Source organism: Ambystoma mexicanum, chromosome 3p (genome assembly GCF_040938575.1).
Source record: "Ambystoma mexicanum isolate Mex_15411 chromosome 3p, UKY_AmexF1_1, whole genome shotgun sequence".
Classification (NCBI taxonomy): Eukaryota; Metazoa; Chordata; class Amphibia; order Caudata; family Ambystomatidae; genus Ambystoma; species Ambystoma mexicanum.
This window is the reverse complement of record NC_090925.1, coordinates 974,534,112-974,678,290: the sequence shown is the minus strand read 5'-3', so window position 1 is coordinate 974,678,290 and position 144,179 is coordinate 974,534,112.

Genomic DNA, 144,179 nt, shown 5'->3' with positions numbered 1-144,179 from the left:
GAGACTTAAGGGATCCTTCATGTACACTCTCTATGCCAGGTGGTGGCCCCTGATCCCGGCCCAAACGCACTAACAGTCCTATAAACCCACAGACAACCCCCTGTGCCATCAACCAAACTAAAAAAATAACTTTGTAACATGCCTCCACAAGAATAGTCCATAGAGTGGTGGCTTAGAAAATCAACATTAGCCTGTAGATGGCCATCTGTATGGGCATAGTGAATGCATACGTTTGTAGGGTAATAATCCTACTCATGAAGCAGGTATTATTCTCTTTGTTTCTTGCTAACCAAATTACAGGAGCAATATGGGAAACAAGTCCAAATTGTCTACCAGTTGAATAGTACTTGTGGGATTCATATGTCCACTTAATGACCAGACATGTCAGCTTGATTTTGGCATAGCTTCTCTCTCTCCAAAATGAATTTCTCCTAATGTGCCAGATGAGCCACTAATTACAATGATGTTCTTAGGAGAGAACTGCTCTAAAGCCGATCTCCGAAGCATTAGTTGACAGGATGAATGTTTTGGAAAGTGCAGTAAAAACCTAATGACCAGTTCCACTTTCCCATCATGTTGTTTAACTGGGCCTTTCACTACTTGGAACATAACAGATTTGATTGTAGACAGAGCCAGATGGGACTTACTTCGTTTTGCTTTTAGGCCAAACATTCATAGGTTGTGGGTCACCATCTGTAAGTCGTGCATGAGCTCTTCCCAAGTATAGCTGTGTATCATTCGTCCATCTTGGTTAGTGGTGGAACAGGGTTTGTGAAGTTGTAGGACATTATATATGAGGAATTGATGGTTGCATTGGCCATATACAAACAAAAGGGTAAGACTGTAAAATGGACTAACCCGTCTGGCATTGGAAAAAACAGTTTTTCCTTGTGTGCTTGAGTGCATAGAATTTGCCAGCAGCTCTTTCATAAGTTCTGCATAGTGAAGTAGATGGCGTTTCCTATCCTGTCGGTCACTTGATTAATTCTCTGCATACGATATGCATTGAAGCAATAGATTTTGTTCACTCTGAGGAAAAATCACAAACTAAAGTGAGTTGTTCTCATGTGTACGGTGTGCTCGGTCTTGTGACTCTTTTTGGGTTCAATGATATTTCGATCCATCATCTTTCGACTTTGTTCTTATACCACCCTTCCAGCAGACTATAGGAATAATGTCACATAAATGATCCCAGAGTTGTCATGATTCATTGGCAGAAGGATCTCGTCGTTTCAGTTTTATCTCATAAGATGTTTTGGAAGTAGTGCAGGACATGTGAAAAATATTGGGTGTTGTAAGGTTTCTGCCAAGCTAAAACCATCTTTCAGGCCATGCTTAAATAGACTCTATTGTCAAGTGTTCATTAACATGGGCTGCCATTACCTGATCTTCGGGGCTCTTCTGTACCTTAAACCAGTTCACATGATATATTTGAGATGGCTTCCTAGAGTACTGTTTGTGGGCTTTTCAATTGAGATCACTCAATATTCTATCGCAAGGTAGGGTTCATACCACTGGTCTAACAGATTATTCTCCGAGGGTGGCAACATAAAAGGCACTTTGAAGCTCATTATGAGTTTGGAGGTGTGGGAAAAAATGGAGGTAATTCTGTTTACCTCAATTTGTTCCTGCAGAAACTACAAGCTTGCCGGTATTACCTCCGACAGTATTACCAGATGGTAATACTGACGATTTTTGGAGGTAAAAGTGGAGGAGTTACCTCCAGCTACAAATTGGTGGCATTACCATCTGGTAATACTGCAAGAGGTAACACCGGCATACATTTCGCTATGTAGTCCTATGCACTCCATAAAATGGAGAAAATCTGGAGCAGATATAAAACTGTTAGTCAAAATTCATCTACAAAAAGTATTTTCATATGTCACAAAAATGAGTTTTCTTATGTATTCAGAATGTTAAAAGTGGAATGCCTTGGAACTATAATCTCTTTTTTACTTCATTATATATTTCTTTTTTGTTTTCTCTTTCTATTTTCTTCCTTTGTCTTTTTCATTTTGTATTATTCGTGTATGCAATTTTAGCGGAATGTTACAGGTTGAATTCTAGTTTATTTAACCAATAAATACATTTTTAAAAATAATTTAAAAAAGAAAATAAAAAGGGAATTTACGCTGCCAAACCAACACTTTTACAAATGACAAAGTGGCAGTATCAGAATTCCATTTGCTAGTACTCCAGTGAATTTACCACCGTAATACTGGCAAACTCGTAATGAGCCCCTTTGTCTCCCACCTGGACCATGCGAAGATGGGATTAATCATCATATAATATCTTCTGTTTGTCCTGCGCCCTTTTGTATGTGCAGGCTTAGTAGGTCCCAAACCAAGATAATCCTTTCCTTTCTTCTCTGAACAAACTAAGTTTCATTCAGGGCGGTCTCTTCTTGTTTCTCCGAGCCATCTTTTAGCATGCCTGACTGCCTGACATACCCAAATACCCAATGGCTTCCTAGGATAAGCCATTTGAAACGGAGAGAAACCTATGGGTCAATTTCCATCTTGCAGTAGGAGAACAGGGTTAATGGAAGTAGGCCATACAAATTCTCACTTTTTCAGCCACAATCTTCCGAAATATCTGTTTTATGGTCTCTTTAAAGTGTTCTACTAAGATATTGGTCTGGTGTCTAGAGATTGAGGCACAGAGGGCCTTATTATTATTTACCTCCTCCACTAAGAAGTGCTTAAAGGTACAAACCTAGTCCATCAGGATTTATTTAGGAAACCCCGTCCAGGAAAATATGAGAAAAGAAAATGCTTAAACTTAAACATCGTATTTTTTAAATGAAAAAGCCTCCAGTATCTGGTAGCAGATTACACAGCTACCAGGATGTTACAATTCTCAGCCTGGTTTAAAGCTCACATTATGCCATGCACTAGGTGGGAAAAGGGTACTTCAATAATGGGAAAGGTCTGCATTTAAGCCTCATCCACATCTATGTAGGCGTTTTTTCTGACAAACAGATGGCTTCCTAGCCATTCATCCATTCCCAACCTCCTAACCCACCCGACCCTCCAGACCAGCTCTTTTTATACATTCTGAGAGGCTCGCCCCCGAAACCTCAGGAGACACTTCCGGGATGCTATTCTCCATTCCGGGGATGGGAATAAGCAGTAAATATCAAAGCACTATTCCAGTCAAGGCCCCATATGTTTCAGAGAGGCAGCCCGGCCTCTCTCCCCCTTTTCTCTTTTCTGTAGTGTAAATAGCTGTTAATTAGTGAGGCAGTACCTTCCCCTGCTCCAGAAGACACCCTGTGTGGAGTATGTTGCCCACTTGTACATATGCTAATCCATGACAGACGCTCTGTACACTTGGAAGAACATCCCTTGCAATCCCAATGAATAAAGGATGGTTATTTTTGCCCTGGTCCCGTCATGTAGGGCACAAGTAAAGACATTCCTCTGTGACCCTTAGTAAGCAAGGGACCAGAGAGACTGCACTCTCGAGATTGCAGCCTTTTTAGAAAGTCCATGCTAGTCCTCGCTCCTAAGATCCCTGTCTATCACTGCTGAAACACTGCTCTTGACCATACTGCAGCTGTCTCACCTCCCCATGGCCATTTTTAGGCCAAGGTGCTGCACTTTTCTGTTGAGGAATTATATTTCACCTTCATCTTTAATGCTCCTCATTTCAATGTGAAGAATCCCTTACAGGGTTGCTGCATCACTCTGATACCAAAGTACTGGTGACACAGCAAAAGCTTGGAGAGTTGTGTCTGTTGGTAGAGGTGTGGGCTGGTGGGAAACAATAGGGTAGAACTCTGGCTGAAATGAGAAGATATTCTGGCCCCTTCCCTGACCAATCCCCTGATGAATTCCTGACAAACGCTTTGCCCTTCCTCGATTGGTCCTTTCCTCAACAGGCAAAAGTCCCAGCATACCACGGAGCACAGCACCAGAGCATGTTAGAGGGAAGTTTGAGGCATCTGTCAGACTTCTGATCAACATACTAAGGAAGGTGAAATGGGTAACTGCAGTCCTCAAATTGTAAACTGCTCTTCCACTGAACCGAACATTCATGCCTCCCATAAGTCTTAGCAGGTTATGGTGATGTCTGAGTTTCCACACCGACCCATTCCCTCATCTGCCAACTTGCAGATGCTTATTTTGTTCCTCATGGGGGACAATGGGCCTCATTATAAGATTGCCGGTTGGATCTGATGGCAGAAAGGCACTCGCGAGCACAGCACGGATGCACCGGGACTGTTATAAACGGTGCCGGTGCATCTGACCTCCCCATTCCCATTCAGCCGTGTGGGGCTGAATGGGAAGGGGAGCATCTTTTTTCTGGCGCCCACAAATGGGCAATTACCGGGAGTGGCGGGGCCGGAATGCCCCAGTAATTGCCCATTCGCGGGCACCGGAAATGTTCGGAACTTTGGCGGCAGCCTGCCGGTTTTACCGGCAAGGCTACCGCCAAACTTATAATGAGGCCCAATGTGTATATTTGAGACAGGGACACAGCCGGATATAGAGAGAAGGAGGGATGGCATTGGGAGCTAGAGAAATGGGACATTCCTACAATTGGTCAGGGGTAGGAAGGCAACTTTGGAGGTTGTTTTTCCTGGCAAGGCCTACTTCCACATTCTCCTGACTAACTGGCTCCCCGCTAAGATCTCCTACCATCTTACACTACACAGCACCAACTGAGCCATGACTAACCTCTACTCACACACCCACATCAGCAGCTAACCAGACCCAAAGCACTGTAGTCCATTAGATCTTGGGCCCTTCCCTATGGATAACATACTCCCAGGTTTCTTCCACCAAACCCATACAAAGCAGATTGGCACTCAGAAACTGGGTACTTCCAATCTGTACCCATCAACACCAAAGGTTTTGCATATAGCTTTCCAAATGTCCCACTAATTAACGCTACCCCACTTTTCTGTTACAGAGCCAAGCACAGCGAGGCAACCAATAGTAGCATTCAGGCACTATACAAGACCATGTAACATAAAAATACATTGCTGCAAGAAAAAGTGTACTCTTCACCTTACACAATTACTAAGTTAGTGGAGTACCTTTCAGTAACTGTTTTTTTTTTGTGTGTCAAATCGAACCCCTAGTTCTAACCATGTTAATGCATGATTCATGTAAAAAAATTGCCACATACATACACCACAACATTTTCAATATGTAATTTGTAATGCTTTTACACTCTGATTAGCATGAAAGAAATACAGACAAAAGTTACAGAATGTTAAATACCAAATTTGAACCAAAAGATTTTTCTTGAACACAAAAAATTATATATGTATATGAAAAGAGAAAATTACATCTTTTTCCAATCATATTGTTCCAGATGATGGAGTAGAGAAACAGTTGTAAAGAGAGTAATACAAGTGAAAATATAGGTGAACCGAAACCCAGTGCTAGAGGAAAGAGAGAAAGAAAATATCTCTAATAAAGTCAAGAAAGGGTAGAGATAATAGAAATAAGTTTTGAGATTACAACAAAAGAATTAATAAAAACTGAACAATTTTATGGGAACAATTCTGTGTGTCAACAGACCAGGTTTTTTTGAAAAGGTAATCAAACCCGTTAACTCTTTTGTACCCACTGCTGTATGTTTATATACATCTTTATTTGAAAGAGTCCTTACGTTTTTTCATTTATTTGAAAATTCTTTTACAGGACTCTGTGAGGAAACCCCCACTGGGTCGGTACAAGACCATGTGCATTACACCACATTACATATGGGACAAGTGTCACAGAAGGTTTGGTCTGTTCATGAATCCTGGGCCAGTAGAATCGGCTCAATGCATAGGCTTGGCTTTTTTAAATGCCTTGATGTCGGGCGGTGAGTGGGGTATGGCCCACCTCATGGTGATCTGTTCAAGATGCTGCAGCACCAATAACTGACATCTCATGAATCCATCCATGTCAGCACTAGTCTCTGACATATACATATAGCCTGCTGTCACGGTGTAGTATAGTCCTCATTCCATGTGTCCTTCCTCTTGGTGACTACCTTATTAAAGGCGACATATAGAAATTAATAGTTCCTTCGAGCACTAGTAAAATCAAAGGACAAGGCAGGGTCCTCATCCACTCGGAAAAGGAGAGATTGTTCCCTACCTCCTCCGTATTCTCTTAATTGAGTAAAATATTAGGATGGGTGGAAACATAGAAACCTTTGACTCCCTATTTTGTTTGCCTCGGCCCAGGGTTCCCTTCTGCTTCAGGGAGAAGAATCACTATGAAAATAGGTTGAGCTATTGGTTTGTTTACCTTTCGTTGGGAAAAGAGCAGACACTTCACTGATAGTAGAGCCAACACCTCCCTCCCAAAATTTCAGTCGATGAACCTCGCTCCACATACATCTCACAGTGTAGAGCCAGGACTGTCTTGAGGGCAATACATCTATAGGTTACCTCAGGGAGACGAACCTAAGCTCCATAGTAATGTGGCCCTTCACTCAGGGCGAAGGACTATATATTCATAGCGACAATGGTCATACCCTGCTGCTTCTGGCGTGGCTCCCTAAGGGGGTCTTACTTGGAATGAGGTCTGACCACTCAGAGGATTTCAAGGGAGATCATGGAAAAGCCCTTGGGTTGCTCCCTTTTGCTCACACGTCTAACACCATACGTCATGGCCAAGAGATCGACAACTCAGAGTTTAAAATACCCTGTTCAAAAATGCCACGGATTAGGTTACCATGTTTAACATGGTTATGTACTATAGTATGGGAAGCCGTTCCTCTCTCCTCAGGGGTTTGAAACCTTTGGCTGTCCAGATGTTTCGGACTACAACTCCTATCTGTATTATCAATGGTGAGGGATCATGGGAGTTGCAGTCCAACACATCTGTAGAGTTATAGGTTGCAAGGTTTACAAGGGCAGATCCTGTGTCCTGTTTCAATTTAAGCAGGATTCAAAGCGTTCCCAAAGTGACTGACATTCCAGCTGTTTGGTGACAACTTGCTCACGTATTTTGGCAATACACTTTACACGCACTATGGGGCAGTAGATGCCTAGCAATACTGTGTCGAGTGTGGGCATGTCAAGTAATGGAGGGATAATGGATCCTTTTAATGGCTCTGGGAATGATCTTTTTTTACTAGAAGAAGTTGATGAGGTCAACTAGCATCTGGGTGGCTCTGTCAGCTGCAATCGCTGCGGTAGGGCAGATACCGTTCCATTACTTGATGGATCTGAGATATTGTATGAAGGGCTAGCTGTCCACAGGCAGGATGCTATTGAATGTGCCGTAGGGGATCAGAGCTGCAGGGATATTTGAGTTAAGGGCTTGGGTTATGGAATTTTAGCAAGAGGCTCAAACATTGTCCACTGTATTTATTTATTTATTTATTTATTTATTTTGTCAATTGTATAACGCACCAAGTGCAGAGGCATCCAGGCGCCTGTAATAGTCTCATTGGTGTTGAAAAGATGTACAAATCTCATGAGTACAAGGAATGGCAGATTTCACACATTCCATTGAGGTTAGTTTTCTCACAACTATGTTTTCCTTGCTCTTTCGTTCTGCAGATGAAGATCTGGGTACGCCTGGCAGAGGCACGACATACCAATTCCCGGACAAGCCAAGTCGCTATGACACTACTATGCTGGTCATTTGACTGGCTATAACCAACAATTAGCATTCATGTTGCAGTTCTGAGCAGCTCCTTGGGTTTGTTAATGGGCTTTAGGATTTTATCTGATCGTAACAAATTTCAAGGGAGACACACAAACACTCCCAGCTGACTTAGGGACATCTTTGTTGGGCATTGCATGGAGCTTTATAATGAAGGTGACTTCAGAACAATTGACTGTGATTTACAAACCTGGTATATGATGACATGTTCTTAAAAAATGTTGCGCAACACAGGCTGTGTGAAAAATAACCAGATCAATGTAAAAGCCAACATCCCTCTCACCTTTGCAGCATGTGAAGTGTTTCCCCACATCATTATCCAAGACAGCTCTCTGTGACCTGTTATGAGAAAGGAAGTTTCATCAAATAGATTATGAATTGGAAACCCACTTCATCAATCATCTCTACATCCAGTTTTTATAGGCACGCAATGCCCCCACATTTTCCATCCAACTTCCCTGATTCAGAACATTGCCCAGTAAAGGCATATCGCTTTCTTCACCTGCAAACTTTCTGAACCATTTTAACTTCAAGGGATTCGTGTTCTGCCTGCTTTGTCCGAAGCTTATTGGCCAGATTCCATACAATCTGGATTAGTGCATCCTGGTTTTCAAGTGATTCCAGGGTAGGAAACAGTCTCAAGGATGGTTGAGAGGACGTTTTCGAGCTGGAAGGTCAGTTGTGAGTCAATGTACCTTTTCAGATGCGCAGCCTTGTGTATGAAGTAAATGCACATTGGAAAACATGTTATGCTGGGTGCACATTTTTGTCCTCACGAGCGATTTCCATTTCCACCAGTCAGTGTATTTCACCCTAACTGCGACCAACTGAACCTCTGCCATAGTGGTGCCTCCACTTGCCTACCCCCTGCTCTTCATCTGTTATGTTGGGGTACAGCAAAGCCATAACTACTCCTCGTGCCACATAAAGATTTACCGGATCGGATTAGCAAGCCGCGCGTGCCTTCAAAGGAGGACTGTGGGCGATTTTCGACCTGGAAAGAGACCAAAAGTTCTCTTGGATGAAGCATGCTTGCGCATAAGTGGACTTTTCCATTAACGCGCACGGAAGTCAACGTCATCTTGCTATCGACAGGCAGCCTCATTAAATACAGAACACCCCCGACCCCCTGCTGAAACTCTGGGGAAAAAAACGCTGCTTCTTCGGGGTGCTCGGAGGAAGGCGCTTTAAGAAAATGGAAAGTGGAGAGGGTCAGAGTGAGATAAATGACAGGAGCCCAGTTACTGTTGTCCCTCCCACCCCCATCCACAGACTCCCATCTCGCTTCCAACCTCCACCTGGTAAAATCATTACAAAGGCCGTTTATTTTTTTTAAATTGAAAGATTGGGAAGAGTCTTAATGAGATATTATGTGTAAAACTTGCACATAAATTTCCTGGTGTCATACTTTGGGCTCGCCTAACGCATCCCTTTGGCAGGCCACAGGGATGCTGATTGCTTTAGTATAGATTCTGCGAGCGCCAGTAATATTGCCCAAGGACAGAGCCACTGGGTGGTTGACTTGGCTACATGATGATTCAAGGAATTAGTTGGATTTTTATTGGCCAGGTTAAATTGTTCTGTCTAGAAGAGGAATACATTTTTATTGCACGACACACACACACAGATATCTTTCTTTTTTCTTTCTTTCTTTCTTTCTTTCTTTCTTTCTTTCTTTCTTTCTTTCTTTCTTTCTTTCTTTCTTTCTTTCTTTCTTTCTTTCTTTCTTTCTTTCTTTCTTTCTTTCTCTCTTCATTCCCATCGTACATTTCTTTCTTTCTTTCTTTCTTTCTTTCTTTCTTTCTTTCTTTCTTTCTTTCTTTCTTTCTTTCTTTCTTTCCTTCTTTCTTTCTTTCTTTCTTTCTTTCTCTCTTCATTGCCATCGTACATGCATTTCTTTATTTCTTTCTTTTGTTCTCTTCATTCCCATCATTCATTCTTTCTTTCCTTTCTTTCTTTCTTTCTTTCTTTCTTTCTTTCTTTCTTTCTTTCTTTCTTTCTTTCTTTCTTTCTTTCTTTCTTTCTTTTTCCCTTTCTTTCTTTTTTCTTTCTTTCGCTCCACATCTAAATACTCCTTCTCTTTTCCTCCTCTTTGTCTTCTTTGTCTTTTATCTTCACTTACTCTTGTTCTCCTCCTTAGTATCTCATATTTTCTGTCCTTCTTTCATCATTATATTTCTTTGTAAATTGCCCTTCCCTACCTCCCCTCTCTCAGACCATCTTGTCTCTTTTTCCCAATTACCTATATTTGTAAACGTATGACACCCGTATCTTCATTTTTTTCTATCAGCCTTGTCTCTTCCACCTATTTTCTTGCTCTTTACATATTTCAACTCTTGGGCTGTATCATACCACCGTTTATTTCAGTGTTCCCCGTACTATTTGCTTTTTGATCCTCTCGTCTATTCCATAAGTCATTCCGTCTTCAACCTCACTCGTCATATCTTTTAATTCGGCCTTTCTGTCTTCCCCTCACACTTCATATTTACTCCTCACACGCTCTCTTTTCCCTCACTCTTTTCCTCACCAGTTCAACCGTTACCTCGCTTGTTCTTATATTTCCCTTGCCCTTTGCCTCTTTTGCATAGTTTGCTTTGCTTATTCATTCACCCACTACCTTTCCTTCCCCACCATCCTTCTCCCCACACCCCTGCCTTCTCTTTCATCCACTTTAACTTCTCCCTCAATCCGTACAGACCTCTTCTGCAGATTACTCCTCTGTTTGTCCCTTTATCTCGCTCTTTTCATTTTCTCCTCTGTGGTATGCTTCTTTCTACGTTCGTTTTATGTGCTCTTGTGCTGTTCTTGCCTCCACTCTCGTTCTGTTTCATCATCGTGCCTTCTGTGTTCCCGAGTTGAGAATTTTTGGCACACTCACATTCCCCATGAGTCTTCTTTGGCTGGAGCCTGCAAACTCCTCTCTGGGATGAGCGAGAGCGCCATTTGTAATCCAGCGCTCCACTTTTCATAATTATGAATGTTCTAATCCAGCCAAATGCAGCCTCCTTGTTCAGGAAAGGCTCGGGGTGATGGGAGGAGAGGGGGAATACTTTGCTCTCTAATAGCCCTCGGAACTGGATATCTTTGTAGATTATATCTGTCCAGAGGGTTTGAACGAGGGGCCCCCAAATCCACGCGAGAAATATTTTAATGTAACATTTTAAGTCAGTAGCATTGGGGACTCAGATAAAAATGCCCCTATACATGCCGCGCCACACAATTAACAGTAAAGAAGGCGTGGAGCTTTAAATGCTCTGTATATAAAGGAAGCGATAACTTTCTGGCTAATATTTTCCTTGGCCCATTCTGCACGGGGGAAATGAAAGAATCGAGTCCAGAGTGTTCATGTTTAAACTGGTTTGTTGGCCTGAAGTCTGTGCTCCTAATGCTGGGTGAGACTTCCCGTTTACAGAGTTGAAGAGCGCATAAGCCCAGAGGACTGACAAGTTACAGTATATATAGCAATTAGCTTACTGTGTGTGCCAAAGGTTTCTTGGCGTGGGAGGCGGGTTCTTGTTTTGCCAACTGTCCAGAGGATGAAAAGGAACAGGAGATAAACATGCACTGGACGAAAAGGGAGCGTGAAGTGAGTGATCTGGGAGGAAGAAAGGGGTGGCAGCGAGGTGACTGATGGGCCCTTTAGTGGCGCTGTCCCATGGAGCCAATAATTCAGTGCATAGGGTTGCCACAGAGGGGACCCTATAAATCCCCCAAGTGAACATGAAATGATGAGTTTGACACAGTTAAGGGGTTACCCTGCCTAAGATAGAATGTGCTTAGCCTTTCCTGGGCCGCTTGTAAATATGGTTTAGGTCTACTTGGTCAAAAAAGATGTCACCTTTTCCAATTTGACCAATTTTTTGGGTCTTTTATTTTGGTCAAGACCCCCCGCAACTCCCCCTCACACTTCCTCCCACTTTAATCTATTCCCTTACCCCTCCCCATATATTTATTTAATTCACTTTGACCAAAAAAAATATCAAAAAAATGTGGTCAAATCGAAAAGGTCACATGTCTTTCAATCAAGTATGCTAATACCATAAAAATACACTTCTGCGCACCGATGAAAGTAGCCTAAGTGTTGCTTACTATATGCGGACAACATCATATGTCTGCTGCTGCCAAACGCTGGCAAGCTCTGGGAGGGCACACTTGAGCACCCTTCCCAACCTTCCGGCCATTTGTAAACTTGCATGTAATGGGTGAATGGGCAGTGCCAGAACAACACCGTATTAGCACTAGGGCAAAGTTTGACCTATTTTTAAATACACTGGGACATATTAGAAAATGATTGCACCATGACACGAGCACTTTGGCATGATATGAGCAACCTGGCAAAAAAGATACATTTTCACTGCATTATTGCAACAAGGCATACCTTGCCCTACCATTTGAAACTGCACTTGTCATGGTGAAATAGTTGTCTTACATGTCCCTGTGTTTAGGGCTAATACCAAGGATCTTTGCACTTGTATTGGTGCAAGGTTTCTGTAATCTGGCCCCAGGGTTTTCCAAAGTTAGTTGCCCATGCCCAATTGTAAGGGGTAATTTTTTGTTGAGGTCTGCATACAGATAAGGGCACTACGTGCAGGGCCTGTGATCCCAGTGGGATGGAGATGTGACTGCCACTGAAGACCTGTATGGCGCTCCATAATCCAAACTCCACTAGAGAGTGATGCCATTCACAGTTTACTGCAGCTTTGTCAGCCCAAAGCACAAAGGGGTGTTACCAGTTTACATGTCTCTGTGTATCTGTGTAGTGGGGATTATTGTTGTGTGTGTGTGTGTGTGTATATGTGGTATTATCTAACAAGTGACGAGCGGTGCAGGGCTGGAAGGTATCTACCACCACATGCCAAGTAGAATCTTGCACTACCTGTGCATATATTGCACTACATTGTATGTGATGTAGCGCTGCTTGTTGTGCGCCGGATAAGAGCATCTGATTATGTGCATGCATTTCGATGTGCAAACTGGCATGGCTGTTTTATGGGGGCCCTATTAAGGATGGCATGGGAAAGTGCCTGTACTTAAATGGGGCAATGTGAAACAGGTATGCCAAAGCTGAAATTTGCATGAGGATTTCCTGGGTGCAAGAAAGGAACATAGAAGACAGAGGCCTCAAAGCGACTGTAGCGGCCACGGTATGAATGGTGACGGTAAGGGACCGGCACCGTTCATACCGGGCTGCCACATTACGAGTTCTGCAGCGGGTCCCGCTCTGTGCGCCTTGCCAGACCAGACGTGGAGAGCGGCACCCGCTAGCAGAACAGAACAGGATGCTACCAACAGACCCGTCATTTACGGGTCGGTTGTTAGCATCCTCCCCATTCCCATTGAGCCCTATGGGGGCTCAAATGGGAATGGGGCGTACCGTGTCCGGGTCTCGCGAATGGGAATTACTGGGCCCGCAAAGGTCGGAATGGCCCGGTAATTCCCATTTTGCGGGACCCGGATTTGAGTTCGGGGGTAGCCATGCCGCTAAAAATGCCATGGCTACCTCCAAACTCGTAATGAGGCCCAAAGTATTTAACTTGTGTTGCATGAATCTGGCATGAGAATGTTGCAAAAAAGTCTGAGAATAAGTGCTTAATTAAGGGAATATGAAACTGGTATAGGACTGTTTAAACTGAAATGCCAGTGCATTGATGACAACGTAAAAGCTGGTATGATAATGTGAACTTAGCAGGGCAATGTGGAAACTGTTCCATTGAGCTGAAGGAAACACAGTAAAACAGGCATTCCGTCTGTCTCTTATCTGGCCTGCACTCTGTTTAACAATCCTTATTTTTACATTCACAAGAAGATAACACATGGTTATTCATCTTGTAAATATGTGTCAGATTACTGCCTGCCCTATGCTCCCAAGACAAGAACCCTGCCCACGGTGGTGTGAGTCTGATTCTTATCTCAGAGCACCAAAGACCCCTATCAAACGCATGATCTGCAAATGCAGTAACACATCATTGTGATCTACTGGAGAGCACAACAGCATATATGAGCAGCACTCCTGTAAAACTAATTCTACACCCCCACCCTTAATGTTTGAACAGCACCTTGATACAGCATCTTCGATTATGTGAGTGGAACTCACAAATATGTAGATAGTGCACTGTCATATAGTGACAGTACCATGACATGTATGATTAATTAGGATTAGAATGTATTTGCTGGAAAATAAATAAAGTACAGTTTTAAGTAATAGAATAATTTCTATTAAATGCAATGGGCCTCATTACGAGGTGGGCGGTATGGGATTACCGGCACCGGTAAGGGCACTGGTGCCGGTAATCCCTTACCGCCCTACTACGAGTTCCCTTTGCGGGTCCTTCCTTAACGCCTGGTTTTTTCAGGTGTTAAGGACGGGACCCGCAAAGGGACTCTGGAGCTAAAAACGGTACCGGAATTTGCTGTACTGTTATTAGCGCCTTCCCCATTCCCATTTGAGCCCCCATAATGGCCCTGGTGAATCGGGAATTACCGGTCCCGCCAACCTTGGAATGGACCGGTAATTGCTCCATTCACCAGGGCGGAGTCGGAACGAGTTTGGAGGCAGCCATGGCGCTAATAGCGCCATGGCTACCTCCATCCTCGTAATGAGGCCCAATGTGTAATGGGCATTTATTTCGAGCCATCAATGTTCTGATTGGCACACGTATGATTTGCTTTTGAAGAGTTTGTACTGTCCTAATAGCATGAAGTTGTGTCTGTGTATATGTGTATGTGTATGTGTGTGAGTGTGTATGTGTGTGTGTGTTTGTGCGTGTACCTGGACTGCACATTAATTTCCCAACAGCTTGAAGAGTCACTATTAAACCACTTACCAACTCGTGTCCCTGTACCACCATCCTTGAGTGCCAGCTCCCTCTGGCTTTGGGTGTCTGACCTCACTGCAAACGGAGGCTCGTGCTCGGTCACTGCAGTGTATTTGTTTTATTTACCCACCCGCATCCACAGACCAAGGACAGTCTGTTCTCGCTGCTAATTTTCAGTGTGAGCGGATTGGCTACGGTTATAGCATGTGCGCCAATAATGCGGATCAGTGTCGACCGCGCAGTGGTCGTGCACAGCGGGAAGTCGCATTTCGTGTCAAAGTTGCGCCAAAGTAAAGCCTGTCTGGGCCTGTGGGGGCTAAGTACAGGCCAGACAAGCTTACCTTATTGGCCAGCCCAAGACTTACACGGAAAGCCATATTGGAACATGCACCACAAGGCACAGTTTTTCCAATAATTTGCCTGAGATTTCCTGCAGCAACTCGGCCTACGTGAAGGGTATGAATTCTTCTTTTAAAACTTTTTAAATTAATGTGTGATCCTTGGTTGCCATGCAGTGTTTGTTCACCTATTTCTATGCAAGCATTCTCCGGACATTGGGCCTCATTATGAGGTGGGTGGTAAGGGGTTAATGGCGCCAGTAAAGGTGCCAGAGCCGTTAACCCCTTACCGCCCTATTACGCGGTCCGCCCGCGGGACCCGATCTGGACACCTGGTTTTACCAGACGTCCTTTGTGGGTCCCGCGAGCGGCCCAGCATGCTAACAATGGGTCAGTCATTAACGGGCCTGTTGTTAGCATACTCCCCATTCCCATTGAGCCCTATGTTGGCGCAAATAGGAATGGGGATGGTCCTGGTTGCCTGAATGGGGAAATACCAGGCCCTCCAAGGTCAGAATGGGCCGGTATTTCCCCATTCAGGGAACCCAGACCTGAGTTTGGAGGCACCCATGCCCTTATTAAGGGCATGGCTACCTCATAACTTGTAAAGAGGCCCATTGTGTGTTTAACCGAGACGTTAACTGAAGCATCTCCACGCGTGTTCGTGCAGACGCTCCCAGATTAATATAATCCATCTTCACCAAAACTTCGACTTTCATCTATTTTATTATCACACAATGTAAATATGGAGGCCTTACTCGTTCGCTTCGTTGCATCTGCCTCACTTATTCTACATTTTTTAATTGTCTTTCATCCGCTGGGATCACACGCTGGGTTTTTTAACCCTTTTTTATATTTTGTGGTGGAGCTTCAAGGGAAGTTTTCCAATTTAGTGGTCTTAGGTGTTTTTAATATAAGGTTTAACCCTCCGTGTGTTCTTATTCTGGCATGATTTTTTGAAGCTTTACTAGATTTGGGTCTTTATCAATGTTTCTTGAGCCCACTCATGTTCTAGGTAATATCCTTGATCTTGTTTTTTCAGCAGATTCCCATGTTTTTGTTTCTACTGGTGTGCAGGTTCTGTGGTCAGATCAACATCTAGTGTGCTTTGTGGTACAGCTCACTGTGCCACTATTTAAACCAGGCCCTCCAGCTGGTATGAGACGCTATTGGCGCTGTGCAGACCGCAATGCTCTGTTATCTACTATTAATGATATGCGTAGGAGTTCCATGGTTGATCTGCCTTTTTTATCTCAAATGCTGAGTGCTGAGGTTGCTGAAGTTGCTCACTCGACCCCAGAGACATCCCTCAGAACCCTGGTTCTCGGATGGACTTAAAGCTGAATTTCTCAACCTTAGACAGGCGGAACGGAAGGGGCGCTTTTTCTATGGGTGGCAGAGAAGATGGCTTACCCGTCAGCTCACCAAACACTACCACACAGCTTTTCGCAATGCTAAACAAACTTTTCTTACTCACAAAATAGAGACTGCTCTAATCAGTCTAAGGACCTGTTTACGGTGGTTAAATGTCTTTCCTCTTCCGCTGACCTCAAGCCCAGTCGCGCCGGCCCAAATACTCTGTGACTAACTATCTAACATTGTTGTAAACAAGATTGAAGACATACGCACCAAAATCCATCTGGCAAGCCAGAGTGCTGTCAGTATGGATTTGGCTAAGGTAGAAGACACATCCTTACAGATCTGGTCGCGTTTCCCTACATTTTCTGCTGAAGTCGTAGCCAATGCGGTTCAACATTTCAAAACTACTGCCCCCTCTGATCCAGTTCCTTTCAATTTACTTATGACATCATACCTGGCAAGATTGCCTGGGTTACCCAAGCTGTAAACTGGTCCTGTTAGTTGGGCTCCAACCCTGTGCAAATCAAATAGTCTATAGTCACACCCTGCTTTAAAAACCATCACTGGATTATGTAACGGTTTATTGAGAAGCCACCCTCAACACGGGGAGTCCCGAGGGCACTGTTGCGCGCAACGAAAATGGCCGCCTGAACCAAGAGCTCCGGCCTGACATCCTGATCAGAAACTATCCTTATTTGGAGCACCCTGCAGGGCTATAGAAGGACAGACTGTGCAGACAAGGACCCCACGAGTACGCAGCATAAATCCTGGCCAGAAATGGTGCAGTTTTCGAGAAGTTACATTGAAGTGAAAGTTGGCCGTGAGAAGACGCGAGAAGGCGTGAGCCGCAAACCAGTACCGAGCGAAACTAGGGCTGAGCCGGAGATGCTCAGCCAAACAAACCATAGAAAGGAGGGATCTCGGCACTGTGTGGTGCGGATGCTTGAACACGAGCCCCCGGATGCAAAGGAGTAAACATTGCACAATTCACAAGAGTGTGTGGGGCAACAGTCCGCACAAAGAAAGGTATCGCCGAGTGAGAGGTCTGAGGGGTGGATATATCCTCCGAGACGGGCTGGAGATGAGTGCCCAGAAGAAGGAAAAAAAACAAGCGCTGGATCGCTCAAACCCCGCGAGGTTGATCTGCCGACCCAGCAACCGACAGGAGGGCCTAGGGCTGAACTGACGACAACGCCCACAGAACCTCCGGATACAGCATCCAGCCGTGGGCGCGGGAGAGGGGGCGCTAACGCGACACAGGCCGTGAGTACACATTGATCACTAACTCTGGGCAAATAAACCCCCTTTCCAGGGCCTATATAGGCGGTCGGCCACACGTGGGGCTCTGAGCGCCCCATCCCCTGCGGACACATCAAAGCTGGGGGACGGGTACAACACCATCTAGCACAGCCCTGACACTGGGGCCCATGCAAATGTGGGACTAGGAGGAGCTGGAAGTGGGGACAACATGCCGCGTTGTGGCGGGCGGCCCAGCAGCATATTACCAATCCGAACGAGTGAATGAAATACAGGAAAAGGCACAACGGACACCAAACTGTGATAATTAACCCTCAACAAAGATTACTAAAATTGATCAAGGCTTGGACACGGTGCAGAAAGACACCACAATACGTGGGAGAGCACAACCCACTCGTTGACATACAGCAGGAGCAAATGATAACTCCTGCGTTGAATTACGTGGGTGAAAGAACAACAGGCAAGGGGTAAACACAGTGAATGTAAGGACGTAAGCCACCCAAGATAATTAACTGCACTACAGAAAACTTCTATACAAAATAGAGGTACAGAAAACTATCACTCGCCAACTTGCCGGAACAGATGAATCGGAGCAATCCCAGTCTGGTTAAAACACGTGGCGACGACTCTATTATACAAGGCTGGCAGTGACGCCAGCTCAGGGGTTGCTTTGTCCCGATTTAGACCCAGGACAATACATCCTTACAGGAATATAGGAGACGGGCACGGTCAGGAGCTTGAATATAGGCCAGGAGGAAATCACGGTTATATGAAAAGACAGTGAACATTGAGTTACTAAGTATATGAGCCAGAGAAATGAATTCTGTACGGGCAGGGTGGACAAAGGAATTGGCAGTGACAGTAACCTGGAGGAGCACAATCGTTGGCAGTGAGGAAACAACCCACCGGGGGGAAACTTGAAATACCTAAGAATAATAAGATATAATCCTCCTCACAGCAAGACACCCCTCCAAGCCCAAGAACGGCCAGCTGTCAACCCCACGGGAGCCCTGAAATTATTCTTGCTTTATGGAAAGAGTACAGAAACTCATCAAACAATCATCATACAATATGCACGGTTGGTGAAAAAGTAACTCCAAACTCACTAAACAATTAAATCCCACAAACTGTGAGGAACTGCATAAGAGGTACACAAATTCCCGAGAAGATGACAAAAGGTGCAGGTGCCACAAAGAAAGGCCCATGGATTTGTTCACCAATAGCCAAACATCAGATCTGGTGCCGGCAACGCCGACCACTTCCAATACTCAGGTTGAGGCGGAGATAGAGTGGACAGACTGACCGCCATAGTTCAGAATGTATTTCTTGCAATAAATGTTAAACTAGATGACATAGTTACCACCATTGGACCACTTAAGGCAAGAGTGGACAAAGAGAGCTCGAGAATCACAGAGGTGGAGGGCAGAATCAGCACCAACGAAGACACCATTGCCCACCACGATAGAGACATAGCACCACTGAAAAATGACCTAGTCAAGGTACAAACCAGGTGCGAGGACCTTGAATCGCGATCCAGGAGAAACAACATAAGGTTTGTGGGTGTTTCCAAAAAAATTAGTAATGGGGCAATGAAACAACACATTGAATACCTTTTAAAGACCCTATTCAGAGCCAAGGCCTTCTCGAACCACTTCTTAGTAGAAAGAGCACACTGCACGCTAGCTCCTCTGCCGAAAGCCGGAGCGCCACCCCGTACGATCATTGCGCGTCTCCTCAATTATAAGGACAGGGATGCAATAGTCAAAATGGCAACGGAGGCTGCATTATGAGGAAAACAGCATCCACATATACCCGGACTTTGCAGCGGGAGTCCAAGCCAACCAGAGATCATATGAACCAGTTAAGAGACTTCTAAGAGCACGGCAAGTACAATATGCATTAATATTTCCAGCCAAAATGAGAATACAGCATGGGGAGAGCACATTTTTTGGAAACTCTGGCAGCAGCCATGGCCTACGTGGAGGCCTCCATACCTCTGCCCCCCAGAAACCACAGACCGGATCAAAACGGCAGATCCCCTCCTGAGGCAGATAGACACGATCCAGTCAACTGAATGAAACTGCGCAGATATCCTTCATAATAATTGAAATTAGCAACAAAGGCGTCTGCAGGGAGCTCCACACGCAAACATGAAAGCCGGGTCATGAGCCTGGAACTGGCGGCCATGTGGCAGCAACTTGACGACCTCAGGAGAACTCCAAAAGTTTGTAAGGGACAATCATCAAGTTGGGGTAGATGATGTGGGTGGCTTGATGGAAGGATGGGGAAGGGGATGGACGTTAAATGGACTGTTAAAACGTTGTAAAAGTTTTCTCAACCATGGTCTCGCAGAAAATTCCACTACACACACTAAACAGTACCCCCATACCAGAAAAGTGTTGAATAGATACAAATATGAATAACGCCAACGCAGGGAACAGATTGAAGATTAAGCTCCTATTATGGAATGTCAGAGGGCTAAATAACGCCTCAACGTCCAGGAACATTGGGGCATATGTAAACAGAATTTCTCCCCACATGGTGATGCTACAGAAAACACGCACACAGGGGACCAGCAATGCGAATACACTAGCCTCCTGGGGCAAGCAGAGATACCATACAGAATATTCCACCCAGGCTAGAGGGGTGATAACGCTATTACACCCATCACTGGGATTCCAGACCAAAGGACACAAAATTGACCCCAAGGTAGATATGTAATAATATGGGGGGAGGAAGCAGAAAAATCAGTCGTACTATTTAACACATATGGCCCTAATATAGATGACCCAGACTTTTACGTAAACTTATTGGAATTGCTCACAACACTAGACAACTCCAGAATCATATGGGGTGGAGACTTTAATCTAATACTAGACACAGAGGTAGACAGATCCTCCACAACCAAAAGATCGCCAACCAAGGCAGCAATCACGCTGGGACAGATCATGCCACAACTGCTGTTGCAGGACGCATGGAGGGCACTGCACCCAAACGCAAAACAATACACATACTACTCAAATGTGCATGACTCAGAGTTACGGATAGATTACTGGCTCCTATCTGATGATATGTTAGACACACTGGAGAAATGCGAAATACACCCCACGAACATTGTCAGACCACTCCCCGGTGTCACTCGAGCTGATATTCAGAAACGCCTCGAAACCCCACAAGAGATGGAGAATGGCCTCAAACATACTTAGAGACCCCAATGTAGCTGAACCCCTCCACATAGAAATGGAGGAATTCTTCAATAACAATGTGGGAACGGTGGATAAATATTTGATACTCTGGGAGACGTTCAAGGCCTGGGTGAGGGGGGCATTGATTTCTTAAACCAAGGGACTATTGAAGTCCGTAAAACGCAAGCTGACCGAGGTGGAGGCACAACTCCGAAACCTGGAAATCTCATATAGCGCAACCCATAATGAAGACACCTTAGCAGATATCAATAAACTCCTAAAGGACTTTGATAGGCTGGCCACGAGGGAAGTACAATACATGGCAGCTACAGCTTGAGCACGCAGATACCGGGAGAGCAATAAGGCGGGCAGGTCCCTGACCAACCTCATCAAAGCAGATCGCCATCATACACCAATCACAAGCATCAATGCAAAGGAAGGGTGGTGATCACCGGGGGGCAGGCAATAAACCATGAATTCTCCAAGTTCTACCAGGAACTACACTCTAATAGTGATAAAAAAACAGAAATACAAGCATACCTCGATAACCTGGGATTTCCAACACTCCTGTTAGAAGCTAGACTGGCCCTTGAACAACCGGTAACTGAGGAAGAAATCACTGAGGCAATAAAAGTATTAAGTTCTGGGAAGGCGCCGGGATCGGACGGGCTAGGGGGCGAATTATATAAGGAGTTTCAAAAAGAACTGGCCCCTATCATGTTGAAAGTATGGGAGGAGGCACTGGAACGGAACAAACTTCCTGACTCAATGAGAGAAGCAATAATAACTGTCTTGTCAAAACCCTGACGTCCTCCACAGGACATGTCATCATATAGGCCACTGTCGCTAATAAATGCAGATGTCAAGGTATTCGCGAAAATACTGGTGAACAGACTACTGCTAAACATGCCAACACTGGTGCATCCCGACCAATGTGGATTCATCCCCACAAGATCCACGGCTCTGAATTTATGCAGGCTGTTTGCAATAATGGTGCAAACCAACCCAGAAGCACAAGCGATATCGGTCTCCCTAGTCGCCGAGAAAGAGTTTGACTCGGTGTCATGGATATATCTCCTTGAGGTACTCAGAAAATTTGGAATATGCACTAATTTTGTCCAATATGTCACATTATTATATACAGAAACTGGCACGAGAGTCCTCACGAACCACACGATTTCAGATTTGCCGAATTCCAAACATGGTCTAAACTACCCATATCCCTAAATGGCCAGGGTCACCATTCTCAAGATGGTAGTTCTCCCCAAGCTGCTCTATCTGTTTGTAAACATACCCATATGTCGGGTAGAACCTTTTTTGAAAAAGTATGATCAATGGCAATAGCATTTGTCTGGGATGGGAAGACCCCTCAAATAAAATGGGAAAAAATGACCGAACCATTCAGCACGGGAGGAATTGCAGCACCAGATTTTGAATTATATTGCCTGGTGGCGCAAGCACAGTTTGCAAAACACTGGTATGATCTGGAAGATTGCTCACCCATATATGGCTAGAGAAATTTGCAGCATCCCCCATAGACCTCCGTTCCATTATCTTTAACCTCCATTACAAAGACTCATGCCCTAAGACCCGGTGGTAAGTACAGATCGAGCATGGATAACACTATATAAAAAGTTAAAAATAGATATTCCATATGAACATAATGTTCCATTATGGAAATGCCCTGGTATACCACCCACAATGGATAAGGCGATGCAGCAACTCTGGGACCCAAACAAAGAAGTTAGAATGCAAGATATGTTCCTGAACGGGAAGTTCGTGAGCTTGGAAAAATTTGGTATTGCAGTGGGAAGGGGACCACTCAGAACACTCCAGTATTACAGGATGAAGTCGCCATTTAACGCACACTGGCCACTCTTTCCTGATGAACCACCTACGCACCCATGCTTACAGGCAGCAACATCTGGCACTGGACTGGGAATCTCTAAGTTGTATTCATTAAGGCAGTCATACATCCCCACAATGAACGAAGTTAAAACCAAATGGAAAAAGGACCTGAATATAACTATTAAAGATGAGAAATGCGCCTAGTACTGTATGCTCACAAAATCTGTATCACCAAACGCAGGCCTACGTCTGATTCAATTCAAGGTCCTAAACAGGCTCCATTATAACTCGGCCAAAATGGCTAAATGTTCAATCGATCAAACTGGGAAATGCCCTGAATGTAAAACAGCCCAAGCTGGGTCCTTTCACAAGTACTGGGAATGTCCTCCAGTTGCTGACTTCTGGAGAAAGGTGGCAGAAATTATAGAAGAAATAACACAGATCCCAGCAGCCCTACCCCTCAAAAATACCTGTAAATTGGGGAATACTACGTGGGTCAGTCAACCAGAGCAGCCAAAATACGGTGGAATGAACACTGGTCCTGTATCCGAAATTCCAACCCGAATTCAGCTGTGTCCCGCCATTGGGCCACAAATAACCATACCCTTTCACAAATAAAGTTTTTGATCCTGGAGGTTGTGACCAGAAACAACTCCCATGAAGATTTAGGCCTGCGTCTCAATCGCAGGGAGACATTTTGGATTTACAAACTCTGTAGCCTGGTCCCGAATGGTCTGAATGAGGAAATCAATTGCCACTGTTATGTTTGAAACTTACTGCTACGCTAGAGTATATTTGCTCATCAACGACACATCATTCTGGTGTACTGGCGCACTTCATGTCCGGTGCTTGCTGATCTCATTACTTGTATTTTATTCTAATTGGCCGCATGTTTCCTAATTTCGTACCATTTCTGGTTGGATATTTTATTGTTGTTTCTTTATATTGCCTAGCAGCAACCTTGCCGCAAATCCCGGACCATGTCTGGACCCAAGGTGCCGTCTGTTGGCGACACCTTCTGCGACGAGGTTGAGTCTACATATTTCATTGATCTGAAGTAGTCCCATTACATGTGTTATGATTGCAGTGTTATGATTATGTGCATCATTAAGTGTATTATCTTACGTATTGTTTCTATGTTTAGTGTTTAGAATTGATTGGTTCATATTTCTTTACGATATGGATTTTTTATGTTTACTTTTATGTTTATTTTATATTTATCTTTATGTTTATTATGTAATTGAGTGATATGCTTTTGTAGCTTGATTACCTCTGGCGGTACATGCACGTGTGCCCAAGTTTCTGTTTGCCCCCGGGTCCCATCGGGCTCTCATTAGTATTTTTTTGATTTCCATTATTTTTTCTATTTTGGATATTATGTCACCATAATTGTGCACATTTGTCCTGTTGTGCCCCATAAATGCTTATTTTACCAATCCGTGCAGGCTATCACCTGCAATACACTTCTGTTTGTGACCACCGGCCTCTCTCAGACGCGAGGTGGTCACGTGTATTGTAAAAGAGCCGTTGTCCTAGCAACGGCCTAACACGGCAATCGGAGAGACGGCCTGCAGCTGCATACAGGAGGATCCGAGCGCTCTGTTTGCTCCAAGGTATGAGATTCGATCTCAGCACACTGTACTTACCTTTTTATACACATCTGTGCTTTTCATGCCACGGCATGTAACTGGAATCTAATTCTATAATTAGACACAATCTACCTCTTGGGAACACATTTGTGTATTTCATTTCAGCCGCTGTATCCATGGCATTCTGTTGGCCCATTTCATTTTGGGCATGAACTACGAACGTTGTTCTCTCTTGTACCATTTGCCACACCATCAAGGTAAACTTAGCTTTACACATGTTCCTTGTTCACGTCATTTACATTGACAATTCACTCATTGTGTCTTTTATTTTCTATTTCTTCCTTTGATTTATCACCTTTGAAATCACGACTGATTGGTATGTTTTATTTTTACTTTTAGTACAATTATGTGTGTTCTGTTTTATGATACTGATGCAAAATGTTACTTACCTGTAATTCACCAGACTTGCCCTGAAGAAGGAAATGATTTCCGAAATGCATTGGCATATTTAGTCTGAACCACGTATGAGTTGTGGCAACTGCTTCCCAACTAAGAATTCATTAGTGATAGCCTTGTTTCGAATTCCTTTGGATAAATCATCACTTTGATTATAACAACTATCAGACTCTCTTATTTTGAAAAAGCACATTACCTTTGCTACCTGATTTAACCGCTTTGAACTCTGAACATTTCCTTGCCCAGGTTGGGCCCCAATGAGAGCGGCTGTGTGACCTAGTATTGTTACTCGGTCTCCAGCTTTTGTTGCAATTTTGAGTCAGGGCGTCTTCAGACTTGTCACAGCCAGCTCCTTCTAAACCGTATTTTGAAGATTGTGCCCTTACTTTTACATTGATTCTGAATTTGAAAGATTGTTTACCTCTTGGTGCCCACTCATTTCTACGTTGGATCTGTGTAATGACTGCCAGCATTGCGGCCACCATCTCCCAAAACCGTATCAAGGCTGGGCATTCCCAGTACATATGATAGGATGCCACTGCGGGGTCCTGCATTTGGGGCAGCTGCCTGAGTCGTCAAGTGTGAATTTAGCAATTTTAGCAGGCGTGTAGTGCAATCTATTAAGGATTTTAAATTGTATTGGCGCAATATCGCATTCAGTGACACCCTTTTCGTGAGCGCACGATATCTTTCCCATTTGTCATCAGGTATCAGCATTTTCATGTCTATTTCCCATTTCTCTTTAACCCGGTTGGCCGTAGGATTGTGGGTCTGTATCGTCCTATACAATTTGGAAATTCCCAGCCCACCTTGTGTTGTAACAAGTTGTATGCATGGGTGGGATTGGGGTTCATCAGGGAAGGATGGCCATCGTGCCTGATATCCAGATTTCTTTCGATAATACTCTAATGTTTGGAGCGGGCCCCCTCCCATGCCCCTCGTAAATACTGCCAGGGTCGTACACTTCCCATCTATGTACATATCTCTCACCTTCATTTCTTTAGCGGGGTCCTAGGCTTCCTGTATGCTGGTGTCGAATGGGGAGGGGGAATGTTCGGGTAGTCCCATAGGGGAATCTCAGGGTTATATGGAATCTCTATTTCCTATTTTTTATATATTGCCCCCCAGGCTTTCGCGGTGCAGCCAACTGGGTCAAATTCACATTAATCTTTATGTCGTGTGTCAAAGATAACTGATCTAATATCTGTGAGTGTGGTGGTGTGTTCCTCTATCCATGTGTGGGGTGAGTTATCTGTTTCGTCATACCAATGTTTTGCAAACTGCGCCTGTGCCACCAACTACTAGAGCTCGATGTCTGGTGCCGCCATTCCACCTGCGTCGTATGGTTCTGTCATCTTTTCCCAACTCATCCTGGCCACCATTCCGCTCCAAAGAAATGACACAGTCATAGATCGGAGCTTGGAAAAAAAATTCTTTTCCTGGCCATATGGGGATATTTACAAATAAATATAACAGGTTTGGAAGTACAATCATTTTGAGAATTGCAATTCTACCATGTAATGAAATTGGGAGGTGCCTCCAGACCTGTAGTTTGGTATTGAGTGTTTGCAACACCTGTTCGTGGTTATCCGTATAAAGGGTCTGTCTACTCCCAGAAACCAATACTCTCAGGTATCTAATATGTTGCTCCGCCAATTAAGGCCACACGTCAGTGAAGGGCACTTTGTGGAGGGGGTTATCGGGAACATTTCTGATTTAGAGTTGTTTACTGTGTATCCAGAGTACTCAGCAAACTCATTGATGTCTGGTTCATGAACGTATAACAGTGTATCGTCCGCGTATAGTGATATTAGTTGGGTGGCTCCTTTCAGTGTGATACCCCTATTTTTATGTCTCAATCGAACCGCCGCCGCCATGGGCTTTATTGTTAAGGCGAACAGGATGGGGGAAAAGGGGCACCCCTGCCTTGTGCCTCTACCCAGCTCGAACAACCCAGGTATGGTTCTATAGGTACATACTTTCATACCTGGGGCAGTGTATAATAATCTGACATATTTAATAAAGTAAGGGCCCACTCCAAACGCCTCCAGCACTGAAAAAAGTTATTCCCTGGAGACCGAATCAAACGCTTTCTCTGCATCAAGGGACACTGCGACCGCTTGCTTATTTGGGTTTATTTGCGACATTATGCTGAATAGCCTGCGTAACTTCAGGACAGTGGACCTTTGAGGAATGAATCCACTTTGGTCTGCATGCACCAATGTGGGCGTTATGGGTAGCATTCGTTTTGTTAGTACTTTCGCGAAGATCTTCGCGTCCACATTTATGAAAGATAGGGGCCTACAGGATGACATGTCTTGTGGCGGGCATCGAGGTTTAGGTAGTACTGTGATTATGGCCTCAGGCATTGTCGCGGTCAGTATTTGCTTCCCCAGGGCCTATTCCCATATTTCTAACAATATCGGGACTAGCTCTTCCCGAAATTCTTTATAAAATTCACCACTCAGTTCGTCTGAGCCCGGTGCTTTGGCGGATGTGAGACCCTTGATTGCCTCAGTGAGCTCCTCCGCCGTGATAGGTTGCTCTAGTGCCAGTTTGCTTTCCTCTGGGAGCCTAGGGAGATCTAGTGTAGCGAGGTAATTTCTAAGCTCAGCGGGGGATTTTTTATCTCTATTCGCGTAAAGGGTTTTGTAGAATTTAACAAATTCATTGTTTATTCCTCGTTCGCTTGCAATTATTTCCTATTGTGTCGTTTGGATAGTGGTGATCGAGGTTAATTACTTTTCATGTTTTACCAAGTTGGCCAGCATTTTCCCTGCTTTATTACCCTCTCCATATCTGTGTGCCCGGGTAGGGGCTTCTATATACTGTATTTCCCTTACTGCTAGACGATCAAAGTCTCTAAGGAGCTTGTGTATTTTAGCCAGGGTGTCCCCGTTATGTGTGCGACTGTAAGCTTCTTCTAGTTCGTTCAATTCCTTTTCCACCCCCTCCAATTCAAGGCATACACCCCTCAGAAGGCCCGTGGATTTGGATATCAGGGCCCCTCTAGCGCAGACTTTAAAGGCTTCCCACACTGATGACATGTGATCTACAGACCCAATATTGTCTGCAAAAAAGTTGGCAATTACAACATGTAAGGTTTCAACGACATTTGGGTCTTTTAGTATATCTCTAGGCATTCTCCATCTCACTGTTGGTCTAGGGGCATCTTTCAAACTGATCTCCAGCAGCACCGGGGAATGATTATATAGCGTGCGGGGGAAGATTTCACAATCTTGTAGTGTATGTGAAATGTTTGAGGATATAAAACAGTAATCTATACGTGACTTACTATCGTGCACCGAAGAGTTGAATGTGTATCATTTACTGGTTGGATGGGATAATTGCGGGAGGATTTGCCCCAGAGTTAGTGCCATCCTAGTGGGCATCCTGGTCACGCTGGCAGATCTATCCAGGGCAGGGTCCAGTGCAACGTTGAAATCTCCTCCCCATATAACACTAGGGGCCTCATTAGGACTCCTGACTAAACCATGGTGCTATTAGCACCATGGTCCATGCCGGAATCCACCATGGCGGAATGGGTAATTACCACCCCATTCCGAGGTTGGTGGGGCGGTAATTCCCCATGCCGCCATGGCCCTTCCCCATTCCCATTTTTGCCCCATAGGGCTCAATGGGAATGGGGAAGGCGCTAATTACGGTACCACAAATTGCGGTACCGTAATTAGCACCAAGGTCCCTTTTCGGGTCCCTACTTTAACGGCTGGTAAAACCAGCCGTTAAGGTCGGGTCCCGCAAAGGGACCTTGTAATTAGGCGCTAGGTGGTTAATGGCGCCGCAGCCTTTATGGCGCTGTTACACACTTATCGCCTGGGTCATAATGAGGCCCTAGTTGTATTGTGTTTATTAAGGATCTCGAACATATTCAAGTAAAATTCGGGGCCGTCCAGGTTTGGACCATAGGTGTTCACCAGGGTTATTTGTTTCCTCGCTATTTCTCCCCAGACCAATACATATCTGCCCATCGGGTCCGTCAAGTGGCCCCTGGCAAGAAAGCCCAGCGAGTGATGTATGAGAGTGCAAACCCCTCTGGACTGCGAGGAGTAGTCCGTGTAGTAACGCATTTTGCCCCATTTTGCCAATATTTTCTCATTAACCAAGCTCTGTCCATGTGTTTCTTGCAGCATCAGAATATGTGGCCCGTGCCTAGTGACATAGTTCCCAACTTTTCTGACTTTCAGTGGGTTATTTAGGCCTTGGACATTGCATGACATTAATCTTATCTTTAACCCATTACCCATATTTCGTGTACACATTTTGTGACATACTGTAATGACTATTAGTGTGTAGCTCAACAACATTTGAATAGCACCAGTGTCCGCGAGACCATGTTTCAATTAACCTAAAACCTCCAACAATGCGTTCTCTTTCCCAAGACTCAAACTCATCCAGGTGGTCACGATAGTGCAAAACATTCCCACTTCCCCTACGACCCCTCCATCATCTGCCCCAACTTGACGATGGGCCCTCTTAACAGTTAGGAACATTCCTGAGGGTGCTTTGTTGCCATCACAAGGCTACCCGATCAGGCTCATGACCTGTTAACATTACTTGGAGCCCCCCATGGGAGCCGAACACCTCCAAACACATAAGGATACTTATATGGACTGAATCGACAGAGTCTCAGTCCTCCACTGCAGGGGGTTGTCTCCCATTCTGGTCTGGTCCATGGCCTCTGGGGGGCAGCGGAATGGTGGCCTCTACATAGGCCAAGGCTGCGGGCAGGAGTCTCAAAGAAGTGTGCCCTTCCTCCATTTTGGATTTGCATCTTGGCAGGAAATATTAGTGCATATGGGACCTGTCGTGCTCTTAAAAGTTTTTTAACTGGCTCGTATGACCTTCGACTTGCCTGAACTCCAGCAGCAAAATCGGGATAGGTATGTACATGACTTTCTTCGTATTGCAGTGTCCCAAGCTCTCTCACCATCCGAAGGATTATGTCTCTGACCCTATAATTGAGCAGTCTTGCAATAATCGTGTGAGGTGGGGCCCCAGGTTTCAGCACTGGAGCCAAAGTGCAGTGTGCACATTAAATTAGGAAGTGTTCTAAAAAGGAGTTTGCTCCGAAAAGGGTCTTGAGGAGTGCTTCTATCCGTATTTCCATTTTATCTCTGCCAAATGACTCTGGAATCCCCACAATTCGCACGTTGTTGCTTCTCGAACGTGATTCAAGGTCTTCACACTTATTTTGTAATTTGTTCATGTTTTCTCTGAGCTGGGCAATATCTTGGTCGTGTCGCGCAACCGTATCTTCGGTTGTTCCAATCCTGTTCTCTGCCTCAGTCAGTCTCAGGTCATGCTTGTCCTCCGTAGTTTTCAATGTTCCAATGGTTGTTACGATATCATCCAGTTTCATGATAGAAAGGATATTTTCAGGATAGAAAGCCATTTTGGACAATGTTGGTCAGGTATTCGACCCTGGCTCCACTCTCCACACTGAGTTCAGGGTCAGATACCGATGGTGGTTCAAGCTCGTTGCTTCCCGCCTGGCTGCTTGTGTACGAATCCATCTGCCCTTTCTTCTTAGCACTTGCTCCTTCCGCCATTTTGTCTTGCTTCCTCATGTTCCCCATGACAGTCGTGTCGTTGGGCGTTTGACCCCAGGCTATCCCAAGAGAAGTGATGGCCACTGTTGAATAGTCTGGGCTGTCAAAGGACTGGTCTATTCCGCACACTTGGGCATTGCCTAGTTACTGCACTGGACCCGAGGCTATCTTATCGGGTTTTCGTAGGTGATAACTCAGCACAGGGACTGTCCAGCCCGCCCAATTTTGCTAATGGATTGTGCTCCCCCACGTTTCTGGGCACAGGATGTTAAGGCTTCCCAAGGGTGAGGGCACCTGCCTGCTTGCGGCGTCACTGATTGTCTTAATGGTTAGCAAGTGCTTGTGGCGTTAGCAGTTGTTCAGGTTGGCGCTGGCAATTGTGAAATTCACTTACTTGTGGGCTCAGATACTCGGGCAGTGCCCAGTGCAGCAGGGTTCTCACGGATAGCGGCCCAGTAGCGTTATGTTACAATTGACTTAGGGCCAGGCGGAGCCAGGTTTCTGCACACCCACACACAGCCAGGTGTACAAATTATAGTGTTCGTTGTGCATTGGGCCCTTCCAGTGGGGCCTCTGCGTAGTGTGTAGGGAGACGCTTGCGTCACGTCTTGTAACCGTTAGTGTTCACTGCTAATGCAAAATGCTAATGCAAAATGCGGCTCTGCAGCCTCCCACTGCCTTATAAAGTGCCCGCAGATCAGGGCGGTATGTTGCCAGCGTCAACCCCGCCACAGGGTCACTATATCCCCCACCACGTCACCGCACACCCAAGGGGGTCCGCGCAGGCCAGACGTCTCCCGGTCTCCAGCACAGCTTCTTCGCTCAAGCGGGATTACATGGGGTGTCCGCGTCAGGCGGGGAACTCTATCCGAGAGCTGCACAGTGCTGGCGGGACTCGCCTCACCCGGGTCGCAGGCTCCACGAACGTGGGAACTCCTCTCAAACCACGTCCAGGCGCACGGCTCCCAGCAAGGGTGGTGTCAGCCTCCCCCGACAGTCACAGCGCTATTCAGGTACCTTTGCGTCCAATCCCAATGCGGATGTGAAAAGGGGGGACAGGCCGTCCACATCAGGTCGCCCTACTTCCCCTCCGGCGTTGTGCTCCTTAGCTTCACAGGCCCTCATGTCGATGCTCCTCATGGCTAGAGCGTCAGCGGCCCAAGGCTGCAATCTTCTGGTACTGGGGATCGGTGTGCGTCCCAGCTCCACCCCACCAAAACTACCATTCAATGTAGTTCCGCAGCCAAGGCACCAAAAGTTCCAGGATTTTCTGTGTTGGTAACTCCACGCTTATGACATGTCTCGGTGTGCGCGGCACCCCATAGCGAGCTCCGATTAAAGGATTTATTGCTTAACAGATGTTTCCCGGGCCGGAGCGCTCTGATCAGGCAGCCATTTCTGTCGTGCGCAACAGCGCCCCCCAGGCGACTGTTTAATGTCTCATGTGTAGTAGCCAAAAGATGCATACTGAAATGTTGGACAAACTCTTTCCCACCAAACATCGAGAACTTTCTCCGAGACTTAACATATGTCAACGAATGTGAGGAACAATACACATTGACTGTACCAATGAGCAACCGCCCAAAAGACTTATGGGCCCGCTCAGGATGCAACTGTGTGAAATAGCCTCAGATGATGAAACACCCATATAAATGTAGGTGTATTTTCTGAATATGTATCTAATAACATAAGTCATGTATGTACTGTATGGTGTAATGTGCAATAAGTTGTATCTGCAATGACCATCAATAAATAGAGATTAAAAAAAAACATGGGGAGTCCCTTTCCTCCCCACTCAAGTGGTTGTTCAACAAACTGTTTAACATATTCTTTTTTAGCCATAGCTCAGACACATATCATGCCTCTTTGATCCCTAGCCCCTGAGATAACAATGAACCAACAACCAGGCAGATGTACAGGAAATATATTGGGATTCATTTAAATAAAAAAGAATAGAAATTAGCATGAAAATGTAAAAAACACCACTTTATCCGTGGCACAAGCAATCAACTTCTCTCAGCACAAATTCATCACAAAAGTGAGTTAAAAAGAACACAGACACAATTCTTTCGGTAAATTCTGCTTCACAGAATAATTACACTGATCAGTAATGAAGGTTCTTGTGTGATTTTGATTTTCCTGCAGGCTTAAAAGGCTAGCAGTAGGATCTCAAGATTGGTAAAATACATATGGCAATTATAATTTCGCCCACACTTTTGGTTTAAAATTAACACATGGTTGTGTTTTCGCTTTGTTTTTCAGACCCTCCCTTGCTTTGGTCTAGGTTGGGAAGTCAGACAGAATAATTGAAATGCTTTTGGGCATTTTAGGATTTCATACTCCCTTACTGAAAGGTCTGTGTTGGGCAAGCTGGAAAACAAGGGTTGTACTGATTTAAGAACAAAGGCACCCTTCTTCCTAAAAGAAGTTGGGGTTAACTGGACAACAATGATTACCTAATTAAATTATAGGCTATAGTTTTCAGTGCACACTGGAAATTGAGCTCTGTTAATTTCGAATTTTAACAACATTCACCCTGTAGTGTTCTGCCAAATGGGGAATTAATTAAATTAATATTTTTGGTTACATAGGCTAAGGATCTACACAGTTCCCCCTCCCCCCCAACCACTATAAAGGGGAAGGACTCAAGGCAAGCAGACTCCCCTCCACCTTTTGATTTTCCAGGGCTTAGTTCAACTTGCATAACATGCCTCTTTTTAAGGTTCAGGAAAGCCAGCTCATCCCAGGACACTCTGGAAAGATAGGGCAAGGGCCTAGTCACTCCACTCTCAAAGATGGCCTCCCGCTCTCCACCAGAACACCCTGTCAGATTTGAGACATTCCTATAAATAGACAAGTCAACCCAGAGGCACTCTCAGCAATCTCTTCTGGTATCTCTTTCCAGCTGTCAGATTGTAAGTTTCAGCAGCCTTCCTGTCATGCTCCTTCTTCTGACTGCCCGGTTTTTGTGTGTCCTCTGTCCTAGTGCCGTCCCCTTTATATGGCAGAAATGACATCACCAATTTTACAATCTTGGGGAGGAACCCTGCATTAATCTCTGGCACTAGGATTGGACAATTACTCTCTCTCTCTCCGCCACCAGTCAGGATTGGCTTAGGGGTTTGTAGCAACATCTGTCTATTCCCATTTGTCATTATCCTTTGTTCTCCTTTCAACCTTTTGGCAAAAAGTAGTTATGTTTCACAACTTCATAATTGTACTGGCAACTGCCATACTAAACATATTTTCTGTTTTAGCTTATAATGGAGATTTAGATAAGCTGACCCCCGAATCCGTATGATGTCACACGGACTTGTGGCACATTTTTGTCCTTTCCATAAAAGGTTCAACAGTTCTGAAGATGGAAGTTATTAAGCATATCCCTAATTTCATTTTCCACCTTTTCACCAACTCTCACATTTGGAACATGTTCAGATCAGCGAGAAACCTAGTCTAACTGGCCATTACAGTTCCCAGAGTCACAGGTAGATGCATTTTAAACCCCCAAAATCTCAAACTGGGGAATGCCCTAAATGTAAAACAGCCCACGCGGGGTCCTTTCAGATGTACTGGGAATGTCCTCCAGTGGCTGACTTCAGGAGAAAGGTGGCAGAAATTATAGAAGAAATAACACAGCTCCCATCAGCCCTGACCCCTCAAAAATACCTGTTTGGGGACATTGGCAAAAATGCAGAAACAATCAGGAGACTGTTTAATGTCTCCTGTGTAGTAGCCAAAAATGCATACTGAAATGTTGGGCAAACTCTTTCCCACCAAACATCGAGAACTTTCTCCGAGACTTAACATATGTCAATGAATGTGAGGAACAAAAGACATGAGCCAACAATCAGGCAAATGTACCGGAAATGTATTGGTATTAATTTAAATAAAAAAGAATAGAAATTAGCATGAAAATGTCAACAACACCACTTTATCCGTGGCACAAGCAATCAACTTCTCTGAGCACAGATACATCACAAAAGTGAGATAAAAACAACAGAGACACAATTATTTCTGTAAATTTCACTTCACAAAATAGTTACACTGATCAATAACAAAGGTTCTTATGTAATGCTGTGTGATTTTGATTTTCCTGCAGGCTTAAAAGGCTAGCAGTAGGATTTCATGATTGGTAAAATACATATGGAAATTATAATTTCACCCACACTTTTGGTTTAAAATGAACACATGGTGATTTTTTGGTTTGTTTTTCAGTCCCTCCCTTGCTTTGGTCTAGGTTGGGAAGTCAGACAGAAATATTGGAATGCTTTGGGGCATTTTGGTATTTCAGACTCCCTTCATGAAAGGCCTGTGTTGGGGAAGCTGTATAACAAGGGTTGGACTGATTTAAGAACAAATACACCCCTCTTCCTAAAAGAAGTTGGGTTTAGCTGGACAACAATGATTACCTAATTCAATTATAGGCTATAGTTTCCAGTGCACACTGGAAATTGAGCTTTGTTAATTTCAAATTTTAACAAAATTCACCCTGTAGTGTTCTGCCAAATGGGGAATTAATGAAATTAATATTTTTGGTTACATAGGCTAAGGATCTACACAGTTCCCCCTCCTTCCCACCCACTATAAAGGGAAAGGATTCAAGGCAAGCAGACTCCCCTCCACCTTCTGGTTTTCCAGGGGTTAGTTCTACTTGCATAAAATGCCTCTTTTTAAGGTTCAGGATAGCCAGCTCATCCCAGGCCACTCTGGAAAGATAGGGCAAGGGCCTGGTCACTCCACTCTCAAAGATGGCCTCCCGCTCTCCACCAGAGGACCATGTCAGATTTGAGACCTTCCTAGAAATAGACAACTCCACCCAGAGGCACTCTCAGCAATCTCTTCTGGTATCTCTTTCCAGCTATCAGATTGTAAGTTTCAGCAGCCTTCCTGTCATTCTCCTTTTTCTGACTGCCCGGTTTTTGTGTGTCCTCTGTCCTAGTGCAGTCCCCTTTATATGGCAGAAATGACATCACCAATTTTACAATCTTGGGGAGGTACCCTGCATTAATCCCTGGCACTAGGATTGGACAATTTCTCTATCTCTCTCTGCCCCCAGTCAGGATTGGTTTAGGAGTTTGGAGCAACATCTGTCTATTCACATTTGTCATCATCCTTTGTTCTCCTTTGAACTTTTTGCCAAAAAGTAGTTATGTATCACAACTTCATAATTGTACTAGCAACTGCCATACTAAACATATTTTCTATTTTAGCTGATAATGGAGAATTAGATAAGCCGACCCCCAAATCCGTATAAGGTCACACGTCCATGTGGCACATTTTTGTCCTTTCCATAAAAGGTTCAACAGTTCTGAAGATGGAAGTTATTAAGCATATCCCTAATTTCATTTCCACCTTTTCACCAACTCTCACATTTGGAACATGTTCAGATCAGCCAGAAACCTAGTCTAACTGGTCATTACAGTTCCCAGAGTCACAGGTAGATGCATTTTAAACCTCCAAAATCTCCTTGAAATTACATGATAAATGGTAGCAAAATAAAATCAATCCACTGTATGGTTGCTGGACAAAATGCCTAAATGATCATTATTTTTTTTAAATTAATTGGGAGTGTTCCTGTTCAGCAAATGGGAGGTGTGCCTCTTCCAGCACAGCCATCTTTCGCCCTCAGCCAGCCTGGGATCAGAGTTCTTTTTTTTTTATGAGTCTCTTTGAAGTTGGTGCCCCCAATCTTCAAACCTTTTAGTCATGGTCCAGTCAAGGATGACTTTCCCTTGAAGTACCTGCTTTAACTGCCTTCAGTGCCAGCCAGTCTGGGGAACGGTGGGCTTTCCAAACCTTCAGCACAGCATTCTATTGCAGGGGGTCATTAGAAGGGAGATGTGACCAGGTTTGAAGTGGGGTTTTCCTTTGTGAAGTTTTTCCCTTAGGCAGAAACAGTTTTTTCCTGAAGACTAAGGGCCTCATTACACAGATGGCAGTAAGGATTTACCGGTACCGGTATTTTACTGGTACCGGTAAATCCTTACCACCTTACTATGAGGTCCCTTTGCGGGTTGGGGAATTTAACGCCTGCTTTTTGCAGGCGTTAAAAACCAACCCGCAAAGGGACCCAGGGAGCTAATTACGGTACCGCAATTTGCGGTACCGTAATTAGCGCCTTCCCCATTCCCATTATGCCCTATGGGGCAAAAATGGGAATGGGGAAGGGCAATGGTGGAAGGGGGAATCACCGCCCCGCCGACCTTGGAATGGGGCGGTAATTCCCCTTTCAACCAAGGCGGTGCCGGTATTTTACCGGCATGAACCATGGCGCTAATAGCGCCATGGTTCTCCGCCATCCGTGTAATGAGGCCCTAAGTGTCTCTCCAAATGTCACTGGAGTTTAGTAGGTGAAACATAATATACATTGCTTTTGTCAACCCACACATCATGTTTTGGTTTCTTGACAATTTTCTGTGAGCAGTTATATTATTTTTCCATTTTGGCTTTTTAATTCTGTTTTTATTTGCACACACATGTGCAGGCCGTTGCTTTTAATGTTTAAAAATCGATTTTTCCATGTCACAGGGATCTTTGATTCCTCCTTCTTTTTTAAATTAAACTGTTGATTTTCCATTGGTAATGACAGGTAGGCCCCTTTCTACATTGCTCTTTAACTTTATGTGAAAAACAAAAGCAAAAGCCAGTCTATTTTTGCTGCAGTGTTTAAATGCCTACCATTCATGTGAAAAACAAAAGCAAAGAACAGGCCATTTTTGTTGCAATGTTTAAATGCCTGCTATTCATGTGAAAGGGTCTTCTGTTTGCACCCCACAATGATTCTGTTCTTGCTAACTTCTGCCATATCTCCCTTCTTCCCTTCTTTATGAACATTTCGGAATTTCTGGTATCTCCTCTTCTCTCTCCCTTTCTTGGGTTTTCAGGGTTTTTTGACCCCTTCCATTCAGCCTTCTGTCCAGGCTGTTGCACAGAGAGCATCCTGGTCTCTGTAGTCGACAAACTGGCCAGACTGGTTGACAGTGCTGCAGTGGGAGCCCTGATATTTTAGACCTTTCAGCAGCTTTCAACACTGTGGACTACTACATCCTACTGTCCCACCCAGTCTTGACGGGTCTTTCTGCCCTTGTTCTAGCGTGGTGCACATAATTCTTGATAGATAGGGGCCAATCACTTTCTCTACCTCCTTTTTCCTCTCTGTCCCATCTATTGTCCTGTGCTGTCCCGCAGATATTCGCCGTGTCCTCTATGTTATTTAACATCTATGTTAAGCCTCTTGCTCGTTTCATCTGCTCCTACGTCCTCCAGTGCCACTCATATGCTGATGACACCCAGATTCTGGTTCGCTTAGATAACCATGCTGATGTGTCATTGTGCCTCTGTCAGTGCTTGATGGCTGTGAGAGGCTGGATGAACAATAACTGTTTGAAGCCAAATCTGGACAAGATGGAGGCTCTGGTGTTGGGCTTTCCTCCTACCCTATGCTTTTGACTCCCTCTTTGTGGCCTTCTGTCCCGCAGTAATTTTTCTATGCCAGCGACAGTGGTTAAGAACTTGGGGGTGTACCTCTTGTAACTCTCAATGTCCTCCAAGGTCGGCACAGTCTGCAAAGGGGGCCATTTCCATCTCAAGGTGCTGCACAAAGTGTTGCCACTTCTGCTTAGCCATCTACAAACTTTGGTTGTGGCTGCAGTAGTCTTAAGTCGTGTAGACTACTGCACAGCCTTGGTTTTAGCCCAGCCCACCGGTCTTATCCATCAGGCTGCAATTGCTGCAAAATCTAGCTTTCCGAGTGGTCACTAACTCCCCCTATGGAGTTCATATCACACATTTCTTGTGTTCTCTCCACTGGCTCCTGCTTGGTCCCAGTTCCCAAGTTCCTCCTTTCTAGGGTAAGGTGCCACGTTTTCTCAATTGATGCTGGCAAACTGTGGAATGCTCTGCCCCTGGCCCTCAGCTTGAATTTAGACAGTCATTGAAGACACTTCTGTTTTAGGCTATGGTTCTGTTTCAGTCTGTCTGTGTGCTCCCTAGCGCCAAGATGCCCTTGGGTGAACGTGCGCTATATAAATGTAGCTAACATAACCGTGTTCATACTACAAAACGTCTGCACTAAGTCCAAGTTCATATTTAACATAGCTATAATAATACAGTCTTGTAACAAATGAATCCAAGAATTCCCAGACAGTATATGTTTAATACATTTCTCGTTCATCCACATCATCTAACTTTAAAAAGTTCAACATAAGATAACAAATGTTGCCACTAAATAAAAAATATAATACTCACATTAATATGAAGTGCTGCAGCAAGTGCTGCACAAAGCTGGAAATTTACACAGAGAACTTCAAACCGAAAAAGTGGAACTATAAGTCCACAATAAACCTTCCTACAGTAACATACTGACACAGTAAAAAGCACTTATTAGTCTCTAGGTTACAGTTTACATACAGTTCTACGTATGAACTAAAGTGTACGTGTACACACACACAAAGACACACACACAAAGAAACATTAAAATAAATACCTATATATGTATACACGAATGTGTCCATGGAGTCGAACGATGACACAGAAACGAGGAAAAAATAATGGGTTGAAAGTTCAAAAACACAACATAATAATAAAATAATAAAACGTTTAGGTTCCCCCACGTGGACGAGATGGAAACAACAGCGACCCAGTTTAAAAATCAATTACTGCCTCATTACAGCGCATTATACTCGGAATTAGACATACAAATCAGTTTCAGAGGGAACATGTTCGCGAACCACCTTGTTTCCATGGCACGCTGTCAGACACAGAAGTATGGTTTTGATTTGAAACGCAAGCACATAATATCGACCACATGACGATGTCCTCCAACCCATTCCAAACCGGATGTAGTGTGGGCAGAACAATAGGAAGCAGATAGCATCTGGTGCTGAAAAAAAGAGCCTGTAAACTGCTGGCCGGTGTACTGCCCAAGTTTATTTATTCCTTATCGTTTTTTTGTCTGCAGGTTGATTGAAGTCCAAGCCACAGAGTGGCGATGTGAGGGAGGAGGAAGCAGATAACCTTCGCCAAGTCTCCTGTTCGGCTGCAGCGAGTCCAGCGAGCTTCCCCTGGAAGGGATGAGCAGGAGGTGGAAGGCCGCTGGCAGCAGCCGGGAAGTAGCTTGCCAATGTTTTTCTTGCACAATGCTTTTTGGCCAAGTCCCCTAACGATGGATGAGAGGAAAATCCATATGTTAATTGGTTAATAAACACTGTGCACTGTGCGGGAAAGTTTCAAGGCTTAGGCTTCAGAACTTCTAAAAACGTGTCCCGCGAATACTCGCAGGACAAAGAGCCGAAAGTTCTATTTCCATCAGAACATTGTAGGACACATTTGGGTTGCAATTATCCAGCCCCCCATGTGTTATACTGTCTTGGTCCCCGGGAGTGAATCTCGGGAGACAACATACAACAGAAGGGTTTATTGCTCGGTATCAACCAGGGACGTCACCTAGGCGTCGCCAGAGGTCGCAACTGCGACCCCTGAGGTCTCCCTTGCGACCTCTGGGGTCTCCATGGCGACCCCCCTGTAAAAAAAAAAGTTTTTTTTGTTTTTTGTAATGCAAGCTCCTGGGCTCCTTACTTCTGTAGTGGCTGACTTTCTTGTTCAAGCCCTTTAAAAATAAATATGAAAATAAGAACCGGAGTGCCACAAGTCTAACACTTTCAGCACTGACCCTAAATAAGAAAGAATAGGAATACTAAATAATGTGTCTTTCTGGATATCTATACAATAATTGCTAGACTCATTAAAGGTTTATGTCAGGCACACTTCAGGGGGTGAGTCACTGATTTAGTCTGTTCTTAAGCACCTCAACTCAGCCTTTCATCCTTCTGAGGGTGATAAATGAGTACCGCCACTGGTTGGATGATATTGGGTGTATATTTTTTCTATATAAAGCGCTTAAGCGTAAGTGCTATATAATAACACATCATTACCATTTGGTCATGGACGTCTGCTTGCAGTCACAGTAATTTGATAATATGGGCCTATACACACTGATCTTAACGCTACGTATGGATCCATTCTTGCATGACATGTACATCACATTAAAGTGATGTCGTAACTATATTTTTCGTAGTGTACAATGCTATGTGATGCCACTTCCTGTTTTGTCAACAGGTGAAAGGTTGCAATATCACTTCAGGGTGGGGTCAAATGACATCACTTCCTGTGATGTCATCATGGGGTCAAGGGTCGTGTGATGTCACTTCCGCTACCCCTGGGCTTTTGGTGAAATGACGTCCCTGGTATCAACTGGCGCACAGCGCTTCTTCTTCTTCTTGCTGATGGGTTTTATCCATCAGTGGTGATTTTTGGACACAGAGGCTTGTGCCTCATCACTCCATATTCTCGGGTTGAGTGTATAGTCGTGGGTTTGGTTTCTTCTTGGTCTGTGTGGACTTGTCACAGTTGGCCTTGTGCGCCTTTTATTAACTTGGCGACACGTGCCTCCTCCCACGTGACTTTGGCACGAGCCGAGGAGGGGCTTAAGTCACACATCCCATGCCCAGGGTAAATGTTAAAACAACAACATCAAGATGCAACACTCGATTAAAGGTTTGGTATGTACATGACAAATATTGACATGCATTATAACTACATACACATTACTTAATAGACATGTGGTTACACCTTTATTAGTCTGTGCATTTGGGGGCAGACGGTAAAGCCATCCCCGGGGACACCAGGGGACATGTCCGCTGTAGTTCATACGATGGTGGCAAGGAGTGGTCCGTGAGCCACGTTTAGGCTTCTCCAATCCGAAGCAGCAGAGGCAGCGTACTTGGCTGTTCCACATTTGAACTCCCGCAGGCCCGTGGGTCTATGCCAACGGACAGCTACAGGCATCTGTCAGGTACTGTCACAGGGTTCACTTTAAGCACAAGAAGAGGTGCAGGACAGCAATTTTCAGTACCCATCATTCTCAGTCTCTCCTTCCTGCAGACTTTGGATCTTGTGGTCCTCTTGGGTGTTTGTGGTACAGTTGGGGTGGCAAAGTGTCACTCACCTCCATATAGGCCCTTTCACACAAGCACCCTCTCCGTGGACGTTTGCAGTTGGGTCAAGGCTTGCATTATGGTTGTTAACAAGGGGGGTCCTGGTTACGATAGACTTACCCAGAGTCTTTAGCTCACTATCTTTCACAGAGAAAAAATCTCCCAAACATATCAGTCTTTGTCCTGCCCTGGGGAAGTCCAGCACTGAAATGCTAGGCAATTCTCCTCTGAACAAGAGTACCAACAGCATCCCCAGACACGTGTTTCTGTCTGGTTGGACCGCATCAGTAGGGAAGAGCTGTGCCTCTCTAAGAATAGTGAGCAAGGGGTCCACGTCTGGATTCCCCTAGTAACTTAGGGTGAGACCCAAAGTGACTTAAATTTGCTAATTAACAAGGGGTGTCCTGGGAGTGCCTCTGCCAGATATTAGTCCTGGTTACGAGAGACTTTCCCAGAGTCTTTAGCTCACTATCTTTCACAGAGAAGAAATATCCAAACATATCAGTCTTTGTCCTGCCCTGGGGCAGTCAAGCACCGAAATGCTAGGCAATTCTCCTCTGAACAAGAGTACCAACAGCATCCCCAGACACGTGTTTCGGTCTGGTTGGACCTCATCAGTAGTGAGTAAGGGGTCCACGTCTGGATTCCCCTAGTAACTTAGGTTGAGACCCAAAGTTACTTAAATATGCAAATTAACAAGGGGGGTCCTGGGAGTCCCTCTGCCAGACATTAGTCCTGGTTACGAGAGACTTACCCAGAGTCTTTAGCTCACTATCTTTCACAGAGAAGACATATCCCAAACATATCAGTCTTTGCCCTGCCCAGTAGATAGTAAATTAACAAGGGGGGTCCTGGGAGTCCCTCTGCCCGACATTAGTCCTGGTTAAGAGAGACTTACCCAGAGTCTTTAGCTCACTATCTTTCACAGAGAAGAAATATCCCAAACATATCAGTCTTTGCCCTGCCCAGTAGATAGTGAGTTAAAGACTCTGGGTAAGTCTCTTGTAACCAGGACTAATGTCTGGCAGAGGGACTCCCAGGACCCCCCTTTTTAATTTGCATATTTAAGTAACTTTGGGTCTCATCCTAAGTTACTAGGGGAATCCAGACGTGGACCCCTTGCTCACTATTCTTAGAGAGGCACAGATCCACCCTACGGATGAGGTGCAACCAGACCGAAACACGTGTTTGGGGTTTCTGTTGGTACTCTTGTTCAGAGGAGACTTGCCTAGCATTTTGGTGATGGACTGCCCCAGGGCACGACAAAGACTGATATGTTTGGGAAATTTCTTCTCTGTGAAAGATAGTGAGCTAAAGACTCTGGGTAAATCTCTCGTAACCAGGACTAATGTCTGGCAGAGGGACTCCCAGGACACCCCCTGTTAATTTGCATTATGGTTGGCCAGCCGGCAGCAAGGGGGATGCCATAAATGGAAGTGGGTCTGCCCGGGGGCAGCAGTGAGGCTCCCCAGACAGGCATTAGCTGTGGTGGGTGGCAGGCCACTCTATTTTTCCCCCAAAAAGGAATACTGTGCCGGTTGGTACAGGTCCTGCTGGCAGCTCCATGGTGCTCCTGCAACTTCGCTCCATGCAGAGACCCTTCGGCAATGGGGCAGGATGGCAGTGCCCTTTGGTGACCCACCATAAGGATGGTGGAGTAGTTGGCAGAGTGGATCAGGCTGCAGGCAGTGTTGATCACATTGTTACAGCGGTGGCAAGGACAGGCCCTCTCTACCCCTGGGTGGGAGTTATTTCACCTATTGCAGCAGTGTGGTCGTCATTGACTCACCCTCTCTCCTTTCACCCGCGAGGCAGGAGTCCACATTTCGTTTATATATATGTTTTCTTCCAATTGCAACGTGTTCAGCGTTGAGCCATTATCAGACTCTCCCGATCGGGAGTAATCTTATTACTTGTAGTGGCAGCTGTGCCGCGACCCAGCTCCCCCCCAACCGGAGGGAAGAGAGACAGCGATTCAATGTTCCTAGTCCATGCTCCCCCAAGCAGTAGTTCCCGGAGTGAAGACAGTTCCTTTAGTGCGTTTTGCGGGCCACACAGACCATTGCTCAGGCAGGCGGGAATGCGTCCTCATGGCGGAAAACATAGGCTGCACTGTTGAAGGCTCCCCCAGTTGGGAGACTTTAATATTATAAAAGGACCACAACGGAGACCTCCGAGTGCCCAACATCTCTCATCGCTAATGCCCTCTGCCAATCAGATTGTCTTTGAACTTGTCCTTGCAAATTATCCCTGCTCCTGAGAATAAAAGAGACTATAGGCACACTCTTATTAGCACACTTCATTTGTCCTGTTGTGTGCAATTGTTTTAAAACTCCCTAGAAATGTCTTAGACATATATCCATGTGTTGTTTTAATATTGGTGTATTTTAAATTATGAAAACATTTTGTTTGACCAGTTTTAGCATATAACCTGTTCATTAACAAGAGAGCGATTCACAATCCTGTCCCACTGTTAGTTCCTTCCTGTAACATATTGTGTCAAAGGGTGGGGTAGCCTGTACTCACCTGTATCTTGTTCCAATTGCAACACATGACAACATACTTTGATGCTGCGTACAAGCGGAACAAATTAGAGAAAAGTTTAGCTATTTTAGAGCTTTGGAAAATGTACCAAAAAGAAAAGGAATATCCACCACCTGAGGAGTGGATGCTTAATCAGTGTAAGGAGGAAGATGTTGAGCCCTCAACTCCCCTTGCCTCGCCTGAAGTAAAAGGTGATAGTATGGAAGAAGTAGGATTGTATCCTCTAAAGGAACTGAAAGCAGCATCAGGGTATAGAAATTCAATAGAAGAACCACCTGCTTATAGCAGTGACGATAGTCCAGAGGAGAGTAAGAGGAAAGAAGAGATCTTTAAGATCATACAAGGTAAAGAAGAGAAGAGTGGGCGGTCGAATATATCGACAGAAATAGAAAGAAAGATTAAGAGATGGAAAGGGGAAAAGAACAAAGCTGATGAGGTAACACTCGTGCAGAACGAATGAATGGGAGGACAGATATTACTCAAGCTAGATGGGAAAAGCATTGCGGAAGTAAGACAAAGCAAGATAAGGATGAACAAGATAGAAAAAACAGAACAAGAGCAAAGACTGAAAGAAGATGAGCACAAAAGAAAGAACAAGTAACGATGAGAACAGATGTATCAGGAGGAGGAAGAGGAAAAACAGGAACGGGCAGAGGAGCAAAGAAAGTATGACAGTAGGCTGAGAGCAATAGAAAATAGGGACTGAAAAGAAAGGAAGAGAGAGGAGAAGGAAGCACATACATTAAGGGACAAAAGGATACAGAGACCAAAAGAAGAGGAGTTAAGAACAGCAGAAGTGAGGAGAGAAGAGAGAAGACAAGAAGAGGAGAGAATGTGAAGGGAAGCAAGAAAACAAAGAGTATTAGATGAAGAGTTAGAACAAAGAAGAAGACAGCAAGCCTTTTACATTAGCCTTGTTTGTAAGGAACCAGTAAAGCCAAGTCCAGGAATACGATGGGACAGAATAGAAGAGTTTTTTTCCATTAAAGGGAGTAATGTCATGGGCATCTAGAGTAGCATTAGAAGAACATTTTGATATAGGAAGTATTGGAGACAGGATTGAAAAGGCTTATCAACAATTGAAGGAAGGTAGCAAATCTGGAACCCGAGGGAAGATATTAGTCCCTAGCATTCAAATCATGAAGTGAAGAAGAAGATCCATTCATCCTCGAGCGCAGATCCTTATGCTTGAGTAGACTGACTTAGATATGGGTGAAGAGGATGAGAGTCACACTAGTTGGGGATTAGACATATCAGATGAGGAAAGAAAATTCTTCCTTGGGGAAGAGGGAGAGAGTGTGTTTTCCCCCAAGGGAAGTCTGCAGACGGACAAGGAAGTAAGATGGTCCTAACTAGAGCAACCTAAGGATAGGACGCCAGATCCCATAGCATATCCAGAGCATCCCAGAGGATGATCGTGTAGTGAGAAGGGAGAATCACCGCCATATGTGAGCAGGTTAAGATCGCTACCAGCGAGGAGACGGACAGGGACGATCGTCCCTACCATGAATAGGCAGATGATGGGAGCCGGTTGCAGGTCAGGGTTTACGCAGTTTCCCTTATTGGAAAAAGGGGGAACGAGACCACAGTATATTCCATTGCTGCAGATGGATAAGGATGATTTAAGGTGCAAACTCCCCAGTTTGATGTCAGGTGTTGGGAAATGGATATATGAGTTAGAAAAAAATGACAGGAGAAAAAACGATGGCCACATGGGACATTAAGGGTCTCTTGGCAGCTATTCTTGGGGAAAGAGCTGATGATATATGGAGGAGAGCAGGCAATTCAAGTGTGACAGCACAAAACACAGCACATGATGTAGCACCATTCAATAAGTGTAGAGAAGATGTTTGGAGGGCTCTCAGGGTGCAGTATCCAGACACATCAGATATGGGTGCAATTATGACACGTAAGATGTAGGAAGATGAAGATCCTCTTGCTTATATTCAGGATTTTTAAGAGCATTGGCAACTCGAAACGCGGGAACCATGGGGAAAACCTGTAGCAGTATTTTACCACATTTTATGTCAGGGATTGTCTGAGTCAGTACAGAGGCAAATGAAGAGACAAGTGGGAATGGAAGCGAAGCAATGGGATGAAATACAGTTGAATACAATGCATCACTGTCAGCTGTTGCAGGAGAAAACCAAGAATAAAGATGAGGCTAGAAACATAGAGGAAGCCAAATTAGTTCAGAAGAAGCTGTGAAAAATTGCCAAGGAAGGGGTGTTATTGACAAGCGGAGAAGGACTGGGTATGCAGCAAGCATTGGGTGCATCACAGGTGACTAATCAGCGGAAGATGGACCAAGAAGGGAATGGGTTCATGCCACAAGGCAGAGGTATGGGATGTAGAGGAAGGGGTGAATTCCAAAACAATCAAGGTGGATTTCAAAATATGCAGAATGAAAATCAGAATGCACAATGAGGATTTAACCAAGGAGGTTTTGTCAGGCGGCCTCCCCCTGTACGTTGGACTTGTGGGATGACAGGACACATTGCACACGCATGTGGAAGCCAAGGGAATATACGGAATGCCCGATTCTCAAGAGGGGGTCACAACTTATCCTCCACCATATAGCACCCTAACTAGGGAAGGGTTTGCCCAAGATCAGACAGTATATCAACCACAAACGCAGTGAATGCAACAGACACAGCAATCAGACAAAGTGCAAATGAATCCACCTTGAGGCAAGTCGCAGTACGCCCCCATGCAGACACAGCAATATGCAAACATGGGACAATTACTGACACCTAGAATAGGAGGTGCATCTTTACTAGGAAGGAATACTTTCACAGGTACGGGGGTATGCATGTACCCACAGTAGGAAGGCTAACAGGGGGGCTTGATGTGTTCAGTACTATCAGTGACACCAGACCCCCAAGAAGAACCAAGGGTCGATTTGACTATAGGAGACAATTTATTTTTTTTAATTTATTTTCTGGTAGACACTGGTGCTACTTGTTCATGTATACGAGAGGGAAGACACTGGTGCTACTCGTTCATGTATGTGAGACAGAAAATATGCAATGACGGGAATTGGCATGAATGCTGAAGGGTTCTCTGCAGCTACGAGTTGAGTTCCTTTTACTGGCGAACTACCAAACTCTATAGGAGAATGCGACATGTCTGTTCCTTTCTTGTATTCATGGCAGACACCAGTTAACATTTTGGGAAGAGACTTGATGACAAAACTTAACATAACGATTTCATTCACTGATGAAGGAATAGTCTGTTTTATTTCTGGAACACAGTACTTAAATGTGGGCAGATTTATACTGGTGTTTACATGCCAAATATTTCTGCAAGGCTTTCCAGTAGAGCCAGAGGTTTTTCTTTATGGAGTGAGCATTTTACTAACATGGCTACCAGGGTTAGTATGGAAGACTTTGAGGATACCTTACAAATTTATGTTCAGCCCACAGATACCTATGGACAAAGAGGGGGACAGACTATCCCTCTAGATTTAGAAGCAGTCATAGTAAGAAGGGAAATGGTAATGCTTGAAGGAACGGATGATGAGGGTAGACCATGGAGAACAGTAATAGCTCTCGAAGGAGGGTACAGGTTGACTGACATTACTGACGATGATATGTTTAGAGAAGACTCAACAGATGATGAAGTAGTGTACTTTATGAGCATTACAAACTGGATTAGAATAGCTAAAAGGGAGATCCCACAATGAATGGCAATAATGAGCAGCAACCAGCATTTTCTTAAGAGGACTTGGAGAAAGTGCCCAGCGTCCTATGGACTACAGGCACGTATGACGTAGGATTATTAAAAGGAATAGGGGAAGTTAAAATAAAGCTGAAGCTGGGGGCAATTTTACCTCGACCAAGACAGTACCCCATGTCTCGAGAGGCTGATGAAGGTATATTTCGGACTATTTCAGCACTGATGAAACAACATATTCTGGTGCCATCAGAATCATGATATAATACGGTGGTGCATCCTATCAAGAAATCAAAGGGAGGATAATGGAGGTTCATAGAAGACATGAGACTGAAGCAGAGTTTCCTCTCATTTCTAACACGGCAATGATACTATTCAGTATCATGGTGGAAGCTCGATATTTCACAGTGATCAATTTGAAAAATGTGTTTTCCTCAATCCCGTTGCTTAAAGCCTCACAAGACTTGTCTTAATTTACGTTTCACCAAACCTGTCTGAAACACACTAGGCTGCCACAAGGGTACTGTGAGTCCCCATCAATCTATAACAAGGTCCTACAGATGTACCTAGGCAATGTCGATTTGAAAAATGTGGTGATACAGTACGTAGATGACATTTTAAAATGTGTAACACTACAGAAGATAAGTGCAGCCAGGACTCGATTTGGATGATGACTTTTTTAGCAGACAAAGGATACAAAGTAGACAAGGAGAAGCTACAATATTGTCAAGAAGAGGTGTTATACATAAGATAGTTGATTTCACATGAGGGAAAAAAATGTGACACCTGAGCGAGCTGAGGCGATTATGAAAACTGCAAAACCGCACACAGTAAAACAGATGCAACAATTTTTTTGCATTTCACTACAGTTCATACACAAGACCCTTTTTGCATTATTTAAAGGAAACAGAGGTGAATAAGGTTAAAATAGAATGGACTGAGAAGATGGAAGACAGATTTGAGGAATTGAAGAAAACAATTTGTACAGCCACTGTTTTAGGAATTCCCAATTATACTGAGGAATTCTATGTATTTTCAAACACAAATGGGACAGTCATGACAACAAGTCTTGAAACACTTGTGTATAGGCGCTTTATAAATACCATATCATATCTTATCATATCATAACAGTGCTTACACAGAGGACGACATTGGGGTACAAGCCTCTAGCATATTAGAGTGGGATTTTAGACCCAGTTATGAAAGGACATTTTTCTTTTGAACAGTAATTGGTAGCTGCTGTGTTCGCATTCGAGAAGTGTACAGGTATTGTGAAGGGCTGCTGCATGACCATCTTCATGGAGCATGCTCTATTTGCTATTTTAGAGAAATACAAAGACACATTGACATCCCAAAGAGCCTCAGCTTATGAAGTAATCATTTCAAACCCAATGATCAAAATTGTCAGATGTAAAATAGGGAATCCTGCCACATTTGTAGCTGAGCCAATAACTGATGGCGAACATGTGCAGGATGTGTAAATGATGTTGAATTGTATGATGGTATACCTTGTGTGAAAGAAAATGTTTTCCCAGGAGGGTAAATTCTCTTTATTGATGGTTCTTCAAATATTGATCAGACTAGTGGAGAAAGGCATTCTGGCACAGCTGTAGTGAGGCATAGAGCGAATAGCGAGTTTGAAATTGTACCAAGTGCTATACTACATCTCACTTTTCCATGCAAGTGGCAGAATTGGTAGCACTCATTGTTGCGCTCGAGAAACATGAAGGGCAGGAAGTGTCGGTGTACAGTGACTCCACCTATGTGATGTCAGCTGTTCAAGCAGGGCTGGCATGTTGTAAAAGTAGGGGCTACCTACGAGCTGGTGGCACTCCAGTGCAACACACATCCTTATTGGACAGGCTTATTAAGGCATTAGAACTCCCAGTAGCCATAGCGGTCGTTAAATGTGCTGCTCATCCTAAGCATACTAAGCAAATAGATTTTATTTCTTTCAGGAATAAAGCCGCAAACTCAGAAGTCAAAAGGGTTGTGTATTCACCAGATATCTCAAGTTTTGACACTCCAAATGTTGAAGAGAAAGTAGTCACAAGGATGGTAATGCAAGAAGGGTTTATTAATTTGCCAAAATTCCAATTAATGGAAATTCAACGCAGTGCACCACAGGAAGAGCAGGAGTTATGAAAACAAAGGGGGTGTTCTTTATCCCCTACAGAAGCATTATGGCGACAGGATAGCACCGGAAATCCGGTGGTGCCAGTATCATTGTAAAAGGTAGCGCTTGAACAGCTGCACTACCGCGCACATGTAACTAGGAAAAGTCTTGCCGCAGCAATTGCAGAAGACTGGTTTGTTCCAAATTTGTTAGTACATGTTGCATTCTTCGTAGTGAATTGCATCGTGTGTCAGATGATTACCAATGGGCAGACACTGAGAATGATTAGAGGAGTAATACCTCAACCAAATGGTCCTTTTCAGCATTTACATATTGATTATGTTGATATGCTGCAGGTGTCTAATTTATACAGGTATCTGATAGTGGTGTTGTGTCCCTTCTCTGGTGGATTGAGGCAGGTCCATGCACGCAATATGACACCACTTGCCCAGCACAGTTTTTAGTGTGTGAAGTCTTCCCAAGATGGGGTGTGTGTGAAGTGCTGGGATCCGATAATGGGCTATATTTTGTTAATGAAGTATTCAAACAGATAGGACTATTATTGAATATTAAGCATACATTTTCTTCTGTGTATCACTTGTAAGCAAACGGGAAATGTGAGATACTCAATGGCCTCCTAAAGGAAAGGATTGTGAAAATCAAGCTGACTTTGAAGAAGGGATGGCTACATTGCCTGCCCTTAACTTTGTATGCCCCAAGGAATTAGCCTGGTTCAGACCATCACTTTCCCCATTAAGTAGTGACTGGGAGGTGAGTGAGAACACCTCTTACACCTCCATCAAGGAGTAGAAGTTATGCCCAGAGTACAGTGAAACTTTTAGGTGATGTACTACACAATGATTTGACATATATGACCTCTAGCATCTCTCTCATTTTAGATCAACTCAAGTGTAAGAGGGGTCGGTCTCAGAACACAGATGAAAACCATCCAGCAAATGGTTCAACTGAACTTTTATTGGCACCTACAGTATTTACTGGTGACATAGATCTAATCAAGAAATGTATCCAAAAGTAGCACGAGCCATGTTTTAATGGCCCCTTTATTGTTGAAAACATAACCCCCTCAACAGTAAAAGTCCAAGGACGGCGAGCTTGGCTTCATTTGAACAATGTAAAATTGTGTACCGGCGAGACCACCCCTTCAACGTCTATTCCCCTCCTAATGTTACCAATCCAGAAGAAAGAAAAGAAGAAAAACTTCAGTACGTGTAGACTCAATTGATGATGAAGAAGAAGGACGATAAATCCACTAGCTGAATAATGCTGATTGTGCATTTGAACTGTGACTAAATCAGATACTCTTTATAGATAATATAGCAGGAGTGCAAACCTTTATGGAGAAGTCACAGGAATTTGAAAAGTTAACTTTAGAAATGTGTTGACATATCAAAGTTATGCGTAAATGACAATTTCTTATTAAAAACTGAAAAAGGATACAGTATCCAGACATGTTTCTTGGTGCATATTTGTTTTAAGTATTTGAATTCCATGGTGTTGACCGATAGCGATGTGCATCGACTTGTGCTTGCTATTTTTGTATTTATTCTTCAAGCTTATCCTGCTCTTATCAGAAGAGATGCTGATTTTCACACTTTTTCACTGGATCCTAAAAAAAATAGCCTGTGATTAGGAGGTTGGTCATTGTAATCATTGAGCATATACTGCGATACCCGGATACACTACAATTACAGGAGTAAAAAGTGTTTCTTTTTCCTTAAATGATCACAGTAGAAATGAGAAATGTTGAAAGTAATACCATTTTAAGTAATGAACAAGTACATCCTATTCCAGAATGCTACAAATGCTGGGTGCTAATATGTTGGTCCTTGATATACGTATATGTAACCAACCATAATTTGTGTCTTTCTGTTTCTCCTATTTAGCATTCCCTATTATATTGATGCTCCAGTTGAGATAGATGCCACTATGATTTCCCCTACTGCAGGGACTGTTGTTTATCCACCCTCTTCCACTAAAATAGAGGTGCCTATGGTTCTCTCCAAAGAAATTACTCTTTTTGATTGGCTTCATGATACTTATGCAAGTACTGACCTTGTAGAAATAAGACTTAAGAGAAGTACAGAGGAAGATAATGAAGGGATAAATACGTATCTAGACAATGTAGCATACCTGGGTAATAACATGTGGTATCAGCACATGAAAAAGGTGTGAGAGAGTACATCTAAGGCAGGTTGCTATGTTTGCTCTCTCATACCCTATGGCATGGATGCAACACAAACTTTTATTGCGAGAGAAATCCCGGAACACAATGCCAGATGCCTTGTTCATCTTGCAGCATGTATGACCAGAGGAAAATTCCAGGGAAATTGGGCCACTTTGCGGTGGAGATCAAAATGTTTGTTTCCATTCTAGGATGTTTACATCAAGACCACACAGATGTTAAAGGAACCTGCCTGGAAGAGCAAGATGTTTACAAATACGGTGACAGGACAGGAAGAGATAATCATTGCAAAAATGAAGAGACTGAACTGCTCCGATAAAACGTAAGTAGCTGTATGGCCTGGGTGCTGGGAACAAATTCAAGTTTTAGTCTATGGTCGAGTGAAATCCAAGAAGGGATGGGAAGAAGGTCTAATGACCTGTACAGCTCACTTAGTAAAGGCAGAATATGTACAAGAAGTACAGAGAGTGAACAATGGATGTTTGAAATCATGGGCTAAATATGCCAAACTACTGACGTGGATAGAAGATGAATCAGGTCCTATGATTGTGATCCCATTGGTGAATACAACATTGTGCTTTCGGAGAGAAGGAAGGATTTGTGTGGGAAATAACAAAGGCTGCACAACTATAGTTAATGTCTCCAGAAAGAAAGCAGGGACAGCCATCCTAATGGATCGTTATTGAGCTTGTGCGTCCAGAGCCTACATGAAGCTGCCAAAGGACTGGAGAGGGATGTGTTCGTTGGTGCTCATCCATGTTCCAGCACTAGTGATTCCTCAGAGTAACCTGAACATTGGTAAATTTCCAAAAGCAGATGCTCATTTAAGAAGAAGAAGATCTCTTGAATTTCTCAATTGAACATGGAGAGGGAATTACTCCACAGCAAAATCGATAGAAGCCTTTGATGCTATCCTTATGAGCACAGGTTGTTCAGCAAGACTGCTTCAGCATTCACGACTATCTTTATGGCTGGGATCCAGACGATGGCCAATGGCAAATGGTTGCAGATTACCATATGGGAACTTCTGTAGACCATCAGCACCATCCAAAGGGATTTAATGCTATCAGGGAAGAACAGAGAGCCATACGATTGATGACACTACATAACAGATATGTCCTCGACATGATCACAGCGATGGAAGGAGGAGTTTGCACCAAAATCAGGCCATCATGTTGCATGTTCATACCTTCTTACAGTGATGAGAATGGAACCTTGACAGATGCCATAACATTGCTGACAAATCTGCACAACAAGATGGAAGATGAGATAGAAGACATCACAGATGATGGATGGTTCAAAACCATGTTCTCGTGTGTCCCACAATGGATGGCGAACATCTTCACGTTTCTTGGAGTGATATTGGTGATGGTGATGTTTGGATTCTGTCTGATTAGGATAATAATTGCACAGTGCAAGAAGACAGAAAAGAAGACAGTAGAGATCAAGATCATAATCGATGTCAAATCAGGGTTGAGACTCAATGAATTGACAGAGGAGGATAACAGAAAGTTCATAAAGGCCAGCATCGTAGCACCTGAGGGAACAAAGTTCATGTGTCCGAAGAATCATAATAAGTATGTGGGACGATGGATCTATTGTAATCCGAAAAGACAGTGCAGTCACATGGAGTGTTGATGAATATGTAAAATCATCAGGATCCCTGAAAGGAATAATGAAGATTTGGACCCCGAAGAAGCACTTCTTTAAGATAGGAAATCAAGATGTGGAGACCAGTGAAGATGTGGCTGATGAATCAACCAGAGGGGGGAGTGTAGAGGAGCAGTTGACTGCCTCTGCAGGAAGTACTGCTTACATACTACCTGTCTACTGGAAGCCTGAAATAGTGCCATGTTTGACACCAACAGTTGTGACTATTCCACGTTGAGTCTTTGAGAAAAGGTACCCACTGAGAAAACCCTATCACATGTATTCCCGAAGAGACAATAATCTCTTGAAGGAGATCCCTGAGGGAATATGAAAAAGAGAGAAAGAGGAGTTGGTGACATCACAAGAAACAAGCATGACACACTAAGAAGACTGACTGACAAAGAGAATGTATCGACCTCACAGTAACTGATGACAAAGTAAAGACTCAAGTAACTGTCATGTGCGAAACAAAGATTGCATACATGAAAAGCACTATAGAAAATGCAAGCCCTTTAATAAATGTACAGATGCAGCAATGCAAGTAGACTAAGTGATCATAGAAGCTGGCTATACGTAGTGAATAGACTGCAGGTGAAGCCGCCATTATATAGACACTGGACATCAGTGTCACAATTTTAGTAAGTTTAGACCATGAAAAAAAGGGATGAAGACTGTGTCACAGAAAAGAATTAGCTTGAAGCATGGAAGAAGTGAGAGGGCTATTTGGCTTTGTGTCAAAACTGAAGGCAGCCAAGAACTGGTTATCTATCCTCAAAGAACAGAAAAGATGAATTATCCCTCGTTAAAGTGCTAGGAAAGAACACCATGAGTGGCAAGTTATTAATTCAAGACAGTTAAATGCTATAAAATGGGCCGAATTATGATCTCGTGTCACGTGAGCAGAGGATGAGAATAGAGTAGGGTACGCCGTCCGGAACGTTGATAAGAGTGTGCCTGTACTCTCTTAAATTCCCAGAGACGAGAACACATTGCAAGGCCAAGTTCACAGACAGTCTGCATGTCAGAAGGCATGGGTGATGAGAGATGATGGGCTAATTGGGTGGAGAGGTACAATCAAGTCCACCCCTGACACCTGGGTATGAGTTTACGTGCTGCTAAGTGAACCGAATGTTCCAGAAGGGCACAAGCGTGCCAATCAATTGTAGAGGGCTGTATAATAAAGAGTCTTATAGTTTGAGAGTCAATAGAGTACTGTGTTTCTAATAAACTGATGAAGATGACTTGTACTAGAGGTGGGTATGAGTTGTCCACCTGACTGTAGAGACCCAATCACAATCCCAGTCCCTATAGAAAGTATATTTAGCTGTTCCACTTGAGCCAACTGTAATCCCCTGTAGATTTTTCTTATTTGCCACATAGTATGACAACACGTATGAGCTTTTACTATATAACTACTTTTTTTTATGCAATGCTTTTCACAGAATGCTATGCGACGTCCTTTGATGGCCGTCGTAACTCCCTGTTTTAGATAATTGATATTAAAACAGTCAAAAGACGTTACCTTCTTCCTGAGTTGGTCTGATTATTGGAGTACAGAGGTATTCTGTTCCCAACTGCCTGCATGACACGCTACCTGAATTAAGACCCATATGGTCAACCGTAATAGATTTGAAAAACACTTTCTTTTCTATACCACTCCACGAGGAGTCACAGGACTTGACTTGCTTTCTATATAGAAATCGGAAGTGTAAACACATGGGAATACCACATGGGGTCTCCACGAGGAGTCACAGGACTTGACTTGCTTTCTATATAGAAATCGGAAGTGTAAACACATGGGAATACCACATGGGGTACTGTTAATCACCCTCTATTTTCAATAGGGACCTCCAAATAGACCTAGGGAACATACAGTTGGAAAGTACCATTATTCAGTATGTAGATGACATTTTGATCAGCAGCCGGTCCAAAGGCCAGTGCCGAAATGACTCAGTGCACTTGTTGACAGAACTAGCAGAAAAGGATTACACAGTAGACAATGCAAAACTGCAATATTTCCTGAAATAAGTGTTGTACATTGGACAGTTGATAATTCAGTTTACATATAAAATTAAATTATTACCTAACACAATGACATAAATAAAGAAGATGAAATGACAGAAATTAGCATCTCGTCACAGCTAATGAGGGAGCTTGTAAAGCAGACATTAAACAGCAGTATAGCTCTGCAGGCTCACCGCACTGCCCATCTATTGTTATATTGACTCTGCTAGGTCACTGATGGATCCTCCTGTGGCTTCTTTTTCCATGGTTTTATCACATATTCTCAGCCGTGGGCAGTTTTATACCATTCCGACACCAGAGAAGAAGACAAAAGGCCATTCCATCTGCCTGTTCCCCCGTTTCAACAGGATGTTAACTTTGCAGTCCATGCTTTACACCTCAGGAGCTGGGGACCATGAGGCACATGTGATCACCCAAATGAAACCCAGAAAATGATCTGAAATCAAAAGTAACATGTTATTATCCACCAGCCCCTGTGTTGTGCCTTTCCATCCTCTGAGAAGTGGAGCGAAAGCCATTCTATCTTGCATGTTCACTTTTGCAGAAACCATGTCTAAGGGTACCTACTGCACATGTGATTGCCAACTTGGAGAACTGGAAGAGGGTCTAACACTAAACCCACTCTGTAATTATCCACTTGCTCCTGCTTTTGTGCCACTCCAATGGCAGAGAAAAAGGGAAAAGGATGTTTCTTCTGCCTGCCCCCAGCCCTTTCTAAACTATTGTGTTGCTACTGTAATTGCTTAACTCTCCCTGCCCCACCCAAACAACCGGGCTAATACGGGTCTAGTTTTGTCCCTCATTCGCCGTTTCACCACTGTAATGTTACTGGGCTCCCTCTGTTCACTTTTCCCGCACCCTTCACCTCTAAGGGTTACTGGGCTCCCCTCAGTTTGCATCCCACACTTCACCCCTGGGATGCTACTGGAATCCCTACACTCCCCCCAGTACCATCCCACACGTGCTTGTGTGCATGCTTGAGTGTGTGTTTGCATGGGTCTGTATGTCCATGCGTGTGTGCATGAAGAGAGATGTTAGCATGTGAAGGAATTACTGAAGAGGATATGAAAATTCAGGTTTGCAGTGATAGCCATATGTGGCAGACCTGGAGTCACTGAGAATGGCACTGTGGCAAATTAGGCAATGGTAGCCAAGTAAGGGTAGGACTGGGGGAAGACTGGGCAGTGAACAATACGATGAAATCTGGGCACAGGCAGTGACATTTCTAGCAAATGTGGGCACTCATAATTTTCTTTAGCCACAAGCACTGTGTTTTACAGTGGTAAGTTGAGCACATATTGCTAAAGCAGGGTTCTTGGTTTTCGTTTGGCACAACCCTGATGAATGAGAGCAGCACTAGCATATGCTGTTGAGACAAACATCATGGTTTTATTTGTGCTAAAGCAACATGTACATGTTTTACATTGGCTATGCTGGCATATATTGTTGGGACAAGCCTATTTATTTTATTGGAAACGGGTTGTAAGAATGTTTCGTTTATAGTGGGATGGCTGGTATATAATGTTGTGACATGTCTTCTGATTATTTTTGGGCACAATGTGTATTGAAGAGGATTGGCATATATTGCTAGCGAAGCCTCATGACTTTCTTTGAGAAAAACCAGCATGAAAAGATGAAAGCAGGCCAGCACTGGCATATATACATGTATATGGGCACTTTCTTTTTTGTTATATTAAATCTAACGTTGTTATTTACACTCTTTGTAAGCACATGTAATATTTTGCTAGATTAACCTTAACTCGTGATTATAAAAGTGTCCTTGTCAAGGTTATCCAAGGTTGTTCTACCATTAAGTGATCTTAGTACAATGTCAAACATATAATAAAGAAACCAGAATCCATTTGCATCACTTCCTTCATCGAAAAGAACTCGGGATGACATTTTGTTGTTATAAAACTTTATTTAAATAATAAAATCCATCAGAACACAAATACATACACCAATGTTTTGTTTCCTGATGGAAATATCCAAATATTTACATACAATTGCATTTAAAACAGGAGAATAAATAAAATAAGTGAACCGTTATTATGTAAAGAAAGAAGGTCTGCTCATCTCCTCCAATAGGTTGTCTCCTCTTCTCAGTGGTGACCTCACATAACAAAATAACGTTCAGGTCACCAATAGAGTGTCAGGCAATAATACATAAACCAGTGCTGGTTTGCATTGTGTAAATTCCAGGTTTTTAAACAGAGGCGCTATGATGCTTTGCCGCAATTCTTGGTAGACTGGACAAACAAATATAAAGTATGTTGGATCTTAAGCAATAGAAGGACACAACTGACAGTTACCTGATTCACTCCCTCCAACCCCTAGGTTTAGCCATTTAGCCATTATTGCTTTTAGTTGAATTACATTGAGTATAGTTCTGGCAATAGGAGTTTGCTCCTGATTGTGGTTAGTCCATGTAAGGTAACTTGATATGCAACTGGGAGCTAACACTACACAATGACGATTTGATGATTTTGCAATTTCTCTTCATTCTCGATTGTGACATACTTGATAGCATTCCCTTAATCTCAGTGCAGAGCCTTCTATTTACATTGGTCGGATTTGTGAAGCAAAAAGCATAATTTATTCTATTAAGTTGAGTTTTAAAAAAACACTGCCACAGGATATCCCTCTGAAGCTAGTATATGTTTCAGGATGTTAAGTGTCACCGATACTTTATGATTAGCCCATACCCTAATCCATAAATTAAACCATATATTAATTGGTTCAATACGTGGCTCTGCTTCCAAAATAGAAAGTCCAACTTTGGTATGAGCAGCAAAGTACGGATTTCACAATGATTTTGGGGTTAGTGCTCTTCTTTGGACGCCTACCTCTATGTCTTACTTATTGGTGTACCAGCGTTTGATTGTGTGCTGGGGTTAGGGGTGCATAGCTCCTGCACTCAAATCAAAATTAGTGTAACAGGATTTCTTTACCTACAAACCTCCTTTACTTTGTATTTTTCATCAAACCATCCTGAACATCCTGGCACAGATTTCGCAAACTTGTCATAATGCTCAATGAATGCAGTAGAATATAGATCTGGGCTCAAAAGATCATACATGAATGCTACATTCTTAGAAATTATATTCTCTTTCATAAGTACTTCCTCAGTGAGATCCCCCTAATTCTTCTTTTATTAGCACAGATAGTAACATGTTTTATTGGGCAAGAAGACCCTATGCATGGGCTTGCTTTGTCAATTTAAGTGAAGTGACTAGGTAATCAGGGGCTTGAGTCTCTGGTTAAGTTTATAACTACTTCATTAGTAATGATGCAACAACATGAGGTTTCCTCACTCTTCCTCTCGAACCAACAGCCTGGTCTTCCTCTCGATCCTCCTCACCTCTACTGTTGATAACATCCTCTTCTACAGCCCTGTTCTCCTTTGCTGCAGTATCAAATTTAACCAACTCATTACTATTAAGCTCCTCCCTACTGAAACACTCAACAACAATATTCACATCTTCCCATTTTCACCTACTTACTCAATCCATGTTCCAAATGAACCCATCTTGTGTTCTAACCGCATTGTGAAACACCTCCTTTAACCTCACATGCTTGCAATACGTTGACTCTCCTTTTCTCACCAACCTTCTCTTCATTATCCGCTGACATCACACGCCTTTAAACAGAACTGCAAACCACTTCTTCACTGCATTTGGCACCCTGATCAACTCTCAAATTACTACCGTTCACACATCCAGGGTTCAAAACTATGCTGGGTTCTCTGCCTCTCATCACCAAAAACAGGGACGTCCCTGAGCCAGTACGAGCAGAAGTCCTAATGCTCAATAACCTTTCTTGTAAATCCATTTCTACTGACATATAATTTCTAATGGCTTGTTCCACAGCTTCAAAAACTCTATTGCACCTGTCCACAAGCCCATTAGTCTCCACTACATTCAATGCGAACCGACCTGCAATACTTTGCCATGTCACTACTCCTAAACAGTACACCATTCTCACTAATGACAGTTTTAGGATAACCCTCTCTTCTGAACACCTACTCCAATAACTTTATGATGTCAGAAGTACCCACCTTGCAAACCATTTTGATTTCTAGCCATTTTGAACAATAATCCACAATGACAATCAGAAACCTCCTCTCACTACCCAAATTGCTGTATGAACCTACCACATCAATACCAAGCTGTTCCCAGGATTCCTCTGTTTGTCGCATACTCACCGGTAGTGATTTACACACCTTACAACTCTTATCCGAGTTTTGACATTACCAACAATTAGCAAAAACCACTCAACTTTAAGATCCATAGCAGGCCACCAATACTTGGAACTGACATTCCATTTGGTTTCTGTTGATCCTGGGTGTCCCTGATGTACCCTCTCAATCTAACCTTGTCTCAGACTCTGGGGCAGTAACAAACTATCACCCCTCAATAACAAACCATCTTCAATGGAGCACTCCTCCCTACCCTCCCAAAATGGATGGAAGACATGCTTCATCCAGCAAACAGTTATTTGGTCAATCTGTATGGTCCATGACCTTTCACAACACTTTGTCACTCTTCAGCTCCTGTATCCACCTTTCCCTAGGAATAACATCCAAAACTACTTCCGACTTCTCAATTTGAAAACCTCCTCCAATTTTAGGGGTAACCTGGAAAGAAAATTCCCCACCTTATTGAGATTACAGGCTCTTACTTGACTTCAAAGTGATAGTCCTGTAGCCTCAAACTCAGCCTCACAAGCCCGAGCAAGTTCTGCACATTCCTCAAACCAACAGGACTTCCACAAGCGGTTTTTGATCGGTGCATATTTCCCAGTACATTTCCCAATACATTTTTCCTGCAATAATTCACCACCCATACACAAGCTAGTAATTCCCTTTTAATTACAGAGTATCTACTCTCTACTTATGTAACAGCTTTGGAAGCATGGCAGGCAATCCTCTCATAACCATCTTTCATCACCTGCGACTATACCGCCCCAAGTTCAATACAACTAGATTCAAACGATAGCTTGGTCTTCCTACCAATCACAAATCCTGTTAGGTTCAAAGAGTCACACAAACTGTTTTTTTTATGCAATCTGCAGACTTCTTACAATCATCCTTCCACTCAAATTTCACGTCTTTTTTGAGTAACCTTTTCATAGGTTCTATTAAACTGGCAAAGTTTTACATAAACATATTGTAATATTTACATAAACCCAGCAATGATATTTGCTCTGTTTGTTTTGGGGGTCAAGTATACTGATGATAGCCTTCATGGCATCAACCTTAGGTTTGTATCCTTTGCTACTAACCAAATGGCCTAAATACTCCACCTCTGGCTCCTTAACCCTGCATTTACTCTTAGCTACTTTCAAGCCCTTCTCACTCAACCTGCACATCACCTCGCTCAGCCTTTCAGCATGCTCACATTCTCCTTTCCCAAAAACGATTATGTCATCCTAGTAGACCAAAGTCCCCTTTAAATCCTTCAGAACATGCATCATTGCCCTCTGAAATACTGCAGCTGCACACGCCGGAGAGACAGCATTCTTCTGTAAACAAACATTCAAAGGGCATTAGAAAAGCTGTCAAATGCCTACAATCTTCTGTGTGGTCAATTTGGTGGTACACGTTAGACATGTCTAACATAGTGAACAGATCTGTCTTCTGTATTCAATTCAACATTTCCGAAATTATGGGTAGTGGACACTTGTTGACCAAGGTGCTCTTATTTAAGTCTCAGAGATCAAAGCAAATTCTCACCTTTCCATTCTTTTAGACTGTGACTGCTATGCAGCTCACCCATTGAGATGACTCAATTCTTTCAATGATTCCCTCATTCGCAAGTCTTTGCAGCTCTTGTTCAATACCCTCCACTAATGCAAAAGGAATCAGTTTCACCTTAGAGTGCACAGCTAGAACTGCTCTCGGTTTCAAAATACTTCTATGAAAGTAATTCCTCAGTAACCCCAACTGTTGCTCGAACACATTAAGCATATCCCTTACAGAAATGTTCTTTGCACTTGATTTGCTGCTCTTCACAATCAGCACAAGCTCATCCTGACAGTGATCCCATCTGATCTTCATGGCAGCTTGATACTTACAGCCCAGGGCATTTACGCCTTTCTTTGCAATTTAGACTTTCACTCACGCTCAGTGATTCTTAAATTGCACCAAGCTCTTGAACCAACCTGTGATATAAATCTTTGATCCGTCGACACCCTCCTAAACCGTGGTTGTTGAGACTTTCCCATGTTCCAGCTGTCACAGTAGTGTATGGGGAACAACTGTCTACCATCACTGACAGCTACCAAGTCAAGCAGAGTCTCTTGAGTCTGCTGTGAGCTGTGGAGACCGTGGTCTGCGTTCTATTTTCATTTACTGTGGGTGGACTATCCTGTTAAAAACTCTGGTAGCCCGCGGAGCAGTGCGGATTCAAGCAAGTCTCGTGAGTCTGCTCTGAGCTGTGGAGACTGTGGTCTGCCTTCTATTTTCATTTACTGTGAGCAGACTCTCCTGTTAAAAACTCTGGTAGACCGCCGAGCGGCGCATAGCCAAGCAGAGTCTCGTGAGTCTGCTGTGAGCTGTGGAGAATGTGGTCTGCCTTCTATTTTTATTTACTGTGGGCGGACTCTCCTGTTAAAAACTCTGGTAGCCTGCGGAGCAGAGTCAAGCAGAGTCTTGTGAGTCTGCTTTGAGCTGTTGAGACTGTGGTCTGCCTTCTATTTTCATTTACTGTGGGTGGACTCTCCTGTTAAAAACTCTGGTAGCCCACGGAGCAGCGCAGAATCAAGCAGAGTCTCGTAATTCTCATGAGGCTCGCGAGGCGAGAGCTTTCACGGAAAATATTTCCTTATTATGGAACGCAATAAGGAACATGCTAGGAAGCAGCAGCGCCACCCTGTCACTCGCCTCCAACTACGGTGTGGGTGTGAAGCGACTGAGAATCCGAGTCATCTGGAAGACGTCAGCGGCACAATGCACGTAAGTGCTTTAAAACCTGTCGGTGTATTGACAAACATTGCTGTAAATTGCGAAGTGACCTCTGATAAGAACTCACTCTTCCACATAAATGCAAGCAACTCAGAATGATCGCATACTAATGGTCAGGTGGGCGACATTAACAGTACAACCTATGTAGCCTTCGATGCTGCGGCTTGCGCATTGGCCCAATGCACGCTGATACTACAAAGTTCAGAGCAGGATGTAATCCTATCGTTGACACATTAACTATTGCCTTTGCACGTTAAGACATTAAACAAATGCACACTTCAGAACATTATATTACCACCTGTTGCTGAATTAAAAGTATTGAGGTGCATGGCTCACTTGCCTGCACTGCACGCCTTGGCTTGGGATGAAGTAATTAAGCTAAAAACACCTCTTAAGATGTTAGCCAACAAGCGACCTACCAGGCTGCAGCGACTTACCTCTGATAGCACTGGTGCCTGGATTGAAAGCGCTAGCTGGATGGAAAGTGCCAGTTATTCATCAAAAGCATTCTTTGTAGCCCCCTCACAGCTGCATCTGCAGTTGACTGCACCCATCGAGCCTTGGCTTGAGATTGTTGTTCCCCGTGTGCTCTTCCAATGTCTAGTTACTCTGCGCCACTTCTGCCGGGTTGTGAAGAACACCTTTGCCAGAATGAGAATGACGCATTGGACTTCAAGTAATCCACTTCAGCCCTTCAAACAAATGCTGACCCCTTGTTTCAAATGAACATTAACAACTCACCCATTGAGTCGTGCAATAAAAGTCCAAATCCTAGGAAATGGCGTGAATCTTTGGCCATAGTAAATAAACTTTTACAGGACATAACCAAAATGAATGGCACATTAAATAACAAAGAGGTAACAACGGATGCTATTTGTGAAAAGCAGGCTGTGTACAAACAGCTTTTGGACAATTCTTTTCCCCCCACGAATAATGCCATTCCAAAACATTCCAGTTACAAAATGGCCAGCTGGTTCAAGAAAAAGAAGTCAGATTGATTTGAGTCCTTTGCCGGCGGTCTTCACAAAACAGAAATATTAGCCTGAAAAAAAAAAGTTTGCTTAAGTCCTTCCTTAAACTCTCTGAGTCCTAGATGCGCGATTCCACAAATGACGAAAAGGAGGAACGCCACAAAATTGATTGCAATTCCTCATCCTCTACTGACGAATCTACCTCAGAGTCTTCGATCATGGAACGCCAGTATCCAAAAGCACGACGGCTACATTACAAAGCGAACAAACATCAAGCCATGAAAGACCACTCCACAGCAAACATAGTGAAAGAAGTCTTAAATGACATCAGGCTGTACATAATGTCATCACTATCCATTACAATCGCCCCAATGATGAAACTGTATGAACAAATCAATGACAACATAAAACATCTTTCGACTCTCTCAGCATTAATGAACTCCAAACTTGCAAACAGAGAAATGGATAATGCTGATACGAAGTCAAAAATATGGGACAACATACGAAGAATTGATGCTTCCATCAAGGAATTGGTGGACCAAAAAAGAAACAACAGTGAAGATGCAAGGTTATTGGCAGATCAGGCCCATGAAGGGTTGGGTCTCCTTAAATACAATCAATCAGCGCATAAGGTTGAAAAACAACCGGAAGCCCTCAACTTTTCAAATGTAGAGATCAGCTCAAGCACAAACTCAATGAACTTGATGAGGAAGGACAAAACTCGGGAGATCACTGGTCTTATTGCCCCCTCCAGCATTGATCCTTCACCACCCAAACTAGTTACAATAACGGCGAGAGCTCTGAGTGTGGCGTTGGAGCACCCAGCAAAATGTAGCATTGTGATGGCACCCGCGTGAGTCTTGAAGTAATTGATATCGATGTATGCAACAAAACACAGGTGGACGCTGAAGCTCCATCTGCTTTAACTCGATTGGAATTAAGCGAAAATGAAGGAATTCACTGTGACACATCCTTAATAGAGGTGAATCCTCCACGACCGTCCACCTCTACCAATGGACACCCGAAGGCGAGTGAAGCCTCTCCTGCTGGAGAGAATGACAGAACTTATGCAATCTTTCAAAAAAATTACCCAACTATGGGTAATATGCCTCAGGAAAAGAAACCAAAGAATTAAAAATGTTAAAGAAAATGAAACAACTTTTTGAGAAATTTTAAATCTGTAAAATTTTAAATCTGTAAAATTCGTAAACTCCGAGTGAAATAACTGTAAACCTGACATGGTGGGGCAAGTGGCCCAGATAAATGTTGAGTTTCAGGTTAATCGACAGGCCAAAACAGACACAGCGGCAGAAAACTCCTCAAATGACTTAATGAGCATGTCCACATATGAGGATAAAGTCTCCCTGGACGATAGCCAAAGAAGCTTTTCTGAAGAAAATAATGAACTTGCTGTCAAAATCATACACTTGGAATCATCGTTGTCTATTAAAAGTGTTCACGAGTCCAATGCTCAACCTTCGGCATCCACATCATGTCCAGTGATTCCAATATTCACAGACCCCTCTGAGCCAAACTCGCAAATGTTTGGATGAACTTGCCATCTGTTGCTGCCTCCAGAAATTCTCGAGACACCAACTGTGATCGACCAAGATCTAAACTTTCTAACTTTGGATGAAAAAAGGAAGTGCTTGGTAGCGTTGAGCCTAAAAGGCCCCAATGCAACCAATCAGAAAACCCATAAACAAGCCCAGACCAAGCTAACGGTAAACAGTATGAAGTCTAAGCCTGATTTCATTGTAAGCAACCAACAAAATCTGCAGAACAATTCATCCAAAAAAAAAGGTTGCACTGAAGTCCAAGATCAAAGGAGCATAGCTAACGTGAGGACAAAAACAGCCAAACTCCAGGGGAAAACAGCAAAATACCAATTAATCATCGAACAAATTCTAACCTGCAAAGATGGATTAACTCTGAATAGAAATAATGTGCTGCGTCTCCTTCACCACGTCCCTGGATTAAGATCGATAGAGTCCAGCGACATCCAAACAGTAGAATTCATGGATGAATTACACAATGACAGAGTGCGCCTTCACATCAACTCAAGACTGATATGAGACTTGCTGCTAAATGCCGTCCCTTTTATATTGTCTTTAGGCTTTGATATTCATGAATAAGTCCCAGATGCCATCTCCAGCAAAAATGTCCAAATGTGAAATCTCAATGAATCAAAGTGATCGTCCCACCCTGGTCAAATTAAATCTTTACAAACAGAACTTAGCAGAGGTCATCTCTGGGGACCTCTATGAAAACGAGGCTGAGATAGAGAGTGTGAACTCGGGAGAACAGGCGGTTGGGCTAAAAGAAATAATGCCTGGAGAGAAAATCAAAATCACATTCACTTGTAAACCAACTCCTAAGTACGATCTCATCGATGCACTGAGTGGTGTAAGCAAAACAATAAGCAAATTAATGAAATGGAATTGGTTGGCTGGGGTCCTGGGAGGCCAACACAGCTAAGCCAGCAAGGCCGAAAAGACCCTAACCTCAATATTGTATCTTGGAACACCAGAGGCTTCTATCACCTTTTCAAAGATCCCCTGAAATGGATCGGATGAGTAAACATCATATGTCTACAAGAGACGTGGATGGCTAGTTCTCCCATCTCGGATGATTTTGACCTGGCAATGGACCCAGCCATAATGAGACAAAAAGGCAGACCTTCAGCTGGTTGCTGACATTAATCAAGAAAAATTCAGGCTTGCAGATAATGAGCTCAACAAACCACACTGCCTTTATGCAACATAGTGTGGTTGAAATCAACTGCATCTCACCCGTGAACAAAAATCGCTTGCACATAATTAATGTTTACTGGCACCATAAAATGCCAGGGACCAGTAACTTTATGACTATGATTTGTGACCTAATTGACGAGATCAACGGTGCCCAGGAAATCCCAAACATAATACTCTGTTGTGACTTGAACTTGGACCTCATAAAGCCACAAAAAGCGGGGAAAGAACAGAAAAAATTGCAGTAAAGTGGGGCATTGCCCTGGAGGAGAGAAACTTTATGATGATAAATGGTAACATTGAAGGTGACATTTCTGCGCAAACAACATGGAGCCTCGAGGATCAGTCATTGATCATAGATTATTTCTATGCATCTGAAAATTTGAACCGGCAAGTATCATCTCTGCACTCAACCAAGTCTCCTTCGAGCGATCATAGTCAACTGAAAATGTCTGTCCTCTTCCAAGAGAGAAGTAAGCCCAAAACCTGGGATCAGCATGTCTCAGTGGAAACAAACCAAATAAGATTGAAAATAAATCCTCATGAGGTAAAATCAGTCACAGATGCCTACAATGAGTGGTCATCTGACTCAAAGAATAATAAAGTGGAATACACTCACCTGTTACAGCAGTTCACATACAAAGCACAAGGCTTGAAAAGAGGCTCTTTCAAGCCTATGCAGCAATATGATGAAGCAATCATAAAAAGAAAACAGCAACTTCGAAAGGAACTCAGAAAGAATGATCGCTTAAACAGTACTGAGGGACAACCTGCAAAAAAAGCAAGCAGACAAAAATATAAAAACTGGATAATTTCGCAGAGGGGCATCCTACAACAACGTGACACAGAAGCAATGAGGATAAGCTTAGTCAATTAAAAATTCCCAAGACTTTTGGAAATTAATAAACAACACTTTCTGCAAACAGTTTGCCATACAAACATCACGGAAGCACAGTGGGTCCGTCACTTTGGAAAATTGTATGAAAAAAAAGGAAATTTAGCTAAACCCAAATTGCCTAAATTATCTAAATGGGATCTGCAGTTTCAGGAAGAGGACATTTTCCAAAGTATTAAACATTGTAGTTCATCTCAGGCTCTGGGTCCAGATGGACTAACCAACTTTACTTTAAAACAAAATTCAAAAGAGTGGGCAATTTTCGGTGCAAAACTTTTCCAGTAAACATAGCCAGTAAAGCAGCAACCCCGCCATCTTGGAAAAGCGCAATAGTGGTACCAATTTTTAAAAAGGGTAATCCTGCTGAACCAAACGATTACAGACCCATCGCATTGTTGGACGTTTTAGGCACACTATATGCCGCCCGCTGCAAAAACAACTGTCAAAGTGGATAACATTAAGTGGCCACTTGGACTATCAGCAGTCTGGTTTTGTGAAGGGTGTTGGCTGTTGGTTAAATTTCATGACCCTCAACTTACTAAAAATGGAGGCTATCAGAACAGATACAGAAATGTACCTTGCGTACATTGACCTATCGCAGGCCTTTGATAGAATTGATAGGGAACTGCTGTGGTAAAAAATGAGCGAGTGGAAGTGCCCAGATAGCCTCCTGATTGCAATAAAAGACTTGCACACTGATACAGAGATTAAAGTAAGACTGAACCAGAAAGGATCCCTATCGGCTCATATAAAACATGCCGAGGTGTTAAACAGGGGTGCCCACTAGCATCAATAATGTTCATATCTGACATAGGCAAGGCATATGCAACTGCAAATGTGTTCCCATCGAAATTAAATGGCAACAAACTAAATGGGATATTCTATGCAGATGATCTGGTCTTGCTGGATTTGACAACCAATAGGACTATATTGTGCAAAATAAACATCATTCAAAAGTATGTGAATACAAATGGTCTATGTGTCAACCCAAAAGAATCTGAGATTCTAGTGCTACAAAAGCTGCAGAAGAACAGAGAAGGGAGGAACAAGACAAAGTTCACATGGAAAATGGGAAACAAAACCATTGAACTAGTAACACAAACTGTATATCTAGGCATGTGTGTTAGTGCTAGCATCAATGACACCCCTTGGGTTGAAAAAACTAAAGCCAAATGCAAGCAATTGATAGCTCACGCTTGCATGCTGAACAAAAATGTGGCAAATTTTCCCTAAGGCCGGTGCTGAACTTTTACAAGCAAAAAGCCGTCCCCGCTCTAATACATGGAGCTGAAAGTGCTCTTGGCTGCTCGTCTGAATTTTGGTCTTCACTGGAAAATTCGTTCTGGTCTAAAGTCTTGTGGCTTCCTAGTGGTGTCCCGACTGCATGTATAAAAGCTTTCCTGAAATATCAGCAGAGGCATTCGCAATGCTGGTAAGACAAATCAAGAAATCAGGATCACGCATGGACCCCTGCCCCCCAGACATCTACAGATCAATCCTAGCGCAAGGATCGCCAGCAGAACACTACAGAAACCTTCTACATCTATCACTGGCAACAGGGACTGTACCGAGGATCTTCAAATCAGCATACATCAAGCCACTCTTGAAAAACACAAGTGGTGACGTAGACGACCTTTCCAACTACAGGCCGATCTCTAACATCCCCTACCCAGCAAAACTTCTAGAAACCTATGTATACAAACTAACCCAAGAACACGTAAAAAAACACCACCTGCTGGACCAAGCTCAAGTCAGTTTGAGACCAGCAAGAGGAACGGAATCAGCACTACTATCCATCTGACACAACCTCAAAACTAACGCAGACTCAAACACTACCTCAGCCCTTATTCTGCTCGACCTCTCTGCAGCCTTTGACACAGTTAGCCACGACACCCTGACCAAAAGACTAGAAGACATAGGCATAAAAGACACAGCACTATGCTGGACCAAATCCTTCCTAGCAGACAAAACAGAAACGGTATGGATCAAACCTTTCAAATCCACCTCACGAGTTAACGACTGTGGAGTTCCAGAAGGATCCTCACTATCTCCACTATATTTCAACATCTATCAGACTCCGGTCATCAGAATCTACGCAGATGACACTCAAATCATCTACAAAATCAAAGACACTGATGTCGACCATTCGACCCTAATCGACTGTCTAAAAGAAGTCTTCAACTAGATGAATGCCAACAACCTGAAAATCAACCCAGGAAAGACAGAACTCATGATCATATCCAAAGACCAAGAAAATGAAACCACCATCCCGTGGCCTACCGAAATGGGAAAAGTACCAACTCCATCGAAGGTAGTAAAAAATCTGGGAGTCCTAATGGACAACACCCTAACCTTAGAACCACAAATAAATGCAACAGTGAAGAAATGCTTTTTCCTCCTCCATACAGTAAGAAGAATTCAACCTTTCCTCTCCTTCATGCACAAAACCCTCACTATAGTCACCATAATCATGTCAAAAATAGACTATGCAAACAGCCTCTACCTCGGAATACCAGAATACCTCCTGAAGAAACTGCAACGGATGCAAAATGCAGCAGCAAGAGTACTCCTCAAAATATCCAGGAGAGACCACATCACTCCAACCCTAAAAACACTCCACTGGCTCCCAGTAAAACATTGCATCACCTTCAAAACAATGTGCATAACGCACAGGGCAATCGGTGGACAAGGAGGAGAATTCCTACAAAGGAAAATAACTTCTACAAACCAACAAGACCCCTCCGATCAAGCAACAAAATCCGCCTCAAGAAAAAACTTTGAGGCACCTCCTTCTACCACTTAGCCGCAAAAACCTGGAACAACATCCCAAAAGAAATAAGATACACTGAAGATAACCTAAAATTCAGGAAATTGCTAAAAACCTGGCTCTTCAACACCACAGATTAAAAACAAAAAACCGAAACAGGAAAAAGGATGACTAAACTAGAAAGGACACGGACAACCCAGAACCGACAGGGAAGCTCCCGCGGCACCTGGACAGGGGGACACCGGATAGACCGGAACACAGGCGACACGCACGGAGACTGAGTCAACTAACCCAGCCAACCACACCAACACTTCCGGCCCTCCGTTAGTTACCGCCAGGCGCCACAGTGTTGTGGAATTGTTGAGATATTGGCAATCACCACACTACCTGAGATGTTGACATCAGCGGGTGCACTGGCCACAGGACTATGAAGGGAGGACAGGGGGGGCTATGAGGGAAAGTGATAGAGGTGGGGGCGAGAGGAGTAAGGAACCTTATTTGCCAGCCGGACCCAGATCAGGACAGAGGCGCATCAATGGAGACTACGCAAGCCGAGCACCTCAATTCAGGACAGAGATGCAAACTAACCAACCCCACTAACAATTTCCCTTGCTGCATACACCTCTCAAACTCCAAACCAAAACACAACCAAAACCTACAGCACAGCAAACCGCACAAACATCACTACATTGCAACAACAAAACAAAAACACACATAGACTCGCACAACAGTACACAACGACTACTGGCCGTAAACACCCCAGGCCCAGCCAACGGACCCACCGGGCTGAGGCCGCCAACAGCACATCACTGCTCTCTTGCACTTTTTCTGCTTCGACCCACTAACTCAACCCCCCTCCTCTTTCAGAGCTGCCAGAGCACCAGGGGACCACTGTGGTGGTGATATTTCACGGTACAAATGTCCTTTAACATTAACATTAACATATAAGATATGAGCTTGGTCTGCTTTCCATCAACGCAAGAATAATGTGGAACACTCTTAACGAATATTGCAAAATGAGTTCACCTCAGGTGGCTCCTCAGTATGAAATATTGAAAGATCCAGTGACCGGGAACAGTGAAAATATAATAACACTATGGGCTCAGTGTGCGGAAAAAATATTAGCTGACGTTAGTTCAGATAATAAAATATGCAAACTAATCCAAATAAAGTTAAAACATCATTATGGATTCAAGATTGGATCGATACGGGAGAGACCAAACTCAAACACAAAGCAATGAGTTTGGTTCCGACTGAATCCAAGAAGTACAATACAAACCAGCTGTACTTGGAAAAATTTCCTGGAAGATCCCAGAGGTTGACATTCATCAAATTCCCCTTTATTCAGTTACCAACAAGAGAAACTCAACATTTCTGGAAAAGTGACGAGCAAACACAATTGTCAAGTCGATTGTGCTAAAATCCACAAGAAACTTTGAAGCACCTCACCCTGTTCTGCCCGGACCTGCTGCAAGAACGTAACCTGCACTTGGGTAGATTTTTTGTAGCAAGACCTTCTTTGGATGCGGACGACTGGTGGCGTGAACTGTTCTCCGACTCTGAATGAAAGTTGATAAATGATTTAATTTTCTTTTTAGAAAAGGTAGTAAACAAACTGACAGCTAAAGATTGAACAAAAGAACTTGTTATTACTTCCTTCACATATTCTTGAAATGTTCTATCTGCTCTTCGTTTTTTTCACTATTCTGTGCCTTACTTTTACTCTCCTGTGCTTTAATTTTTGTAGTTTTAATCTCTTGTTTGTTATCCAATTAATGTTTGACCTTTCAATAATTAATGATCATGGTCTCCTTTCTCTAATTTTAATAATGCCATTATAGATTAGCATACGTATTTCTTCTATTGCTCTCAACTTTATTTTAAAGGTTTATAACAAACCAATAAAAATAAAAAAATAATTAAAAAACGGCTACCAATTCTCGATCATTATGTCACATCTGGGACATTTCAATTCCCCTTTGGTTGACTCACATATTACTACTACACACTGTTCTTTGGAGTCGTCTTGCAGTAAGGATACTCTTTTTTTATTTCCACAGACCACAGCATACTGACCCCTTGTTTTGCAAATTGCACACGTTTGATTGAAAGTAGGACAACTTATTTCAAATTGGCATAGTGACCAATCTTAGCACATCTGAAACATCTATCCTTTCTTCTGCTTTCACTCTTTAATGCCGGACACTTCACTCCCCTCTTGACCTCTCTGAGATCCTGTTCTGTTGATCTCAAATGACTGTCATTTGGTACAGCTTCGTCACCATCCACTGGATCCTTCTTGCTCCTTACTACATTCACAAGAGCCTGTTCGGAAGACTCTTTCTCCACCTGACTAGTTTGTGCTTGAAGGACCTCCATTTTCGTATTCATAATTTGTTTCAAGCAATGATGTGTATGCTGAGCTCTTTAGCTATGGCCATGGCTTCTAAAAGTGAAGGATTTCCCACCATCCACAAGCGATCTTGAATACGGGTCCTTTGTGTGTATGATGATTTGATCTCTGGATAACTCATCCAATGTAATGCCTGCATCAAATCGACATGTGTGAGCCAGCTTCTTGAGGGCTGAGACGTACTCCTCAACTGATTCATCTTTCTTCTGTGACCTAGTGTAGAACTTGTACCTATGGATGGTGACATTCATTTCTGGGGCATAATACTTATTTGATTGTCTTAAAGTCTGTTTGTGTTTGTTCAAATCCCCAGATTCGTCACCCGACAATTCTAGTAAATCTCTATATTTGCATTGGCCCTCAGGCCCCAAGGCATGTAGCAATAGTAACTTCCTCTTCGGTGTGCTCAGATTAACTTGTTCAACTGTCTTAATGTAATTCTTCCAGTATTCTTTCCACTATGGCTACAATATGTCTGGCCTACCAGGATTCAGCAAAAACCTCTCTGTTGGGTGTACCATAATGCCTTGAATGTATTGAACTACATTAGAGATGGGAATCAAGCCAAACAAAAATCCCTTCTCTCACCTGAACTGTCAGAACCAGGCTGGATTCCAATCAGGCCAGACTCCTTTCTGTATGCCCTTCAAATAAAGTTTTTTGTTTTGTTTTAAGTACTGTGACTGAAATGAGGGTTGAGAGTAATGTGGATTACCACCCAAGCCATAACGATTTTCAAATCCAAGGTAGTGGCATATTGCGTGACATTTAATGGTGCTTTACTCTAACGCTGATCAGCTGTTGCTGAAGCAGTTTGTGCGCGTACACGCTATGGTACAACTTCAACTGTCCTTATTGCACTTTAGCCTTATATTCACACATTTTGCCTTCCAACTTCTGGGCCACCTGTAAAATTGAATTCTCAACAGGTGGGAGCTGCCGGTGGCCGCCAGTCTACCTGCATGCCATCTGTCCTCGCCTTTTCAGCCTGCCTGGGTTCTTTGTTCACTTGCAGTGCAGTTGGAATTCTCATAGCCAACTGAAGTGACTAGGTAACCATGTGAGCCTCCGGTAAAGTTAATGACTGCTTTATTAGTAAAATTAAGTTTGAAGTGATATCATGATGGCCTCTAAGCATTTCAGGAATTACCCTAAAATCCAGTAAAGAATTCCACCTACCTATGGAGACAAAAAAATAACTGATCATTGAGCCGCCTTCGTGACTATTAAATGTAACAACTCTGGGCTTATCTGAGAAAAAGCACCTAATAGTTGTTTGGTAACCCTATGCTATTAACGAGGTGGATAGTTGTAGTCCTTCAGCACACAGCAGTGGTTTCAACATTTCTTGTAGTGTGACATCATAGACAATATCTTCAGTGAAATGCAATTGTTAAGTGGGAGGGCCATTTCCTATTTTTACATTAAAGTCTCCCCATGTAATTGCAAATTGTATTTGACTAATTTCAACAGCCAAAGCAATTACTATAAAGGTCACCAATCCACCACTAGGTCTACCTCAATGTTTTTTAGAGGCTTGTATTTAATATGAGGTAAAGCCACATGAACACAGGGCCTGCGGCGCCCAATTTTCTTCCGGTGTCTTAATTGCACCTGCATTGTCTAAGTTCCACTTGTTACTGACTACATTCCATGAAATACAAGTTAAAAGTAGCAATTGGTAAACTGGCTCATCCTCTGCTAAAGAATGATTAAGATTAGTGGACAACAGAAAGAGCATGAGGGACAGTTCTTCGGGCACAACAATTCTCTTGTTGCTGACAACGGGACAAAAGGTTACACTGTCATGATCCCGAGCAAGACAATCAAACTCTTCAATCATTGGCAAAATATCAAAGCAGTTTTCTGCCAATACCACAACATTCTGATATTCCATCTTTGTTAATTGGAGATCCTGTGTGGTCCTAGAACATCTTTTCCCAGCAAGTGTTTTCAAAGTTGTGTGTTGGATAGCAATACACAGCTGAACAGTTCCCTCAAAATGTTGTCTATCACTTTCATTGTCATGAAGGAAAGCATTTGTAACTGGGAGGGTGAACAAGTAAACCTTTTACTAAACTTCAGCTTTTGCAAATTCGTAAAAGATACATCCTGTGAAATGTTTTGGTAAAAACAAAAAAGGAAGCAATATGATTCTAGACTTCTGTGTAGACATTCTAAATGCCAAATTCGATCATAGTAGGTGAGTCACGATATTAGGGTCAGAAAAGGTGACTAAAATGAAATTACCATCAATGCTGTTAGTATTCACCTCACCCGTGATCTGTGTCTAATATGTGACACTCTTAAATTATTATTTATCCAATGGTTTACCATAGTTATAAGGGATATTGTTGATTCAATAGCTTCATGAATGTGTGGGAAGATATTTAACAAAATCCTAATTTACGGGGCAGCCACAGGTGGTATATCCAGATTAACAGTGCCCAAGCCGTTCTCACATAAGTTATAAGGTGTGCAGTTGCTATAATGTTTGGCCATTCTGGTGGCATTGAAACTTAGGGATGAAGATGAATTTCAGAGAACACCATTATTTTTCCTTTCTTCATCCATTATTTTCATTCCAGGATCCACTTATTTAGGCAGTGAATCATTAACCTTTGGCAATGCAGAACTTCTCAGATTTCTAATTAAGCCATCAATTATAGTTAATTAATTTTAAACAACTTTTTAAAACTTTCTTTGGAAATCTTGAAATGTATAAACATCGCAGGTGATAGAGTTAATCTCCTTATTAAGACCTTCTTGCAGATCCTTAACATTTGAACTTAATTTGTGGGTGATTCACCAACATAACACAACCATCAGCATGTAATGTGATTGGACTTTCCATATTGAATTTTTCGAGCCTTGTTAGAATCTTTCCATTAATATCAATAGTTACATCATTCATGGCATTTGACTGCCATGTTGTTCTTGGTGGTCCAGGCTCCTCGCCCACTTTTCCAGAGTGTCCCATTTGAGGCAGTAAAGTGAGCTCTGCAATGGGTTCATCTCTTCTCTGAAGCTCATAAGGTAAGGCTAATCCAACCATTATTAGATCACTTTACAATGCCTGCTCAACTCTAAGGAATTTGTCTTCAAGTACACCAGAGCCTTATTTTAAATAGTAGTCAAGAAGAGGAAAGTTATGATAAATTTGTTTTATGCCTCCCTAAAATGTCGCACGACTAACAAACTTAGCTGCCTCCAAGTGTATATCAATAGTTGCATCATTCATGGCATTTGACTGCCATGTTGTTCTTGGTGGTCCAGGCTCCTCGCCCACTTTTCCAGAGTGTCCCATTTGAGGCAGTAAAGTGAGCTCTGCAATGGGTTCATCTCTTCTCTGAAGCTCATAAGGTAAGGCTATCCAACCATTATTAGATCACTTTACAATGCCTGCTCAACTCTAAGGAATTTGTCTTCAAGTACACCAGAGCCTTCTTTTAAATAGTAGTCAAGAAGAGGAAAGTTATGATAAATTTGTTTTATGCCTCCCTAAAATGTTGCACGACTAACAAACTTAGCTGCCTCCAAGTGTGCAAATGTGCAAATTGAATAATTAACACACACATTCAAATACCCCTAATGTGCTAAAATAATCATGAATAATATCTCTAACTTCATTAAAATGGTTAAACAGGAACAATAGTTAAAACCTCGACATAATGAGCTTGCTGAAATAAGTAATCCCAATTGTTTAGATTGCAGAGTGCAGGGTTGCTGTTGGTGCTCTTTTTCAGAGAGGAATTGCCCCTATGATGTCGGTGCTAGACTGCCCATGTGGGCAGGACAAAGACTGATATGCAAATGGATAGTTCCCATCTGTGAAAGGTACAGTGAGCAAAAGGCGTGTGCTGCAAACTGTCATCTCAGAACAGGTTATCATGCCATGTTCTTTCTGGAGAGGAGAGCCTGCTACCTTTTTTGAAATATTTACAAGGAAATTGGGGTTGGTCACCCTGAGTTACCTGGGGGCAACCAGAGGTGGACTCCCTGCTCACTGTGCCCAGAGAGGCACAGCTTCACCGCACTGATGAGGCCCAACAAGGCTGAAACACATGTATGGGGTTGCTGTTGGTACTCTTGTTCAGAGAGGAATTGCCATGGCATTTCGTTGATGGACTGCCCATGTGGGTGTGACAAAGACGTATATGCAAATGGATATTTCCCATCTGTGAAAGATACAGTGAGCAAAAAGCGTGTGCTGCAAACTCTCATCTCAGAACAGGTATCATGCCATGTTCTTTCTGGAGAGGAGCGCCTGCTACCTTTTTTGAAATATCCCACAATAATGCCTGAATAGTCAGTCAGCCTCAAATGAGAAAATGCATTTGAGAGAGGAGATACAGACAGATAATGTGGGGATTTTAGATGATAATTTATTCAGGCTGATGAGAAGAGATACATTTCAAGTGGATTCACTCCTAGATTAAGTTAAGGAATTTTGACAGTGCCCATAGACTGAGAGCGATCCCTTATGGGTTGCAGAGAAGGTGAGGAAAGAGCAGCAGAAGGACAAGAGAATCCAAATGGCAAAGTTCAAGTTTTGCTGCAAAGGGAAAAATAAATTGTGACGTTAGCCCAAGAAGGAGAGAATAACATTAATCACTTTGGATATGACCAGATATTGAATAATGTTTTCGGTAAACGGAAAGTGCAGACACCACAGCGTTTTCAGAGGTTGATTAATTGAATGCGGTAGCTTGTGGCGGTGCCATCGAAGGTGCTGATTTTGAAGCTTCTCTCCAAGGCACACAGAAAGTTGCTGAGGAGTACGTGGAACAAGGTTGCTTAAATTCTCTGCCTCAGAGAAATTGTACCCCAAAACATTTCACATTTCAAGAAATTGGCAAACTTTGACAATGAAATGTGTGGAAGGGTGTATCTAAAACTATATATGCTGCCAAAAATTCTGGGCTATTTATTATGTCAAATGAAAAGAAATGTCAGGTGCTGTAGATGTCTCGGGAGGATAGCTCAGGGGTAATGCGTCCTCTTAAAAGCAAGACGATGCGGACACGCTTATAAACCTCTAGTTATTGAGCTTGTTATAAATAACTAATTTTATATATAATGCTTATCTATCTTGGTATACCTTATGCACAATATTGTTGCTGACACTTTTCAAAGTGCTGTTTTCTTTTGTATTGCACAGATATTATATGTCTTGGACTTCAAACACTAGATATGCACTGTGCAGAGTGATGCAATGACTAAAGAAAACAATTATTTTTATTCACCCCACTTTCCCTCCGTCACATTTCTAGGGAATTAATAGAGAGTATTAACATTTATGTAGGACCTACATAAATACCCATTCTCTGAACCAATGGCATGATAACACTCTCATCAATTGTTGAAAATTATTGATCCAGCAGGTTGCTGTTCCGCGTCACCCTGGCATGGTGCAGTTTGTTGTGGTGCATTATGGTGCAAATATCTCAGAAACTAGTACATTCTAGGGCTTTGAAACATGGTTTGCAGGACCTCAAATTTAGTTCCTTGTACTGCAACCGGTTAAGAAACTACATTTTTTGATTCCCTTCCCAGTAAACATGGTTTACCGCTTCATCAGCAAGCACCATCTCGCAATAATCCTCTGGAAAAGTAATTTCACCTGATTCAGCAAAAATGTTTGTTTCCCTTCCCGGTGAACATGGTTTACGGCTTCGTCGGCAGGCACCATTTCGCTAAAATCCTCCGGAAAAGTAATTTCACCTGATGCAGCAAACATTTGGAAACTTCTGGAATGCTACCTGCCTTCACCTTCGCCTCTCAGGACCAATCGCCTCATACATATTTGTTTTCACTTCCAGTTGAACATGGTTTACAGCTTGATCGGCAGGCCGCAAAGCCACAAAACACATTTTGACTTGCCGAGATCCAGGGAAAACGGTGGGGTGACCAAATGTCATGTAGCTAGAAATGTCCGCAGGCTCCTAACAGATCAGTATGCAGAATTTGGTGCAGATTGGTGAAACAGTGTGGAATTGTATACGGAACAATGCTAAGCCACAAACGTTCAAACCTACAAACCCACACATAACATTTCACTTTTATATATATATATATATAGATAGGCTATTAATATCTGTGTCCTGCGTACCAGTTGCCCAGTTTCCTTTCCTAAAATTTAAAGGCTTTGCAGAATTTTAGAAGAGGAGGGTACGAGTGGAGAAGAAGAGTGTGTCTGCACAGACATCCTTAGAGAAGTACATATGCAAGATTTAAATCGCATGTGGAGTGATTGTTTAGTCAGTGTCTTAATTGCCTAAGTAACATTGAGAAAAAAAGTCAGACTGTTTTAATGTTCACTCACATCATGTGCAATTTTCGTATGTATATGTTTTGTAAAACAACATATGAAATGTGCAGACCCAATTTGTTGTTGGCTAACCGCTAGGTGATTGCCTAACATAAGGAGGAAGCCTGCACTTTGCAAATTCAGTTTCAGAGGGAGATAAATTGCGCACCGTTAAGCGGTGTCGTAATAGCACCTGTTAATATAGTGGAAGTGGGCAGGATTTGACACGAAAAACCACATAAAATAACAAACAATTGCCTGTATTTCGCTGAAAAGTCATTTGCACTTTGGTGGCAGTATCCCATAATGTTAGCCATTCGTACAATCTTTCCAAAGAAACACAAATACAACACTTATTTCAAATCCCTTCATCCTAAATCCTATCACGTCCTCCACTGTCCCGTTCCTATATCATGCTCTATCTGGTTCATGTTTCTACATCCGCTCATCATCTGATCTAATATCCACATCCTGTCACCCATTGCTAAGGACGCTGGTCCTCTCTGCTCTGTAAATCAATGTTAAAATGTTTTGTACACATTGTTGTACCAAAAATCCATTGTTGTCCCTGTAATTTTCATTAAATAAATTAAAAACACAATAACACTGACCTCCAACTATAATACTTACAATTGGAGGCATGAAGAAAAATGTTCCCACTGATATGTCCACGCATTTGAAAGCTCATTTTAATACCCTATGATCAGATGCCATATCATATCATATCATATCATATGTAATATTCTCCCAGAGAAGCATTGAAATTTTGTGCATACTGTGCAAGAGGCCGTAAAATACTGGGGAATACATGTGCCATAAACATACACAAAACAGCTCCCGCGAATTATACATAATATTGCAGCAGCCAGGGTCCCTGCAGATTTGCCCAGGTGGAACAAGCTGCATCTCTTCATGTCCAGGCAAAGACATGCGTTTTAAATGAACTCCCTTCCTAAACTCACACATGGAGCTGGAAAACCTGTTCTAGAGACTTGTGTAAGTCTCAATTTGCAATCTCCAACAAGGAGTGTGCATTAAATGCGCACAGAAAGACTATTAAATATTATTTAAAATGCAACTATATTCTTATATATTCAATAAAGTTACCTTGCAATCTTGCCTTCAAAGGCAAACCAAATTCTGTGTACTGACCGACATTACAACACCGATAATGCACACAAGATATTCCTTTGAAAAGAAACCCTTCATGAGCCACTGAACTGGACAGGGCCACTGAGCAGGAGCCTTTTGGTGGCTTTTACTTGAAGTCATGCCAAACCTACGGTGCAGGCTCGGTATACATTCATAGGTCTTCCTACTGATATCCAATGTCTTCCAGGCATCCACTTCTTGCTCTGCAGTCATGCCCCAGGGAAACATTGCTAGCTGCAGTGCCAACATGGCACACCCTTTGGCCCTGGTCCAGACAACGTGCGTATTCATGAAATGCCTCTGTTTGCGCCTCCAGCCATACCCTGGCCACAGTCCACTAAGAGCAATGCCCGAGGGGGCGAATGGTGTACAGCCATTCCATGCATGCATTGTATCCAAATGATTTGGCATGTCCTTGCCTGCAGTTCCCACAATGTAAGGCCTGTGGAATGGCAAAGCGGAGATCTCTGTAAATCTGTCTGCAGAGCCCAGAGGCTATGACCTACAGCTGTGCTCTGTGGGCACTATGCCTCAGGCAGGCATTGCCGCCATGGAGACGTGCAGTGCTCCTAAATCATGTGTATGTACCATATTGAAAACAAAAGCATATGGCACATAGACTTCACTATTATGACACACGAGGAGATATCAACACATACTGAAAACTCACAATGCTTACATTCCAAAATGCTCCATTAGCTTGCCACAATAATCATTAGTCTGTGGTTCTATGTCCTGCCAGGTAGACATTTTTCAGATTAAAATCTCTCTTATGGAAGTCCGTGACCATGTGATTTTGTTGTCTCTATGCTGTGTACAAATGGGTCTATGTCCGTTTGCCAACAGGTGTTTTTTATTGGAATTTTTACCCAAAAAACTTCCGTTGAAAAACTCAACCAATCTTTGTTTAATTCTATTTGAGTGATACGTGCCCCAATCCCCCACCTTCCCAATATTGTGAACCAACCCCCAACCCGTGCCTGCCTCTGTTATCCCCTTAATATCCACTATATTTCAATGAGTTTTTTCAATGGAATTTTTTCAGGAAAAATTACACAAGCAAACACCTGTCGACCAAACGACGGTATACAGTACAAATCGTTTATTATATATAATGTTGTGTAAACTTGTTTTCACCTTAGTAATCCCACACAAAACAAAATTTGAATTATTCTTATATTTGTTTTGTATTAAATATTAAAGGTTGTGTTTTATATTGTGAACCTAGAGTGGATTTATTTTTACAAAAATGTTTATTTTTTATTTTTTATCATTGTTACCATGGTATGAGCACTGTGATTTTATAATAATATCAGTAGGCCAAATGGGAGTCTTATGAAATAACAAAAAGTGTTATTTTAACAGTCTTAACATTGTCTCTGTTTTGTGTCATTTGCACCCTCTGGTGGTATGCAGTTTGCCGAAGGAAGGTGGTCTCTTTAGCGGCAACTTCATGCACAGACATGTGAAGAAGTCTAATGATCAGAGATGTGCAGCTCACCTCCACAAGCAGACACACTTGGCCCTGACAATGCTGCAGTTGTGTTAGTGCTTTGAAGTGGGACACCAAATTCTACCCCCTGTACGTCAGCCCATTGGACCAAATCATTGTTGTGGAAGAGGTGTGAGCATGGCCAAAATATCACAATACCCATGACAGACAATGCTTGTTTGATGCTGCCATGACTATAATGTTGGTAACGGACGACTTGCACTACTGGAGGAAAACATTGGATTTTGGCTGTTTATGGGAAAAGCTGATCACCACTTGGAAGTTCCTGGACAATGGGGCTCATTACGAGTTTGGTGGTATTTGGGTGGCAAATACACCCAGATGCCACCAAACTGCATAAACACTATCACCACTTGGTCTGGCGGTATTACCACTGGATTACTAGTGGCAGAGTAAATCCCAATTTCTTTTTTGCCCATAGGACTCAATGAAGCATTTATGTCAGAATTACTGCACCAGTAATTCTGCCACAGTAATTCTGGTGAAATTTGGTGAAAAGCTGTTGAATTTGCTTCCAGCTCATAGTTGGAGGTGACTCCTCCAAATTTCCACCAAAGTTATAGTTGTGAGGTGCAATTATGCAGGATTATATGGTAATACTGCAGCATTTTACCCGCACCACCCAACTTGTAAAGAACCCCAATGTTCTTTCGCTCTCAGAGCAGTACAAAAATTGCACAACTAATGCATAGCTACAAATGTGTGTCGGAGAGACAAAAAATTACACTTCACCATCCATGGACATGTGGACAAGTGGTCAGAGCAGTGACTACATGGCTGTCGCTTCACACTGGGTGAAAATACAAACATAAGTCCCTAAAGGGATACATCTAATGAAAATACAATAACACTGCTTTGTAGGGCCACTGAATGACCTCCCTGGAGTATAGCTGACTTTAATCAAATATATTCAAAATGATAAAACAAAACTGATAAATGCATATGTTTTAATTACTTTAATGTAGATATTAATAGTTAAATTAATAAAGAAAATAATTGTAGTAGGCATACAACAACACAAAGAACAAATGCAATAAGGTTAAATGATCAATATTATCTGAAATTAAATAAGAAAAAAAAAAGTCCTTTGGGAACACTCAAGAAGGTGCAGAAGAATATAAGGTGAAAGTCATAGACCCCTTCAATCAAACATGAATCTAAACACAACATATCAAAACATATCATAACCACATAGTCAATAACATTGAGCAAACGAAATATTAAAATCAAATGCTCAAAGTACATCTATAAAACAAGAATCAGACATAAGTCTACTAGTTAGACGGAATGCCCATCAATTGTTTTTGTTTGTTGCTGCATTTTCCCCGTTCTGCTTGCTAGTTTCCACTTAGCGGCCTGACAAAATAGGACTGTGGGCCTCATTACGAGTCCGGCGGTAGCCATGCCGGAAAAATGTCCACCTCCTGATTTGGCGGTTTTACCGGGGCATTACAGCCCTGGTGATCCGGTAATTCCGGAGGCAGAATAACGTTACTCCCCATTCCCATGGAGTCCTGTGGGGATCCATGGGGATGGGGACCATGGAAACACTGGCACCCTAACTAATGGTGCCAGTGTTTCCATTTCAGTCTGCAGGCGGGTGGCGTTACTCCCGCCCGTTCAGACCTGGCGGGAGTGACACCACCAGCCTGCAGAACTCTTAATCTGCCAGTCCGGAAACAACAGTGTCTACAGTCTCCTCAAACTCCTCGATAACTGATCCTCCCCCTCATGTAGGTCCAACACCGGCTATGGCACGCCCTCTGGCTGTTCCGCTCCTACTCCTAGCACTTCCTCCTAAGTTTCCCTCAACCCACTTAGGAGCTCCCCCATACTTGCCCTCTATGGGGCCTGCTAGAGCCCTCCTCCTCCGACAAAAGAAACATGATCTCCTGCTCCTCCAGTTGGCATGACTCTTTGGGGGTCTTCACCAGAGGCCTGATCTCTGTGAGATTGTCCACAAGAGGGCCTGCTACTCCAGCTTCTGTGCTATTTGCCAGTGCTTCCTCTGGTGACCCTGCCTCATCCCCTAATTCTTTGCCGGAGGGCCCCAGTGCCTCATCCTCCTGCGATAATTCAGAGGATCAATGATGCCCAGGCTTGTGAGTGCACCGTGAAACATTACGAGATTACCCACTTCTCACCCAACATAGAGGAACCCTCTTCCTCATGTGAGGCAAAACAGGGTTCCTCTTCCTCCACATCCCCTGTACAGTTCTCCCCCTTTTCCTCCAATCATTGCATGCACACCGTGAGAGCCTCAAATGGGAATTGGCAAAGCTGAGTGGAAATTGTGTGGGAGCAATCCAACAAGAATTCAAAAGTGTGAAACATCAAATCACCACTTGGAACCAAAGAAAGCTACGAGTATTACAGGCAAACAAATCCTAATCTATATTAATTAAGACTAAAATAAAGACGTCAAGGGAAACTGGGAAAGAGCAAACACTCTGTTTTAATGTGTGCACATTTTGGGAAAAGGGATTGGGGGTAGGAAACCTATTTTTAGCTTGTTTTCATATTTTAACATTTTAAATGGGATTCAAAAGGGAAAAAGCACTCGAAAAAAGGGCAACGTTATTTTTCTGTATATGAAGAAACAACAATCAACAGAGACACTAAGCACTAAACACCAAGAAAGTAGACGTTTGGTTATTCTTTTTTTCATGCAATCAGGATATGATGAGTAATTATAAATGCTGAATGTACTGTACACATAATAGGTTTCTGCACTTTAGATTTATTAGGGAAATCTGTGATTAGGTTATGATGAGTCATTTTTAAATGTTGAATATTAAATTAATTGAGTATACAATGTTCCTAATAATTAAACAGCTACACTTCTGCAAACTCCTCAACAATTTGATAAAACGATCCCCACAGCCCCCCAACAGGTGTGAGCTTACCCTGTTTACTCCTTACTTCACAGCCTGGTAAAAGACACAAAGGAATGGGAAGGGGCTAGGCCGTATATAGTGGCTCAGATATCCTTTAGGGGATTCTATGGCTCGAACTTGCTGAAAATACGTGAACAAACACAACTAATCGGCCGAGAGGCCTCTCGTTTGGTATATGCATACGGCAAATAGACCCAAGCAAGGCCTGTGATCAGCGAGACAAGGAAGTCCACTGCAAGTTCCCACTTGGATTCATCGGCATCAAACACCTGTAACCTTCTCATGGACCCTTCTAGTGGGACCCTTCAATTTATTATTTTTAACAACATTGATCCAGGCCTACTCACCGCACACCACTCCAGTACCTCCTTAAGAATTGGGATCTTTTCTCCCTTGCATACTCTCCACTAAAAACATAAACCTTTGAATTAACATGCCTGAGTATGTTTCAAAATAGATATTAAGCACATCTCCTTCGCATTAAAAAGCCCTCACTTCTTCAACAGCTCCTGAAGACAAGACTCCTTGCTAAGACTACAGCATTGCCAAACACTGTATTCCATTGCATAAGGCTCAAGCTCATCTGACATTGGGCCTCATTACGAGGTTGGAGGTAAGCAACTGTCCTTAACGGCATGGAGCAAATACTGTGTCCGTATAGTAAATAGCCCGCTAATAGCCGGCCATTACGAGTTTGTGGGCACAAGCTTTGCTCCATGCCGGTAAGGACATTACCGGCTAGCCACTAAAGTCCAAAAAATGGCCCTTAGCGGCATCAAGGAATGCGCTGACAGCACTACCGCCATCAATGGATCCGGCATTAGCGATCACTGTGGTGACCGTAAATAAGCGGAACCGGAAGTAGCGTCATCAAACAGGAACGGGAAAGAGCACGGCGGCCATCTTTAAAAACACAATCCATTGCCATCCTCACCACCCAGGACCTGCATCAGCACAACAGCAGCCACAACCTCACCTAACACTCCATCAGAATGCCCAAGGCCCTGAAAAAAGGTGCTGCGTGCCAGCACAAGGTCCGTTTCTCAGTGGAGGGGCTAAATATGCATGCCAACACACCAACACACTTGCCGAAAATGCAGAGGTCGTGTTTGTGCAAGATGTTCAGCGAGCTGCCCAGATGAGAAAGAAGGAGATCTGGGAGGAGGTGGCACGCAAAGTCAGTGCGGTCGGTACCACCCCCCCACACTGTAAAAGAAGTGCGCAAGCGCTGGGATGACCTGCGCCTACCTGTCAGGAGCATTCTTGCAGACAATCGGAGCCAGGGCATGGGAACAGGTGGCGGCAGAGGCTCAACGATCAAGAAGACACACTGGGAGGAGACGTGTGCCAGCTCAATTGGCATAGAGACAATTGAGGGAGTGGGGGAAATGGACCGTTGAGCGCCATCATTGGCTGATGGAGGTGAGTGTCCACACAAACCACTGTAATGCAAAGCTTGATGATGTACCCCAAATGTGGCAGTGAAATGAGCCAATGCATGGGCCATCACACACACATGTACACAACCCTGCCTATAGGCTGTCCACAGCACCATCACATCCCCATGCATGCAGCACCTCATACATGTGTCACCCAGGCGTATGCCTGCATGACCAAACCATATGGCAAGCAACCTGTATGTCACAACTCAAAGTCCAAATAGCCTCAAATGTAGAAAACTGCAACAACACCAATATATGCATGATGCATGTAGAACCATCACCGATGCTGTCCCTCTCTTGGTCCCCCACATGCTCATAATCTGACAATGAGAACCAGGTCTCTGTGCGGAGGCCACAACACCCATGAAGAAGGCCAGGGGCATGGAAGGAGGCAACAGGCCTACCACATCAAGGGGCTCTGGCAAACCAGGACTGCCACAGAAGCCCAAAGCCGCTCAGGATGCAATGTCACCAAGGCGTGAAAGGGGCACTGACACCAGGATAGCACCCACACCAGCCGCTAACATCACACAGGAGCCAGTGGCAGAAGGCTCACTGTCCGCTGCCAATAGTTCGGTTGGAGAAGCAGCTGCCACGGAACCCCTGTCGGATGAAGAGGGACACTGCCAAACGCCCGTAATACATGGCACACCCAGCCCGCAGCTGTCACCCCACTTCACCCCACACCCTACATCCAATGCCAGCAGCCATGAGCTGTCTGGTGGTGAGTCCTTGTCACGGAGATGGAGCACCAGGGAGAGCTCACCTGATGGGGGACCCATGCCGCATGCTGTGTCAACACCCACCAGAGTCAAGGACAGAGACCAGGGAATCAGCCTCATCCAACAACGTCAGGAGGAGCTCACTGCGCTGGTTGGCCAGCATGTGAGCGAAGGTGCCCTGGCGAGGGAGGAGTGCCGTGAATGCACTACGGCAATTAAACTCGCAATAGAAGCGATTACCACACGCATCTGTGATGAGTATGCAGCTGTGAGGCAGGTCCTCAGCCGCATCGCGGATGCCATGGAGAGCCAGCGTCCCTCACAGGGACTGGAGCAACCAGGCACCTCCTCCTCTGCCAGCTCCAGGCTGACCAGCCCCCTGAGCAGGTCCGCGCAGACCTTGCGGCAGCCAGAAATGCAGCCACCCGATGCTGTTAGAGGACATGAGAAGTAGGGGCAGCCTGTTATTGGTAACTCTTGCGGACTAATGCTGCACTGAAGTGCACACCATGCGTGGGGGAGTTGTGGGGGAGGTGGGAGAAGGGGTTTGGGGGAGTTGTGGGGGGAGGTGGAGGGGGAGAGGGTGTTTCGGGAAGTTGTGTGGGGAGGAGGAGAGAGGGTGTTTGGGGTGGAGGGTGTATGCACTTTCTATACACTTTATGGTTAATACACGCGTTGTGTCAAGAATAATCACATGACTGGACATTGGTTATTGTGTATGTGTGCTTTATTGGTGAACAGTCCACAGTGTCCATGTCCCTCCCACACCCAGTGCCCTGAGTCCCACCTCCAAGGCACCCTCTGCATCCATGTGCATTAGCAATATTGGTCTATCAGATTCTGGCGCACAGCACGACCCTCCTGTGCATCGCCACCTGCCTGACGTGCAAGCCCATTTACTTCCTCCTCCTCAGCCTCACCAGGCGGTTGCAGTTCAATGCCAGGGGGCAGAGGCACGTTCCGTCTAATGCACATGTTGTGCAGCAAGACACATGCCATGATGATCTTGGCCACCTTCTCATGCCCGTACAGGAGTGCCCCACCCGACCTGCTGAGGCAGCAAAACCATGCCTTCAACAGGCCAAAGGTCTGCTCGATCACCACACGGGTATGGGTATGTGCACAATTGTAGTCCTCTTCATGCCTGTTCTGCGGGTTCCGGACAGGGGTAAGGAGCTACCTCTTCAAGGAATAGCCAGCATCACCTGCATGGGTGCAACATTGGTTATGTTTAAGTGATTTAATCAAAGGGAACCTGTACCTATCACTCACAAGCCTGCAGTTGTTGCTCATATCCACATATCTCCGCATGAATGGAGATGTTCAAAGTAACCCCAATTTGTGAAGTCACATAGTCCACAGGTGTGGGTAGCATCGTCTAGTTGATGCAGGATGTCCTATTCCTTGCTAGTGTTCATGCACTGTGGTTGCCTACGGCAGTTGTTGCCATGATCTATGTGATGTGTAGTTAATCGTATGCATTGATCCTGTCACCGTTGGCACCAGACTCTTAATGATCTGCCATTCCATGCTTGATGTCCTCATGCTGGCATGCTGCACTTCTGTGGTGGTGTGCCACTGACATTCTGTATATTGGCTTTGTGTGATTCCTTTGTGTGCACTCATGGACGCATGTCCGGTGTGATGCTGTTCAGCGGTCATTTGCATTGGGCATACTGACAGCATGTAGCTGCATTGTGTTGCAGAGGGTATAGCCTGATGATGTGTAGTGTACGTGTTGATGGATATTGTATGGTTGCAGTACTGGCATGTTGTCATTGTTGTTCAGCTTACATCTTGCATATTGGTTTCAGGTGTCAGGTTCAGTCTGGGATGCTTTGGGGCACAGTGTATTTCAGTATGGGCATTGTCCAGTCTCTCAACTAATACCACCCAGGTGAAGCATGCATCCCCTCCTTCTCACCCAGGTGAAGTATGCATCCCCCCTTCTCACCCAGGTGAAGTATGCATCCCCCCTCTTCTCACCCAGGTGAAGTATGCATCTCCCCCCTCTCACCCAGGTGAAGTATGCATCCCCCCGCCTTCTCACCCAGGTGAAGTATGCATCTCTCCCCATCACACTGCCATGTGCTTGCCATGCAACTCACCAGGTAGCCAGGCACGTTGTCCGGCATGTCGCTCCATATAGTGGGGTATTGTGGAGTTCCGCAGGACCATTGAATCATGGGTTGATCCGGGAAATCGGGCAAACAATGTTATGTTATGATATTTTACTTTGCATTTATATAGCGCCTTATGACCATTGGTATGGTCTGAAGGCGCTGGTAGGTGGAACGCCCTTGGAAAACCGAAGTTTAAGTCAAGAGAGAGAGTAGAGAGAGTCAAAGGTGCGTGTGAGCACCGGATATGTGTGCAGCTGCTGTGGTATTCGTGAAATAGCTGCTTCTTAGCGGTAGGTGTGGTGGTTGAGAGGTCAATAGTATGTGTTAGTTCTGGCAGGATTTAACCAGACCGAATTGTGGCTGCGTTGGGCCTGAGGAGAACCCCTGGCTGAGGGTGTGTAACCAGCAGTGTTTAGTTAGGGTAATGGGGAATTTGAGGCAGATGTTGGTATGAGAACAGCTATACCTAATGGTGTCATAGTATCGCTGTGTTCTATTTGAGTGGTGGTGTAAAGAAGAGAGTACGCGTGGAGATGTGAATAAGGTGGTTTACTGTAGGTACTTCATCCGTTCCATGTACTCTGACTGTTCCATGTATTACGATCGTTTCAAGCACTCAGACCGTTCCTTTCAAAGCTCTTTCAGACGTTCCATGCCCTCCAAACCATTCCATTCCAACGTCGTGCCATTCTATGCACTCCCATCCGTTCCATGCACTCCCATCCGTTCCATGCACTCCCATCCATTCCATGTCCTTCAACCATTTTAGGCTCTCCACCATTTTATGCACTACTCCTTTAATTCGTACTACCCACGTTATCCTTTCTCCATGCATCATCCATACACATACGTCATGTTTCACACTGCTCGTTTCATTCGTTCTACCCATGTTATCCTTACTCCATGCATCATCTATCCACATATGTCATCTTCACCGTTCCATTCACTTAACTAATTGCACCCATTTCACTTGTTCAATGTACTTCATTAGTTCCGCCCACTTCGACGGTTCCGAGCACATCACCTGTTCATTCACCTACTTCATCCGTTCTACCATTTCACCCGTTCCACCTAATACACCCATTCTACATCAGTTCATCCGTTCCATCCTCATACTTCACCCGTTCCATAGACATACTTCGCCCGTTCCATCCACATACTTCATCTGTTCCAACCACATACATCACACGTTCCATCCACACACTTCACCCGTTCCATCCACACACTTCATCAGTTCTATCCACACACTTCACCCTTTCCGTCCACATACTTCACTTTGTCCCTCCACATGCTTCACCCTTTCTGTCCACGTGCTTCACCCTTTCCATCCACATACTTCACCCGTTCCATCCACATACTTCACCCATTCCATCCACATACTTCACGCGATATAGGGTATCCACTTCACCCGCTCACCCGATATAGGGCAGACTTTCTAGACTTTGGCATAGTGACGTTATTGGGGACACTGTCAAATCTCGCTATGCCAGATGGGTGTTGTTATATACACTTCTAGAATCAACTTTGTGCCGAGAGGATATTGGGCACAATTCTAAAATCAGCCAAGTCATGCTAAAGGCACACTTCTAAGTACATCCAGGGCACTCTATTAGGCACACTTCTAAATTCAACTAAGGCACGCCATTAGGCACACTTCTAACTTCAACTTTGCACAAAGAGCATAATAGGCACACTTCTATATTCAGTTTTGCAGAAAGAGGATAATAGGCAACCAAAACAACTTTGCAATGGGGATGATATTAGGCAACCAAATTTAAATTTGCACAGTGAGGATATTCAACTGAGGCACGCTAATGGGCACACTTCTAAGGTAAACCGAGGGCACGCTATCAGGCACCCTTCTAAAATTCAGCTTTGCACAGAGAGGATATTAGGCACACTTCTAAATTTAACCAAGGTGTGCTAATAGGTACACTCCTAAATTCAACTTTGCACAGAGAGGATATTAGGCAACCCAATGCAACTCTGCACAGAGAAGATATCAGGCGCACTTCTAAATTCAACCAGGGCGCGATATTAGGCACCCTTCTAAAATTCAGCCTTGCACGAGAGGATATTAGGCTCACTTCTAAATTCAACCAAGTCACGCTAATAGGTACACTCCTAAATTCAACTCTGCACAGAGAAGATATCAGGCACACATCTAAATTCAACCAGGGCGTGTTATTTGGCACCTTTCTAAAATCAGGCAAGGCGCGTTATTAGGCACACTTCTAAATTCAACTTTGTACTGAGAGGATATTATGCATACTTCTAAATTCAACCAAAGCATGCTAATAGGCACACTTCTAAATTCAACTTTGCACAGGGAGGATATTAGGTATACTTCTAAATTCAGCCAAGGCACACTAATAGGCATACTTCTAAATTCAACTTTGCACAGAGAGGGTATTAGGCACACTACAAGATTCAACTAGGGCACGCTATTAGGCACACTTCTAGAGTCAACCAGGGCATGTTAATATGCACACTTCTAAATTCAACTTTACACAGAGAGGACACTTCTAAATTCAACTTTGCAGAGAGGATATTAGGCACACTTCTAAATTCAACCAAGGCATGCTAATAGGCACATTTCTAGATTCAACTTTGCACGGAGAGGATATTAGGTACATTTCTAGATTCAACTTTAGACAGAGAGGATATCAGGTGCACTTCTAAATTCAACCAAGGCACGCTATTAGGCTCATTTCTAGATTCAACTTTGCACAGAGAGGATAATAGGCACACTTATAGATTCAACTTTGCACAGAGAGGATATTATGCACACTTCTAGATTCAAGCACAGAGAGTATAATAGGCACACTTCTAGATTCAACTTTGCACAGAGAGGCTATTAGGCACACTTCAAAATTCAACCTTGCACAGAGAGGATATTAGGCGCACTTCTAAATTCAACCAAGGCACGCTAATAGGCACATTTCTAGATTAAACTTTGCACACAGAGGATATTTAGGCACATCTCTAGATTCAACTTTGCACAGAGGGGATATTAGGCACACTTCTAGATTCAACTTTGTCCAGAGAGGATATTAGGTACACTTCAAATTCAATGAGGGCACGCTATTAGGCACACTTCTAAAGTCAACCAGGGCACGTTAATAGGAACATTTCTAAAGTCAACCAGGGAACATTAATAGGCACATTTCTAGAGTCAAACAGGGCATGTTAATAGGCACATCTCTAAATTCAACCACGGCGCGTTAATAGGCACATTTCTATCCAGATTCGGTGCAAGCTAAAGTTCAGTTTCCTACATGTGTGGCACTAGCTAAAATGGCAAGTAAGTTAATATGCATCACAAGGTGTCATTTACAGTCCATTTATAGTGGTCACAAGTCTTCCTAAGGATGTATTGTTTAAGTCTATGGCAGTCTACATTATGGAAGGTAAGGTAGAGTGACAGGGGCTTTCTGGAGTAGAGTAATTGTTCTACACCCCACCCATACCACACTCACGGTTTTGTTGGTGTCTGTTGGCTTCCTTGGCTTCCCCTGCTGACACCTGCAGACACATCTTGGAGCTGCCAACGTCAGAGCCGCCCTTGGCCTTGGGGCTCTTAGTCGCAGGGGCTGGCAGGCAGAGGGCTGGTTTGGTCGGTTCATTTAAGACCAGTCAGCCAATGACAGGGTGGAGGGAGGTCTGGGAGGTGGGCGGATGGAGGTGAAGGGGGAAACAAAAGAGAGAGGGAACGGAGCAACACGAGGGGGCCTGAGGGCACATGGGGACATGACTGCTGGCCACAAGATGGCAAAATGGAGCAGGGGGTCCCTGCAGCTCACCTGGGATCGCCGTGTTGCGATGTTAATGTAAAGTGGAAGCAGGGGGCAGCAAGAGGGTCACTAGACCCGAAGAACAACGTGAGAGATAGCCAATGGGAGGCGGGGCGGGGCGGGTTGGGAAGCGGGAGGGAGACCAGGAAGTGGTCCTAGGGCTACGCGGCCATACGGGAGCTGGAGATCATTTTTAAACAAAATTTGGCCCAAAATGGGGTCGCTGGGGCATCTGCACTCACCTGCTTCCAAGATGTAAAGTGGAAGCAGGGGGCAGCAAGAGGGTCACTATACCCGAAGAACAATGGGAGAGATAGCCAATGGGAGGCGGGGGGTGTTTTGGGAGGCAGGAGGGAGACCAGGAAGTGGTCCCAGGGCTACGCGGCCATACGGGAGCTGGAGATAACTTTTTAAACAAAATTTGGCGCAAATGGGGTTGCTGGGGCATCTGCACTCACCTGCTTCCATGATGTCAAGTGGAAGCAGGGGGCAGGAAGAGGGTCGTTAGACCCAAAGAACTATGGGAGGGATAGCCAATGGGAGGCGTGGGTGGGTTGGGAGGCGGGAGGGAGACCAGGAAGTGGTCCCAGGGCTACTCAGCCATTCAGGAGCTGGAGATAATTTTTAAACAAAATTTGGCCCAAAATGGGGTCGCTGGAGCATCTTATGATATCCATGATATCGGATCGATGATATCCACTGCCGGCGCAAGAGGAGCATCAGTCAGAGAAAGCAAATCAATACATCAACTACTTCATCGACAAAGCACTCCCAAAATCCATCTCCACAGCTCAACTAGTGGAAGCCACAAAAGACGACAAACTCATACAAACAGTACAAGAGGGCATAAAATCAGGCCAGTGGCACAGAGGAAACCATGACAAGCCTAGTCTATCTGACCAGGAAGAAGAACAACTGCATACGTTCATATGTGTGATGATCTTGGTTGAGTCACATACCATTTGCACGTTGATGGAGTAGTATAGATTACGGTTGCGGTACACTACCTCCATGGCATGTGCGACCACCAATTCCACATGGGTGCAGTTGAGGGCACTGATGCAGTTTGTCATGCCTGCCAGTGCATGGAAGCAAATTTTGGTGTTGGAGATCTCCTGGGCAGTCCGTGGCAGGGATATGTGGTCACTTGTGTGCTTCAGGAGGGCATCGAGCACTTGATTCAGCGTGCATCAAAATAATGGTTGTGATATGTCATGCATCTGCCCCACCGTGTTCTGGTAGGTGCCTTTGGCCAGGAAGTGGAGCACAGACACCACCTTCAGTAGAGGGGGGATGGCGGTACAAATGTCAATGATGCTGGCAATGTCGTTGTGTATCATGTCCACAATGGTGGTGATGGCGTCCCGGTCCAGACGGTACAGGGTGTGGATCTGCTCAGGGGTTAGGTTGAATGGACTGGCTCTGATGCAAGGGATTGGGGGCTGCTTGCATGGTACGACTGCTTGCACTGGTGGGGCATGCTGTGCCTGTCTCACCCTCCTTCTCCTCCTGCGTCTCCTCTGTGCTGCCTGTTGTTGTTGTTGCTGGTGTAGCAATGCAAGCATGTCCTCCAGCCCCAGTATTGCTACTAGTATTGGAATCATTTTGGTGTGGGAAGGGGTGTGGTGTGCTCCTTTTGTGCTGGCCCAGACTACATTGCCTCCACCTGTGCTGATTGTGTGCACCTGTGGCAGTTGAGAACACTGCACATGGCAGTTTACGGGTGGTTCGCGATGCCAGTATTGCCGGCATGCCGGTATCCACTTTTTGTGCCTTCTTGATGCCGGTATTTGCATTTCTGCCTGACTTGTGATGGCCTACTGTATACAGCATGCTGTTATTGCCGGCATGAAGGGCTGCTTGCCCGCGCCCATACCGCTATTAGAGGCACTGTTATTAGCAGTGCCTCTAATACCGGGTTCTCAGGTCGGAATAGCCCGGAGCAGTATGCGATGCCCGTAAACCTTTACAGGCATCGTTTCTCCCTTACCTCCAACCTTGTAATGACCCCAATTGCCTTGTAATGGCTCACTCACAACTCCATCACAAACACTTGACTTATGTAACTTGCATTGAAATGAGGCACTATATAACTTATGAAAATAATGTGGGTCATGAAGTCAAAGATAGTCCATGGATTTACACCATTTTGGCACCATCTCCAATGCAACAAGGTCAGATATGGGGAGGTAGTTGTTCCATCAGACTTACACCAAGTATCCCATCTGCCATCCACAGACCACGACCTAATCCCCTTAATGAAGGTAAAAGTATCCCTCTCTGGCAGAGGGACATGACACCGGTAAGTGAGACACCCACCCTTGGAGACCCGTGCGCCTCGAAACACGTGTGTATAGGCGCGTAATAAATGACTTATCATATCATATGCAAATAGCACCCATGTGGGAAGCATAGATAGACTTGGCTCTGGGCGTACACAGTGCCATCACCCGTTCCTTAATGATAACCAAAGGGTACACATGTGCATGTGTAATTAATGGACACACACAACAGAAGCACAAATCACAGGCACACATTATAATACACATTCCATTAAACAGTTCAGTCAGTCGACTACCACGAAGAAGTAAGGCATTCCAGTGTGAGACCATCATTCCGACTCAGGCGTTAAGGGGTTTACGGCGCCGTAAACGGTGCCGACCCTTAACGCCTGATTACAAGGTTCCCTTTGCGGGATGGCTGTTTAACGCCTGCTTTTTGCAGGCGTTAAAATCCATGCCGCAAAGGGACCTTGGCGATAATTACGGCACCGTAATTTACGGTGCCGTAATTATCGCCTTTCCCCATTCCCATTATGCCCTATGGGGCAAAAATGGGAATGGGGAAGGGGCCATTGGTGAATGGGGAATTACCCCCCACTCACCTTGGAATGGGGCGGTAATTCCGCCATCCACCATGGCGGAATTGCAACCTTAGCGGCTAATAGCACCATGGTCCTCCGCCAAGGTTGTAATGAGGCCCCATGTCATTGACACACATGTTGTTGGGATATTGACACTGCTACAGAGTGGACCACAGAAAGTATGAATGCATGGCAACTCATGACTGCCAGACCATGAACACATGTTGGAAGCTTGAAATAAGCCAAAAATGAACATTACTAATCCCAGTGCCATACTCATGAGAAGCCAATGTGGCGCCGGCTGTAGAGACACAAGTGCCACAATCATTCCCACATGTCCAAATGCTGATGACTTACTGTCCACATGTCTTTTTCTCATCCTGCAAGCATATCATCTACCTTAGAGGCGAATGTGAATTGCATGGTTCAAAGTGACTTTGCACTGCTGACACAAACCCTGATTCACGGAACTGTCCAAAGTGTATTTTTACACTGCAAAGTCATGTTGTACTGTACAAATGACCATGCACTGACTTGGCACGGACATTGCACTGCAAAAATACACTTTGAACATTTCCTTGAATCAGAATTTGTGTCAGCAGTGCAAAGTCACTTTTCAGCAGTGCAAAGTCACTTTGAACCGTGCAAAATATCCCACGAATCGGGCCCTAAGTATCCACCCTTACCTGGCTGAACATCAACTCCGAACACTCATGGTACACAACTGGGCAGAGGTGAAGGGGCAGATGCTGTTCAGCCACCCATGCAAGGGTCGTGATTACCATCAACCTGTGGTGCCTACCGGTGAAAAAGCAATTGCACACTTCTGCATCTGCACTATTGAGGATAGTATTGCAGGCGGAAGAGACAGCAGGTGCAACTTTAGATAAGAAGACATTTGAAAGAGACAGCATTGCCAGTGCCTCATGACAATGCCCATTGTATTAATGACATGGCATACACTTGTCCCAATACACTTCAGCTAGTGACAACATCCTAGCAGTCACCACCTCTGCCCAATTATGAAATAATCCTGATGTATTTATTTTATTTATTATGCATTTGTAAGACGTGTTTACATCAAGACATTGGCCCTCATTACGACCCTGGCGTTGGACCACGGTGCTATTGGCACCATGGTCCATGCCGGTCTCCGCCATGGTGGATGGCGGAATTACCGCCCCCATCACAAGGTTGGCGGGGGCGGTAATTCCCCATTCACCATTTGCCCTTCCCCATTCCCATTTCACCCCATAGGCCATAATGGGAATGGGGAAGGCGATAATTACGGCACCGCTAATAGCGGTTGCCGTAATTATCGCCAAGGTCCCTTTGCGGCGCCCACTTGAACGGCTGGTCTACACCAGCCGTTAAGTACGGGTCCCGCAAAGGGACCTTGTAATCAGGCGCTAATGGTTTAACGGTACCACCGCCTTTTACGGCGCCATTAAACCATTAGCGCCTGGGTCGTAATGAGGGCCATTGTGTTTCAAAGCGCTCACAGGGCAAAGGTGAGGGAACTTGGGATCAAAGGCAAATAGAATAAACTGATGAACAAGAAAGGGGTGGTCCTACTAGACCTTGTGAACATTCAGAATGTGCAAGTGCAGGGAGAGAGAGAAGGGACAAGGAAAGGAGTAAGTGCTAGGAGTTCCACAGAGGAAAGTGCCTAGACGCCAGTTGTGTGCAGCAGCAAGTGCCTGGCAGAGATCGCTTGTTACAGAGACATCACCTGCCAATATTAAGTCCAGGCCTGTGACAACACAGGCCAGTGTGTGTCCGAAGGCAAGTCCTGGGATGGGGTGGAAGGCCGGGTCCCAGAAAGACACATAAGGTCCCAGGTCACCAATCTCAGCGACTGTGGGGTATTAGCAAAGGAGTGAGAAGGGGAAGGAGGAGGCGAAGAGGAAAGTCTTGAGGAGCTTCCGGAATTTGAGGAGACGCTGCCATGTTGGTAGAAGGGCAATGTGGACCAATTAGACAAGCCTCCAGCAAGGCAGCAACTGCACCTACAAGACAGGATCCTCCAACAGCATAAGGAGCAAAATGAGCTACCTCAATAAGGAATTCATGTTTTGAGCAGGACAAAGTCAGCACTGCAGAGCCTGTTCGAGCAAACATTCAAAGCAGGGAGAGGCTACAGTCGCAGGATTCCACATATACTGCCTCCAGTAGAGGTCTCAGCAATGCTGTGTCCCGCAGTTGGCTTCCTGGAACAGGGGATGTACCTCGACTATGTGTGCTGTATTGAGGCCACTTTTAGGGTGAATAACTGCAGGAACCACCATCCACAACATCAAAAGTGTCCACCATAACTTCAAAGAAGATACCCCCAACCATGACGCAGACTTGGCCCACTCCAGATCCAAAACGAAGTGGGTCTTGGTCTCAGACCTAGGAACCACCTGCAAGGAGTCGAAAGAGGTGATGTAGCAGCATGGACATATGACAGTCAATATCCATGTTTGATCACAGCGCAGATATTCCAGATTACTGATTAGGTAGCATGCCAGTGGAGCATTGTGTGCCCCTTTTGGGCATGGGAAAAGCCAGCCCTGACCTGCACATGAGAGGATGTGCAAGTGGAACACCATGTGCCCACAGCAAGTCACGAAGGAAGCCATCCCTTGTGCTGCACATGAGGCAATGTGCAAAGCCAATGGACAACCCAATATTGTCAGGCATATACAAAGGTCGTGTACAGGTGAGAACATGTACCTGAGATGTAACCTAGGCTGCATAAATTCACTTGGAGTTGTTCTGTCTTATGCACATGATAACCGGGATATTCTAAAGTCCACGGCAAGCATAGGGTGAACAGGCCCGTTTGCCCACCGTCCCCTTACAACAACATACCTATGTGGGCTACTGGGCACCTGCTCCTAGAGTACCCCAACATGGATACATGCCATTACATAAATACATTCAATAATAATAATAATACTAATACTAATAACATGATAACACAATGGTAGATAACAATATTACATTTTGATTTCATGGTGTTGGTAGGTTTTAAACTGCGCAATAATTTTTTTGTGGTGGATCTATTTATAAACGTTTTACTCTAATAATAATAATAATAATAATAATAATAATAATAATAATAATAATAATAATAATAATAATAATAATGCTAATAGATCAAATAATGTGATTTCATGTATCTACCTGAGTCGTGTGCCGACATAAAACCATGTTTAGTATGCACTGAGCTTATTTTAGAAGTAATCATGCATTAATGCCCATCTCATAGCTCAGGGGTCACAAGAATGTGTTGGTGACCCCTCATCTGCTGTGTCCCCTGCCGCATCTTCATCATCATCATCATCATCACTGTATTCATCTGCATCTGATAACATGGGCCCGCCGCCGCTGCACACAGACATGCTGTGCTGGATGCATCACAGGAGAATAATACGGCCCAGCCTGGTAGGTGCACCCATGAGTGTGACTCCACTGGGGATCAGGCAGCCCCGAGGATCACTCGGCGCTCCAAAGGCGTCTTCAGTCACCTTGCATGTCTGAGTATGTGTTTTGTTGTGGAAGTAGCCTGTTATGTGCGGGTTGTACACAGACCTTAGGGACCATGGTCTGCAGTCATAGCCTGCGTCAGATGTAGAAATGAAGAAAATCATATATTGATCTTCGGTCCTGGAGTGCCACATGGTCATGGGTTTACTGAACATCCTAACAGCTGTAGTGTGTCTTTGGTTGTACATGCGCTCACCAAGCAGCCATGTTCTCCTGTTGGTCGCGTTTTCAGACGTGGGACACTGCTGTTCTGCACAGCATGATGGGTGGGTACTGTGGAATTGAGCACAGCTGTTTCTGAAGATCTTGATGGTATCGCAGACAGCCTGCAAGTTCCTACTGTGGAGTCCTTTAAAGTTTCGAAGCATGCGTTCGGGAGGCTGGTATGGCAGCCGCATGTATTTCATGAATCCCATTACGTACAGTAGATAGGCCTGCCACACTGCACAACTCTACTTTGATATTGCTAATAGAGGGCTCCTGCTTGGAGAACCTTTAGGAAATGACAGCACACTGGATCATGGCATTCCGTACCTGGCACTGCAAGTTGGCTTCGGGATGTTGGTAGAACTCCCTACAGTAGCCTGGAATTACTCCCTTCAGAAGGAGAGCGGAAGCTCGTCACCTTCACAATTGGTAGGATGTTAATGTTCGGCTCCAGGTCTACAGCAATTGCACCGGCCAAAGTAAATGACGGTCTGTTGATCCAGTCGGTGAACGTGTGCTAACAGCTCTGCAGTCAACATCTGTGGACGTGCATTTGGTTGGTAGGTTGGTACTCTGCATGTCTGCATCGGTAACATTGTATCTGGACCGGCAAACTCTGAGTTGCGCTCGCGGGGGGCTTTCATTCCACCAGGTCTGACCTGGCGGAATGAAAGGCACCCGCGAGCACAGCTTACCTGTAGCACCGGCACGTTAATTAACCGTGCCGGTGCTACAGGCATCCCCATTCCCATTGACCCCTATGGCGCTCAAATGGGAATGGGGATCACCCGATTCCGGCACCCACGAAAGGACAATTACCGGGTCTGGTGGGGCCAGAATACCCGGTAATTGCCCATTGGTTTGTGCCTGACTTTCTTGCAAGTCTGGCGGTAGCCTTACTGGTTTTACCGGCAAGGATACCTCCAACCTTGTAATTATCTTCAAATACCAGTGGTGTACAAACATGTGATCTTTTCTGAGTCCTACATTACTCCCGGTATCTCATGCTACATGATTCTACAGGGTTATTGCAGGCGTGTCACATGGTACACAATCCATTACCCCAGGATGCATCGATATTGGTGAAAGGTTTATGTTGTCAATGAGGTATTCATGTATTCTACAAACCACCCGACATGTATGTTTGTTGTACTGAATCCGACCTTTGTAATGTGCACACAGGGCCCATCGAGTCCCCATCTCCTTGTTTAGCCCACATGTGATGGTGTTGCATCTCGTGCTCACCCCATTCTCTTTCTGATGTTCCATCTCCACCTGGTCCTGCTCCTCTGCAAGTGCTCCGTGGCTCGACCTGTACGCAGATGTGTATAGTCAGTGCCTCGCTTGATTGTATACTACTTCTGCCCGTTCCCTTTTGGTAATGATTTCCAGAGCTTAATCTGAGCATGTCATAATTGTGTTGCCGCTATTATTGGGCAGTCACCTGTCAGCTGATGGATAACTTTGCCGACGGTGTTCTGTCAGTTGTTTGTTGGACTAAAAGGTGACGTATGTGGCAGATTGGAGTTGTTTGTGCCATTTCTTTAGGTCAGTTTATGATTGGTAGAAAGGGGTTGGATCAATTCTGTCACATTTGTGAACATTTCACTGTGGATTATTTTATGTCACACTCTAAATGGAACCATGGTGTTTTTGGGGCCAATCTGTGTTCCATGGGTGCCCTCCGCCCCACTGCTGGTGCTGTTACCTGCCACATGTCTTATTGTAGCAGTCGCAATGTAGGGAAGTATCGATGGTTCAGGGTGTGTGAGCTCCTGTTGATCTCGCGCACTTTGGGACTGTGCCGTTCGCTGCCTGTGGCTGGAGCTCGTGACTAGGCGCAGGCGTAGAGTTGTCTGTCCCTGGGAATGATGGACGGCCATTGCGAAAGCCCCAGTCGGACATCAATGGTGTGCTCTGTGCATGTGTTTGTGGTTCTGGCTGTTGCCTGTTAATGGGAACTAATTACCGCTTTCCTATTTTTTTTGTTTGGTTTCAGTCCACCGTGTATAATTGTGCGTGCCTCACAATAATGATGACTCTGTCACAAAATCATGTTCTGCAAATGGACGCAGCGTACGTATTTGGAATATTGACGCTTTTACATTCATGTTTACAAACTATGTACTAACCGGCAATCTCCAGATAGCATGTCCACACACGTCCTGGGAGGGTAGCTCAACACAGAGCACCGAAGGTTCGTATGCCCGGGTCCGTGCTTAGAAACCTCTGGGTATTGAACACGTTATAAATAACCAATCCTATCAAGTCATACTGCAACCATGCCTGCAGTATCATGCACAGTTATCTTTATTTTACATCAACACATCTCTATTACAGTGCAGCTCCACAATTCACCTTATATTTTAACTTTTTGCTTCGTTCTTACTGATACTCTGCAGAACTCTTCAAAACTGAGCCCAAACCCCATTTGGTAATGAAGTATGGAGAACCATTAACACTCTAATCTTCCTATTCAAACTAATTTCCCTACCCACGTCCCCAGAAGTCTGCTCTCAATACTACGTAATGTACATTTTTAATGTGTTAATGTTGGCCACAGGCTTACACTGTTAAATGCATTTGTTGTCTACTTCTTGTTGCCTCTCGTGTATGTTTCCACCTTTACTCCTTTATGATATGATATGGCATTTATAAAGTGCCTATACACAAGTGTTTCAAGGCTTGATGAGGCAAGGGAGGGGAAACAGAGGAAAGAAAGAGACAATGATCCTACTAGGCCTGGTGACATTGAGTGGGGAGGGGAGAAGGGGAAAAGTGCAGGGGGAAGGGTGAAGGGCAATGCAATTCATAGGATAACAGTAAAATAAAAGAAAGACAATAAATACATGAAATAAGACAATGAATAAAAGGTGTGCCCAGCTGGTGGCAAGTGGAAGGGTAAGTGCAGACATCAGGGGTCAAGTGCTAGTCAGGGCACTAGGGATACAGAAACAATCCCTGAGCAAAAGGGTTGCTAGGGGGACAGTGCAGGTGGGCAACTGGCGGGGAAGGGACCTGGGCCCGAGATCAGAGGGTAGCCAGGGAACCAGTTCAGTTTAGATTCAGGAGATCAACAGGGTAGAGGAGGGGAGAAAGCAGAAGCAAAGAGGAAGGTCTTGAGATGTTCTGGAACCAGAGATAGTTCTACTCAAGTTTCAGAGAGGCTGGGAGGCTGTTCCAGAGGGAGGCCCCAGCAAAAGAAAGAGACCTTCCACCAAGTCACTGCTTGGAGAAGCGACTGACCCTGAGGGTTTTGGAGGCGGATGAGCAAAGAGCTTGAGACGCAATATATTTAGGAAGAGAGAGTTAAAGGTATTGAGGACCCAGGCCCCAGAAGGCCTTGTGTACAATGCAGAGGGTTTTGAACTTAATCCTCCCCGCCACTGGGAGCCAGTGCAGAGATTTCAGTCCTGGAGAGATACGATCCCTGGGCTTGAGTGCAAGGACAAGTCTCGCAGTCCTGTTTTGGATGAGTTGCACAGAGTGTAGAGTAGAGGCAGGCAGATTTAGAAAGAGGCTGTTGCAGTAGTCCAGCTTAAAGAGAACCCGAGCTCTGGAGTCAGTGAGGTTCTGGGGGAAGGAGAGGAAAGAAGTAATGCCTCTGGGGAGGTGCAGCTGGTAGTGTGACTTCTTAGAGATGTCAGAGATGTGAGGAGAGAAGATTTTTAGCATCACAGGTGGGAGCAGGAAGAGGGCCAGGAGAGGCCAGCCAGAGAGTGGCAGGAAAGGAGGGAACAGGTGTGCTGATGAGGAGAATCTCAATCTTACTGGCATTAAGGCATAGATCATTGGTGGCGCACCACTCCCGGATGGCGGACAGACAGTCATAGATGAGAAAAGGAGAAGACGTGGCGCAAGGGAGCCTGAAAATGAGTTAAGTGCCATCCGCATAGCACTGAAAGTTGGGGAAGAAAGCGGCAATGCAGTGGGCAAGAAGTGCCAGGGGGAGAGGTTAGATTCTTGGGGAACACCACAGGTAGAGATAGAGATAGAGGAGAGGAAGGACCCAAGTTGGACCTGGGAGGGTCGATCAGATAGGAAGGAGGTCAGCCAAGCCAGGGCCTGATCGGTGATACCCAGGTTATCACAGAGATGGTTGAGCAGGATGGCATGGTTGACCGTGTCAAAGGCAGAAGAGAGATCAAGAAAGATGAGGACACAGGGGGTGTTGGAATTGAGATTGGAGAGCAGGTCTTCATGGATGTTCAGGAGAGCAGTTTTGTTCTTCTGGCAGCTCTGAAGCCAGACTGATGGTCATGGAGACAACCAACAGATCAGTGTGAAGATTAAGCTGGGAGATGGCCAGCTTTTCAAGGAGTTTGCCCAGGAAAGGAGTGATGGAGATTGGATGATAGTTAGCCGGGCATGACGAGTCGGCAGAGGATTTCTTAAGAAGAGGGTGCACAAGGGAGTGCTTCAGATGGGAGGGGAAGACTCCAGTGGCAAAAGGAGTGGTTGCAGAAATCAGCCAGAGCAGGAGCCAGGGTGTCAATGTGGTCCTTGATGGTTTTGGAGTAACAGGGGTGAACCTGTTTTGACAAGACTTTCATATATCAGACTTGTCTAGAAACCTTGTCTGGTGAAAGGCAGAGAAGGAGAGAGAAGAGGTGGCCAAAGAAGGGCCAGAGGAAGAGAGGGGAGTAGAAGGAGGAGAGAAAAAGAGAGAGGACAGGATTTCCTGCGTTTTAGAGATGAAATGAGAAGCCAGGGTTGTACAGAGGGCCTGGGAGGAGACAGGAGTGGTAGAGACTGCAGCAGGATTGGCCAGCTCCTTACAGATTTTAAAGAGTTCGGCCAAGTTTTAAGATGCCACGGAGACGCAGGCTTGGATGTGGGCTCTCTTCTTGGAGCGGACAGAGAGCTGGTATTGCCTTTGGAGCAGGCGGCAGGCCAATTTGTCAGAGGATATATGAGAAGCACGCCATTTCCTCTCATCCACCCTGCACTTGCGTTTAAGGGGGGGCGAGGTCTGAGTCGTATCAAGAGTTGCACTTAGCTTTGGGATTCAAGTGGATCCTCATGACAGGGAGAAGAACATCGAGAGTATCAGATATAGCAGAGTGGAGCATGGAAAGGGCTGTGTCATTACCCGCTTAACCTTGCTGAATCCAATAATATTTTTTTGTAATGGTACCTTACCCAAGGACTGTCTACAATCACAGACCCTGGTCATTAGTTTTGACAGTGGTGGTAAAAACATTTTTGAAAAACAGATGTTCTACGCCTCTGCACAATTTAGAGTTGTGTACTGCATGCAAAAACACCAGATGACAATTGTGCAGATGCAACGCTTGGCCATGGCATACCCCAATCAGAAAATACCAGATATCGAGACCTTGAAATAATGGATGTGCCACCTATTGGATGATTCCAACTTCAGGTACCAAGTCAAAAAAGGATCATGGTTGAAAGACTGAGGTAGAAATGTTCGAGGGAGAAAAGACCAAAGATTATTTTTCCGAAATATCCTTCAGTATTTTCTCATCCAAACTTGGCCCACACCTCTACCCACAACCCTACTCACACCCCCAACACACCCCCAGCCCCCTACTTACCTTGCTTGGGACACGTTGTGTCCTTGCATAGCCTGTTCCCTTTCACTTCCGTAACCGGGAACCGGCGCTGCAGGGTCCTTTCCTTTTTTTGTTTTTTTCAGGATGGCTGCGCGAGACACCCTCGCAACCCCTGCTCACAATATAGTGAGCAAGGGTGCAGGGGACACCCCTACTCACCCACAGCCCTCCTTTTTTTGGGGAAGGGCTAGCTGCAGGGGACACCCCCGCAACCCCTTTCACAATATAAATCCTGATTCATGGAAGATATTGCGCAGAAAATCTGGGACTTGCGCCCGTTTGCCAATTCATGGAACACAATGCTTATCTGGGACTTGGAGGAATCTACACCAGTCCGACACGTAAATGCGACAACCCATACACCTTGCGTGAGAACCCAAGCAAAGGGCCGTCTGGGTCTGCACAGCCACCTAAAAAGGGGGCGGAACACGTCCAATGAGGAACACAAAGTGAAAATGCGGGCGTTACGAGGGAGGTTACACAGTCAAACAATCACAACGCCCATACGCGCACAAAGAAAACGTATTCATGGATTCAAACGGGGATTGAGGGTGCAAAAATAGTACGTGCAAATCCCGAAACAGCAATGCCATGCGATAGCAGGCGGAAACATCAATGCGCACACACAAAAAATGCATAAAAATAAGCGGGATGAACAAACACACGTATACTGCCAAGATTAATGTACCATTCGTTGCAGCAGTGATCATGGGGCACCGCAGGAGGAGAATGGCCAGGGCCCAGATTTTCCACCCAAGGACCACACTTTTTGGGATTCCTGACGAGTAGATCTATGCCAGGTATAGGTTTCCCCGTCATATCTTCTTTGACCTGGTCACAGAGTGGGAAGATGACCTTACATCACCCACCCTGTGCTCCCAAGCACTGAGCCCCTTGCAAAAGCTGCTCACTGTACGGCATTTTTTGGCCAATGGGTGATTTCAGCGGACCACTGCAATAGTTGGGGGCATTTCACAGCCCACTCAGTCACGCTGCCTACACCATGTGTTGGAAATAAAGACTGCAGGCCCCTCAGTCTGACGGCACATCTATATGCCCAAAACACCTGCTTAAAGGCAGGCCGTGGTCCAGGATTTTTATGGGGTGATGAACTTACCTAAAGTGCTCGGTGCCATTGATTGCACCCATGTTGCTCTACATCCACCTAGTGCAACAGAGCATATATATCGCAAACTGGAAACACTGGCACTCCTTCAACTTTCAGGTTGTATATGATGCCAAGGGCAGCATTACTTCTGTCTATGCAAACTATCCTGGCTCCACCCATGATAGTTATGTATTCAGAATCTCACTGCTACACCGGGCCCTGGAATCTGGAGAGTTTATCCTGATACATAGTCACCCCTTCAAGGGGGAGATTTTATTCTGGTACATAATCTCCCCTTTCAAGGGGGAGAGTATATTCTGCTACAGAATCTCCCCCATCAAGGGGAAAGTTTATTCTGATACAGAGTCTCCCCAATCAAGGGGGAGAGTTTATTCTACTAAAGCGTCTCCCCCTTTAACGGGGAGAGTTTATTCTAACACAGTGTCTCCTCTTCAATGGGCTGAGTTTTTACTGATACAGAATCTCCCCTTTCAAGGAGAGAGTTTATTCTGATACCTGATACAGAACCTCCCCCGCCAAGGGGGAGAGTTTATTGTGATACAGAGTCTCCCCTTCAAGGGGGAGAATTCAATCTGATACAGAGACTCATTTTTCAAGGGGAGAGTTTATTCTGCTACATAGTCTCCCCCTTCAATGGGCAGAGTTTATTCTAAAACATTGTCCCCCGTCAAGGGGAACGTTTATTCTGCTACAGAGCCTCCCCGCGGAAGGTGGAGAGTTTATTCTGCTAGAGAATCTCCCCCATTAAAGGGGAGAGTTTATTCTGATACAGAACTTCCCCGTCAATGTGGAGATTTTATCCTGATACATAGTCTACCCTTCAAGGGGGAGAATTTATTGTGGTACATAATCTACTGTTTCAAGGGGGGAATTTATTCTGCTACAGAATATCCCCTATCAAGGGGAGAGTTTACTCTGATACATAGGGCCTCATTACACGGATGGCGGTAAGGATTTACTGGTACCGGTAAAATACCGGTACCAATAAATCCTTACCGCCTTGATACGAGGTCCCTTTGCGGGTTGGGGGATTTAACGCCTGCTTTTTGCAGGCGTTAAAAACCAACCCGCAAAGGGACCCAGGGAGCTAATTACGGTACCGCAATTTGCGGTATCGTAATTAGCGCCTTCCCCATTCCCATTGAGCCCTATGGGCCAAAAATGGGAATGGGGAAGGGCAATGGTGGAACGGAGAATTACCGCCCCGCCAACCTTGGAATGGGGCGGTAATTCCCCTTTCCGCCAAGGCGGTGCCGGTATTTTACCGGCATGAACCATAGCGCTAATAGCGCCATGGTTCTCCACCATCCGTGTAATGAGGCCCATAGTCTCCTTTTTCAAAGAGGGGAGTTTATTCTGAGATAGAGTCTCCCCTCCAATGGGGAGAGTTTATGCTTACACAGTGTCTCCCCTTCAAAGGGCAGAGTTTATTCTGCTACAGAGTCTCCCCCATGAAGGGTGAGAGTTTATTCTGCTGCAGAATCTTCCCCATCAAGGGAAGAGATTATTCTGATACAGAACCTCCCTTGTCGAGTGGGAAATTTTATCCTAATAAAAAGTCTCGCTTTCAATGGGGAGAGTTTATCCTGGTACAGAGCCTCCCCCCATCAAGGGGAGAGTTTATACTGCTAGAGCATCTCACCCATCAAGGGCAGTTTTATTCTGATACAGAACCGCCCCATCAAGGGGGAGAGTTTATTCTGATACAGAGTTTCCCCTTAAAGGGGTAGAGTTTATTCGGGTACAGAGTCTCCCCCATCAAGGGGGAGAGTTTATTCTGTTACAGAATCTCCCCCATCAAGGGTAGAGTTTATTCTGATACAGAACCTCCCTCGTTGAGGAGGAGAGTTTATTCTGATACAGAGTCTCCCCTTCAATGGGGAGAGCTTATTCTGGTACTGAGCCTCCCCCATCAAGGTAGCAAGTTTATTCTGCTACAACATCTCATCCATCAAGGGAAGATTTAATCTAATACAGAACCTCCCCCATTAATGGGGGGAGTTTATTCTGACAAAGCATCCCCCCTTCAAGGGGCAGAGTTTATTCTGGCACAGAGTCTTCCCATTCAAGGGAAAGAGTTTATTCTGCTCCAGAGTCTCCCCCATCAAGGGGGAGAGTGTATTCTGCTACAGAATCTCCCCCATCAAGGTGAGAGTTTTTTTCTGATACAGAAATTCCCCTTCAAGGGGGAGATTTTATTCTGGTGGAGTCTCCCCTTCAAGGGGGAGAGTTTATTCTGGTGCAAAGTCTCCCCATCCAGGGGGAGAGTTTATTCTGCTTCAGAATATCCCCTATCAATAGGACATTTAATTCTAATACAGTGGGGATCATTCCAAGTCGGGCGGTAGGGGATACCGGGCACCAGTAAGGAGACCGGTGCCGGTAATCCCCTACCGCCCGATTCCGAGGTGCTGTAACGGGACCCGTAAGGTACATTTGGTCGGACCACACGTCCCTTATGGGTCCCATTAGGGGACCAGGCCGCTAATTACGGGCCTGCCATTAGCCGGCCTCTAAATGGTGCCTTCCCCATTCCCATTGAGCCCTATGGGGGCTCAAATGGGGAATGGCATGTTCAATGGGGACTTACCGGTCCTGCCAGGGTTGGACTACACCGGTAAATCCCCATTGAACTACACCAGTGCCGGACCCGTTATTGTTGGCAGTCATGGCGCAAAAAGTGCCATGACTACCACCAATCTCAGAATGAGGCCCAGTGTCTCCTTTTCCAACAGGGAGAGTTTATGCTGCTACAGAGTCGCCCACTTCAATGGGGAGAGTTTATTCTGACAAAGTGTTTCCCTTTCAATGGTCAGAGTTTATTCTAGTAGAGAGTCTCCCCTTTCTTTCAAGGGGGAGAGTTTATTTTGCTACAGAGTCTCCCCCATCAAGGGGGAGAGAGTATTCCCCTAAAGAATCTCCCCCATCAAGGGGAGAGTTTTTTCTGATACAAAACCTCCCCCGTCAAGGGGGTGAGTTTATTCTGATACAGAGTCTCCCCTTCAATAGGGAGAGTTTATTCTGACACAGTGTTTCCCCTTCAATGGGCAGAGTTTATTCTGGTAGAGAGTCTCCCCATTCAAGGGGGATACTTTATTCTGCACAGAAACTCCCCCATCAAGAGAAGAGTTTATTCTGATGCAGAGACTCATTTTCCAAGAGGGAGAGTTTATTCTGCTACAGAACCTGCCACGTCAATGTGGAGAGTTTATCGTGATACATACTTTTCCCTTCAAGGGGGAGAGTTTATTCTGGTACTTAATCTCCCCTTTCAAGGGGGAGATTGTATTCTGCTACAGAGTCTCCCCCTTCAATGGGGAGAGTTTATTATGACACAGTGTCTCCCCTTCAAAGGGCAGAGTTTATTCTGGTACAGAGTCTCCCCTATCAAGGGGGAGAGTTTATTCTGCTACAGAGTCTCCCCCATCAAGGGGGATAGTGGCCCTCATTACGACCCTGGCGGAGAGGGGTTTTCGCCAGCGTAATGCATGGCGTACCTCTCCGCCAGACTACGACATTCCGTAGCGCCATGGAGATTTTTACGCCTGCTTTTTGCAGGCGGAAAAATCCATGGCGCTACGGGACTTGTTGTTAATTACACCACCGTAATTTACGGTGGCGTAATTAACGCCTTCCCCACTCCCATTATACCCTATGGGGCAAAAATGGGAATGGGGAAGGGTAAATGGGGATTGGGGACTTACCGCCCCGCCAACCTCGGAATGGGGCGGTAAGTCCGCCAACCCCCATGGCGGTATTGGCAGCTCTGCGCCATGGTCCATGGTGCAAATTGCACCATGGACCTCAGCCAGGGTCGTAATGAGGGCCAGTGTATTCTGCGACTGAATCTCCCCCATCAAGGGGAGAGTTTTATCTGATACAGAACCTCCTCCGTCAAGGGGGAGAGTTTATTCTGATACAGAGTCTCCCCTTCAATGGGGAGAGTATATTCTGCAACAGCATCTCACCCATCAAGAGGAGATTTAATCTGACACACAACCTTCCCCGTCAAGGGGGAGAGTTTATTCTGATTCAGAGTATCCCCACCAAGGGGGAGAGTTTATTCTGCTACATAATCTCCCCCATCAAGAGTAGACTTATTCTGATACAGAGTTTCCCCTTTCAAGGAGGAAGTGTTATTCTGATACAGAATCTCCCCCATGAAGGGGAGAATGTATTCTGATACAGAACCTCCCCATCAAGGGGAAGAGTTTAATTGTATACAGAGTCTCCCCATCAAGGGGGAGAATGTGTTCTGCTACAGAATCTCACCCATAAAGGGGAGACTTTATTCTGATGCAGAGTCTCATTTTTCAAGGGGGAGAGTTTATTCTGCTACATAGTCTCCCCTTTCAATGGGGAGAGTTTATTCTAACACATCGTCCCCCTTTGAAGGGGGAGAGTTTATTCAGCTACAGTGTCACCCCATGAAGGGGGAGAGTTTATTCTGCTGCAGAATTCCCCCCCATCAAGGGGAGAGTTTATTCTGATACAGAACATCACCCGTCAATGTGGAGAGTTTATCCTGATACATAGTCTCCCCTTCAAATGGGAGAGTTTATTCTGGTACATAATATCCCCTTTCATGGGGGAGATTTTATTCTGCTAAAGAATCTCGGCCATCAAGGTGAGATTTATTCTGACACATAGTCTCCTTTTTCAAGGAGGAGAGTTTATTCTGCTACAGAATCTCCCCCATCAATGGGAGAGTTTATTCTGATACAGAACCTCCCCTTCAATGGTAAGAGTTTATTCTGGTACTGAGTCTCCCCCATCAAGGGGGATAGTTTATTATGCGACTGCATCTCAGCCATTAAGGGAGGATTACATCTGATTCAGAACCTCCCCCATCAAAGGCAGAGTTTATTCTGATTCAGAGTCTGCATTTCAATGAAGAGAGTTTATCCGGGTACATAGTCTACCCATCAAGTGGGAGAGTTTATTCTGCTACAGAATCTCCACCATCAAGGGGAGAGTTTATACTGATTCAAAGTCTCATTTTTCAGGGGGGAGAGTTCATTCTGATACAGAACCTCCCTCATCAAGGGGGAGAGTTAATTCTGATACAGGGTCCCCCTTTCAATGGGGAGAGTTTTTTCTGCTACAGAGTCTCCCCCATCAAGGGGAGAGTTTATTCTGATAAGTCTCCCCTTCAAGGTGGAGAGTTTATTCTGGTACATAATTTCCCCCAACAAGGGGAGAGTTTATTCTGATGAAGACTCTCATTTTTTCATGGGGGGAGGGGGAGTTACTCTGCAACAGAGTCTCCCCCTTCAATGGGGAGAATTTATTCTGACACAGTGTCTCACCTTCAAGGGACAGAGTTTGTTCTGGTACAGAGTCTCCCCTTTGAATGGGAAGAGTTATTCTGCTACAGAGTGCCCCCCTTCAATGGGTAGAGTGTATTCTGACACAGTGGGGGCCATTACGACTTTGGAGGCAGCCATGCATAGTCCAAAGTCATGTCCGGGTTCTCAGAATGGGGACTTACCGGGTCATTCCAACCTTGGAGGACCCGGTTAATCCCCATTCGAAAACCATTCCCCTTTCCCATTCGAGCCCCGATAGGGCTCAATAGGAATGAGGAAGGAGCTAATAACAGGCCTGTAAATAGCTGGCCCGTTATTAGCTCCCTGGTCCCTTAGCGGCTCCCGCTAAGGGTGGCTGGTAATACCAGACGGCCTTAGTGGGACCCGCTAAGGGACCTCGGAATGCGACGGTAAGGGGTTAACGGCACCAGTATCCTTACCGGTGCCATTAACCCCTTACTGCCGGCCTCGTAATGAGGCCCAGTGTCTCCACTTCAAGGGGCAGAGTTTATACTGGTACAGAGTTTACCCATGAAGGAGATAGTTCATTCTGATACAGAACACCCACCTGTCAATGGGAGAGTTTATTCTGATACAGAACATCCCCTGTCAAGGGGGAGAGTTTATTCTGTTATAGAGTCTTCCCTTCAAGTGGGAGAATGTATTCTGCTACAGCGTCTCCCCCATCAAGGGGGAGAGTTTATTCTGCAACAGAATCCCCCCCGTCAAGGGAGAGTTTATTCTGATACAGAACCTCCCCCTTCAAGGGGGAGCATTTATTCTGATAAAGAGTCTCCCTTTCAAGGGGGAGAGTTTATTCTGCTACTGAGTCTTCCCATCAAAATGGAGAATTTATTCTGCTACAGAATCTGTCCCATCAAAGGGAGATTTTATTCTGATAACGTGTCTCCCCTTTCAAGGGGGAGAGTTTAATCTGCTACATTGTCTCCCAATTCAATGGGAGAGTTTATACTGACACAGTGTCTCCCCTTCAATGGGCAGAGTTTATTCTGGTACAGAGTCTGCCCATCAAGGGGGGAGTTTATTCTGCTGCAGAATCTCCCCAATCAAGGGGAGAGTGTATTCTGATACAGAACCTCCCCCTTCAATGGGAGTGTTTATTCTGATACAGAGTCTCCCCTTGAAGGGGGAGAGTGTATTTTGCCATGGAGTCTCCCCATCAAAGGGGAGATTGTAGTCTGCTACAGAATCTCCCCCATCAAGAGGAGAGTTTATTCTGATCAGAGCCTCCTCCATTAAGGCGATAGTTTTTTCTGATAATGAGTCTCAGCTTCGAGGGTGAGAGTTTATTCTGCTACATCATCCCTCACTTCAATGGGGAGAGTTTATTCTGAAACAGTTGTACTGGAGGGCGGAGTGACCTCTGATGGGCCCATGGGATCAGAGCTCACCCTCAAGTACTTTTAAGACAAGATAGCTGCACCTTGAGGAGGATGGGGTGCAGGATTCTCTTACTCCAACACCAATCAATAATGACAACTCAGTAGTTTGGCAAAGGGAAGTCAGTTTAATGACAAGTACAAAGAAACGGGGAAACAAATGGAAATGAACAGTGATGCGATCGCCTGTCTCGCTTCAACTTCCAAATTCTTCATTCAGGCAGCAATAATTACAGTACATTCTCGTCATCACTGACGTGCTACACCCCAAAATTGTCATGCAATCTATTGGTTGGGAAAGGTAACTTAAGTATAGAGGCTATATCTTTATATGGGAACAGAGTGTGAGGATTGGATAACTCTTATTGGGTGGGCGTCTACACCCATTACTCTACATCAGTCATGATAGACGTGACTACAAGTACGACGTCTCATTGGTTCTACTAGCTATAGGACACTAGATTATTTGGTCCATTATGATTGGGTAGGTTACACCCCTAGACATAAATCTCCACTTTAATTAGCAGCATGCAGAATGGACACCCAGATGCGGTGTGCCCCAAGATTCAACCTGCCTCCCTTCCATCAATCAGTACTTTAGGGCTATGTGTCAATTAGTTGGCTGAGGATGGCCTCGAAACTGCAGCTTCTTATCAGGAAAAGTTATGGCATCCTCGGACTCTGGGTGACATCATACATTGTTACCTCTTCGTGCTTGGCTAGTCACGTGTTTTTTCACTGTGAATCTGCTTCATTTTCCTTCTTTTCGTGTATTTGATTCTTTCCTAGCCTTGCCACCAACCTGGGGCCTCCTTATCTCGACCTTCATGGGGCAGGCTGCTATGCTCTGAAGTTTCGATTCTTCGAAGTTGCCGCTCTCCTCCCTTCCTTGAGTTGACCTCGAATTCCCAGGCATGAGCTGCTTTGTGCTCAGTTTTGATACCGCTCTTTCCTTCTGGCTTTAGTTGGAATATGCATCTTGGCCTGGTTGGCCCCTTGCAGCCTGGGCTTAATTTTGTTTTTACAAAATGGAGTCGCACTTGTATAATGTGCTTCATTGAGGTAGATATATAATTGGCGCTTGCCGCTCTATTCTTCTACTAAGCATTGCAAGCAGTACCGTTTCTTTAGCTTCTTGTGTTCCAAGCCTATTTAAAGGCGTTAGTTAGTTGCATATTTCATCTCACTTCATGGTCACGTTTCTTTATATATCAACATTGTTTCTTCTTACAAGTCCATTACATCATTAATCTTCACATTTCACCCTTGTGTGTCATCTTTCGATTGTCGTTTATGTTCATCTGTACGCCTGTCCAGGCTCTTAGGTCATCACCACTCGCCTTCCATTAAGGCTCTTTGGGTCTCTTCGGGGACAGTTTGCAAGTAGTCTTCATTTTGTGTTAACTGCTGGTACGGTTGTCTCAGTGGGTACTGGGCTGCCCATGGTTGTCTGGTTATAGTCACTTCAACAGGCATTGCTCTTCTGATGGGCACTGGGCAGAGTCCAAGTGCAGCTCTCTGTTGGTTTAATTGTTCCTCATACATCACATATCTTGGCGAGTATGTTCCTGGTACCTCAAAATGGGGGCTGGAGTGCAGGCCGTATCTGGGACCTCCTCTACACTCCCCCCTCTGGTTGGTTCATCGACCACTTCTGCTTCCTTCTTTGGAATCATCTTACTTGGTTCTTCTGCATCTTGTTCATCGTCTTCTGGGTTTGTACATGATGGTGTGACGTGTGTTTCTTTGGAGTCCATATTTTTATCACTCCTTTCAGACTTCCTGCTGTTTTTACATGTTCGTCTTTGTTCCAGGTCATTAACTGGCATTGTCCATTTGGGCTGCAATAGATCCATTTTCCTTCATACTTTCTTCGTTTTCTGGGATACACAAACTTTGTTCCTTCTGGCGCAAATTCGCTGGCCTTCACAAATTCTCTAATTTCTTCATCAGTCAGGTCTCTCGGCTTCCATCCTGGTTTGACATCGATCATGATCTTCATCCCTGTGGCTTTCTTTGCAGTTTTCTGGCATTGTGTGATGATTATCTTGATAACATAAAATCCTAGTAGTATCATTAATAGCATATGTCCGCCATCCATCGTGGGACGCATGAGAATAGAGTTCCGAACCAGCTGTCATCATCAACTTCGTCAGTTTCATTGATCATCTGGTTCTGTAGGCTTGTCAGCATACTTATGGCTTCAGTTAAGGTTTCATTTTCTTCATCATGCGAAGGTATAAATGTGCAACATGATTCTCCAATTTTTGCGCAAACACCTCCATCCATCGCGGTGATCATGTCAAGTACATATCTGTTCTGGAGGGTCATCAATCGGATTGCTCTTAGTTCTTCCTTAATCGCATTGAATCCTTTTATGGTTTCGTTGATGGTTTTCAATACCTCCCATCTGGTTATCTGCAACCATTTTGTATTTACTCCAACTTGGAATCTTGGCATGGGGATTGTTCTGAACACTGATGAGGTGAGGCTAAACAGCCTGTGTTCATATGGGATTGCATGGAATGCTTCTTTTGATTTTGCAGAAAAGTTATTTTCTCTCTTATCCGGGATACCAGCTTCACTGATCTCCTTTTCCTCAGGTGAGCATCTGCTTTCGGAAAACTGTCAATATTCAGGTCACTTTTTGGGATCACTAGTGCAGGAACGTGGACATTCAAAGGAAATACATCAAACACAGGCTTATAAAGATTCACAGATCTTTATTCTAACACTGTACAGTTACAAAGAAACAAAATCAGATAGCTATATGGCCTTCAGTACATCACAGTGAATACCAGCCCTTTCGGTGTGAGAAGTGAGAGGTACTGGACGTCTTAACAGTTGTGCATTATAAACATTTTTGACAATAATGCCCAGCCCCTCTGTGAGTTAATAGTCCATGGTCTAGAGTTTGTGCCGAGTTCACTAACAAGTTACAATGGCAACAGTGTATTCTTGGATTTAAAAAGAAGCCTTAACACATGTCCTTTACAATGCAGTTCAGCTAGTGTCCACGTTCAGTATTTGTTCCACATTGTGGTCGATGTATGTCCGCGGATCAGACTTATTGGTGCAGACAATCCTCTATCTGCAAGTCAGGCATGGGACAAGGTCTCTTTACTTAACCCAAGCATTCAGCAAATGGACAGTTTATACATTAACTTCAATACAAAGTTCAGGACGGCTCAGTTACAAGTGGGAAACACTGTCCACCATTTTAGAACACATAATTACATTGAAATGGAAATCAAAATGGCGGATGGACCTAAAATGGCGGCAAAGTCGAACTAGAATCGGAACTTTGCAACACGGTTTTCTTCGCAGAGCGACTGGGCTTAGGCCAATATATACAATAAAGGAGGCACAATATGATATACCGTTTACCACCTTCTTCCCATCCATTTGGGGAAACCACTGTCCCTCAAATCTGCATTGGGCCTCTGTTTTCCAAATTTGAGCCTCTTCTGGAGTCTTTCCTGGGACGTTCAGCCTCAGGTTTATCTCCCATCTTGTTCCTGATCCTTTAAATTCAGGCTTCTCAGACCTGATCACGTGATTCTTAGTATGCGCTCTGTTTCTTGTTTTGATATCCTGGATGTAACCGTCTTCATCTGGGTAATCCGTTTCAGTTGCCCATATCAATGAGGCGTCCCTACACATAAACTGTCCTCTGGTGTTGCACATTATCACGTGTGACATACAGTGCGCTGTTGGAACATCAATTTCTACAGCCACAAAGATCTTGGATTTTCCCATGCTGTACGGTAGAAGCGCATAGATGAAGCATTCTCCTTCTGATTTTCTTCTTCCAACCTTTTTCATGTGTTGGTACCAAATGTTGTTTCCTAGATGTGCTGTGCTGTCCAGGTAATCATTTAGTTCATTGTTATCTTCATGTGGGCTTCTCTTGATTCTTAGTGTCTTTCTGTAGTTAGCTATAACTACATCTCTAAATGCGTCTGTGTGACTTTTCCTTGCTGGAGGACTCTCAGGCATTCTGGTCGGTGAAGCTGTTTTCATTATCTGCATCGATGTGATAGGAAGAGGTTTTACAATTCTATTCCTCTCCTCTTGTATTTTTGCGTAGAGTGCCTTTAACCGCCACCTGTCTGCCATCAGCCCAACGTAAAGCTGCATCGTGGGACTGGTGCTTGTTCCTTGTGTTGGAACTGGTGTGCTTGTCACTACAGTCTCCATGGTTCTGTTTTTCAGTTCCTCTATTAGTTTCTTCGCTCTAGCTATGAACGGGAATAAATGATCTATCAACATTGGTGTCCTTGCAGTGAATTCTCCCGTAGCCGCTTCTGTCTTCTTGAGGGCTTTTGCTATATCTTCTTTAATAAGCCTTTCACTTGGTGCTTTTCGGTCACCTTTACTATATTCTGGGATGGGTTGTTCGGTAGGCAGTCTTGTGCCTTTTGTTGTCTTCGTTTGAGGTTCTGTAGCCATTGACACTTACCCTGGTTTGTGTGCATTCAGTGTGTGTGTGCGTGTAGTGGTCAGTGCTACGTTTTCATTCATTCCGTGCTGACCCTGTCTCCAGCTTTTCTCTTCATTTGTTACCTCAAGTGTGTATGAATCACTACTAATTACACTCAATTTTAGTTTGTTTACCTTACCATCAGATTTTCTTGGACCTGGAATAACTATATTGGGTCTGGGTGCTTTCGTGGTACTCATGCATACATTATCTGGTGGGTGCACTGAAATTGGAACGCTTCGTGCACCAATAAAGAATGCAGTTCTGATTGTTAATGACAGAAAGACAATTTCCTTCCAGGGAAGCGGGTGCGCCCCTGGTTGTGGGAGGACCAGGTAACTGTTTTGGGCCCCCATTTTAATCATAGCAACTGTTAAAATTATATTCTTTTCACTTACTCCATTATTGTTTCTCAGAAAGTTTGTATCATAAAGTGTCTTGTGCTTCTCAAGTGTCCCCCCTCTCGCGGGTGATGATTGTCTCTGGTTATGGGATACAGTTCCCTTGCTATACTATGGAAAAAGGTTAGACTAACAACTTTGGTGAGGGACGTTCATTGTGCATATTCAAAATAGGTCAGTTCCCAGTCCCCCCCCCTGAATTTGCTTCAGTCCTGAGGACATGCTGGAACCTGTTCAATGCGAAGAAATGGATCAAATAGCAATCAATTAAAATAAAAGTCAAAAAATAAAATAAAATAAAATGATGAAGTTCTTGTCTCTGTTCCCACGATCTGTCCCTCGGCGGAAAGATGATGAAGAGCTTTGACTCTGTCTCCTGGATCCGTCCCTCGGCGGAAAGATGAAGAGCTTTGACTCTGTCTCCTGGATCTGTCCCTCAGCGGAAAGATGAAGAGCTTCCTTGCCTTCCTTGATCTGTCCCTCGGCAGAAGGTTTCACTGGAATCTCCTCAAGATACCCTCTTTGGAAGTTGGACATTTCCAATTGGAGCATAATTCCATGTAGGAGCGTTCCCATATGCGTGACATTAGCTGGATCTCTGATGAAGGTGATGATGTCAACCTCGGCAGGTCTCCCCACCATTTCTGGAAAGTTAATGACTAGATGAAACAAGATGTTGTGTGCCAGTCGGCTGTCCTCGGGAGAAAGGGACATTTGTCCTGCTTTGCTGGGTTCTGGATCACAGGCCTTTCTTTTGACGTGAACAGTCTCTGCACTTTCCTGCTGTGTGGATTGCGACCAGGTAGCTGAGCTTAGCCCACAGCTGGTGCAACTGTTCAGTGTTTCTTGGATCTCTAATGAACGTGAGGGTATCGGTGGTTCTCCCGATGATTGCTGGGCACTCTTCTATAATGCGAAAGAAAAGCGTGTTTGTGAGTTCATCTACTATCGCCTGTGGTGGAAGCATTTGTGTCCTTATCACTGTATTCTGGTAACACAGCGAAGGCTTCCGCGATGACAGTAAGCAGTTGCCAGATTACTTTCTTGTTGGCAGGATCTTGAATAAAGCCTGTGACACTGGTGACTCGCCCTACAAGTGATGGATATGTCTCTAGTACTAATTGGACACAGGACAGAACATCCCTTGTGATATTTCTTCTGGAGGATACCATAAATTCTGCAAAACAAAGTCTTAGGGGCTCATTACGAACCTGGCAGAACGGGTTAACGGGCTCCGCAAAAGGGGGCGGACCCGTTAAACCCGTTCCACCACATTACGAGGTTGCCTCGCGGGACCCGGTAAGGACGCCTGGTAAAAAGAAACCTTGGCTACAATAAAATGGACTGGTTTTAAGTGCTGAATGATCGGAATTATTGTAGGCAAATTCAGCCACGGGTATCAGGAGCGACCAGTCATCCTGAACCTTGGTGGCGAAACATTGAAGATACTGCTCCAGGGTCTGATTAGCAGGTTCTGTGGCCCCGTTGGTTTGGGGATGATAACCAGACGAGAGGGTGCGTTGGATTCCCAAAATGCGACAGAGATGTTCCCAGAATTGAGAGACGTATTGATGTCCTCGATCAGATATGATCTTGGAAGGAAGTCCATGTAAACGGAATATGTGTTCCAGGAAGATTCCAGCAGGCTCGGACGAGGATGGCAGCTTACACAGGCATGTAAAATGAGCCATATGAGTGAACAAGTCTATGGTAACCATGATGATCGTGTATCATTGGGAAGATGGTAATTCCACAATGAAGTCTGTAGCAATGAATTCCCATGGCCTTGTTGGCAGTGTAGGTTGCAGTAGAAGACCCGCCGGTCTCTTGTTATCATGTTTATTTTGACTGAAGACAGAACAAGCTTTGATGTACTGCTGTATGTTGGTCTTCATTCCAGGCCACCAAAACTATCTTTGTATGAGTCGGAGGGTGTTGGTTATGCCACGATGTCCGGAGTGAAGGGTATAATGACAGAGGTTTATTATTCTTTGTTGTAATTTCTGTGTAGGAATGACCAGTGCATTGTCCTTGAATAAATATCTTTCCTTAACTCTTAGGTTCCATGGGTTCTTCCTTGAAATATCCTTCCAGAGGTCAGAGGATTGGGTTTGCACTCAAATTTCTTCCAGGAGGTTGACTGCTTGAGCTACAAAGATCGTGTGGGGAAATATCTTAGGATATGCCTTGTCTTCAGTAGTTACATAGTCAGGACGTCGAGATAAGGCGTCAGCAATCATGTTTTGTGATCCGGGAACATGAGTGATTTGGAATTTGGTACTGGGCAAAGAAGTAGGCCCAATGCGCCTGACGACTGTTCCTGCACTCCTCCAACGACTGTAGAATTTGAAGATTCCGATGGTCCGTGCGGACCTGAACTGGATATCTAGCACCCAGAAGTAGATGTCGCCATTCAGTGAAGGCTTGGCGGATGGCTGACAGTTCCTTTTCCAGGAGGGAATAGTGTGTCTCACTGAGAGTCAGGGTTTGTGAGAGGTAAGCAGTGGGGTGTTCCAGTTTATCCTCAAGTTCCTGCTTCAAGTCCGCTCCTATGGCGTAGATAGAGGCATCCCTTTCCACTAGGAATGGCCGATTTATGTCGGGTTGGGCCAAGATGGGGGCTTGCGGGAACTCTGTCTTTAAACGTTGGAATGCCTTATCTTGCAGTGTAGACCAATAAAGGGGGTGTCTTTCTTCAAGAGAGCAACGATCGGCTGAACGAACTCGGAAAAGGTAGCAATGAACTTCTGGTAGAAGTTGGCAAGCCCCAGGAAGGATTGAACTTGTTTCACGGACGTGGGAGCGGGCCATGCCAGTATGGCCTTTACCTTTGAAGGGTCCATACCAATTCCTTCTGGGCTAAGGATGAATCCTAGGTAGTGAACAGAAGTAACGTGAAACAAGCATTTTTCAGATTTGGCTAAAAGTTTGTGTTCACAGAGTCGTTGTAATACTGCCTTTACATGTTCTTCATGCTTTAGAGGATCCTTGGAAAAGATCAATATGTCATCCAGATAGACAATGACGAAGGGGAATAACATGTCAGAAAACACCCTATCCATAAAACGTTGAAAAACTGCGGGGGCATTAGCTAGTCCAAAGGGCATGACTAGATATTCATAGTGACCAAAGGGTGTTCTAAAGGCTGTTTTCCATTCGTCTCCTTCCCAGACACGGATCAAATGATAGGCACCAAAGAGATCCAACTTGGTGAATATTACGGCACCTCTCACAGCTTCCAGATTATCCAAGATCAGGGGCAGTGGGTACCGATCTTTGAGGGTGCATTGATTTAAGCCACGATAGTCGAGGCAAGGTCTGGTTCCTTGGTGTCCTTCTTGGGAACAAAGAACAACAAAGCACCCGCTGGAGATTTTGAGGGTCTTATGGTGCCGTTTTCAAGGTTGGTATCCAGGTATTCTCAGAGGGCCTTTTTCTCTGGTTCGGAAAGGATGAACATTCTGCCGAAGGGAATCACTGCTGAGGGATCTGTATCTATGGCACAGTCTTCAGGTCTGTGAGGGGCTAAGGCCTGGACTATGGCAGTTGAAAATACATCAGCATATCCCTGATAGGCCTCTGGGACTTGTATGATATTGGAAACCATGAGTGGTGTTTGCTGGTTTCTTAGTGGTTCCTTAGGGGGTGTCATGGAGGGATCCAGGAATAGACAGTGGGACATATGTTAGGAAAGATTTCGTAATTGTAGGTAATTTTCCTTCCATGTGGCAACCCCTAAACTTTTTGCTGTTGTTTTTCACCTTGTTCTTGACTTTGCCAGAGAAGTGCAGCCTTCTGCTGCACTCCTCTGGGCTTTCGCTCCTTTTCTTACGGGGAAACTGACATGCCCTAAAGACAGTCAGTACCGGGGAACGCTGTTTCCCGTAGTTTCTTTTATCATGTTGCGGCTTTAGTGCAACATGACACAAGAGGGCACTGTAAGCTAAGTTACAGCTCTCTTGGGTCTCTAGCCTTCTAGAGGCCCTAGATACTCGTTTAGGATTGTATTTGATCGGTGCAAGTCATTCAGGGATTGGAATGGTGGCAGCGATCGTTTTGTGTATTTTGAGCTCCTTTTGGCGTTCTGAGCGCGTTTTTCGCGCTGAACCCAAAATGGTGGCCTGGCTCCCAAAATGGCCAGACCACGAGGCTCCTTTGTCCTGTCCACTGACCGTCTTGCTCCCTTCACCTTCCCCAGGTCGAGCCGACCCGGGGCCTTCCTTATTTGGGCATGTACTTTCCCGCGAAACACGGATGCTTTCGCGGGCTTCTACATGTCTTTTGTGTGCCTCCAGGGTGTGGGCTGGGATGTCTGGTCCCAATACACATCCTGGGTGCCAGAGAGTCTAGGGTGGTGTGAATGCCTGGGACCACCGTGGTCCGTGATTGGTCCACGAATGGTGTGTGTGTTGATGAGCGGATCTCCCATTGGGTCCCCTCCGTTTTGGCGCGAAGGGAACCGTGGATAAGAGGGGGCTGGAAACACCACTACCATGTCGATCTCCTGAGTTCTCACGAACGAAGGAATACAGGAGCCAAGTATCCTGCAACCAAGAGGCTGGACCGAGGAATCGCTGGTGACCCGCTGAAGGACTCCTCCTTTGCACTGCTGTCGTCCTGTGAAACCCTTTCCTCCGTTGATCGAACCAGAAGGCCTGTACTGGTGCTTCGACCTTTGGAATAGCAGGAACAGCTATTCTCGGCGACTTCATCATCTCCTGCCAGTAAGCCTTCGGAAGCGTCTCTGGGCCATCCAGTTTACTGACCAGCTTACACAGGAGTCCTGCTCTGTAACCGCCGCCAGGTTGTGTAGTATCTCGAGTCCTTGTCACTCTCACACGCTTCGTACACTTGGCGTTCCCAAGTCTGAAGTGAGTAGTGTACATTTGGCTCAGATACACACGGCCGCTCCGTTGCCCTGCTGTGGTGACAAAACTGTGCAGGTTTCTTCGATTGGGACGTCTTTTTTCTCTACACGACGACGAGCCATTCCCGGCTCTTCTGAACCTGCCAGCTGCTGAAACTAACGTGGAGAAGCCTGGGTCTGCTTGCATCGGGGACCGGTGAGTAGTATAGCTAGGATCTGGTCGCCCTCCTGCAGTAGCCCATTGCTTTTCCCCGCTGTGTAAAAACAGCACCCTTTTGTCCGTACTCGCGCTCTGCTTCTGCTCACTGTGGAGGCTGCGCTTGAGTCGCGGAACCTGTTCTTCTTCTGTTGTGCACTAACCCGAACTGCCTGACTTCCTCCGAAGAGCTTCTCCTTTTGCCCGTTGGCACCAGCGTGTGCAGGTACTTTGAGCACAAGGCTCCACTCTTCGCAGGGCTCGGACTTCCATCTAGTTAGGTGCCTCTGAAGGCGAACTGAGTCTAAAGCATTATCGCACTGCCTGTTTTCTTTCCCTTTCAGGTGGACTACACATTTCGTGCATATAACGCTTGCGACTGTCGTATTTGTATATATATTGTGTTGATATGGTATGTGTTGGCTTAATATTGTGATATTGTGATTTTCTCGCTACGGTCATTATTTTAAAGGCCTTAAAATAAATGTGTATATATTTTTGATATAACAACTGTTTGGAGTAGTTTATAAGCGCTCTTGCTTTGTGTGCTCATTGCGGGCTTTCAGTCACCCTCACCCCTCTTGAGACCTAGTCTTGACCGCCGCGATCGCTACCTTGATTGGTCTGGCTCGTCCAGAGGTTACCCTGTTCCAAGTAATTAGGTTGGCCTTCTGAACTTCTGCGCCACCAGGACAGAGTTCAGAAATCCGTCTTAACAAATTGGTGTACAGCGTTGGGATACGACTGAAGGTATCCAGTGTTGCGCACGAACTAAGGCATTTCAGGTTATTCCAACCAGGACACGTAGTGAATTGTTGTAGTATAACTTTAAAAAGGCCATAGTCCTATCTAACAGTATGGAAACAAATACCTTGTTAACTTTAAATGCTTCCAAATCAGAAACATTGAAGAAGATGTGTGCGGAGAGAGGTGTTTCCTCTCAAGGCACTAAATTGGAAATGATCCAAAGAATCGTGGCGTGGCAAGAAGTGCAGCTTGACGCTATAACTTCTGAGGACAGTGCAGAAGGTGGTGGGGCTGCTCTCACTGGTAGAACTGACGGTTCTGTCGCTGCACTGATCCATCACGACCACGAGGACAGGGAGGATGTGATGTCTAATATTTCCTCTGCCAGTGCTGATGGGGAGGCTATGTTTGAATTCAAGAAGCAAGAGCTGCGGTTTAGGCAGCAGGAGCTTGAATTCAGCATAGCCAAACTAAAAATCGAACAGGCAGAAAAACAAAAAGACAGGGATTACCAGTTGGAACTGGCCAAGCTTCAGGTTGCAAATGGGTCCAAGGGTCCTGGACATGGGTCTGGGGCTTCCTCTCATCCACGGTTTCCGAAAGATCTGCTCAGTGTGTATGAGGAAAGGAATGACATTATGGACTGGCTGAATGCGTTTGAGTATGCATGCGAAGTTCAACAAGTTGACAATGCTGATAAGATTGCATGGTTACTCAGCAGACTGCCCCATTCTGGCTGTAGTGCCATTATGGAAATGTCGAAGGCTGAGCGAGCTGATTTCGCAATGTTAAAGCAAACTCTCATTTTAAAGTTTGGGAAGAAAAAGGAAGGTGGTACTTGGGTATCTTATGTCACTGAATCCTTGAAAAACTTAACTGGCTGGGTCGAAGGTTATAAGGTTTCTACCTTCGAAGGCATGATAAATCTTGTCATGCTGGAACACATTTTTGCATCTTCTTCCCCGGAGCTTAAGCAGCATTTGGCCGATTCGAAGGAGATAGATCCTAAGAAGCTGGCCATTGCAGCCAACTTATGGGTGTCACATCGAGTGCCCCATAAGGACAAAACTCATCCTGGTAAGCAGGAGGAAGCGAAAAAGTCCAAAGATATGGAGGGTGGAGAATCTGCTAAATCTTCTTCCCATAAGGGCCACAAAAAGAAAAATAAGGGTAGGACACAAGAGAATTTACAGGGTAGTGGAGGTCCGCCTCCAAAACAAAACTCTGGTTACAATAAGCCTCCCTATGTAAACAGACCCAATGGATCTTGTTTTGCTTGTGGAGCAACTGACCACGTGAAGGGGGATCCCCGTTGTAAGGTTAGACCTTTGGGGGTCCACTCCGCTAATCTGGCCTTCTCCTCCTACGAGGAAGAAGAGATTACAGGAGCATCCTTCTCCTCAGACTCATTTCCCAGCGGGATAGAGGCTGAGGTAGTTTTAGTGTCCCTGGGTTCCTGGGAGGCTAAAGTCGCAGAGGCTTATGCTAGGATTCCGGATAATACCAAGCACTACTTTAAAGACAGTGTGCTGATCAATGGAGTGGATACTCCAGCTCTTAGCGATAGTGGGTGCAGTCGCACTGTAGTGGATTCTACCTTGGTAGACTCAGAGGAAGTTGCCAGAGCTACTCTGATGCCCACTAAATTGGCTGACGGCCCTCTCCGTATGTTTCCAGTAATACCTGTAAATCTTACTTTAAATGGTACAGCAGTCAGGATTCCAGTGAGCATTCAGAGAAACGTCCCGGGAAAGGTCTTGTTAGGTAATGATCTCAGAGCTTTAGGGCTCGTAGGAGACACTGCCGAAAGACCCTACACACGGTCTCAAGCACGGGCAGCATTGGCCAAGTCCAATACGCCGCCCCAGCCGAAGGGGAAACCCAAGGCGAAAGGAGTCGACAAGTCACGACGAGGGAAAGAGAATATTCCCCCGAGCTCGCCTACCACTGCGGTGGAGGAAGTTGGTCAATCGCCCGGGCCTGACGAGGAGGTGGCGATGCCTGAAGTATTCGACCCCAACGATCATCCTGAACTAAAAGACTTGTTAGTTGAAGGAGGTCCTGATAGGGACGAATTCAGTAAAGGCCAACGTGAGTGCCCATCTCTGGAAGGCCTAAGGAGACAGGCCTGCTCCCAGCTTGAGGGTGAACCTCCTGGGACGCATAGGATTTATTGGGAAGGTGGACTCCTGTATAGTGAGCCCACAGAGTCTACAGAAGGAGACCATAGGAGTTTGGTGGTTCCCCTTGCTGTTAGGCCTTCCTCCTGCAGTTGGCGCATGAAGTTCCCCTTGCTGGTCACCTTGGTATGAAGAGGACCAAGCAAAGGTTATCCATGCACTTCTACTGGCCCAAGATGGGGGTGCAAGTAGAAAGTCACTGCAGGAGTTGTGCCTCCTGCCAGTTGTCTGGTAAGGTTGGCGCGACAATCCAAGCTCCGTTGGTACCGCTCCCAGTTGTGGGGGTACCATTTGAGAGGGTAGGGATCGACATCGTTGGTCCCCTTGACCCGCAAACATCCTCAGGCAATAGGTTTATCCTGGTGCTGGTCGACCATGCAACCATATATCCTGAGGCCATCCCATTGAAAACTGTAACTGCCAAGTCAGTTGCAAAAGCTTTACTTGGCATATTTACTAGGGTTGGCTTCCCTAAAGAAGTTGTGTCAGATCGTGGCAGCAACTTTATGTCGAAGTATATGCAGGCTATGTGGAAAGAATGTGGGGTCACCTACAAGTTCTCTTCTGCATACCACCCCCAGACCAATGGTCTGGTGGAACGTTTCAACAGAACGTTAAAGAGCATGATTGGGGCTCTGGAGGAGCCTCAGAGAAGAAAATGGGATCTTCTTTTACCATGCTTACTGTTTGCCTACCGAGAGGTACCACAGGAGGGTGTTGGCTTCAGCCCCTTCGAACTTCTGTTCGGTCATCCCGTACGGGGACCCTTAGCCATCGTCAAAGAGGGATGGGAGATGCCCACTCCCCCTGTTACTACCAACGTAGTTGATTATGTGCTAGGGCTCAGAAAACGGATGGTACTTCTGATGGGCTTGGCTAGTGATAAACTGAAGGCAGGACAAGCGCTGGTGAAACATTGGTACGACCAGAAAGCTTCCCTCATCAACTTTACACCTGGTCAGCAAGTCCTGATAAAGAATCCCATAAGGCCTCGAGCTTTACAGGACTAATGGTCAGGCCCTTACACAGTGGTGGAGCCCCTGGGTGAGGTTAACTATTTAGTGGACCTTAGAAGGCCTGGACAGGCTCCAAAAGTGTTTCACGTGAATAGGCTGAAGGCTTTCGTCCCAAGAGTCGAAATCGCAGCACTGCTACTGGCTTCAGATGTTGAGGAAGAGGAGTCTGAACCTCTCCCCGACCTGTTCCAGAGCGGTCCTTCAGATAACTCCTTTGAGGGTGTCCGAGTGGCCCCTCACCTGACTTCTGATCAGCAGGCTGAGGTGAAAAGTTTGCTTAGGCAGTTTCCCCCCCTGTTTTCACAGTCGCCTGGTTTGACACCTTGGTGCAAACATAACATAGACACAGGAGACAGTGTACCTACCAAAAGTAGGGGATACAGGATGTCAGACAAAGTACGGTCTTATATTAAGACCGAGGTCAACAAGATGTTAGACCTTGGGGTGATTGAACCCTCTAGTAGTCCTTGGTCCAGCCCTGTGGTTTTGGTTCCAAAGGCAGGCACTTCGGAATTGAGGTTCTGCGTGGATTACAGGGCTCTGAATGCTGTCACCAAGACAGATGCACACCCCTTGCCTCGAACAGATGAGCTGGTGGATACTTTGGGTGCCTTCAAGTACCTCAGCACGTTTGACCTCACTGCTGGCTATTGGCAAATAGCTTTAGCAGAACATGCCAAGGAGAAGACAGCATTTTCTACTCCAGACGGCCTTTACCAATTCCGGGTAATGCCGTTCGGGTTGAAGAATGCACCTGCCACTTTCCAGAGGCTTGTGAATCATGTGTTGAATGGGTTGGACGTATTCTGTCTTGCATATCTGGACGATATAGCAGTTTTCAGTGCCACCTGGGAAGACCATGTGAAACACCTCGGGATTGTGCTCCAGGCTCTTCAGAAAGCCCACTTGACCATAAAGGCTAGTAAATGCCAGATTGGACAAGGCTCAGTGGTTTACCTTGGACATGAAGTAGGTGGAGGGAGGATACAGCCTCTACCCAGTAAAGTACAAGCAGTACAAGACTGGCCTACCCCCACTACACAAACCCAAGTGAGAGCCTACTTAGGACTCACGGGGTATTACCGCAATTTTGTGGCAGACTATGGCACCATAGCTGCTCCTCTGAATGCCCTCACCACTCCGAAGAAACCCAAGAAGGTAACTTGGACCGACGAGTGTGAGAAGGCCTTCAATGGCTTAAAAGACTCCTTGTGCCAGGCCCCTGTCCTCAGGGCCCCTGATTATCAAAGACCTTTTATCGTGCAGACGGACGCCTCTGACACTGGGTGTCACAATGTGCAAAAGTTCCTGCCCCCTGAGACTCCTCACCTGGTTCTTCAGCAGGGTTTGAAGACTTCGGTCTCCTTCTTCTCTCCGTTTGTAGACTTTCTCTTTCTTCACTTGACTGAATAGTCCTTCTTCCCTTCCTTCGTTCGAAGAGATAGGGGCGGTCTCCCCCCGAGGCCACCTTGCCCGCCTATAGATCTGGCAGTCAGGTGGACCCAGGGGAGTCCGCTCCTCAAACAGGGAAAAAGCCTGATAAGGCAGAAAAAACCCTGTGTTTCAATTGGGGCTCTTGATATGTCCGATGTGAAGACTGGAGAGGCTGGCGTAGTCCGGTATCAGTTGTAAATGCAAGCTCAAGGTTTGATCCTTATAGATGAGGGTTTGGCCACTCTCGGGAAGCGAAGAGAAAATCCAACCGGAGGCTAAGGAGTAGTTAGACGCAAAAGAATCCTGGACCAAGGTAAGAGAGGAAATAGAACGAGAGGCTACGAGCGTGAGAGAGTGAGAGTGTGTGAGCGCGAAAGAGAAAGAGAGGATGCGAGTGCGAGAGAGAAAGGGGAAGTGAGCGTGAGAGCGAAAGAGAGCAGTCGTGAAAGAGTAGGAGTGAAGGAGAGTGGAAAAGAGAGAGAGAGCGATAGCGAAAGAGAACGGAAGAGCGAGAGAAAGAAAGAATGAAAGAGGGATAGACAGAGAGGGAAAGCGAGCGTCAGAGAGAGAAAGAGTAATCGGCGCGGGAGTAGCACGGGTCAGCTGACACCGAACACACCGCGAAAGAAAGATAGAAAATCCAAGTAGGTACAACAGGGAGGAACGAGAGAAGAGGAATCAAGCGAGGGCTGACAGAAGTAGAGAAAAATCGGTCAAGACGCTAAGGATAGCGAAATAACAGATGAAGCAAAAGTAATAAGATTCGCTTGACGGGGCACTGCAAGCAGACGAAAGTCAGGAGACTAACAAAGCGAGTTGCAACGCAAGTTGCAGGGGGGCGTGGTCTCCTATTATACCTGCCGGTCCTAGACGACTAGACCGTCAGGCGGACCGCTGTAGAGACTCAACACCGCCTCCATCTTGCCCAGAGTTTCCACGGCCGCGGTGTGACAGTATGCCCTCTCTTCATCGACTCTCCCCCAGGTTTTCCCGGATGTAGGCGATGGAACTGTCTTAAAAGTTGTGGGGCGTGAATATGCCTTCTGGGCTCCCAAGACCGTTCTGCGATCGAATACCCCTTCCACTGCACCAGGTATTGTAGAGATCCATGTCGGTAACGTGAATCCACCAGCCTCTCCACTTCATATTCTTCCGGTTCTGGTTCTTGGAGTTTAGAAGAGGGTATATGACGGTTCATGGGATCAGGATGATAAGCCTTCAGAAGGGAAGTATGAAAAACGGGGTGAATCCTTTTCAGCCTGGATGGAAGACGTAATCGAAAAGCCACAGGGTTTACTTGAGACAAAATGGGAAAAGGGCCTATAAAGCGGGCTGAGAATTTCCCTGGATGAACCCAACGTGGGAGATATTTGGTTGACAACCAGACCTTGGTTCCCACTTCCCATTCGGGGTTTTGAGATCTCTTTTTATCCGCATATTTCTTGTATCGAGCTCTACTTGCCTCCAACTGCTGAGTAGCATCCTTCTGGATGGATCGGAGCTCAAACAGGCGTTGATCTACCGAAGGGACTGAAGTTGGAGGTATTCCAAAGAGAGGTATATGTCTCGGATGATATCCGTAGGTAAAGTAGAAAGGGCTGCAACCAGTTGCCGAATGTACAGTGTTGTTGTAGGTGAATTCTGCTAGAGTTAGAAAGGATTTCCACCTATCTTGTTCCTGATGGCAAAAACAACGGAGATATTGTTCAAGGGTGGAATTTAGGCGTTCTGTCTGTCCGTTGCTTTGGGGATGATAACCAGAGGATAAAGCTCTCTTTATTCCTAGAGTACTACATAAAGCCGACCAGAATCGGGATGTGAATTGGGAGCCCCTGTCGGACACTATGGTCCGAGGTAGACCATGCAGTCTTACTATTTCTTTGAGGAAAACTTCAGCCGTTTCGGATGCAGATGGCAGGCCAGGCAAGGGAGAAAAATGAGCCATCTTGCTCAAAGTATCCACCGTAACCATGATAGCCGTTGATCCCATTGAAAGAGGGAGATCCACGATGAAATCAGTGGAAATGTGTTCCCAGGGTTGTGATGGTAGAGGTTCTTGTTGGAGTAACCCCATGGGCCGATGAGTAATGGGTTTATTGGCCGCACAAACCGGACAAGCCTTCACGTATGTTCTGACGTCCTGGTCCATAGTCGGCCACCAGAAATATCTGGATATCAGATGGAGGGTTGCTTCTTGGCCCTTATGTCCTGCCGAAGGGAGATCATGGCACCAGAATAAGGCTTGTGTCTGAAGTTTCTCAGACGGTAAATACAGTGATCCTTGATGAAAGAATAGTTTCCCTCTCCTTTCCATACTGGTCCTATGGTCAGAAGAGACACCAGGGAAATTAGTCGAACGCTCAACTTCTTGTATGAAGGAATTGATAATTCCTAAGATTCTCTTACCAGGAAGTATCTCACCCAGGCTCTGTTCTTCCTTGGGCTCCAGACTGCGGGACAGAGCGTCAGCTAAGGTATTCTCCTTTCCTGGAAGGTAGGTTATTTCAAAGTCGAACTGGGAGAAAAAATACGCCCAGCGGGCGTGACGAGAATTACGGCATTCCATCTGTTGCAAAACCTTGAGATTCCGGTGGTCCGTGCGAACCAGAAAGGGATGGGCAGCCCCCTGCAGTAAATGTCTCCACTCTATACATGCCTGACGAATAGCCAGTAATTCTCGTTCCAGAACAGAGTAGTTCCTCTCACTCGGTGTAAGAGTTCTGGAATAGTAGGCCACCGGATGTTCTGCTCCATCCTTGCTTGCTTGTAGGAGAACAGCTCCTATGGCACCTCCGGAAGCATCCGTCTCCACCACAAAAGGAAGAGACTGATTTGGTTGCACTAGGATGGGAGCGGTGGTGAAAGTCTTCTTAAGTAAGAGAAAGGCTTGATCCGCCTCCTTATCCCAATCGAACTTCTGACCCTTCTTAAGCAAACGGGTTATTGGTAGTACAATATCCGAGAAGTTGGGAATAAACCTTCTGTAAAAGTTAGATAGTCCCAGAAATCTCTGAATATCCTTGGGATTCCTGGGAGTAGGCCATAGGAGAACTGCCTTAACCTTCTCCGAATCCATCTGTACTCCTTCCTTAGAAAGGATGAATCCTAAATAGGATACTGAAGAGGTTTCGAAAACACATTTCTCAGGTTTGACCAGTAGTTGATGTTCTCTCAGCCTTTGAAGGACCTGCGTGACGTGTCTTCGATGTTCAGAGAGGGAGGAAGAGAAAATCAAAATATCGTCTAAATAGACAACCACAGAGATGTATAACATGTCTGAGAAGATCTTGTCAACAAACCTTTGGAACACGGCAGGAGCATTCACTAGTCCGAAGGGCATTACCCGATACTCAAAGTGTCCCATGGGAGTCCTAAATGCCGTCTTCCATTCATCTCCTGCCCTTATTCTCAACAAATGATAGGCTCCTCGAAGGTCTAACTTTGTAAAGATAGAGGCTCCTTCCACAGCTTCAAGTACCTCCTTGATGAGAGGCATGGGGTACCTATCCCTGATGGTCATGCTATTCAGCCCACGGTAGTCTATACACGGCCTTAATTCAGTGGTTCCCTTCTTGGGAATGAAGAACATTGAGGCTCCTGCTGGGGAACGGGATTCTTGTATTAAACCGTTTTGCAGATTGGCATCCAAGTACTCCTTCAAGGCTCTTCTTTCCGGAAGGGACATAGGATACATACGACCAAAAGGAACAGATGACTCGGGCTTTAGGTCGATACCGCAGTCCTCTGCTCGATGTGGGGGTAAAGAACGAGGTAGCCTGTCTTCAAAGATTTCAGCATACTCCTGATAATGCGGTGGAATCGTTTGGACCACTGTAGTGCATGTCGATTGTGCTTTCCCCTTCTTCATCAAAGGAGAGGGTTGTGGTAGACATTCCTTTGAACAATACTGTGACAAAAAACAGACGGTATTTGCGGACCAATCAATCCTGGGATTATGTTTCCGTAGCCAGGGTATGCCTAGGATGATTGGGAAATGGGCTGCTCTTATAACATCAAAGACAATCCGTTCTTGGTGTTGAGACAAAGACATGTTAGCCGGAACTGTCTCCTTAATGATGGGACCGGATGAAAGGGGTACACCATCGACTCCTTCTACAGGCAAAGGGCAGGCCTTCTGACGTAGGGGTATGCCTTGTTCTTGAGCCCACTGGATGTCAATAAAGTTACCGGCCGCACCACAATCCAACATAGCTAGTACTTCAACAGATAGGGAGGATTCAAATGTTAGACGCACAGAAAACACCATAAGACTGTTGTTATCCGCAGAGGGATCCTGGTGAGTAGAATTGCAGGGATTCCTTGATCCTGCCCGGTTCCTTTCCCTGCTCAAGACCGGGGAGGCGCGTTTCCCGGACGTCTCGGGGGCACATCTGGACAGGTTCGGAGCAAATGTTTCGAAGATCCGCAGTACATGCAGAGACCCAGGTCTCTGCGTCTCTTGCGTTCCTCGGGGTTCAAAGGACCTCGGGTTGTTCCTATTTGCATAGGCTCTTCCTGTTGTGGTCTGTTAGGAGAACCTATCGAGGGATTCCCTCCTATGGGATGGAGTCTGAATCTCCTTCTTTCCAACCTTCGTTCATGCAATCTGTACTCCAGTTGCAGGGATAAAGTCACCAACTCTTGGAAGGAGGTAGGACGCGCCATTCTGGCCAGCTCATCCTTGAGTTCATCCTGTAAACCTCGGCGAAAAAGGGTCTGTTGAGCCGAATCTGGCCATCCGGAGTCTGTGGCCAGTTTGGTAAAGGTAGAGGCATAAGTCTGTACATCTTGATTGCCTTGACGGAGATCTAGGAGGGTTTCATAAGAAGAATATTGGACTTCTGGTCTCTCAAACCTGGCACACAACAGTTGAGTGAACTGAGCGTAATCCGCTAGCGCAGGGTCTGCGAGTGTTATCAGTGGGGTTGCCCAAGCCAGAGCGTTACCCGTAAGGTTGGAAACAAGAAACCCTACCTTAGTTCTATCCAATTCATATGCCCTGGGCCGAAAAGTGAAGTAAACCATACAGGCATTCAGGAATTCCTTTAGGTGTTTCGGATTACCATCGTACTTCCCAAAAGAAAAGGTCAGAGGAGGTAGATCGCCTCGGGATTCTTCTCGTGTCGCAACCTGTTGGCGTAAGTTAGCGTTCTCGGTCCGGAGATTCTGTACCTCGGCCTGAAGGCCCTGAATAGCTGTAACCATCTCCTGGAATTGTTCTAAGGAGGCCATGCCGGTAGTTGGGCGTTGCAATCTGTCACAATGTGCAAAAGTTCCTGCCCCCTGAGACTCCTCACCTGGTTCTTCAGCAGGGTTTGAAGACTTCGGTCTCCTTCTTCTCTCCGTTTGTAGACTTTCTCTTTCTTCACTTGACTGAATAGTCCTTCTTCCCTTCCTTCGTTCGAAGAGATAGGGGCGGTCTCCCCCCGAGGCCACCTTGCCCGCCTATAGATCTGGCAGTCAGGTGGACCCAGGGGAGTCCGCTCCTCAAACAGGGAAAAAGCCTGATAAGGCAGAAAAAACCCTGTGTTTCAATTGGGGCTCTTGATATGTCCGATGTGAAGACTGGAGAGGCTGGCGTAGTCCGGTATCAGTTGTAAATGCAAGCTCAAGGTTTGATCCTTATAGATGAGGGTTTGGCCACTCTCGGGAAGCGAAGAGAAAATCCAACCGGAGGCTAAGGAGTAGTTAGACGCAAAAGAATCCTGGACCAAGGTAAGAGAGGAAATAGAACGAGAGGCTACGAGCGTGAGAGAGTGAGAGTGTGTGAGCGCGAAAGAGAAAGAGAGGATGCGAGTGCGAGAGAGAAAGGGGAAGTGAGCGTGAGAGCGAAAGAGAGCAGTCGTGAAAGAGTAGGAGTGAAGGAGAGTGGAAAAGAGAGAGAGAGCGATAGCGAAAGAGAACGGAAGAGCGAGAGAAAGAAAGAATGAAAGAGGGATAGACAGAGAGGGAAAGCGAGCGTCAGAGAGAGAAAGAGTAATCGGCGCGGGAGTAGCACGGGTCAGCTGACACCGAACACACCGCGAAAGAAAGATAGAAAATCCAAGTAGGTACAACAGGGAGGAACGAGAGAAGAGGAATCAAGCGAGGGCTGACAGAAGTAGAGAAAAATCGGTCAAGACGCTAAGGATAGCGAAATAACAGATGAAGCAAAAGTAATAAGATTCGCTTGACGGGGCACTGCAAGCAGACGAAAGTCAGGAGACTAACAAAGCGAGTTGCAACGCAAGTTGCAGGGGGGCGTGGTCTCCTATTATACCTGCCGGTCCTAGACGACTAGACCGTCAGGCGGACCGCTGTAGAGACTCAACACCGCCTCCATCTTGCCCAGAGTTTCCACGGCCGCGGTGTGACACTGGGATAGGAGCTGTACTATCACAAGTAGATGAGAAGGGTAAGGAACACCCTATCGGTTTTATTAGTCGCCAGCTTAAGGACAGAGAGCTCAGATGGTCCACGGTAGAGAAAGAATGTTTCTCTGTTGTGTGGGCCCTAAGGAAGCTGAGGCCCTACCTCTATGGGACCCATTTCACTGTGCAGACTGACCATAAGCCGTTAAAGTGGCTAATGAACATGAAGGGGGAGAATCCAAAGTTGCTTAGGTGGTCCATAAGTCTACAAGGCTTCGACTTCACTATTGAGCATAGGCCAGGTGTCCAACATAGCAATGCTGATGGGTTGTCCAGAATGTTTAACCGACCTGAACAAGAGACTCATCCAGGGGTGGATTAGTTCCCCCTGTCCATAGTCTGGGAGGGGCGAGTGTTAGGAAAGATTTCGTAATTGTAGGTAATTTTCCTTCCATGTGGCAACCCCTAAACTTTTTGCTGTTGTTTTTCACCTTGTTCTTGACTTTGCCAGAGAAGTGCAGCCTTCTGCTGCACTCCTCTGGGCTTTCGCTCCTTTTCTTACGGGGAAACTGACATGCCCTAAAGACAGTCAGTACCGGGGAACGCTGTTTCCCGTAGTTTCTTTTATCATGTTGCGGCTTTAGTGCAACATGACACAAGAGGGCACTGTAAGCTAAGTTACAGCTCTCTTGGGTCTCTAGCCTTCTACAGGCCCTAGATACTTGTTTAGGATTGTATTTGATCGGTGCAAGTCATTCAGGGATTGGAATGGTGGCAGCGATCGTTTTGTGTATTTTGAGCTCCTTTTGGCGTTCTGAGCGCGTTTTTCGCGCTGAACCCAAAATGGTGGCCTGGCTCCCAAAATGGCCAGACCACGAGGCTCCTTTGTCCTGTCCACTGACCGTCTTGCTCCCTTCACCTTCCCCAGGTCGAGCCGACCCGGGGCCTTCCTTATTTGGGCATGTACTTTCCCGCGAAACACGGATGCTTTCGCGGGCTTCTACATGTCTTTTGTGTGCCTCCAGGGTGTGGGCTGGGATGTCTGGTCTCAATACACATCCTGGGTGCCAGAGAGTCTAGGGTGGTGTGAATGCCTGGGACCACCGTGGTCCGTGATTGGTCCACGAATGGTGTGTGTGTTGATGAGCGGATCTCCCATTGGGTCCCCTCCGTTTTGGCGCGAAGGGAACCGTGGATAAGAGGGGGCTGGAAACACCACTACCATGTCGATCTCCTGAGTTCTCACGAACGAAGGAATACAGGAGCCAAGTATCCTGCAACCAAGAGGCTGGACCGAGGAATCGCTGGTGACCCGCTGAAGGACCCCTCCTTTGCACTGCTGTCGTCCTGTGAAACCCTTTCCTCCTTTGATCGAACCAGAAGGCCTGTACTGGTTCTTCGACCTTTGGAATAGCAGGAACAGCTATTCTCGGCGACTTCATCATCTCCTGCCAGTAAGCCTTCGGAAGCGTCTCTGGGCCATCCAGTTGACTGACCAGCTTACACGGGAGTCCTGCTCTGTAACCGCCGCCAGGTTGTGTAGTATCTCGAGTCCTTGTCACTCTCACATGCTTCGTACACTTGGCGTTCCCAAGTCTGAAGTGAGTAGTGTACATTTGGCTCAGATACACACGGCCGCTCCGTTGCCCTGCTGTGGTGACAAAACTGTGCAGGTTTCTTCGATTGGGACGTCTTTTTTCTCTACACGACGACAAGGCATTCCCGGCTCTTCTGAACCTGCCAGCTGCTGAAACTAACGTGGAGAAGCCTGGGTCTGCTTGCATCGGGGACCGGTGAGTAGTATAGCTAGGATCTGGTCGACCTCCTGCAGTAGCCCATTGCTTTTCCCCGCTGTGTAAAAACAGCACCCTTTTGTCCGTACTTGCGCTCTGCTTCTGCTCACTGTAGAGGCTGCGCTTGAGTCGCGGAACCTGTTCTTCTTCTGTTGTGCACTAACCCGAACTGCCTGACTTCCTCCGAAGAGCTTCTCCTTTTGCCCGTTGGCACCAGCGTGTGCAGGTACTTTGAGCACAAGGCTCCACTCTTCGCAGGGCTCGGACTTCCATCTAGTTAGGTGCCTCTGAAGGCGAACTGAGTCTAAAGCATTATCGCACTTCCTGTTTTCTTTCCCTTTCAGCTGGACTACACATTTCGTGCATATAACGCTTGTGACTGTCGTATTTGTATATATATTGTGTTGATATGGTATGTGTTGGCTTAATATTGTGATTTTCTCGCTACGGTCATTATTTTAAAGGCCTTAAAATAAATGTGTATATATTTTTGATATAACAACTGTTTGGAGTAGTTTGTAAGCGCTCTTGCTTTGTGAGCTCATTGCGGGCTTTCTGTCACCCTCACCCCTCTTGAGACCTAGTCTTGACCGCCGCGATCGCTACCTTGATTGGTCTGGCTCGTCCAGAGGTTACCCTGTTCCAAGTAATTAGGTTGGCCTTCTGAACTTCTGCGCCACCAGGACAGAGTTCAGAAATCCGTCTTAACAACATACAAAACTCTGAGCCTAGGAATAGTGATCCTGCTGTCCAATTGATATACGGATTGTGCTTCTGTAACCAGGGCATACCCAATACCATGGGGTAATGAGCTGACTTAATGATGTCGAATGTAATCCGCTCTTGGTGATGGTTCATGGAAAGTTGGATCTCTTTTGTCTGCAGGTTTATGGGTCCTGAAGTGAGGGGTCTTCCGTCGATTGCTTCCACCGGCTGCATGGTGCTTCGTGTCTCATACGGAATATGATGACTAACAACCCAGTCTTGATCAATGAAAATTCCCATAGCTGTGCAGTCTACCAAGGCCAGAATGGGATAGGTCTTATTCTTGGAGGGCGACAGGAAGGCCTGTAGTATCACCAAATTGTTTTGTCCAGGAGAGTTCAAAGATGGAATTGATGTGGAGCAAACATCTCTCTCCCGAAGCTCTGCTCCATCTAGGATCGGGAGCTGGCATTTCCCGAACGCCGAGGAGGGGCCAGAGGACACTGCCTAACCAAGTGTTTGTCTGAGGCACAATACATGCACAACCCCGTATGATCCTTCTCGTTCTTTCTTGCGAGGATATAGGTCCACGGAAGGCTCCTATCTTCATGGGTTCTGGTTCAGAGACTGAGCCTGGGTTTGTGTCTATCTTGGTGGTACTCTCAAAGGACAGCTTCGAAGGATTACCTCTGGATTTCTTCTTCTCTGCCTTCCTTTCCTGGATACGGAAATCTATTTACATGGCAAGGTCCATTAGTGCCTGGAATGAGTTTGGGCGAGCCACTCTGGCCAACTCATCCTTAATCTCCTCATTCAGTCCTCTCCTGAAAAGGGTAAAACTCGCCTCAGGGGACCAATCAGCTTCCTTGACTAATTGCTTGAATCGGGTAACATAGGTGAGCATATCCTGGGATCCTTGCTGAAAGTCTAACAGGCGTTCCTGGGCACTATAAACCTGCTCTGGATGGTCAAACATGGTCTTAAGGGCTTGTATGAAGCCATAATAGTCATCTAGGAGAGCATTGGCGGAATTAACAAGGGGCGTAGCCCCGGTTAAGGTGTTTCCTGAAAGGTGGGAAATTATGAACCCCACCTTAGCCCTGGGAGTTGAAAAGTAGTAGGGCTTAAAAGTAAAGTGGACCAAACATGAATCCAGGAATCCGCGAATGGTCTTTGCCGACCCATCGTATTTGTCCACTATGCCGCCCAGCAACACACTTTCTTTTTTGGCAGAATCACGGGATAGAACTAATTGTTTGAGAGCTGCGTTTTCCGCTTTTAGATTCTGCACCTCGGTTGATAGCTCTTGCATGCCACGCATCAGCTCCTGGACGGCCGCTTCCATGTCCATATCGAGTTCGGTCGGTTGGCCTCTCAAACTGTCAAGGAGTTCCCCCCTTCTCACCTGTGTTCGATCTTAGCTGGATTTCTCGATCAATGCCTTCTTGCGGACTGATCTAGTCTTGAATAAGGCTGCACGAGTCTCTTCCGACTCCAGCGTGCGTTCAAAGTTCTGGGATGCAAGGATCCAGGAATCCGGGAAATTAACAGAGTGCGCTACTAGCACACGAGTCCAGGAATCAAGAAAGGAAGGAAAGGGACTAGGAATGGGGTAGGCTGGAAGAAGCAAGGGAAACAATACCATGAGCTACGGAGCACACGTCTGGTCGCTACTTCGCAATAGCATTGAGACGCGCAGAGCCGCTGGACGCATGGTCTATAAATAGAACACACTACGTCCAAGGTGTAGAGCGAGGAAGGTGTTTCACAGTGGACGGCTATGTTGGAAGTACTAGGGAGTGTAAGCCCTGTTGAGACAAGGACCAGGAAGTCCAAAAGGGGCGTGTTCTGTAGTTCATGACAGCTAGATTCTTTTTTGACATGTGAAATGGGTAATGCAACTGTTCCAATGCTATTTTTAGTAGGACTACTGGCATTACTGGTTTACCAGTGCTGTCTTGCACCACAACCAGTCAGAGGGGTTTAAATAACACCCTTGACGCCTCCACAGGTTTTTTTTGTCCCGAGGGGCCTCCCCTTGGATCTCCATCAGTTGGGTCTGCCCCATATTACTATAGGCTTCTGGTGTGTCTCATGCTATCATCATTAGTTCATGGGTGCACGCCACTTCTACTTCCATGATCATTTCACTCTTGGATGCCATACGCTTGGCTTCCGTGTCTGCTGCTTGGTTTCCACATGACACGAAATCTGTCTCTTCGGTGTGGGCGGCACATTTCACGACCGCTATGCCCACTGGGAGCTGTAGTGCCTTAATCAGCCTGTCCAATAAGGCTGCTTGCTGCACTGGCATGCCGCTTCTCCATCCTGCTAGGCCTGCGTGCACTGTAGACGTCACATAGGCAGAATCACTGTACACCGTTACTTCCTGGTCTGCATGATTCTCAATGGCGAGTATCAATGCCAATAATTCTGCAGCCTGTGCTGAATAATGAGATGGTATTCGTGCCCTGATGAGTACTCGAAATTCTCCATTCGCTATGTGTTTAACTACGGCCACGCCTGTGTATCTTTGTCCGTCTTCTTGGTTGATTCTTGAAGAACTGTCAATGAAAACGATCTCACCACCCGCCAGGGCATTTTCTTTTACCCTGGGGATTTCATCATAGAATTCTTCATAGTTTGCACAGTCATCTATCGGCTCTCCTTCAGTGACTGGCTCAGCTATGAACGTAGCTGGGTTTACTGTTTTACGTTGAACTATTTTGATCGATGGATTAGACATGATCACTTCATAGCCAGAAGCTCTCTGAGAAGTCAATGTGCCTTTTGTTTTTTCTAAGATGGCAAATAATGTGTGCTCGACGTATAACATCATGGAGCATCCCATTACAATGGTTGTCGTCTTCTATGGCATACGCTGCGTCAGCCAAGCTCTGTTCGCATAGGAAGTGGCCTCTCATGACTGGGTCCAGGCTCCCACTGTAGTATGCCAGGGGCTTCTATCCCAGGTATATTAACTGGAGGGACAGCCTAACTGGCGGAACCTAAGGCTGAGGTAACAATATATCACATACAGGGGTAGCTGCCTGACGATAATTAACACATATTTTTAATGCTGTATGCCATTATTCAAAACACAAGGGGATTAGTTGGTGTTTGCAAAGGTCACCACTATTCTGAACTTGTGTCAAAGACTAAAGGATCCCAACAGGGAAAGGGGTTCAATGCACATTAATTTGTACATGTAGACACAAAATTTGTATATGGTGTAAGTTTATTACAACAAATATATTCACCAGGGTTTAATCAAGGTAAAAAAAAAAAAATTGGATGCTTACAAGAGCAATCAAGTAACATTTTCTAGGAACAAAAGCCCTAAAAGCCTTCTGCAGCGAAAAGTTTACAGAAGTATAGGTCGTTCACATATATATATATTCCATCAAAACATCACATTAGTTGTAAACTGATGAGTATAAATGCAAAATAGAAAAAACAAACAATTAAATGCAAAGGAAAACATAAAATTAATTTACAAAAGTTAATTGCAGTGAGGTATGGTGATAGACTGTAGTAAAGCAAGAGCATGTCTAATGGGCGCTTTTCTTTAGTGCAAGCGCAAGCATATAGAAAAGGTGCTTGTCCTTATAGAATCAGGGCAAAGCCTATATGTATCTGGATATTAGTCTATTAGCTATAGGTGACCAATCCTTGGTCTACGTCGGGAACAGAAAAAATTCCCAAAGGTGTAATTGGGGCCAACACGATTGAAGCTGGACCCATGGACGTTTCGGCTTCCAGGATCTGGTGCCTTCTTCTGGGCCAAAGACTTGTGTCTCCCTATGGGTGGTAAACACAAGGTGAGGGAGTGTTAGACTTAGCACAAAGTGCAAGGGTGTCACAGGTAGTGTCAAATGCACAAACCTGTGTGGTTAAAAGCAATGAATTGTAAAATTAAAAACAGAAAAGCAAGCCAACCTTGAGCTTGTGTCCAGGGGGAGAGGTGAAGAAACTCAGTAGTGATGTGTTCTGCTGAATCCTAGTACGAGCATCAGTGAAGAGGTAGATGCATCATGAGTTAAAGAGACCAGGTGGCGGGCATCTCTTCCTGGGAGTAGCTGTAACCAGAAGTAAGAAAGGGGAGGGGGAAACAGGACCCCCTGTCAATATTTGCAAAATACTGAACAGCACTGTGATAATTCCAATAGCAAAAAATGACAGAAGATGGAGTGCTTACCTATATGTTCTGATCATATAGGAGAACTTTACAGGATGCAGTTAAAGTGCGGCCAGTAGGTAGGCATCCAGCGTGTCCATGGAATAAAGCCTACGGAAGATGGCACGCCATGTGATGAGGAAACATAGATGAGGTCAGGAGCCCTGAGCGCCCAGTGGATAGGCGCAGTGCTGTGGCTGAAAAGCACATCAAGTGGATATTAGTAATTGATCGCCGACAAAGATGAGTCATTCCTCAATACCTCTGAGGAGAGAACGCCAGCTTTTTATGCACTCCCTAAACTCCATAAAAATTCTACACAGCCTCCAGGGAGACCTATTGTGTCAGGTTGTGGTTCAATACTTGAACCCCTCTGTAAATTCATTGATTTTTTTCTTGAAACCTTTATGCCAACTTACTCCTACGTACCTCAAAGACACCATGTCCACTATCAACATATTTGAGAACATACCTTTTGATAACACGACAGACATTTTGGTTACACTGGATATAAAAGCCCTTTATGCCAGTATTCCACAACCAGCAGCTCTCAACTGTATTCAACACCATTTTACTGGGGGCATACATATCGCTCTCTTGAGTTCTGTAAACCCCTTTTCCATTGCCTCAGTCCATTCAATTTTTTTCCTTTGTCACCTGGGCCTTCTTTAGAGCCTGGAGTAAGGGCCTGGTATAAGTGCTGTAATCGAAAACCCATGCTCTAACATAGTTGCAAAGGCCTAAGAAGCTCTGCATTTGCTTTATCGTGAGTGGCTTAGCCGTGTTCATGATAGCTTCAGGCCTTTCTCGGGTTACCTTTTTTCCCTTCATGCGAGATGAGCTGGCCTATGTACAGCACCTTTTGTTGACAGTATTGCAACTTTTACTTGTCAAGCTTATATCCTTTCACAGCCAGTATAGTCAGTAGCTGGACTGAATCGCGCCTGCATTGCTTTTCAGTGGTGCTGCAAATTAGAATGTCATCCACATACTGCAAGACAACACTGTCTAAAGCAATATTGCTTAGATCCATCTGTAGGACTCTGTTGAAAATAGAAGGGGACTAATAGTACCCCGGTGGCAACCTCGTACTTTTCAGACGCATTTGTCTGAATGTAAATGATGTCAGATCTTGTGAGTCACGGTGCAACGGGATTGAGAAAAAAGCATTTTTCAAGTCAATCACCGTGAAATATTTCAACTCGATCAGTATGTTACACAGGATCATAGATGGGTTAGGGACTAGAGGGAACTCGGCTTCAACAATATCGTTTAATGCTCGTAAATCTTGGATTAAATGGCAAGACCCTCCTTTTGATTTCTTGACGGGGTAAATCACTGTATTACATGGTGATTCTGACGTCACCAGGATGCCTTGATCCATCATGGCGGAAATTGTCTTCGCGATCCCTTCATCCGCTTCTCTGGACATGGGGAATTGTCGCGCTCTTGGTAAAATTGCTCCCGGTATCAGTTTCGTTTTCCCTTCTCCCACCCCCTTCAGGAGGCCTACGTCATAAGGTCCTGTGGTCCATACTGAGACAGGCACCTGGGCTATGTCGTCATCAAAGTATTCTGGACGTATCAGTGCCAACATAATTCTCTGAGGCACTTCTCTTTTGATCATTTTCACCCAAAATATGAAACTCACTTCCACTCTCGTCTCTTCTGAGTCAGGTTATTCTTCAAACCGATCATCATCGGTGACGTCAGTCACTCGATATCCTTCTTCAATGGCGATAATTGTGCACCATTGTCTGCCTTCATCATCGTACTCTTCGACCAATGCTACTTTCCCTCGCACTGCTGCAGTTTGTATTGTCAAGGGAAATACTTGTCCCTTTTCTTCATGCATAGGTATTCTTGGTCTGAATAGAAACTCGTCAGGGGTTCTCATGGTCCTATCTGCAAGGCCTGGCAATCCCGCCATAAGCACACGCATGCCATATATGCGAAGACTTTGGTTCTAAGGGTACAGCTCTCTTGGCTATGTGTCCTGAGTATGCTCTGATCATTTCGCATACCGTTGAATAATGCATTCCTGGATTGGAGCATACTATACCCTCCTCCGTGAACGAGATTGTCATGTTCAATTTTGTCATTAAGTCTTGACTTAAAATGTTTACTGGGGTCTGACGTGAATATAATAAGGGTACATTAATTTCGCACTCTCCTACGGAGACTGGGAGTGCGTCTGTAAAGGGAACTCGACTGTGAGCTCATGTAAAACTCTGTTTGTCTATGGCCTCGCCGGACAAGGAAAACTTGCCCTCCCGTATGCACGAGCGCGTTGCACCCGTGTCAACTAGGAAGGAATATTCTTTACCCCCTATGACGACATTCACCCTTGGTTCCCTGTTAGGGTCTGGTGTCACTGATAGGATAGAGCACATCAGGGTTCCCAGTGAGCTGTCCTAGTTCATATATAAGTTCGGTCCACTGTACACTTGTGGATTTTCTCCATTCCCAGGGTTGCCTCCCCTTCCGGAGTTTGTGCCCTGAGACATTTGTGGTGGTGCCTGTTGGAATTGCCCTTGTGGCAAGTTCCCCATGCTTGGGGGTTGAACACCCTACTGTGCACCCTGCTGCATGCCTGGTGCTTGCTGATGCACTGTGTGATTCTGTGCACCACCCTGTTGGGAGATTGTAGGCAGATTCACCGTGCCTGCTCCCATTCCTTGGCCATTTTGCCATGCGCCTTGGCTTCTGCACAAGCACACCAAATTCCCTGTCATTCCACACAGGCAACACACTGGCGGTGGTCGGGCTATTTGTCCATTTGACATATCGGGATTGCCCATCTGCACATTTTGAAAGTCTCCCTGATTACTCTGAAAAGCTCCCTGATTACTCGGCCATCCTCTCCCTCTAAATCCCCTTTATTTTATTTATTTATTTATTTATTTATTTATTTATATTTATATAGCGCGCAAGCAGCCCAGGGGCATTGAGGCGCTGTTACTTGCAATAACTTAGTTACAGGGTACAGGAAAGATAGCGATTGTTGACACATTATGAATACTACAAAACATCATACTGTTGTTACAGATATTGCATTTGGTCATATATTACAACTTATATGATAAGTATTCATGCTGATGTGACGGGTCTTATGTGAAGAGGGTAGTTTTCAGAGTTTTGCGGAAGGTGGTGAGGGAGGCCTCACCTCGGATAGTGGGAGGTAAGGCATTCCAGTGAGTGGGCGCGAGATAAGGGAAGCTGGATCCGCCCGCTCTGACTCTTTTTACTAGTGGCACAGAGAGCATGTTTGTGTACGGTGATCTGGTTGGCCTGGTAGTGGAGACGGGATGGATCCTTTGTGAGAGGTAGGCAGGAGCAGTGAGGTGAATGCACTTGTGTGTCAGTGTCAGGGCTTTGAATACAATCCTTTCCTTTATTGGGAGCCAGTGGGCTAGTTTTCTGGCCTCCGAAATGTGTTCTTCCCCTCGGTTACAATCCTACGTTACCCTGGTTGCTCTGCTGCGGGTTAGCTTCCTGTGGCATGTTCGGTTCAGCTGGGCTTGTCAGCATGGCTCCTTCGAGAGCATACTTTGATAATTTCTTTTGCACCAGCTTCGCTTCCTCACCCTTACGAGTTGCCTCCTTTTTTTTTCGATTCTTTTCTTGCAACAATCTACAATAATGTGCAATAGTCACTGTATTTCAGCCCAAGGTTTAGCCTCTACTCCTACCAATTTCTTGAGCTGTTTCTGTACTGGTTCTGGCAACCCTTGGCACAATATGTGGTAGAATACAGGTATAGATTTCATCCAAGATTCATGTGTTTCGAACACCCACGTGTCTTGGAAATTCTGGATATAAATCAATGGATCTTCTGACTCCTTCATTCTTT